At 38.5% G+C, this 121896-nt stretch overlaps 5 protein-coding genes and 2 non-coding genes across 7 annotated transcripts; 2 read left to right on the top strand and 5 right to left on the bottom strand.

The window, feature by feature from the left end:
- Positions 1-2139: 2139 nt before the first annotated feature.
- Positions 2140-10772, top strand: LOC764759. The gene is made up of 8 exons (XM_001201248.4): positions 2140-2340; positions 3164-3488; positions 4005-4103; positions 4972-5133; positions 5722-5846; positions 6614-6758; positions 7580-7715; positions 8390-10772. Exons 2-8 carry the CDS (start codon positions 3201-3203, stop codon positions 8485-8487), a joined length of 1053 nt encoding a protein of 350 aa, XP_001201248.2. The 5' UTR covers positions 2140-2340; positions 3164-3200; the 3' UTR covers positions 8488-10772.
- Positions 10773-11228: 456 nt separating this feature from the next.
- On the bottom strand, positions 11229-16378 carry LOC577400 (rRNA methyltransferase 3, mitochondrial). The gene is made up of 4 exons (XM_030991508.1): positions 15948-16378; positions 15065-15306; positions 14233-14397; positions 11229-12295 (listed from the first exon to the last, which is right to left on the bottom strand). The coding sequence occupies exons 1-4, from the start codon at positions 16361-16363 to the stop codon at positions 11766-11768; spliced, it is 1353 nt and encodes a 450-aa protein (XP_030847368.1). The 5' UTR covers positions 16364-16378; the 3' UTR covers positions 11229-11765.
- A 601-nt stretch (positions 16379-16979) lies between these two features.
- Positions 16980-68274, bottom strand: LOC577459 (pre-mRNA-processing-splicing factor 8). The gene is made up of 44 exons (XM_030991507.1): positions 68151-68274; positions 59556-59760; positions 58712-58880; positions 57692-57856; positions 56944-57159; positions 56205-56417; positions 55405-55530; positions 54922-55027; positions 54232-54422; positions 53048-53167; positions 52174-52363; positions 51581-51700; positions 50844-50978; positions 50161-50370; positions 49408-49524; positions 48713-48919; positions 48040-48203; positions 47377-47503; positions 43304-43496; positions 42563-42750; positions 41574-41738; positions 41210-41283; positions 40671-40817; positions 39368-39578; positions 38700-38816; positions 37560-37807; positions 34688-34867; positions 34168-34303; positions 32269-32438; positions 31712-31841; positions 31019-31165; positions 30235-30395; positions 29839-30030; positions 28533-28770; positions 28146-28274; positions 27477-27590; positions 26693-26866; positions 25956-26149; positions 25191-25354; positions 23962-24179; positions 22979-23119; positions 22116-22255; positions 19762-19964; positions 16980-19228 (listed from the first exon to the last, which is right to left on the bottom strand). Exons 2-44 carry the CDS (start codon positions 59728-59730, stop codon positions 19074-19076), a joined length of 7080 nt encoding a protein of 2359 aa, XP_030847367.1. The 5' UTR covers positions 59731-59760; positions 68151-68274; the 3' UTR covers positions 16980-19073.
- On the bottom strand, positions 24505-24574 carry LOC115926979. The gene has a single exon (XR_004065395.1). It is a non-coding gene; the product is annotated as a small nucleolar RNA SNORD61 (small nucleolar RNA).
- LOC115926980 lies at positions 53653-53835 on the bottom strand. The gene has a single exon (XR_004065396.1). It is a non-coding gene; the product is annotated as a small nucleolar RNA SNORA23 (small nucleolar RNA).
- A 7147-nt stretch (positions 68275-75421) lies between the features above and the next one.
- On the top strand, positions 75422-80565 carry LOC584662 (coiled-coil domain-containing protein 92). Its single transcript, XM_784517.5, has 3 exons — positions 75422-75681; positions 76496-76679; positions 77079-80565. The coding sequence occupies exons 2-3, from the start codon at positions 76508-76510 to the stop codon at positions 77831-77833; spliced, it is 927 nt and encodes a 308-aa protein (XP_789610.2). The 5' UTR covers positions 75422-75681; positions 76496-76507; the 3' UTR covers positions 77834-80565.
- A 3444-nt stretch (positions 80566-84009) lies between these two features.
- LOC584690 (neuronal acetylcholine receptor subunit alpha-3) lies at positions 84010-101924 on the bottom strand. Its single transcript, XM_030991506.1, has 8 exons — positions 101787-101924; positions 89344-89388; positions 88525-88634; positions 87461-87902; positions 86400-86738; positions 85563-85850; positions 84971-85164; positions 84010-84509 (listed from the first exon to the last, which is right to left on the bottom strand). The coding sequence occupies exons 1-8, from the start codon at positions 101895-101897 to the stop codon at positions 84497-84499; spliced, it is 1542 nt and encodes a 513-aa protein (XP_030847366.1). The 5' UTR covers positions 101898-101924; the 3' UTR covers positions 84010-84496.
- Positions 101925-121896: the final 19972 nt, after the last annotated feature.

Below are 121896 nucleotides of genomic sequence, written 5' to 3'. Positions count from 1 at the left end.
GCCCATTATGCCAGAGGTGGAAGTGCTCCCGTTGTGTGTGGGGGGGGGGGGGGGGCAGCGGAGAGAGAGAGAGAGAGAGAGAGAGAGAGAGAGAAAGAGAGGATGGAAAGGGAAAGAGGAGAGAAAGCGGGAAAGAAAGAAGAGGAAGGAAGAAAAAAAGGGGGGGGGGAAGAAGAAGGAGATCGGGGGCCGGGACCGAAAGGGCCTTGCCTCCCAGCTGTTACTTACCCCCCCCCCCCCCCCCCCCCCCACCGTCAAAAAATAAGAGAGAAGGAAGGAAAGGGAAAGAAAAAATGCAAAGATGAGATAAAGGGAAGGAAAAAATATGAAAAGATATGAAGGGGCCGGATATCAGTTGTAATTTTGCCCTTGCCTCCATCTCCCCTAAACCGCCCCAAAAAGGGGGGGGGGGGAGGAAAGGGGAAGAGGAGAGCTAAAAGGGAACAAAAACAGGAATAAAAGAACAGGTTGAAAAGAAGGGGGAACAGTTGCGATTATTCCCGCCACTGGATCGGAAAGGGGGGGCGAAAGGCACTTGCCCCCACCCCCCATCAAACTTAAAACAGAGAGAAGGAAGGGAAGGGAAAGGAAAAGAGGAGAGAAAGGGAAAGAGAACAAAAGAGAAAAAAGAAAGGTAGGGGGGATCAGTTGCGATTTTAAATTCCCGCCAACAAGGTGTAGATCGGGGGCGGGCCGGGCACTGGCGTACTGATGGTACGCCAGAGGGGGCTTGGGGGTGACAGATGCCCCCAAATATAATTCAAAAGTGGTTTATTTCTAATTCGATACCGGTGATTTACAAATGTTGCTGAAATGTGCTGAAATGAAATAATTTTCCTAAATTTTTCCTCCATCTTTAGTAAATTATCTTTTTTTATGCGTTTGTTGGAAAATCGGAAATTCCTAAAGAAAGAAAGAAAATATTGTAACCTGCCTTTCTCACAAAATAATGAGGTGTCAAGATTTGCTCATCTGACCGTGAATAAATGCATAAAAACCCCTGAGCTTCCGGTGGCTCTGCCCCCTGGATTTCACCTAGGGCCCTATAAGGCGGGCACCTGGATGCTCATCTGACGGTAATTCAATGCTTAAAACACCTGGGCTTCTGAGGTCTCCGCCTCCTGGACCTCACGCCAATTAGTGTCCTGCCAGTGTCACATATAAGGCATCAAAACATCTTACCGTTATAAAATGCCTAAAACCCCTGAGCTTCTGTGGGCTCCACGCCCCTTGGACTCCACACCCATTTGTGTCCTGCCAGTGTCACAAATAAAGTATCAAAATATGCTCATCTGACCTTAATTTATTGCCCGGAACCCCACGCCAATTCGTGACCTGCCAGTGTCACAAATAGGGTATCAAAGTATGCTCATCTGACGGTAATTTCTTCTTCCTTTTTGAGAACAGACCCCGGTCCCCCACTAAGTGTTATTTAGGGTACGCATAGCTTGTTCCCTCTTTTTGAAAACACCCCCTATCTGAGGACTGCCAACATTTCCGAACCCCCCTTTCGCGGGCTTTTCGCGGGCTTTTCCTGCTTTGGAGACCCCCCTAAATTCTGAAAAATGCTCAATGTACCCCCCTAAATTCGGAATAATTTCTCAGGAGTCCAAAGAGATGAGAGAAAAAAGAAAACACACCCCCTTTTTGAAGAAATCTCCGGGTGAAAAGTCAAATACACCCCCTTTTCTTACGATTCTCGGGCCGGACTTTGTCGCACGAAAAGTACCCCTTTACCGGACATTTTGGTAACACGCATGCGGTTATTCCGACCCCGGAGTGGGGAGGCCGGGTCGTTATCCAAGGGTTATTTGGTTTATTATTTTTACGATTAACTTTCGCTAAACTTTACTATCATAATAATTTTGTAATTTATTATTATTAATGTGATCGAAGAGCGAAGAACTAATTCTGCCTAGAATTAAAGGGATAGATCTAATAAGAAAATGCAAGATTTGGGGTTTCGGCATATTCAATTTAATCTAATTGTCAAAATCCACTATAGACCTCTACATCCAACATCAGCGTTCATCGAGTCTTCATTAACGCCCCCCCCCCCCCCCCCCCCCCCTTCCACCACCACCAGGCACCACCACCACGGCACCGCCACCGATCGATGAAACAAGACAGGATACCGCCCACATCGGCAGCGGGCCCCGCGTACGTACGGCCGGAGTTCCATTGGGGTGCGGCACAGCCGAGACTGCCCCGGTCGGTCGCCACAATCCATATTCAGCCTTTGTCGAGCGAGGCGAGTGCATTGGCCTGGGACTCTACTGCATGTACTAAACGACGAGGGTTAATGGTTTGCAGGGTTCGTCTGTATGTAGCCACGACTAGGTAATGCTCGTCATAATACTGAACTTGAAATGTATTATCCAATTGTAAATACATAGGTTAACAATAGGTATAAACACTTTAAAATCAAGGAACCTAAACCCCAAAAATGCATAAGTGCTATAATTTAAATGCCTGCGCTTCTGGCGCTGGCGCAGTGGTAGTGTATGTAACACTGTTTAGGGTACATTAGAGTGTTGGCTACATTCATTCTAGGAGTGGGTTATACAATATTGAATGTAGACAGAAATAACCGTGTGGTATCAGGGTATGGCCTTGGGTCATTCTTTAATAAAACTAACATATTTGTCAACCTATATACCCATACACATTAGACCTTCTATCTAGAGGCAGTCGGAGGCTATAGGAGCCAGATGTAATCTCAATATCAGACACTCGGACTGAGCTAGACCGAAAACTTCAGTCTCTCTAATCGTCGGTTGTTCCACTGAGACTTCGTCTGGCTCCACTAGACCTCCGATTGGGGAATGACAACAAATGTCAGTTTTATTAAAGAAATGACCCAAATCAGATGGTTATTTCTGTCTAGGACTGAGCATGCTGAGTGAAGGCTGTTTATATAATTTTGTATGTATAATAGCCTGTGTCCGCACTTTGTTTTCAAATAGACCGTCTATACGCTAAAACTTTTAAAAACCAAGAATGAAGGAGAAGATGAAAAAACTATTAACGAGAAGAATTCATTTTATTTGGCCTTGGCTTAATGTGGATGTAAATACTTTTAGATCTTATTTTTAGTGCAATATTGAATTTGATTCTGCATATAGAATTAGAAATTACAATCTCTTATCACATTTTGTTGCAGAATCTCTTAACTTGTACAGTTAGCACTAGAAAGTAGAATGGAGCGGAGGAGATCTTTGAAAATGTCTCGCAAACAAAAAATAGAGGAGATAGATCAGAAGCTCATGCAAACCTTGAAGATGTGTGCAGCAGAGAAAATATGCCCGGAAGAGTTCAGAAGTCTCACTAGACCTCTGCGAATGATCCACCAGAAATGGAGGAGGAGAGAACGGATTAATTCCATCATTTTTATTTCGCTAGTGGTGGTAGTCGTTGCAGTCTTGTATCAGGTCGAAGCTACGGCTGAATTCATATCGGCAGTGGGCAAGATTGGAATGGTGAAATTAGTAAGTATATCATCAGTTGAGAGTTTGAAGAGTGTAAACTCATATACTTTAACACAGAGTGAACACCCTTCTAAGTTCTAGCTCTCATGATAGGTAGGAAGATTTATTAAATCATATCAAATGGGGTTAATTGTTAAAAATTCAGATGTTTTAGATGATCTTTTGATGTCTCTCTTCTTTCAATAGTCTTAAACTCTTCCTCTCTGTAAGAGGAAGATTTTTAGAATATGACAACAGAATATCAGATTTGTTTGACAATATGCAGGGCATAACTTTTGAGATGTGTTAAGGCATGGTTTAGGCCAGTCAGGAGATGCACATAGTGATTAAAATTGCTTTTTCCATTCAGGCAACTTAGAGTAGCATGCTTCGGAACACACATAGCATTTGTTAGTTTATGTTATTTGTTATTATCATTCATTGTTACTCCATCGCTTATTCTAAAATGAATTACATTTGTTATTAATTTTTTGAAGAAAATAGTGATATTAACATTATTATTAATTTAAACTGTAGGTGCTGCCATACTGGGATTGGACAACCATCCATGCTAGAGACTGCCTCTTTCAGAATCCTTACCGGGAACCTGGAGGGATCACGGAAGAAGAGTGTGAGGTGAGGATCGTTGGATTCTCTTCTCTTACATCATACTTAATTCTACTCAATCTTAATGTTTAATCTGTATCAATAATCGTTATCAATAATCAATAATCTTAATCATTGAACTAGTCCATTGTGTTGTTTTTGTTTCTTTTCTTTTGTTTGAAAATGTTGTTACTTAATTCATTTTGTCTCGATTTGGATTGTTTACATCAATATGTTTGTAAATGTTGTATTTATGTTGTAGTGCGCCTCGATCCACAAAAAAACAGTATTTAACCACTGATGAAGCCACCCTACTAAAAAAAAGTTTAATAAATAAATAAATAAATAAAATAAATCAATCTTAAAAGGGAAGTGATGTCCACTCTGATGTTTAGTTATTTTTAATACGTACAAGAGTTAATATGGAGCCCTTGTGTTACCAAAAGGCACTTGCTTATTTACTTTCTTTTGAACCCAGGACCTCTTTTTTATGACACTTTACCACTTAAACTACAGGAGGCCAATTAAAAAATTTATTCTTAGTTTCTTGACTAGATTTTTGAAAATTAGGAGGACAGAATTCCATTTTATTTCATATTTTGTTCAGGACATACAAATTCCATTGGGCTTATTTGTACACAGATTTGGTTACCTAGATTTCATATGAATATAGATCGGGGGGGGGGGGGGGGGAGGGCTTGAAACAAGGTGAAATTGCAATGTATCAATAACAACCCCATTGTCTAAAGATGTCGTCAGAATTGAAGAAAAAAACAAATAACTTAAAAGCTTTAGGTGGGCCAAAAATATTAATGTGTGTGGGGGGGGGGGGGGGGGGGGGGGACAAGAAAATTCAGATTTAATTTGAATTGGCCTAATGATTGCTTTGATCCTGCAGCCGTTGGTGAATCTGTCTAAGGTAGAGAGAGTAGAAAACCTGAGCCAGGATGCGATGACCGAAGACCATCTCTTTATAGCTGTCCCGGTTATTGTGACGGATGCTATGACGGATTGGAGGGCTGTCAAAGATGTGAACTTTAGCTTAGAGTACATCTCTGAGGTATGCATTTGTTTTATATGCTCTGTTATATTGTGGAAATGATATGTAATGCCCTTCTGGCTAAAAAAATAGGATACACAACTTTTTCATTGCTCCAGCCAAGTACAACTGCCTACAGGTACATCTATGGTCAACTTGTGAGCTGATTAGATGGGGGCATAAACAGTAACACACTGTATTTTGTGAATGAATGTTATGTAATATATTCCCCTATTAAAGAATTTATCAAATTCCTTCCACCATTGCTTCCATGTTTCTTGAGTCACTTAGAAACAGTTTGAAAGATTTTTAACAAAGTTTTTTAAAGTAATATAAATCTATATTATTCTGGTGTATAGACCGTCTTTGCTGGGAAAATGTGCTTTGATCAGCTCACAAGCTCACATACTTTTTTTTCAAATTGAGAGTGAGCATTGATGTTTATCTTAGTGCATGTGATCCCTTTAATTTTCTAAGAAATTTAAGGACTACCTGTATTCTTTTTTTTTACATTTTACGTCAAATTCATGAAAAAGAAATGACAAAAACCGTTTCAAAATATCAAAATGGTATCTTCAAAAATATATCTCTTTTTCCAATGTTTTACAGCTGTACATTGATGATCCTATCCTGTCAGAGACATCTGTGTGTAGCGTTTCAGGACTGGACATGGCATCAACGTTGCAAGGCTTCTTCAAAAAGATGCATACATTAGATAATTTCCAAGTCCATTGGTAAGGCCTTTTAATGTTGCTTTTAGAATACTTATATATATATATATCCTGATAAAATCCTGATAAATGTATTTCTGCTGTTAGTATTGCATTATAATACAGTTAAACTGAAATTGTCATGCTGGTATTATTGCATACTTATGAATATGAATGCAAACATTGAGGAAAATGCATGAAATTCATATTAGAGTATGACTAATCAACCCCAGAAAAACAATAATTATGATAATGGATACTTGTATTGCACTCATATCCACCTTGCAAGAAGTTTTAGGTCCTCCACTTTTATCTTCATATTTCGTGCTTAAAGCATTCTGAGAATTCCTTCATACCAGGTACCCACTTAACACCTGGGTGGACAGAAGCGATTGTAGATTAAGAAATTCTTGTCTGAGGACATTAGGTTGGTGCTGAGGCTTGATCCCACAACCCTTGTCTCCAGTCAAGTGCTTAAACCACTCAACCAAGACCACCTCTCTATAAAGATGACATTTTTGTTTCCTTTGCATTGTTTTTTCCTAAAGGAACCTACTGGTTCATATACACCACCTACCTCTTAGGTAACTTTTGTGGTTTCCCATTGCCAGTCGTTGTGTTCAGGTTTCAAATTTTCAATACAATTAAATATAAGAAATACCAACATCCACATAATGTTTGGAAGTGCATAGGGTTGTTGTTTCATAGTGTTGTTATTCTCCATACATGAACTGTTCATTTTAAGGATTTTATGAACATTTTCTGTGTTTCCAAAATTGTTGATTTTCCAGGGGACACTGCAAGCTTCCAGCCGCTAAGGTGTTACGTCAGTACTACCGCAGGCCCTACTTCCTACCAGGGATGGTGGAGGCAGACCCCAAGAATTTCATCATAGTAGGAGGAAGAAAAGATGAAGAGACAATACCAGAATATAGAGTATGTCTTCATGTTTGTGTGTGATTTATCTGTACTGTCCATATCATACAAGACTAGACATCCAGCTAGATTAATGATGATGGTCTTATGGACCTTCTGGCAATTTTCTAAATGTTCACAAGATTGACATTGTCGGTCAAAGGTCAGTCTTTTGGGCTGTCGGCCTTGTGATGTCAGTCTCATGGACTTCGGTACAATGGTCTGAAAATCAAGACCATTACTTATTGGCTCTATAGCTGCTAAGTCGATTTGACAACTAATAGTCGTTATTTTCCCACTTGAAGCCATTTTCAAGCCCCACCTTTTTTAGGGAAGTTCTAAATTAGTATTATTTTTCAAATGCCGTTGGAATTTAACCTTTTCATTTTTTGGCCTGCAAATGGGACATAGTACCTTTAAGTCCTTTCTCAGTTCTGTATAATTGTGTAAATTCTTTTTACTGGCTTTGTTTCATTGATAGGGCGCTTTCGCAAACACGACGGAAGGCAAACACAACGGTAACGCAAGCAAAAAAACAATCTGAACATGTGCGAACCACAATTTACTCCGTCCTGTTGATTATCACGACCGTACGCGGCCATAATAGCGTTCCCTCCCTTAACACGACGGAAGAGCTGTATCGCCGTAATTCTCCCGTCTTTGCTTCCGTCGTGTTTGCGAAAGTGCCCTATTGGAACAAACATGACTTGGCACAGTCCACTTTTATCAGTGTTTGTGCATCATTTATCTTCCAAAGAATGTCACAGTCTTGGTGGGTATTGATGTATGGCAATTAAAGAATTAGTCTATCTCTGCAATGGTGTGTATGTTTTTTTTTACAGGGATTTGATCCGGCCAACATGCAGGTGACCTGGGTCAGCCAGGTCAAAGGTCAGTTCAAGTTCAAGCTGTTGCCAGATCCAGTGTGTGAGGAGAAATGTGAAGAATTGGAAGGGACTCTGAACGAAGGAGAAACCTGTAAGTGTCAAGAAGAGGTTCGATGAGTTTCATGGGTCACTTAGATAGCGCTCTTTTAATTTGCTTTAAAGGTAAAGACCAGTTTTGGAAATGCTCTCCTCTCATAAAATGAAATGGAAGCTCTTATTACCAAATTATGTGAAAGAATATGTTTTGACTAATATGTGATGATACAAATTTTACCAGGAAACCGCCTACTAATTGATATATTTGGTAAATTATTATAACTATTTGACCGGATAGATATCGCAAACGTGTCACGTAGTCCCATATACATCTTTCTGTGTACAGTGCTTGTAACTTTGATAGTAGTGGTTATTTTACCTGACTGCTAAGAAGTAAGCAACCAGACGGCCGACGGCTTTAGGTCCTCTCCGAGGGACCTGGTAATGAGGATTAATGCCTTACCAAAGGGCACTAGCGCATCGACTTGGTTTCGAACCCGGGTCACCGGATTACGAGACCACTGCTCTACAGACTTAGCTATCGCGCCTCCTCTATTAAGACTGGGCCAAATTTCTTATCATTTGGATGATTTCAGAACCTTGCAGTACAATACTTCTATGCTAGATGATCAACCTTTTCTGATCGATTCCACAACGTTTCTTTCACAATGCAATCGCATGACCAGAACTGATCTTTACCCTGTTTTTGCTCTCTTTATTTTCTTCCAGTGGTGTACTGCAATGACTTTTGGTACCTCCAATATTCAGCTGGGCCGATCGGAATCTCACTGGCTATCAGCAGTGGAGGGGCATGGGAGGATCTATGACGGGATTTGCCACGCCCTTATGATTATTATTGGTTTACATTGTTGCCTTTATTTGATGTCCATTTACTGGAGCAATCAGGTTTTTTGTTTGGGGGATTCTTTATTTTGTATAGTATTTTGTTCAGGAAAGTATGGGAACATAAATTTGAATATGAGATATTTATTTATGTCTATATTATTGTCATGTAATAATTGTGATTGTGTGTGTCTACCTGATGTCAAAGATTTTTTCATACCGGTATGTTTATACTATGAATATTTTTATTGATTGTATCAGAATCACAGAAGCTTGGTTCAAATGTCATTTTATGGACCATCTAGTATAACTGTATATTGCTATTTTATGTATAATTTGTTATTGCCAAAAAAATCATTAGGACAGGATTTGGGTTTTCGACCCAATTATATGCGGATGAATCTTAATATGAACACAGCTCTTACATATGAATGGTAGTTTTTAAAACATGGTTCTGACTGTGATTTATGAAATGTTTACTTTGTTGCAACAAAAAGAAGAAGTCTCTTGTCTTTCGGATCACATGTATCATTGAAACATAGATGCTGGTTCCCATAATTATTCCCCAAGACTTTCCTGTGCATGCTTTTCAATATGTTTTTTAATAGTCAATTGTTAGTACATTCAAGTACTGGTGTCTTTCAATTTGTTACAGTACAAGTACTGTAAAATGAGATGAATACATGAAGGGAATGCATGAATATGGACAGAAAGGATTTTGTCATTATGTCATATATTTATTTCCCTAGTAGTGCTGCAGACTCTTTTCAATTGTATATTATCATAAATACAATGTGTGGGATATTAAAAGGATCTGCTCCACTTCTGTTTAAAAAGATTGTGTTAAAGAAACTTTTTCTACTCATTTTTTGTGTCCCTTTTCACCCCATTTGATCTTAATTGAACTAGCCAAGCTAAAGAAATATGCATAGATTTATTATGGCTGTTATATTAGGTATCCTTCCAGCATTTTTAGTGCTTTGTATTGTTCATTATGTGTCGATATACTGTCTAACAGATTGATATTCATGAAAAAAGTTATGCTATTTTAGCCAAAGGAAATATCCAAAGAGAATAATGGAGTGAAACTTTCATTTTATTTTTCTTTCTTTTCACTATGTTTTTATTTAAAGAGAATCGGTAATGCTGTTTTTATATGTTGTTTTTTACAGTTTATTTATTTCTTGTGCTGGGTATAAAAAAAAAAAGGAGTTGTCTCTATAGGCCCCAAGTTATTTGAATAATATACTTCCAGTCAGAGTGTCCAGGCTTCTTAATCATGTAGCTAAAGATTATTTTTTAAATAGCCTAAAACAATGTCTATATTTTGTAGAATGAGACAGCCAGAAGAATCATATTATTTAAACCAGTGTAAAATCATGTATGTGGAGGGACAAATCCTGTTGTTGAAGACCTTTCGACTGAAATGGGCATAATTTGAGTTTCATGTGATGTTTAGACATGGACAAAAGTTGAAGTCAAAGAAAGAGTCATTAAAGATTTACATGATGCAATCGTTGAGAGGTATTAAGTTGAATATTGATTGCATAAACGTGTTTTATGAAATGTATGGAGACTTTAAAACAAATCTAACTGTATGCTGTTTTATTTTGGTTATCAAATCCATTAAAAGCACACACTGTTATTGTGTAGAAGTGCCAAGAATGATGTTGGGAAGCAAAAATCACCAAATTAAATTGAGTTACAGTACGATTCAAATCAATTCGAAAAGTTATGGAATTACGTTATGAAATTATGAATTTGTACTTCTAGATATTTAAAGGGTAATTATGGTTTATAATGTTCTTTTCTTTATATATTATTCAGAAATGTTGGCTTTATAGAATGATGGGATGAGACGGAAGGGTTGAGGGGGCAGCATGCCCTTTCCGCAGAAAACATCAGAATATGTTAACGTAAAATCAAAATGACACGTTTTCCTTGCATTTAAATTCTAAATTTGAGAAATATTTGTTACCCCATCTTGCGTAAAGGGACGGACTTTAATTTCTGTTGTTTCCCCCGTCTGGAAGTCTCAAAATCGGCGGTAATCCGCAGATTGGCAGAGGAATCTCATCCCTGACTGAATCAGATTTATCCTGAATTGATGCGAGGTTGCTGAAATGTATCATGTTACTTTTTTTATTGGTCAGTACTATTGTTTTTTTTATGGAATATACATTTTTGCTTATTTTAAGGTGGTGAGGAATAAATGGTTTATTAATCAGTACTTTTTATGAATAAAATTCATAACATTATAACCAAAGAAGTTTTACTTTACTGGCATGTATTTCTTTTTTTATCATGGCTTGTCTATCAAAGTTAATAACCTTCATAAAGAGTACCGAAGAGCTACGCCAAACTGGCTAAGATGTCAAGGTTGCTGGTTCCAAACAATTTTGTGCTGAATAATGGCATGGTGATCACACCAACGCAAAATACTGTTTTTGCCCTGCTCCAGTCCGTTGCTTGAATGATTTCAAGGTGAACCTCATGCATGGTCTCAGTAGTTTCAAACCAGAAACCCGGACAAGCAAATACAATGTTAGCACTTTCGGTACCATGGTTTTACATGTAAATGTTGTTTCTCAACCCCCCCCCCCCCCCCCCCCCCCCCCCCCCCAACAACCACAAAAAAAGACTGGCTTTTTTATTGACTGAAGAGCAACAGATCATGCACAGATTTTGCACACACCACTAAAATAATGAACAAGACGGCATCATCAATTTTGATGGAATTATGGTAATACCATAATTTATTATATCATTCATTCAAATTATATTTGTAAATATTAAATGCTGAACAAAGAAAGTTTGTTATATTACATGATTTTGTACACTTAATGTAACCTTTAAACAAATTTGTCATCTTAATTTGAATTCTATATTTCATTTCTTTTCAATTTGTTTTTCTTTCAATTCTTTGTCCTATGAGTTTTCCTGTCTGAGGCTCCTTTCTTGATTAATATTGAGATAAAACAGATGAAAAATAACATTGAGTTGGTAAACTGATTTAGAATGAAAATAAGAAAGTAGAGAGTTCTTTTCACTCTGTTAACAAAATTTCCAATTTCAGCCTGAAACAAGTTCACAACAGGTATTGTCACTTCATATTTTGTACACTTTATTTAAAAGTGCACAAGACTCAAGAGAGTCAAGAAAAAGTAATACCAAAGCATGACAGAGTGGAAAATTGTCTATGGTTATTCTTCCCTTAATTAATTGCTAGATCACGACCATGTAAGCTTACACAAAGGACAGTTTAATGGCTTTCATCTGCCATCAAAAGTTGTCTCTTTGCCTCAAACAAGATGACACTTGTTGCCATAGCAGCATTCAGGCTGTCAACCCCCATTGACATTGGTATAAAGATTCTCCTTCCATCAGTCACTGTGCAAAGCTCTCTTGCTTCCCTGCTCAGTCCCTCTGTCTCTCCCCCTATGACCAGAGCACAGTCTCCTTGGGTCCAGTTTACACTGAAATATGGAACCGTTCTTAAATCAGTGGTTGCGTTCATCTCATCCATCATCTTTGAATGATCAGCTGAAATGTCATCATCGTTATCATATTGAGAGATGTGAGCATGTTCTGACTGGTTATCTGAGACTCCACAGCTACTCTGTGTTTGCAAATCGTCATTATGAACATAGTTACAGTCTGCGATGTGAACACTCCTGTTGGGTGATAGGTAGTTTGGTAAACTGGTCCAGGGGATGTTGGAGATGATGGGCACTCTGAAATGAGCCCCTGCTCCTGACCGCAGCACCTTGGGCTCCCACACATCTACACAACCTTCAAAAATAATAACCGCAAGCAAAATTAACACTTAGACTTAATAGGATTACAAGCACATTACACAAATCATCTTATTAATACGAAAGGTACATATCGTGATTTCCTGCAGAGAATTTTCAGTACCTTTCATACTGATAGTCACCAATAAGACTCATTTTATTTTATCACAATCAAATTATAAATGGACAAGCAACAATTATAAGGCTGCAATTCAAGTATTAAAGATGTACAGCATAAATATAAATTACACTTTCAAGGCTGGTGCATGAGATAAACTAGATGGAATTTTGACTGCGCGCAGTCGAAAATGATGCCTCCGCCATAGAGCAATTTAAACAAGTTTGGAGTTTAAATCTCCAGTGGTTCTTGAGATATCATGATAACAATCTCAATGTATGGAATTTCATAAGTTGACCTCTGTGACCCTTGACCTTTGACCTACGTGCTCCAAAATCTAATCAGATTGTCTTCCTATGGTGATACACACTATCATTAAGTTTGAAGTTTAAATCTCCAGTGGTTCTTGAGATATTATGATATGGTGATACATACTATCATTAAGTTTGAAGTGAAAATTCTCCAGTGGTTCTTGAGATATCGCGATAACGATCTCAATGTATGGAATTTCATAAGTTGACCTCTGTGACCCTTGACCTTTGACCTACGTGCTCCAAAATCTAATCAGATCGTCTTCCTATGGTGATACATACTATCCTTAAGTTTGAAGTTTTTACATCTCCAGTGGTTCTTGAGATATCATGATAACAATCTCAATGTATGGAATTTCATAAGTTGACCTCTATGACCCTTGACCTTTGACCTACGTGCTCCAAAATGTAATCAGATTGTTTTCCTATAGTGATACACACTATCACTAAGTTTGAAGTTTAAATCTCCAGTGGTTCTTGAGATATCATGATAACAATCTCAATGTATGGAATTTCATAAGTTGACCTCTGTGACCCTTGACCTTTGACATACGTGCTCCAAAATCTAATCAGATCGTCTTCCTATGGTGATACATACTATCCTTAAGTTTGAAGTTTAAATCTCAAATGGTTCTTGAGATATCGCGCTAACAAACTCAATACAAGGAATTTCATAAGTTGACCTCTGTGACCTGTGACCTTTGACCTACGTACTCCAAAATCTAATCAGATCGTCTTCCAATGGTGATAAATACTATTCCCGAGTCTTAAGTTTAAATCTTAAATGGTTCTTGAGATATTGTGATAACGGTCAAACGGGACGGACGTACGGACGTACGGACGGACGTACAGACGTACGGACGTACGGACGGACAACCCGAAAACATGATGCCTCCGGCACCACCTTCGGTGGCGGAGGCATAAAAAGCAAATCCAATACATTATATTACTAGACTATTATTGTATAAATGCTGTCCTACAATTACCCTTTGTCCAAACAGTATTTTGAAATGATGTCATACTTACTGCTCTCTCAAAATGACATTGCTTAAGGCTATTACTGCTGGTGCATTTTTTTTTATCACTAAAATAATGTTATTTAAACATATTTGTGGCTTACACCCATTGAAATTGAAATTTCTCCCAGGAAGCATTACATTTATAAAATAATTTTGTTTTGGATACGAGATATTTATTTATGTCTACATTATTGTCATGTAATAATTGCTCAAGTTGCCTTCCTCTAAATGACAACTGAGACCTAATATCACTATCATCACCTGTGAAACTGTAAAACCAGAAACTGCTATGACATGAAAGTTTTGTGATTTTTAGATGAGAGTGACTGCCACATATTGCAGAAATTCAGTGTTGTGTCAGTTGTGATTCATTTACTAAGTGGGATTTTCCTGAATCTGAACAACTTGTGAAATTACAAAACATTTCATGCTGGCAAAAAAAATATCTGGATTTACAGTATATGATGAGCTCTTTAGATTATTATACCTTTGGTAACAAGTATCTTCTGGCATGCAGCAGCTGCAGCTGATCTGAGGATGGTACCTAGATTCCCAGGGTCCCGGATGTTATCACAGATCAGACTCACTGGAAGATGCTCTGTAGATGTCTGGTCTAGGTTTAGATTCTCGTACTTGGGTCTCTGGAACACACCTATCAATGGAATACAAACAGCAGAATAACATTTGTTTACCATAAGTTTGTAGATGGGGTGGTGGTTATTTTACCTGACTGCCAAGAAAGCATAAATGCTTGTTAGTAAGCAACCAGATGGCCGACGGCTTTAGGTCCTCTCCGAGGGACCTGGTAATGAGGATTAATGCCTTACCAAAGGGCACTAGCGCATCAACTTGGTTTCAAACCCGGGTCACCGGATTACGAGACCACTGCTCTACCGACTTTGTGTACAGATACATTTACATCATTGTCTTTCTTCAGAATACTTAATGCCATTGTTGACTATAATGCATGATATAGAGAGAAACAAAGAAAACAATAATGGGGCAGAGTTTTTGTGTGTCTTATTAGCCGATTTTTCATGCAGCTTACAACTTTACACAAATGCAGCAAATCACTATTATGTTCCTCCCCGTATGCAGGACAGGCATGTACCATAGTTTTTACTTTGGATGCCACCACTGTCACCACAACTAGATCTCGATTGTGGAATGCCCAAATACAGAATTTCCTTTGTTAAAAAGCTGAAGGAAATAAACGTTCCAAGTTTTGCCATGACAACTTGAAACACTTCAAGAACATTTCAGGAAAAGAAACCTGACAGAATCATGATTATCTGTCATCTTTCAAGACCCTTACTCACCCACGATTCCCTGTGGTGTACTGACGTCCGACCACAACGAGATGTCCTTGTATGCGACCTTCACCAGATTGACCCTTGACCCAGCGAGGGGAAGTCCCTCTATGTTTGACACTTGACTGAAGAAGATGGTATCAGCTCTAGCTCCAGATTCCAGGGCATCTGTAATGAGCCTTCGACCTTCCAGGATGATCTTGCCACTCTGTTCTCTGTATTTCCTGGACTTGGCCAGCATTGTAGCACGTCTAAAGAGAGCACATGAGAACAATCTTACAATTTTTGCTGCAATTCCACAACAGTTTTTTGTTGTAAGTAAAATTCAGTTGAAAATCTATAGTTAATATAGTCATACAGATGACAGGCAGATACAGATGCAGGGACAGCTTCTGAAATAAGTTTAAATTCATATTCATATCCTAGAATCACAGGCTAAAATGGTCTAAATCATTTCCAAAATATATATTTCAAAACTGAATAGGCTATTTAGACTTCAAATCAAGACCATAGTGATTAATTAATTCAGGTCATCATCTATACTTGCAACTCCATCATTAAGCGTACATTTCAATTTTCAGCATGTTCAGGTAAACAACCTTGTTCAAGTCCAAGTTGTTGTTGTTAGATCTATAACTATTTACTCAAATAGGACTTGTTCATTTGTTGACATTTTCAGTAACTACTGCCAGTGTCCGGTTAAATTTCACTTCAGACTTTCAGTACTTCATTCTTCTTAAATTTGTCAATCTTTTGACAAAACTAAACTATAAACTAAACATTTCAATATCTATTCTTATTCTTATTCTTACTCATTTCGGTCTAGACTAAATCACATTTAGATTTACCAGTTTACATGATTTAAATTTAAATTCTGTTATCTGATTATTACCCCAGGCGCTTGTCATCTGGTCCTGCCTTTGTGTATCTCGGTACATCTTGTCCCTTAATATCGTCCTTATCATCTGACATTTCAGCCCATGACTCCCTGCGATCCCCTTTCGTCGCGTCGATGGATACGGGTGGAACTCGGAACCTTCGGCTCTGCGAAGACTCCTGCCCCTGCAGGTCCGGCGGTAAGCTCGATGACGAGCCGTTAACTTCAGCTCGAAGCAGCTCAGAAGGAAATTCTCCGTTAGATATTTCATCGTTAGTCTTTGCCTGTGTTTCTACACTACCAGAAACCCCTCTTATCTTTCTCAACAATTTTTGACAACTCGTATGAAACCCAGACCTTGAGTTTCCTTGAGAAATAACTGCAAAAAGTTGTCGCACACTAGCCATGCTTGTTCTCATGGGCGCGGCCATTTTGAATTTATTCCCATTTAAACAAAAAATGGTGGCGGTATAACTTCCGTTTGTTTTGAGAGATTTATCATTTACCTTATCTAGTCTAGTTAGATTTTTCATCAGTGACATAGGCCTAACGCATTTTTCAGAATTAAAATGTCAAGAGCATTGTAATACGACCTCGTAAAGGGAACTAAAGGAGATTTGCATCATTACTTTTCTCTCATTCTCAATGTGATTCCATCTGGGACAAGCATTTCAATTCCCCGAAATCTAAGTTTTCATAGGCAGCTTGGGTCCGAGAGAGTTACAGACTGATTATGACAGTGGCATCATATCTTCCAAGACGACTATACTCTACAATGAGGACTGTACCCAACAGAAGAAGGACAGAAAAACTGTTCCTGATAATCATACTTGATGCCGTTTTCTTCAAGGTCTGGAGGGGTCCTTTTCTTTCATTCTTTCTTGAAAATCCTGTATTCCTTTCTTTCTCTTTCTTTCTTGCTTGCTTTTTAAACAGCAAACATGTCCAAGCTTACATGAAACATTGTACATGTAATGGAGAAAGTAAACCAATTGTATGTAATAAGAATCTCACACTAAATAACCATTCAGAATATGACATCTGTAGTATACTTTATACATACCATACTGGTTTTTATTCATCCAAGTGTAAACATAATGGAATGCAAACAACACATTTAACACAAATTATCTCAAGCATCTGCATTGCTAAGTTGGTGCTTAGGCAAAAGATTGCCACATTAATTTTAGAGTTCAACAAAACAGTACCTGGTAAAAAAAATACATTCATTGAAAAATAATCCACATGTGTTGCCTCCATTACATGAAAATGTGCTTCTGATTCTATGAAATTTGAGAAATCCATATATACATGATCGAAAAACATCTTTATAGTACAACAATAACAGTCAAGAATTCAAGACATTTAATTATGAAATGTTTGTAATGTGATCCTCTAACAGAATGAATTGGAAAGCTAAAATCTTTTAAGTTAATAAATGGGAATGATGACCAGTCTAATACAAGTCCACTACTTGTATTTCGCTAGCCATATAAGAAATGTGAAGAAAAATTGAAGTGTAATGAAAACACATTGATGTGATTTCTTGGATCTGAAGATGAACATATCATATCCAGTTGCTGTATTCATGTGCTGAAGAAAGTCTAAACATGGACCTACTAGAGTTTATGGTCTAAATCACATAATTATCACTTGAAAAGAAGAAAAGAAATAACCGGATAATACAATATAGCACAAATATTCATACATATCTAATTTCACGACTAAAAATCCTTTCATACCATATCAAATCAATTACAACCATTATGATATCAACTCCTTTTGAAAATTGTATAAATTTTACATGAATTTACAATTTCATACAATCTGCATCGGGAATTCGGGATGATCTCGTCTTCAGGAGGTTCCCATTGTAAAATGTAAAAAAAATCATCATAAACAGAGTCAGAGTAACAGAATGATTTACGGAAATTTAATGATAAACATGTACGTGTAACTTGTCACATTCTTCGCTTTGTCTTCCTTTTATGAAGTTAATGTGTATGCACTATTCACAGGCACTTTAACATACATCGTCATTTGCTTAACTTCTGTATTCAGAATCCATTTTAGTAATACCATCTGTTTGGAACCAGAAGGAAATTAATTCATATACTTTAACACAGAGTTTATGCCCTTCCGGCTTTGAATATACAAACAAACAAATGTGATTTGCTGTAAAAAAACAACTGTTTACCAGTTCATTTAGACTCACAAACATGCTTCCCTTTACATTCATGTTTCTTGATTTCTGGTTATTTTCCTATACATTTGTCACAAAGCCACATTTATGTACAAATATTACATCATTTTTCTGCTAGAAAAAAGATAATCAATTATGTATAATACGTGCATGGATGAGACATATCAAACATGCATATAGACCATTGTGGATCAAAAGCCATACAATTCTAATTTCACAGCTCCTCAAATGATTGCATGTATTACTTGCTATTACACCATATTACCTTTTCTATCTCAGCGATATGAAAAACAAAAGACATGAAGGGTGAATAACTATAATACAATACGATCCAATTAGTGTAAAAATTATTTGATATAAAACATAAGGTCATGGGAGAATGCTAACAAAACTAATACAACTATTTGAATGCTGTTCAAACCTTCCGAATAATTAGAGAAAACAGAATAACAATTCTGTGACAGACTAATAAAATGTTGCACTGAAGAAAGATCACTGATTTCAAATATATCAATGATCTCTCTAAACAAAATCTAAGGGCATTTACCTCATGAGAGCCTCCCAATCGTCGTTTATCATTATGTTCAAGGTCTTTTTGAAAATGACAGATTTAAGAACCTGGAATATTTGAGCAGTCTGTAATATAATCTATGAAATCTATAAATAAATCATTCAGATAGTACTTTTGTAATCCATTCCTAAATTCAAATTTAAAGTTATAACATACAGGAGTCCTGATAGACCAGAGTTCTTTCACTGTGCATGTCTTCAGTTGAAATTTGACAGGGTTTACTTGGAACAAGTCCTCTCAGTTGCTTTAAACAGAGCTAAATTCACAAAAGAGGTTTGTGACAGACTCAGCAACGATGTAAATATGGATTATTGATAACAAACTTCATGATTATATCCTTCCATTGAAAGTTTAAGGTTAAGGGTGTCTATTTGTATAGATCCTCTCTGTCGCTGTTCATGTTGTCAACGTCTTCAAGAGAGCTGAAGTTGAGGAAGTGAGAGGGTCGATGCACCTCATGGTAGAACTCCTTAGGGTTGGCCAGATGGAGGTCAAATCGCATGTTGGGGTCGTGTCGCACACCTGATAAAGAAAGACACAAATTCAAGATAAATTAATCGTAGATTAATTGCTATAAACAAGAAATTAATACTGGAAAAAAAGGCAGAAGTAAATTGAAATAATAAAATAATATAAAAACATCATTATGTTTCGTTCTTTCGATCTTTTTTTTTTCTTTTTAACTTTCAAAAATGGTAATTTGATTTAACCTTTAATCTTTGTTGCATTTCTTTCCCAAATGTTATGTTTCACATCTGGTTTTTGAATTTTAATACTCTCAGTTATTTTCAAGCACAAAAACAACAAAAAGTCATAAATTTCTGTCACAATGGTCAAAATTCAAGATAAGATCTTGAAAAAATACTAATGCAACACCCTGCCAATAATTCATAGATGCTACACAGAAAACCTGTTACTTCAAGAACAGAAAGTTATTAAGACTGCAAGAATAAGAAACTCCCATTAGAGGCGATTTGCAATTTGCAGTATTATTATTATTATTATTATTATTATTAAACCACACAAAAAATTGTTTTCTTTATCCATATTCTTACCCATGAAGTTGAAGTTCCAGGACCCTTGTGCTGGAACCATGAAGAAGCCCAGGAACCGATCAGACAGCAGCATCTGTACCCTCTCATAGTGGGAAGGCATGTATCCCTTGGGGTTATTGCCCTTGTCTGTGTTCTGCCTACCCCAGTCATAACCGCTGGGAGTCAGCTTGTAGGCCGTCAGGGAGCACGAACCGGGTGTGAAGCTGGGAAGATAATAAAGAGATTATAATGATATTCCGCTTTTATATAGCGCCCAATACATCGATACAACAATATTTTATTACCCTGGTGATCGGATCCAGGCTTACCCGCACACAATGTATGCACATTCTCTACTCCCTGGGGGGCATTCCGGCCAGTCGCGATTTTAAAGGGCACACTTAAGAAACTTTCTTTCACTGAAACAATCCACTTGGCTTTTAAGAATGTATGTAATCAAATATAGTCCAGGGTATGGAAGCATTTGTGTGTTTGTCTCGTCTTTTACAGTAAAACATTCAAAGACTGCCTTTGACAAATACTTAAAAATGGGTTTCAATGATAAGCGCTCTTCAAGGTGGTCAGGGAAAAAAAAATTACTGCAAAATGCTACTGGTTGATGATTAAGTTGCTGCTTGAAGAGCAGAAAGAAAGAAATTTAAGTCCTAATAAGAACATTTCAATAATTTCTTGGATATCTGTTCAAACTAGTTCTTTCATTTCATTTGTTTCATTCATCTGTTTATTTATTTGTTGGTTTGTTTATACCTGGGTTCATTTCCATTTGTTAGTTTATGTGTAATCATTCATGCACTCATTAAAAAAAATTAAAAAATAACAATAGTAAAATAAAATAAAATTTATTTTAAGAAAACACATTTTATGAAGGAACTAGATGGAATTCGACTGCGCGCAGTCGAAAATGATGCCTCCGTTATAGAGCAATTTTACAAACCAAAACAGAAAAAAAAAATTGAATTCAATGGTAATCCATTGACAGGTTCTCAGAATATTGTGATTACAAGCAATTTCTCATATACATATGACCCTTTGATCTTTGACCTCATGACCATAAAATCTACTCAGTTCATTGGCTCTGCAAGATGTTCTGAGTTAATTAGTAATCCATCTGTCAGTTCTAATGAGAATGCGTTCACAAGCTATTTTTGCATACATAATGGGCCCATGACCTTTGACCTTTGACCTTATGAACCAAGAATCTACTCAGTTCATTGGCTCTGCAAGTAACAAACATGACCTAATTTTGGCATGAATCCATCAATCGGTTCTTGAGATAACGCGATCACAAGCTGTTTTTGCATTCATAATGTGCGCTGTGGCCTTTGACCTTTGACCTACGTGCTCCAAAATCTAATCAGATTGTCTTCTTATGGTGATACACACTATCATTAAGTTTGAAGTTTAAATCTCCAGTGGTTCTTGAGATATTATGATAACAATCTCAATGTATGGAATTTCATAAGTTGACCTCTGTGACCCTTGACCTTTGACCTACGTGCTCTAAAATCTAATCAGATCGTCTTCCTATGGTGATACATACTATCCTTAAGTTTGAAGTTTTTACATCTCCAGTGGTTCTTGAGATATGATAACAATCTCAATGTATGGAATTTCATAAGTTGACCTCTATGACCCTTGACCTTTGACCTACGTGCTCCAAAATGTAATCAGATTGTTTTCCTATAGTGATACACACTATCACCAAGTTTGAAGTTTAAATCTCCAGTGGTTCTTGAGATATCATGATAACAATCTCAATGTATGGAATTTCATAAGTTGACCTCTGTGACCCTTGACCTTTGACATACGTGCTCCAAAATCTATTCAGATCGTCTTCCTATGGTGATACATACTATCCTTAAGTTTGAAGTTTAAATCTCAAATGGTTCTTGAGATATCGCGCTAACAAACTCAATACAAGGAATTTCATAAGTTGACCTCTGTGACCTGTGACCTTTGACCTACGTACTCCAAAATCTAATCAGATCGTCTTCCTATGGTGATAAATACTATTCCCGAGTCTTAAGTTTAAATCTTAAATGGTTCTTGAGATATTGTGATAACGGTCAAACGGGACGGACGTACGGACGGACGTACGGACGGACGGACGGACGGACGTACGGACGGACGGACGGACGGACGTACGGACGGACAACCCGAAAACATGATGCCTCCGGCACCACCTTCGGTGGCGGAGGCATAAAAATATGTACTACCGTATTTGGGAGGAAAATAACGTAATAATTACGGGAAAAACATAATAACTCCGGGAAAAACGTAATGGTTGGCAGCTTATTTGTCTGCCCTTCCATCTAAAACTTGATTCTTAGACTAGCCTGGAGCACCCAACTCACCTGGATGTGATGATGACAGTCTTCTCTCCGTCCCACATAGGATTATCAGCCATGATCTTAGCGTGAGTGGTGACGTCTTGAGGCGAGAGCTGAGGAAGCTCATTGGGTTGGGTGTGGATCCAACCAAGTGGCTCCATCTCCTGCAATGATATCAACATCATCGAAAACACAATCATTACCAGAAACCAGCAAACAACACATTTACCTACAGCCTTCACATCACACAATAGTTCCTAGCAAAGAAAAATATCAAGTATCCATTATCAACTTATACCAACTCATAATGATGGTATGTACTTCAAATCAAACTTTAGAAAAATTTCAAACACTTTTAGTTCAAAACAAGTCAACAAATTTTAGAGGATGGAGTTCCATTGAAGGAGGTTATGCAAGGCTTTTGCGATACCTGTGGCTGCACACATATATAGTCATGTCTGTCAGTTACCACCTCTGTACTTAGACCACTTCTATATGGTGGTCACCTTGTCCCAATCTAGGTGAAAATAAAGAACGGATGACTCATTTACAATGTTCACCTGCCTACAGCAGTCCCTTTTATTGTTAACTCGAGATGGCTCTGTAGAAAGCTTTGACTGATTGTTCAATCTAAGTGTAGACAGGTCACTTGTCTACATGTACTCTTTTTATATCATTAATATAATATTATTGGATATTTATATAGCGCATATATCCACCCTCCAAGGTGCTCAAGGCGCTCCAATATTACCCCGGCTCTGCTAGGCTACCAATTTCGGTGCTCACAGCTACCGGTACCCATTTAACACCCGAGTGGAGAGTGGTAAATGTAGATCATAACTGACTTGCCAAAGGACATTAGTGACAGGATTGACTGTAGTTCATACCTTGAGGAACTCATGATCAGGAAGCTGGTTTGGAAGATGAACGGTCTGATGGGTGCCCCACTGTGGTACCATCACGATGCATCTGATCTCCTTCACTTGAGGATTGTCCTGGGGAGACACTCCATACAGGTAGCCAGCAATCTAGGATGACAAACCAAACATAAACTTGCATAATTTTCTTACAAAATCATTTACATGGTTCCTAAGAGACGATAGACACCAGGTTACATTGGATGTACATTTTGAAGAAAAAAAATGTTGATTGCGCCCTTCTGCAAGAAACGATTCATTTGTAAATTGTCATTGTTATCATTGATTTAATTGCTTTCGGATATAAATTAGTACTACTTCTTAAATGCCCATGAAATTATTTTTGTTAGAAGTTCTATTGTTTGACTACTATGCACCACGACTCTCTCTCTCTCTCTTAGTGCCATATCGATTGACTTTGGCGATCATGCTGTTCCACAACCCTCGGCTCCTAGCCTTCTCTGTTAGCACCACTCCCAGTTCTTTCACTCCTCTCTTTTCCAACAATTTCTGCAGACTGTCCATCCAAAGTATCCTCATTCTTCACACAATTTTCCCTGTCAAAGCAAGATTCTCTAGGCCTTTTTTACGTGTAATGTGACCCATGAACTTCAACTGCCTAATCAACATCTCAGGTATCATTTTCCTTTGCACTCCAGCTCGTGTAAGAACTTCCTCATTACTAACTTTGTCCAGTCCAGGGGATTTTCATAATTCTTCTTAAAAACCACATTTCGCAACTTTCCAAACGCTTTTTAGTATCATAGGCTATAGTCCATGTGTCACTACCATACTTAAGTACTGGGTAGATGTAACAATGCAATACTCTTATTCTGGTCCTCATACTCATTGTTCGATTTGTCAGAATTTTGCCTAACTTTGAAAATGCAGACCACGACATCCAAGACTAAAGTGAACAGATACATCACCCTTTGAAAAGAAGACCTACTCACCTGCGCTCTCAAGTCAGAGATGATGATGAACTTCTTGAGGACGTTCTTAGGCAGGATGTAGGTGTACCCAGTCTCCTTGATGTCATCAGATGACACATAGATGTGGTTGGTCCTAAGATGGAGGTTGGTAGCAGAGATGGCCCTCACACGCCATTCCGTCTTGGAGGAGAACGTCGACGTCTCATAGTTGCTGGTGGTGGAGGTGATGATTTCGTCACCTGTATGAAGTAAATACATCCAAGTATTGAAGACTCAACCAGAATTGGAACAAGACTTAACCGCAATTGCCTAAACAAAGTTTTCAGGTTAAATTAGGATGTGGGTATATGTTTTAATATGTGACATGGAAAAACTAGATGTTATACTGCGTGCAGTCGAAAATGATGCCTCCACCATAGAGCGATTGTCCTGGTCTTGTATCTGTATCAATAAACTAAGTAACTGTATAAATAGCAACTGCATATTTGGTTATTTCTATTAAAAAAAAATGTTTGTCAACTAGCATCTTCAATAACTTTGTACAGCCAACATACATGCCATCAGACATTCAGAACTTCTTAGAGGTATTTCAAGTATTCCTCATGAATAATCAGTCAAAGAAAGTCATCCTTATGTCTGAAAATCACACAATCTAGCAAAATTGTGCCTCCACCATAGAGCCATTTTACAAACCAAACAGAAGCAATTTTTGAAGTTGAAGTTTGATTGTAATCCATTAACAGGTTCTCAGAATATTGTGATTACAAGCTTTTTGTCATATACATGTACGACCCTTTGATCTTTGACCACATGTCTCATGACCCTAAAATCTAATCAGGTCATTGGCTCTGCAACATACATACATGACCCAATTTTGGCAGGAATCCATCAATCGGTTCTTGAGATAACGCGATCATGAGAACGGGACGAACAGACGGACGGACAACCCAAAAATATAATGCCTCCTGCTACTTCGTTGCGGAGGCATAAGATTTGTGAATAATATTGTCAAAAGCTGCATTATAACCCATGATGACTGTTTTGGGCATTGGCATCACTGGAAGGGGAAAAGCCCCAAAATAATATACAAATTAACAAGGAAATCTATTAGAGTTCAGGTATGGGATCCTAATACATGTTGTTGTTTTTTTTCTTGTCCTTTACCCATTTTCCTCTTTTTTCTGCTCCCCTCCCACGAAATGCCACTGATGACCAATACTACTCTTAAATTCTGTCAATGTTTCACTCACCATGTTTGTTGACTGTTCTTGTGGTGGTAGCTGTGAGCTGAGATTGCTCCTTGGTCTGTTTCTCAATCTCTGCAATCTGTTGACGTTGCTGGGATGGAGCTGAGATCTCCATACCCAAGATGATGTCACGGATCTCAGACTGTGTCAGCGAGGCTACGTTAACACTGAAAATTTAATCAAACACAATGTAATGAAGATGGATATCAAATATACTGATTAAAAAACAAACTTGATTTCTTGTATTAAAGCTGCACATTAGGACAAAATAGCTATAATAAAACTGCTCGTAAATGCGCAATGGCCCTACCAAGCGTCTAAAGAGCAGTGCCCGGTCTAGTTATGGACGTATATCCGTTCACACACAAAATGTCTCGCTGTCTTAGCTACAGGCTTCGCATCTGCAGCCTGCTTTGACTGGCGTATGAATCGCAATTCGTATCTGTCCAAACTTCGTATAAACCATGTTTACAAAGGGAAAATTTTCAATCAGCTCTAGATACGATGAATTTTACCCGTGTGAAAAGGCTGTAAGATGATGGAGTCACTAGTCACCACAGATATCATACATAATTTAAACATTTATCATGACTTATACAAGCCTTTAGATATGTTTTAATTTTCCATGACTCTTCAAAGTTTCCGCAACCAGATCACATCAGTATGTTTTCATTACACTTCAATTTTTCTTCAATTTTTCATTTGTTAGGATGAGTGGGAACCTTGAAGGATGTCAATTCACATTGTCGATTTAATCTAACCACTCACTTGTTCTTCTTTCCGTAGTCATTCAAGATGAGATCCTTGAGTGCAACCTCCACCTTGATCCACTCCTCATCGGTCAGTGTAGGCCAGATATGATGGGGTTCGGTCACTGTGGTCTTGTCTGGCTTGAGGATCACCTTGGTGCGGTCATTGTTAACGTGTAGCGCCCTCAGGATCAGGATCAGACGAGAGAAGGCCTGTAGGAGAGAGAGATAGAGAGAGACAGAGACAGAGAGAGAGACAGAGACAGAGACAGAGACAGAGAGAGACAGAGACAGAGAGAGAGAGAAAGAGAGAGAGAGAGAGAGAGAAAGAGAATCATAGAGGAGGTGTGAGGGTGGAGTGGATATAGCAGAGGTCTTAAAAAACATCAATGTCCAGTTGCCAACAAGCATCAAATCACAAGTGCCCTTTGGTTTGGGTGTATTCTTAATTACTCACATTTGAATTCCTCTTCCTGTAGGGAGTCTTGTACAACAACAGTTTGGGTCAGGAAAGTCTCAAGTTCACCCCACAATAATCTTCAACAATACCTCTCCATAAACCAGCAAACATGTGTATACACTCTCCATACCGTAGAGCCAATGGCCCTTGCAAATTCAAACCTATTCTGTACTTTGGACTACAAATCTTTGTGCTATTGTCTATATAGTTTCACCTATGCCCCTAAAACCAGTGAATATACTATTCTTCACACTGAACAGCTTGTGGCCTTTGTAAATCTCTCAGCTTGAACTTACCGTGTAGGAGGAGATTGTCTTGAGCCAATCGTCATAGAGGTTGAAAAGCACCATCTGAGGCTCGGTGGCCTTGAGGATGAGGTCTCCAAACTTCTCTACCTTGAGACAAGCCTGGAAGGGGAGCTGTAACTCACTGCCCTTGATGACGATGTTGGGGAAATCCAGCAAGTGAACCTGAATAGAGAGGAGGGTGGGAGAGGCTCATATTTAAAAGTGTGGTAGAATTAAATAGATGCCACGTTGGTGTCCACATATTACGATACATGTAATTATTGTATGCATATTGAAAGCCTTGCACTTCATATTTTTCAATAGATTTTTCTCAAACATCTTGATCAAGGGCAGTGAATTATGTCTGCCCTTGATCAAGATGTTTGAGAAAAATCTATTTAAAAAATATGAAGTGCAAGATAGAGACAAGGGAGAGGTACAAAACAGTGTAAAAATATACCGGTACATAATAATACATACGTATATCAACATGATAGTCATGAAGAATAGTTCAGTGAAACAAGTATTGAAGTCTTTACAGAAAAGTGAAGGTCATTTAGGAATTAGTGTATGGTAAAATATTGAGATGCTACAGTCAGTTTCACAAAAGTATAAAGCAACTGTACAGTAAAATCCAAGGAAGAACACTATCCTGAGGCACATAGAAACTAAAAAGCAAATGCTTATCAACATTCTTCTACTCTAGCCCAGACACCATACATATATATACAGAGCAAACAGTATTCATGAATTCCTTGAATTCCCTGGTTTGGGGAATCATGTTTGGTCTTACCTCCAGAGGGTCCAACATGCCTTTCCTGGTGACAATGATCTGCTTGGGTTGTTCCTCAACGGGCAGGGATCTAATCAGAGCAGCCACTTCTTCAGCAGTCTTCCACTTGGCTAGCTGTAATGTCAATGATAATAGAACATGAATGGAGGTTTGAAGATCTTTTGACGATGCGTGTGGTCTTTGGAAATGAAGTCTTAAAGCCCCACTGCACTACTTATAGCTACTTGCCCCCTCTATATAGCAAACAATGCCTAAGCGGTGACCGTTTGTTCCCCATGGTCCTTTTTTTGCTTATGTTAATTGAGAGCTGATTTGACGAGATAACCACCTGTCAGTGACCATGCAGGGAGGTCTAATCCCTCCTGGCCAAACTAGTGCAGATAAGCTTTAAAAAATATAATGAAACATGCACAGAACATTCAATCCTACATATCAATGAAATCTATCCTTGACTTCATATGATTGACAGTGAATAATAGCTTAGGCAGCAAATGAAATATACATATCCAGATAGATGTCCCGCCCACTGTTACACACAGAATTTAAGAACCCAGCCTCTGGAATTTTCTAACAGCTGTACTATCCAACTAAACTTATAACCAGACTATCCTGTATGGTCTTGTCTATACAATTGTGAGAATGGTAAGAGATAGGCTGACCAATGATTACCTGACCAAGACGTTTCTGTCCAGCCCACACAGAGGTGTGGATAATCTTGAGGAAGAGTTGACCAGTCCTGGGGTTGAAGATGAAGATGGCTCCGTTGATAGGCTTAGTGGTCAAGTTACCTTCAAAGGTCTAAACAACAGAATAGAAGGAAAACAATTGTACTCTTGAAGTTCTTGATTTATGGTAGGTATTACAACCAAATGAAAAACAATAAATAGCAGCCATCTCAGAACAAATGTGTAACAAGCTCAAACAAAATGGGACATTTCAGATTATCCTCATGCCAAGGTTCTAAACAAAGTTGGTATATCCTTGGGTACAGAGTACATCATTAAAAACCTAGCCTCTCAGATAGGATGTAAATCCACATGTCCCCTGCTCTCTTACCTTGTGAATGGTGACCCTGTACACGTTGGTGTCGTCCACAAACCAGATGATCTGATTCGAGAAGAGCTCTCCGTAGTTCTGGGAGGACAGGTACGGCTCGGTGGGTTCTGAGGAGTAGAGCTGCAGACCCTTGCGGATTCTCTCCCTCAGGACATAGAGGGCGGGATTGGCCTTCATGATCTTAGCCATGGCTTGCTGGATCAGGGGCTTGCAACCAGGGAACCAGTTACCAAATGCACTGTTCAAAATAAAGGAAGGAAGTAAACAAAGATTCACAAGACTTGATCTCACGGATGCCAGCAGCCAGATACATTCTTTGAAGCTCATAATATCCAACTAGTTGCACTTTTGTCCTAAATCATAATAAATTTTACTTGCTCCTCTAAAAAAGAATTATATATATTTTGTCTTCGACTGGACATCCATAGACAATCAGGAAATAAGGACAAAAGCTAAACTCATCTTCTAATATAACTTTATTATCTTTAAAGAGTGAAGCATACCCAACTATGCTCACTAACTAGCAATAAGCAAATAACTACCGTTGGTGAAGGTGATGGGACAAACTCATCACTTCCGAGGCGATCTGGATGTAGCTATCTTTCCAAAGCGAAGCTGAGGAAAGATAGCGTATACATTCTGATCGATGAGGAAGTGATAGTTTGCCATCGCCTGTAACCAAAAGGTGATTATTTGCTTTATATTCCACATCTAAAGCAATTTAACTACAAAAAGAAAAGGACGTGTATGCATCTACATAAAAGACACCATGCCCAAATTCACACCAAAAAAGTTGAACAGTTTAACCCAACCCTTGAGGGTACGGTGCGCGCATGTGTTTGTTTTAATTGCGCTCATTGGTAATGCGCACTTCATTACGCTTGTTTTAGTGCGCTTTTGGATAATTTTCAGTGAAAGTGCGTTGCCCTGTGTAGATAGTACCTCTATCTTCGGTGAAAGTGCGTTGCACTGTGTAGATAGTAGTACTATCTACGCAGTGTAACAAACTTTTTGCTTCTCCAGTCAATAATGGGCGAACTATCTTTCATCACATGATTTACTTTTGACCAATCGTAGAGCAAGATTCTTAGTATGTGGAATATAATGCATAATAACATGAATTCATTTTACTGTCTTGATGTTCTGGAGAAGGCATATATATTGTAAGAAAGTATGTTTTCAGACTTATCCAAGCCAAACAAATTTGTGAAAATGCATCAAATGAATCTGAGAATCTATAGCGTATAATAAAGTCTCAAATATTTCGTTGTCAAGAGGATTGAATAAAATCAGGTTATAAACCCACCTGTGCAGATTGTAGGCCAGGTCAATTGCGATGAGAAGCCCAGTGGGTGAGGGGTAGATACTCATGTTGTCTGTGGTGTAGTCCAGGTATTTGGCCCTGCCATAACGTTCCACATCATGGGAATCATAGTCACCCCATCTCAGCTGGACGTCGATCCAGTACTTCTGGGTTGTGGTGCTGTCCATGGTATCCCTGTTGAATGGAAAGACAAGATGATGAACTTCTGCAATCCCATCTCCAATACAGATTATATTTGTTGTATACAAAAAAAAACTTTCAGTAGTTGGTTGCATGCTCTGCATACCGTATTTGCCGACGATTGCTTTCACCAGAAACCCACATGAATATAAGTAGTCATGTAAATAATCTCTCCAGAACTCTGTCCCCAGGACTTACTTGGTGTCAGCAAGGAGGGAAGGTCTTGAGACGTTCCACTTGTAAGCAGCAAAGAGAAGGATGTCAGCACAGGAGCTGTTCATCTTGTAGGACTTCCTGGGATGGATGGTTTCCTTCTGGACAGTTTCAATCTCTAGAGCATCAAGCTCTTGATCAAATACCTAGGAAACATAACCAAGGGAAATTTATGTGATTTAAAACTTGCCATGGTTACCAGAAACTCTACCTGTATAGATGGCATTACTCTCAATTAATTTAATTATACCTACATATTCATGTTTATATTTCTCCACTCCCTGTGGAGTATTCCTATAGACAGGTGTACTGTAGGACTGCATGATGAATTCAGTCACCATGGCATTCAACATTCCCATTGGATTTGGGGGTTTAGCATGGCACAGGATTGATGTTTCCCAAAAGATCACAAGCCCCATGGATGGGTTTGATTCAAAGCCATGAACTCCAGTCATATGTCAACAATAACATTAACCTGAATAGATAGTGCTTGCATGCTTAGGTCTCATAATCTAGTTTCCAAAAGATCTAGACCAAAAGATCATCAGACAGACCATCAAAAAGATCATGAGTAAGTTGCTAGCTTCCTCTGTTTTTACTTACAAGCCTATACTTCTAGACATGTCCCCAATAACATTGACCTGAATAGATGGTGTTTGCATGCTTAGGTCTCAGGTCTAGTTTCCAACTCAATTTCAATTGAAAGGCCATCAGAAAGATCATCAGAAAGATCATGAGTAAGGTACCAGTTTCCTCTGTATTGACTCACCTGACACAAGTCCATGACCACACTCTCATGGATCTTCTGCCATAAATGAGCCCTGAAGATCTGGATGAGAGAGATCTTGAGGGTTGGGATCTTGCCGTGCATGAAGATACCCGTCAGATCAAGCTGCACCTGGAAACCTACATACACCTACAAAGAGAGAAACACAAGGAATCATTGAGATGGTTTGAAGAATACGATGAAAAGGACTGGGCGATGGCTTAGAATGCTGTGCATAGTTTATCCAGTCTAAACTTCATAAAGATCTCCCAACCACACTGGGATATAAAATGGAGGTCCATATGTCATTAATGATGACAACCAACATGTCCGCTGCAAGCAAGAATGCTTAAACTGCTATATATTTTCAATGGCAGTAATGGCCTTCTTACAGGGAAGCCAAGGAAAGGTTTTATCTGTAAAACTATTACAGGGCACATCTCAGGGATGCCAGTTGGTTTCTCCAGATGAGCCTGAAAAGAGACCCATACATGTTAAAGCCTCATAAGTTATGTACAATATGAAGCCTAATACAGTCTGATATGGAAAGGGGTCAGGGCCTGAAATTAGGCTATAGCCTGAAAACTGGCATCCCTGACACCTAAAAAAACCTGATTTTTGTTGCCTAACCTAAGGTATTCTATTTATCATAGCTTTGAGTGTGATCAAGGAAAGACAAAGAGTGCCAAGACTTACGTTAGCCCTGTTGATGGTAGGTGACCACCAGAGGGTGAATCTTCTGTTAGGGATCTGGTTCAAACCGGATCTCTGAGCGTTGGTCAGCTTCTTGTACTTCATGGATTCCTCAAAGCCACTGGCCTTCTCCCTGTAGAAGGTCAAGAAGAGATAGACATGTTACTGGTTAAGTGCTACCATACTTCAAAGCTATATTCTGGGATTTGGTGAGGTAACCACTCACTAGGGAAAGGGAAAAACTGAAAATAATGATGCCTCCAACTAACAGTGCTTCTGGCAGCAAGGTGACAAGAGGTATAAATATGAATGTCAGAAAAGATCATAAGCAAATGGTCAGGATTCAAACAGGCATGCTGAAATTCAAGAAACGAGCAACTTTTCCATAGTGTCCAATTTGAAGGCAACCTTTTCTCAAAAACAGTTGAATGTTTTAATTTCGGGACTCATTTCAGATATCACAGATATATAGAGCCTCTAAAATCTAAAGCACTGGGCCACATCGGGTGATATCCTGATTGAAAATGAAGTGGACATGTTTTTTTTGGCCAAATACTCACCAGAAGAGACCTTCCCATGTTGGGAAGTATGTGCCCTTGAAGAGGGTGTGTTCCAGGATGCCTTCCACTCCTCCTAGAGCCTGGATCATGTCTGTTCTGTAGTTGTTGAGGTTCCACAGCTTACCGTCGTGGCGCTGGTGGGTCCACCAGAAAGGATTCTGCTTCAGGACCTGGTGGGTTAACAGACACATTTGTATTGATTAAACAAACTTCATATGAAATACAAGTCCTGAACACAATATACCATGTCTGAATAGTAATATACTGTAAATCATTTCCTGCATACCATCTCTAATGTTATGTTGTTTGATTATCCTCATCAAAACATAAGTTCAAAGGTTGAACAGCAAGAAGCTCATGTGATAGAGGCTAATCCTGAAACAGAATCTCAGACAGAATACCATGTATGATAACCAAATTTCAAATTCTAGGTCTTACATAACATTCCTAATGTAGTAGTGCTTAATAATCACGAAGTAAAAGGTCCTCATTTTTTTTAAATGTTTTGTTTGCAAAAAAGTTAATAATGAAATAATATTTAACACCTTGACAGTAACAAAGGATATGCTCCTTTGTGTGTAAAGAATTGCTAAATGAAACTGTGTCACTTAGAAAGGTGAACCTATGGAGTTGTCTTTTTTTATCCAGATCACAAATAGATTTAGGGTAGAGTGTTATTGTGTCTCAGTCTTTTTCCAGGATGATATGGGTATAGGTAAGCCCTCACCATCCAACGATGCGTTCACTGAGGTTACTATAGCATTGCATCGAACAGTACACAGCATCAGGTAGGCTGGGACTGTAGATACCTGCAAATGCATTTCTTCCAACCTGCACCAATCCTCCCCTTCTACTTTATGATTGTAATCAGATGAATTGTTTACGAGACAAGCACTAACAACAAGAAGAGCAGAATCAACTGTTTAACCCTTACTGTACTGGGGGGGGGCCTGGGAGGCCCCCCCCCCTCGACATTTTCGGAGTTTGCGCCGCAACCGCTTGGAATTTTGAATTGTCGTTTCATGACTTTTTTCCCTCAAGTCTTACGCACATTTTGATACCATTTTCGTCGAAATCGGATATACCTGTAAGGTGTTACATAACAATTAGTATGCGCATGTCATCAAAAAAAAAAAAAAAAAAAAAATGCATCAAAATTTGCATAAATTATCATTATTAATTACATTAAATTAACTTTTTTGTCTTAGAAAAGAAGTTTCATATGAATAATGAGTTTCAACATCCAAAAAGTGGACTTTGACACGTTTTCTGTAAAATGCATAAAATTAGCATTTTTGCATAATTAATTAGGCTAACGACGAAAATTTGCATATTCGGAAAAAACTAATTATACCATCTTGTTCCTTACGTAAATATCTACAAACATGCAAATTTTCGTGTTCATCGGACAATCGACGGCCGAGATCATAGGGGGGGGGCCTCCCAGGCCCCCCCCCCCCCCCCCCCAGTCAGCGGGTGCTCAAAATAGCCCAGTACAGTAAGGGTTAAGGGAAATGCACCAGGCTACAACTCTACAAACTTTCAATTTTTGCAGTTTAACATCATCATGTCCCAAAAATATCATGGCACTAGTAGGAAGTCCTTACACTCTCTCTATAATATCTCGAAACCACATCTTCACATGGTTGACATATCCAAACTACAAACAAAGTCACTATGGCCTTAACTCTGAGTAAACTTAATCAAGTTTATACCCTTCTGGGCCCTGTTTCACAAAACTTGTCATCAGTGACAAATGACAGTTGTTGTTATAAGCTACTGAAATTCTTGCTTTTGATTGGTTATCAGCAGATTTGTCACTGATATTTGTCATTTGTCATTGAAAAAAGGCTTTGTGAAACGGGTCCCAGAAGATGAGGCTACTTTCAAGTCTCTTACCTGGAACTGTTTGAAGTCAGTCCTGACCCTCCAGCCCTTGTCATAGGCCAGGGTATGCCTGTCCTTCTGGAACAGAGTGTTGATACGAGGAATACCACGATCCCACGAGTCTTCAAGATCCTCAAGAGTCAGACGTCTGGCGAAGTAAAGAACAGGGCAGGTCAGAAAACACGTTTTCATATTTTCACTATCTGTTGATATTCTTGAACTTGACTACATGTCCAATCAAGAAAGAGTTCCACTTTTGGTGTATAATCCACAAATCAAGTTATAACTATCATTCATTATTCGCAACAGGGTCAATTTATAGGAAGACACTGTCATTGCAATTCTGGATCGTACAAAATGATATCTTCAATGAAAATACATCTCTTTCATAGCTTGGCATAAACCTGTTTCTTTAGGCAATGAATTTCATCTCTCAGATTGAGATGTATCTGTAGAGATTGTGTGTCATACAAGTTACAGCAAAAATTCTTTCAAGACAGAAATGAGAGTACATTTCATCTCTCACACTCACCTGTTTTGAGCATTAGCCTCCTGTCTTTTGAGTGCATACTCAGCCCACACTCTCTGTGAGTCAATGAACTCACTCTCCCATGGCTGGATGTAGCGGTAGAGATTGGGGATGAGCTGATCTTCATCGTGACTCATACCAGACCTGAAGTGAGTGATGCCAACATCTGTCTGCTTGGACCACCTGGGGATAAAGAAACAAAGTGCAATTTACAGAATATGCTCGTTTGCGGAAGAGAAACAGTGGATGGTCATACTAATCCTCCTTAAATGTCAATATAGGATTTTATAGTACTTTACAAGTACAGTACAGTACAGTACTTTCCTCAAGGGGGGAAAGGGAGGGCAATTATTATAGGCAGGTGTCTTTTCTATCAAGGTTTTTGCATGTATTTAAAATTTTCAGTGACATATATTATCCAAGACTTTTTATCAAAATAATGACTACAAAAAATTTATCAAATTACCTCATAGATATACTGTTTTTTCTTTTGCAAGCCCAAGAAGCTTCAATGAAAATGATGCCTCCGCCAAGGAGCGATTTTACAAACCTTACCAGAGGCAATTTTTATGCCTCCGTTACGAAGTAGCCGGAGGCATTATGTTTTCGGGTTGTCCGTCCGTCCGTCTGTACGTACGTCTGTACGTACGTACGTCTGTACGTACGTACGTCCCGTTCTCGTGATCGCGTTATCTGAAGAACCGATTGATGGATTCCTGCCAAACTTTGGTCATGTATGTATCTTGCAGAGCCGATGAACTGAATAGATTTTGGGGTTACGAGGTCAAAGGTCAAAGGTCACAGGGCTCATTATGTATGCAAAAACAGCTCGTGATCGCGTTATCTGAAGAACCGATTGATGGATTCCTGCCAAACTTTGGTCATGTATGTATCTTGCAGAGTCAAAGAACTGATTAGATTTTGGGGTCATGAGGTTAAAGGTCAAAGGTCACAGGGCTCATTATGTATGCAAAAACAGCTCGTGATCGCGTTATCTCAAGAACCGAGTAATGGATTGCTGCCAAACTTAGGTCATGTATGTTACTTGCAGAACCGATGAAGTGATTAGATTTTGGGGTCACGAGGTCAAAGGTCAAAGGCTACAGCGCACATTATGTATGCAAAAACAGCTCATGATTGCGTTATCTCAAGAACCGATTGATGGATTGCTGCTAAACTTAGGTCATGTATGTTACTTGCAGAGCAGATGAACTGATTAGATTTTGGGGTCACGAGGTCAAAGGTCAAAGGCCACAACGCACATTATGTATGCAAAAACAGCTCGTGATCGCGTTCTCAAGAACCGATTGATGGATTCCTGCCAAAATTAGGTCATGTATGTTACTTGCAGAGCCAATGAACTGAGTAGATTTTTGGTTCATAAGATCAAAGGTCAAAGGTCATGGGCTCATTATGTATGCAAAAATAGCTTGTGAACACATTCTCATTAGAACTGACAGATGGATTACTATTAACTCAGGACATCTTGCAGAGCCAATGAACTGAGTAGATTTTAGGGTCATGAGGTCAAAGATCAAAGGGTCATATATGTATATGAGAAATTGCTTGTAATCACGATATTCTGAGAACCTGTTAATGGATTACAATTGAACTTGAATTCGAAAAATGTCTTCTGTTTTGGTTTGTAAAATTGCTCTATGACGGAGGCATCATTTTCGACTGCGTGCAGTCGAATTCCATCTAGTTAAAATTCAAGTTTGATTGTAATCCATCAACAGGTTCTCAGATAATGCGATCACAAGCTATTTTTGCATACATAATGAGCCCCACCACTTTTGACCTTTGAACTCATGACCCTAAAATCTAATTGGTTCATTGATTCTGCAAGATACCTACATATCTTGAGTTTGATAGACATCCATCAGTTCTAATGAAATTGTGATCACAAGCTCTTTTCGCATACATAATGAGCCGTGACCTTTGACCTTGTGACCCCCAAATCTGTGTATAAGGCGCACCCCTATTTTCAACATCCCCCCCCCCCCCCCCACAAAAAAAAAAAAAAAAAAAGGAATGACAACTGTGCACATTAGAGTTCCTGTACGTATTCACTGAGCTCTGCATTAAAAGGTGCAGAGATTTGACCATATCACACTTTACGTCATTGAAATACTGCAGCGGTTTTGCTGCGGCTTATATGAACAAGGCCTTTGCATTATTATTCTTGAGCTGATGTCATTGATGGCTGACATGAACGTTGTCATAGACTCAGCAATCCTGGTAGATTGTGGAAGGCTAATCCACAGCTTAGGTACAGAGAAGTAGAAGGCTCTGTAGGCCCAATCAGTGCTTCTAAGAGAGTATGTCAGTAGGGCTTGATCTTTTTATATGAAATATGTGTACATGTAGTTGGTTATACATGGAGTGAGAAGGTCAGAGTACCACAAACCTGCTTCAGAATTAGTTTATTCTCATTGCATATCAATGTAGGTAAGTTGTTGATCATCATTAGCAGAATGGTGCTGGCTTCAATATCTTGTCACTGCAGTTGCAGATCCAGGATTCTCTTCGGGGGTGGGGGGGGGGAGCGGGGGGTTGTTTGGTTACAACATTCTAAAATAACACTGATGCCCCCGTCACAGAGCCATTTTACAAACCAAAACAGAAGCTATTTTTAAAATTCAAGTTTGATTGTTATCCGTTAACAGGTTCTCGGGATAACGTGATCACGAGAACCGGAGGTACGGACGGGCAACCAGAAAACATAATGCATAAAAAAAAGGCATACAAAATATCGAAGTCACTGCACAAAAGGATGGAGTGGATAAGGTAAAAGGAAACATCGAGATAATAGTGATGTAAACATGACAGCTTCTAACGAGCAAGGAATAGAATCCAATTGAATGAGACATACCTGAGATCTGACTGTGGGATGAGGACGTGACCCATGGAGAGCATACCAAGACCTCCCAACTCCTTGGGGGTGTAGAACACCACCGGAGGGAACCTGCTGGGCATCTTGGAGTTGAGACCGATCTTGATACGGGTCTGGATCTTGTTCTCACATTTGACCAGAAGGTCCAGGAGCTCTTGGGTGTTGACAACGGCTTCTCTGAAGTAGGTCATCAGACCGATCAGGGCTGTGTTCCACTTGTTCACGATCTGAAGGAGAGTGGGGGAAGGGTATGGTAATTAATATTGATATACTTAGTTTGAAACTGTGACATTGCTATAGTCGTCCCAAAGATAAATTAAAGGAAATAATTAAAGTAATAATAATAACAATAATAATAATATGATTATTTATTTAGCGCCGGTATCTGCCAGGCTCCGACGCTCATGGCGTATTACATATTACCCTGGTTGTAGCCGAGCTGCTAGATTAACGTCTTGCGAGTAGTGACTATGATGAATTTTCAAATGGTTTTACAATAAAGAAAAGACAGGAGAAAGAAAAAGAGCAATTGAGAAGGTAGAAGTGGAGTAATGCATCAACATGTAACACACTAAGAAGCTAAAGGATATGTTTTATCGTGTGTAAAGAATGGCCAAATACAACTTCATCAAGTACAGTTGTATTTGTCTTCCGATCTAAAATTATATGAAGGGCAGAGTGTTCTTGTGTCTCAGTCTTTTTCCAGGATGACATGGGTAGGGAAAAGCCCTCATTATCCAACAATGCATTCACTGAGGTTACTATAGCATTGCATCGAACAGTACACAGCATCGGGTAGGCTGGGACTGTAGATACCTGCAAATGCATTACTTCCAACCTGCACCAATCCTCCCCTTCCTTTTATTATCATATCGGATGAATTGTATAAGAGACAAGCACTAACAAAGTGAAGAGCAGAATAATTTTTTCAAGGGAAATGCACAAGATTCTATAAACTGATGGTATTTCCATTTTTGCAGTAAATCAACATGTCCCATCAATATCATGGCACTAATAGCAAGTCCAGGAGTAAGAAAAAGAGAGAAAAAGAGAGACTGAAAAAGAGAAAAGAGAAACACAGTCATAAAAACATAATAAAGAGAGCATGATCTCCTGTACCTTAGTGAAGGTAGTAGAACCTGAAGCCATGAGGATCTGTCTGACTCTGTTGTGGAACCTCTGCAGGGATTCATCATCTACACGCAGGAAACACTGAGCTGTACGCTCTTTGGTCACCTGAGGAATATGAAAGGGAATGAAAAGATGTTTATCAAAGTTTCTAGATTTAGTCTACAAATCACTTTGCACCAAAATCTGATTAAAGAGGTCTTGTACTAAACCATGTCATTACTAACACAATAAACTTTGACAACAACCTACATCATTATTTCAAACTTCAACCTACTAGCACTGATCACAATCAACACCCCAAACCCCAAGTGTATTCATCATTGCTCCCAGAAAGGTCTGAATATAGGAGAAACACCCACTCAAGTTAATTACGTTTTGTATTTCACCTGTCGTGTTTTAAAAGAAATTATATATAACCTAGTATTTAATTGAAGAACTCAATTAAGGCAATGTTCTCATTAAAAGGGTGTGTGGAGGTTACTTTCGCACAACATTCTGTCATTACTCTTCAAACCTCATGTCACTAGATCACAAACATTCTTTTTAATCTAAAAATTCACAAGTACCCTCTGCAGACGAAAAAATGTCGAATTTTGCAATGACCCTCTACATAGAAAATATTACACAAATTTTCACCATCAAGAAAGAACCCATACCTCGTTTTGAAGGTTCCAGATACCATCCTTGTGCGTGAACTCATCGCTGGTGGTACGGCACTTTGGTAGGATGCGACACTCAAAGCCACTCATGTTGAAGAGCAGGTTAGGATTATCCTTGCTGTAGACAGAGACAAAGCTCTGCTCCCACATGAAGGTGGTGATGGAACGAGGAAGACGATTCTTCATGTCCCAGAAGACAGCTCGTCCCCTGAGGAAGAAGAGGAGAATGGATTCATTCATTGGACAATTAAAACTGCTTTAATGATGAGGTAATATAACACCAGAAATGTTAGTGAATCTCAGAAGTGACCCCAATTCATGATCGTTAATTTACAAGCTAGAATTCTTATAATATTTGAACAAGTTTCCTGCGAAGAAAAATCTTTGTAAATACTGCAATAGTGCTTGTTTGTATTGGGGCTGGAAAAATTTCTAGCTTACCAGAGTATTGGTTACCTAACAAATATATTTAAACAATTATATATTGGAGCCATTTGGTTGAGCTTGGAAAGTCAGGAAATAAGGAAAATAGAACAGATAGTAAATAATTCAATTTACTTGCACTTAGACTTGTCAGAACAAGCATGCTGAGCACAACAAAGAACTGTTTTGTGAGAACCTGAATTTATCTTACAAAATGCATGTAACTGGTATATCTAAAGAGAAATACTTAGAAATAAAATGTATCAGCTAAGATTCCAGGCTGATGAAGGTGGAAAGCCCTTCATCATCCAACGATGCATATCACTGATTGGTTTGTTTGATATAGCATTGCTACGAACAGAACACAGCATGGTAATACTGCAACTGCAGATAACAATGCATTATACATTTCAAAAGCCACTTAAGAGAAACAAAGTAAGCACAACAACTAGTGAGTTGTGCCTACCCAATATGCTCACATGCAGAGTGGATTATTTCAGAACAAATATGCAAATGTCAGTGAAAAATATGTATACAATTTCATTCTTGCATTTGAACAGTTATACAAAATTCAATAAAACGTAGATACTGTAAAAAGAGAAACAAGTGCAACATGAAACTTTCAAAAAGTTGTAACCAACACCAATTTTTGCTGAAAAATACTTTCATGAATATAATTTTGTTTAGTTTTGTGTCAGTTGTGATTCAATCTTTCAAGATTCTGAACAATTCAAAGAATTCATGGAATAGTCGAAGCACAAGAAAGTTTCTGGTTTTACAAAACTGCATATTGAGAGCCAAAGGGGCTCTACTTTTGTAATTCAAAGCCCTTCAAACTTTCAGCAGATGATATATTGAGAAATGACTAGATGCTTACAGATTGACATCATGCTTCATAAGTCTCATCCTTGCATCTCTTGGCCAGCATTTCTTGTTGTTATAACCCACAATGTTCTCATTGTTAGGATCGGGATGCTCCGTCAGGTAGCGCTGGATCAGATCACGGGCTTCTTCTGCTGTGAACCTGTGGCAATGGAATGGAAGAGGTTTACACAAGGGGGGGGGGGGTGTTTCACAAAGATCCTTAGTCAAACTTAACTCTAAGTTGGACTTAAACATTATGGAGAGCCATTTGTAGCCTTAAAGTGAAATATATTAAAAAGAAAAAATTCCAAGTATTTTAGACTTTATAAATTCCACATCAAGAACATGTAATCTCCTTGATAATAGAAAATATGAATGATTTGAATCAACATTTTGTGCCTTTTAAAATGGTTTAATTTTACATATGCATTGGAGTAAAAGAATTCAAGGACCGTCTACATAAAGCTTGGGGTAATGACTGTGATAATACTGGAGACAGAGAAGTAAATACTTTTATCTTGGAACCCTGAGAGCTAATTCGAAGCAGCTTACCTGAAGAAGATATGGACTTTGTCAATGTAGCGCGAGTACAACCTGATGGGATGGTTGGCCTCTGTGACTACATCCTGTAAAGTGAAAAAAAGATGAGTATTCAGAAAAAGTTGTTACCAAATCTGTTACAGTAATCCAAGCAAAAAATTACAATTAAACATTCCCACCGTTAATAAATGAAATGGGGTGTAAGTCTTCATGCACATAGGATAAACAATCAGTGTACGAGAACCACATCAGACGAGACATTGCATAGATTGGCGATTATTTTTCAACTACAACAAGCAAACACACATTGTCAAAATAAAAGCTCAGGGCATATTTTGCCAGAGTAAATATCTATCAGATCACTTAGAGTACAAACCTGGAATTGCAAGAAGTCATTAGGCATCTGCGGTGGTCCCGCCATCTCACTGGCCCTGTGTAGACCCAATGCTAACAGGTCCAGGACCAGACCATAGAACTGGACGATGAAGGAAGCAAACTGAAGACCTCGGATGATACCGTAGGAATTGGTGTGATTCATGTCCTGGAAAAGTAATTTTCAAAAATTATTTTACCCATTGAAATCTCATTTGCATATTTTCACACTGTGCAAGAAGCCATACAATGTTATTCAATCAGATTTGCTGTTGTAACTGCTTGTTTTATAAAAAGGGCCATGATAGCATGACTTTTGGTTGCCCAATATGATTTTGTGCTGTCAATGGTACCACGTCAAAACTTGCTAAGCCTTGAACTACAGGCTACAGGAGGAAATTATATCTGGAAAAATAAATTCCTTTTAACCATCCTTGAGATAAACATCAATTGGTAAATGTTTTTTCTTGTGTCTCAGTCTTTTTCCAGGATGACATGGGTATAGGTAAGCCCTCACCATCCAACGATGCATTCACTGAGGTTACTATAGCATTGCATCGAACAGTACACAGCATCAGGTAGGCTGGGACTGTAGATACCTGCAAATGCATACAGCCTACATTCAAGCAAGCAGACAGGCAGGAAGTATTAATATCCATTACAATATCTAATAGTAAAAGAAAGAGTATTATATAGGAGTACCAAAAAATAATGGGCATTGGCACATGGCTCCAAAAAAAAAATTCCCTTTCTTCTATTTCTTTTTGCACGGAGTCCATATCAAGACTTCTGAGGTCTGTTTGAATGGTATTCATAATGGTCTGCATGAGTCCCTTTTTTAATTTTTAATTGGGGGATTCAGATTTTGGGTGACCATTTGTCCAAGGCACCAGTTACAATCAAGCCCTGATTAAAAACATCTTCACTCACAAATAGTAAGATTTTAATGGAAAGGTTATGGAGATGGTCCAGTGATTGAACAGGATATGATACCTTGTAGTTGATGACAACGTTGTTCTTGGCAGTCATGTAATCAGCAATGTTATGATCTACGATGAGACGTAGCAGTCTGTTGAGTAGAGTCAGATCTATCTTCTCATAGAGCTTCTCATAACGAGACTCCATCATGACGTTACATTCTCCTTCAGAGGAGTCCCATACGTCCTGCAGATTGTTGATACCTGAAATGATATGATGTTAAACATTTTCATAAAAGCATACGGTCTAAATTTGAAATAACTGCAAAGAAAATGTTAACAAATAAAAAATGTGTGAAATAACTTAAATGATTGTGTAACATTTAGAAGCTTGCATGCAAATTACCTCATACTTGAATTTAATTTGCCACAAAGACATATAGAATCATCTCCTATTAAATAGGTTGGGGAGATATGGAAGTCAAGCCCAGCAATTTAAGAACATCTTAAGCCTTCGTGTAAGCAAAAACATTAAATCAAGTTTTCTTTTCTTTTAGAATATAAGCCATATTTGTTAGATGGCATTCTCATGAAGGGCTCTTATTAAATGTTAGATATAAAGCAACAAATGATGCCTACAAAGCCCTGACACCAACAAGAATGTTAACTCTACCTACAGCCCGGTCCAAATATTAATATCATATGAGACAAGAGGATCTTATCCCTCAACAAGGATTTAGAACCCGTTTCAAAAGATGGTAAGGTAGTACAGTATTAATGTCATCTTTCAAAATTTCCAGTAGGTAAGAACTGTTACCTTGACACCACTTGTAGACAAGGAGTGGAGGTGGTTCAGTATCAGCCGGCTTGATCCAGGGAGGGAAGAGACGTCTCTTGTCTGCTTCATACCAGAGATACTGATCTAGGTAGGCATCAGTGATCTTCTCTAAGGGTTCTACGTCATATACAGGAATCAGATGACTGTACAGGTCCATGAACTCTATACCAACCTGGTAAAATGAGGTGAAAACAAATAATTGTGAATAATTTAGACTACCTGCACTTACACTTGTCAAAACAGGGGGGTGTTTCACAAAGATCCTAAGTTGAACTTATCTCTAAGTTAGACTTGAAAATTATGGAGAGCCATTTGTAGCCTCAAACTAATTTCCAAGATTGTGAATGGTGGCATGGAATGTTATATTCTCGGCGACTTTAACTATAACATGTATAATAAGAGAGAATCAAGAAATGTTAAAACTTGGTGTAATCAGTATAACCTGAAACAGATAATTGACGATCCTACCCGAGTTACTGAGAGTAGTTCTACATTGTTAGATTTAATTCTAACTAATCGACCAAACAATGTACTTGATAAAAATGTTGTCATTCATGGTCTGAGTGATCATAGACTAGTGTATGTTGTTAGCAAACATGTTAAACCGAAAACTCCAGCTAGGATTATACATACAAGAGCTTATAGACGGTTAAACGTAACGTTATTTTGTGAAGCATTATTAAATGCTAGAATGGAATTTATGGAAGGAAATGATATTGAAATTGAATGGAATAACTGGAAGACTAAGTTTGTTGGTATTTGTGATGAACATTGCCCTAAGATTTCTCTGAGGGTTAGGGGTATGAAGACAAAATGGGTCACGCCTGAGTACACTCGATTGTGCTATGATAGAGATGCACTCAGGAAGAAAGCTGAAAATTCAAAGGACCGACGGGATTGGAGTCTTTTCAGATCCTGCCGTAACCATGTCAATAATCTAAGAGTTACTTTGAAAAAGTCTTTTTGTCATGAACAAATAGTTCAAAACAAAAGGAACCCTTCAGAACTTTGGAAGATGCTTAAACAAATTGCCCCTACTTCCAACAAAAGCGTTCCCAATACTTTGAACCTTGATGTAAATTGTGTTAATGAGTATTTTACATCTATTGGTAGTCTGCTTGCTGCCAGTCATTCCTATGTTGAACCTGTGATCTTGTCATTATCTCAGGACTCTATTCGATCTGTCTTTGAATTTGATTCGATTTCTGAGGATTTTGTACGAAAAGAATTGCACTCTATTCAGATTAATAAGGCAACTGGCCTAGAAGGGCTTAGTGCACGTCTCCTGAAGTTGGCCACACCCGTTATTTGTACACCTATTACTCACCTGTTTAATCTTTCTCTGCAAACCAGCCAAATTCCAACTGACTGGAAGCAGGCACAAGTTACCCCAATTCACAAGGGTGGGGATAGGGACGATGTTAGCAACTATCGTCCCATATCTGTTATACCGTCGATTATGAAAATATTGGAAAAGGCAGTTAACGTGCAACTTCGAGACTATCTGTCAGATAATAATCTCCTAACCCCTCACCAATCTGGATTTAGGAAAGGTTATTCAACAAACACCGTACTTGCATTTTTGAGCAATTATTTGTTGACTAACATGGATAAAGGTAGAATAACTGGAATAGTCTTTCTTGACATACGAAAGGCATTCGACTCTGTTAATCATAGATTATTACTAGATAAGTTAAAACTGTATGGCATTACGGGACAAGCATTATCATGGTTCGAATCATATCTTGTACACCGGGCGCAGTGTACCTCCTTGCTAGGTAAAAAATCTGACGTGCTAAAGTTAAAGTCTGGAGTCCCCCAGGGATCTATATTGGGGCCCCTCCTTTTCACTCTTTTCATGAACGATCTTCCATCAGTCATCGAGCACGGTAAAGTGATTATGTATGCAGATGACACTGCCCTTATGTACAGTTCTTCAAATCCAAGGGAAATCGAAACATGTCTTAATCATGATTTGGATTGTGTGAGAAAGTGGTTAGAAAGAAACCAACTTACCCTGAATACGGACAAGACATGCTTCATGATTTTTGGAACACCGCAGAAATTGCTGAACTTGCAATACACACCAATCGCAATAAAAGTTTCTAATGTACCAATCAAGCAAGTTCAAAGTGTAAAATATCTGGGAGTTTGTCTGGACCAGCACATGACGTGGCAGGATCATGTGAAATACACTTCAAATAAAATTGCCTCTAGGTTGGCCCTACTTCGTAGAGTCAGGAAATATCTCACAATCGATAGTGCCAAACTACTTGCCAATTCACTTATCCTTCCTTACTATGACTATTGTAGTGTTTCATGGAGTACTTGTAATAAAAGAACAAAAGATATCTTGATTAAGCAACACAAGCAGATGGCAAGAATTGTCCTGAAAATAAATACTTTGATTCCCACATCTGAAATGTTTAGTACCCTGAGATGGATTGACATGGAAAAAAGATGGGAGTTCAATAAAAGTAAATTAATGTATGATGTTATGAATAATAGTGCCCCATCATATTTATATGATATGTTCACCCTGTCCGCCCATACTCATAGATACTCAACAAGGAATGCTGACAATTTGGGCGTCATTATTCCAAGAATTAAAACAGAATGTGGAAAACGTGCCTTCTCAGTTGATGGTGCTCTTCAGTGGAATAGCCTACCCCACTCAGTTCGAAATGCCCCGACCAAGAATAATTTTTGTTCTCTCTATTTTAAGCAGCGATCTTAAAGATAAATTTGCCTTTCTCTCTTTATTTATTTCTTTCATGAATATTTACATAAATTTCTCAATATAATAATTTGTTAAAATCTAAATAGATCATTGATAATAATCAGAGTATATTGTTATCGATTTGAAATTGCTCATTGAAATTTATCATTCTTACTACGGCTTTGTTTCATTATTCACTCTTACTCTTTACTCACTTTCTGTTAAATGTAGCTATGTATTGATGTTTTCCATGATGTTTATATTGTTCAAGTAGTTTGTTTCTTCATATATGTTCATTTATGTACAGGGCCCCCTGGAAAACAGTACTTTGAATACTGACGGGGCTACCCTGTTAAAATAAAACGGAATAATAATAATAATAATAATAAACTAAAATATATTCGAAAGCGAAAATTCATGTATTTTAGACTTTTCATAAATTCCACATCAAGAACAAGAAGTCTCCTTGATAATAGGAAATATGAATGATTTGAATCAACATTTTATGCCTTATAAAATAACTTTTACAAAATATTTTCATAGATGCTAACAGCTTTCCATAATTGTTAAGTCCAAGTTAGAGATAAGTAGGATCTTTGTGAAACACCCCCTAGGCATGTTTGGAATAACAAAGAACTGTTTTGAGAGTTGTGACAACCCGATTTTATCTTACAAAATGCATGTAACTGGTATATCTAAAGAGAAATACTAAGAAATAAAATGTATCAGCTTAGATTCCAGGACAATGAAGGTGGAAAGCCCTCCATCATCCAACGATGCATATCACTGATTGGTTGGTTTGATATAGCATTGCTACGAACAGAACACAGTATGGTAAGGCTGCAACTGCAGATAACAATGCATTATGCCACTTTGGAGATAAAAACGAAGCAGACACAGTCTGCTGTAAAATAAGGTGAAAACATATATCATGAAAGCCAAAATACATGTTATAACAGAGATTTTCATTCGTTTAGAAGAAAATGGCTAGGAGTTATACTGATTTACTTATTGATCAAAATATAAATACTGTTTGAACTGACAAAATGAAAGTAAACCTATCAAAACTTAACCAAAAACACAAAAACTATAGAGCTCCAATACAGATATCTACTTGTGGGACCACATTATTTACTGCTTAGCCATTTACTTCATTATTCTACTCAGTTACATATTTATTTTCTATCAATACAAAAATCATCATATGCAGTCGTTTACAGTCAATATAAAGTTTCTTTGGATTATGTGTGGAATTTCTTTTCTCATCAATACCAAGAACTTGAAACTAACTCAAACTATCATTACATAAACCTGTGACCACCAGAGTACTTACCTCTTTGAAGGCACGCTGGGTGAGCAGATGACGTTTGATTCTACTGAGGGCTTCATGAGGATTGTCATAGGCCTGTTCTATAAGACCAAGCTCCTCTCTCTGAGACTGGTTCAAACGACTCTTCACACTAGACAAGAGGGAAATCATGATACATTGGGTTCAGTACGATACAAAAACTTAAGAAAACAGTGAAATTCAACAGCCTGCTTTCAAGAGATTGCTAGCTTTTAGCCAGAGTTTAAGACTTCCTCTTTCCTAACATTAATCAATTAATTTTTTTTTTTTTTCTTCAAGCAGGTTTTCCACAAAAAAGCTTGTGCACTGTAGATCTTCAATAAAAAGATGATGAAATTGGATAATTATTTGTAATGAGATTAAGTTGCATTTACCAACTTATTTTCATTTATCTTCCAATTGTGTATAGTTTATCTCAGTTTTAATAAGAGCAACTAGTTTCAATCTCAATGTGACAAACACTTATAAAGAATAAAGTTTCACAAATCAACTTTTCATCTTCTATCTCAGTTTCATTGTAAACTTGGGAACAATAAAATCAAAGTATGTGCTGATAGAGTAAACAAACTGTACGCCATTGTTATTTGTGGTCTGGATATCATAAAGGGTTTGAATATCATGCCACAATGAGATTCCATCTCAACTCACCTGTATGCTTCCTTCAATCTCTCCAAGGCGAGGATGAGTAGCTTGGTGTCGTGTTTGTAGGAGAGAGGAGGGAAGGGGATGGGTGAGAAGCGACGACTCTCAAGCCAATGCACAGTGGTGGTGTAGATGGCTACGGCCTCCTCAGCTGTGATGTATGGACCATCCTGTGGGTTAGGGTTAGGATACAATAAGTCATGGGTATTAATAATTTGGAATAAATAATTGAAAAATAATTTCTTTAGTTCATCATGATTGTAATGTCTGCCGAGAGCCAGAAAGAAATTAACTCTAAGTTACAGGATATGAGTTAATGGCCATCTGGCTCTCAGCAGATTAAATCATCACACAATATGTACATTACTGGCAATCAGGACAAACAATCAATACATAAAGGTTTTGACATGATTTACAAATGAAGGTAAGCAAATGATAACTATATACATATATATATATATTGATTTATTTGTATACTAATTCACTGTGCACATGCTACAATGGCAAAAAGCAAAAGTAGAAAGTCCCCTTTTCAATTCTAGTTAAACATATTTGTTTTGCATTGATGGAAATGAACAATATACAAGCCAGAAGCATTGGAAGATGGGAAAAGCTGATAAAATCAAGAAAATAAATGCCATGTCATCAATTAAGAAATTAGAATTCAAGTAGAACTAACCTTCAGGTAATTGTGCTGTCTCTCCTGCTCTGCCTTGAGATAGAGCCTGGTGAGCCTTCCTAAGTTCTTCTTGCATACAGTCTTATCCACTGTGGCACCACGCCTGATCCTCTCTCGGTTGTAGTGAGCTGTGTTTGTCCACCAGTCTGCCTTGGACTTGACAAACCTCAGGATCATGTTTTCAATTGGGGTGGGCAGGCCTGGTACCTGGAGGGGCAGATGTAATGATCATAAATCAGTTAATACTTTGTTTTTGTTATGTTTGTAAGCCTCAACAAATAAATAGCCTTCACCCCTTTAAGCTCTACTTAATCTGTTGTGACTACTGACAAAATAATTGGAAAGTTCTGATCTTCAATATCAGATTAACCCTAAATAAACTCCTGTTTCAATAAAACCTAAGATCTTGGCAATTTGACCATTCATTCTTATCTGTCATTTCTTTATTGTGTATGAAAATTTGGATAAATTTTAATATAAAAGACATCTACAAGTATACTAATGGCAGTAAAACATAAAATAAAGCATCCAAATAAATAAGTGTCCAAGCACCAACTACCCATCTCCAGACATAAAAAAAGAGGAGTGCACATGCCTGAAAATAATGAATAAACAGTTTACATTACATTATAATGACAGCCATTCATCTTATCTCACAATGGAGCCTATTTTTCATTGATAAAGTTTGCTCTTACCTTCCAAGGGATATTAGCCTTCCAGCACCTCCAGGCTTCACTCAGATGCTGCAGGATGGTCCTGGCCTTGTTCTGCTTGATACCTTCAGGCATCATATCAATAATGTCATGCATCACCTGCAACAAAACAACATTATTCACTATAAATGGGACCGAAGATAACGAAATTGTAAATGAGACCTAACGTATTGCACATTGCAAATGATGTTCAGAAAAAGGTAAAAAACCTGTCTAAACGTTATGCAGGTGGATTTTGTTTGTCCTTGTGTCTCAAGTCTTTTTCCAAGATGACATGGGTAGGGGTTAGCCCTCACCATCCAACGATGCATTCACTGAGGTTACTATAGCATTGCATCGAACAGTACACAGCATCATGTAGGCTGGGACTGTAGATACCTGCAAATGCATTTCCGATGTCTCCAAATTTAAACTAAGTATTCATTCTTCTTATATTGCTTTAAAATTTAAATTCTTTTCTAAAGTATTATTTTTTATAATATTACACAAACAATAGCCTGATAGCTAAGAAGGCCATATAGAACACTCTGGTTAGATATTACATGAGAAGCTTGGACTTGTATCTATCATAGACTTTATGCAAATAATTCACAACCTCACAAACAAGAATTCGTTAAAGTTAGTGGAGTGACAGATGACAGAATGAAGGGCATTGAAAACAGAAAAGACATTCCAAGAATCTCCCTGGTTATCAATGGTAAAGTCTATCTGAGGGTCATTTCTCTGGATACTCACCGATGCACGCAGCTCCAGATCGTAGTGACTCTCCACCCTCTGTTTGGTGACAGTCTTGGTGACACCCTTGGAGTGACGTCCCTCAAACTGCCTGGAGAGGAGGTTGCCCAGCCAGCGTTCTAGCAGCGGGGTGACCCCACGCATGAAGAACACCCACACACGCCAGCCAGGAGCCCATATACCACACCCTGGTCCTTTCCCTACTGGTCCCTGTTGGCAAGAAGACACAACATCAATCAGAATGTACATATTAAATGAAGCTCAGAAATATGCAAATAATGCATTTCCGATGTCTCAAAATTTATCACAAAGTATTCCTTCCTCTCTTGTTGCTTATAAACTTTAATTATCTTCTACTTTATTTGTATCATAGTACACTGACAATAACCTGGATGTTCATTATGACATAAATTAGAATGTATGGGACAGCAATATAGTGCCTGTATCCATTACTACTTAGTCCATTGAGAGCAAGTCATTTGAAGACGATTATTCAATTTCAATTAAACCTACATGACCTACTGACCACCTACATTTCATCAGTAAATCTATACAAAAAACAGCTGTTTTGCTGTAAATGCAAAAGACAGCTAACTTGAGTTACAACTTGAATCCAATTAAATACAATCAAAAATGTCATGCATGTTAACACCTTACTTTGTCAAAGTAATACCATAACTTACGGTGTTAAATCTGTAGTAGATGACATGTTTAAGATCTTTACACATCCTGATCTGTCTCATGAGCTTATACTTGTATCGATACATTCCAGTCAGCTGACCAACATGGGCAAAGATATACTGGATTCCATCAGCCAACTGCACAGAAGATATTTGATAGAAGCATGGATTACTCATTTATAATGTACAACTTTCAAAAAACAAAATTATTGCAAAATTTCAATTGTGACAATGAAATAAAGCTTGTGGTAGGGTTAGGGCTATGATTGTGATTGGTTTGGCAATATAGTTGGGTCCATGGTTAAAGGTAGTAAGATCACTCTTGCAGAAAAGAGCTAAGATAGACAGACCATGTATTGGTGTACATTTTTTGAGACAACCATGCATTAGGATTGTCAAATCTATATCTGAAGTAGGTTTACTATTTATACTTGTCAAAAATAAGGGTGTAATGCATTCGCAATTCTTTAATCGCAAAAATGAGCAACCTCGTCATGTTTGAGTATATGATTACATTTTTAGTATAGTGATATGTATCAAACATTAAGAAAGGATATCATAGTGGACCGATACATCAGTGAACATACACTGTCTATGATAAAACAGTTGAGAAACCAATCAATAAATTATATTCACAAGTACATTATAATTGAAACATTTCTTTAACAATTTGATAAGCTGATGATGATGACAGAAACTGACTGAACATTTTTTTTACTAGTAAATGGAAGCATTCTTACCTGGAAAGCGTCAACATTGCCCAGTCTGTACTGCACATGGCTGTCGACCACCAGCTTGGTCAGACGCAGGATCTCACGACAGAGATGGAAAGCGTTTCCAAAACGGGACTTTTTACGCTCCTGTAATTAAAAATAAACATTAAATAGACAAAGAATGAGGATATGCTTTTCGAAAATTGTTAGGACTGTGAATTATAGTGATTTTGACAGTTTACAGATCAGGACATAGCAAAACAGACACATATATCATGTTCTTGTATACTATTAGCTTCATATGTGGCTGGACTATGTTCAATGTTTACCTTATTTGGAATGATCAAAATTTGTGTATGATTCGCAAGGAAAACTGAGCACAGCATGCCACCTACCCATGTCAGTAGTTAATCAGCAGCCGTTAACTAAAAGGGGGTTAAAAAAAAACTTGAATCCTCAATACTTCCTACTCGGCTACTGAAAAGATATTTTCTATTGCCTATATAATTTCTGCATACTAATATGAAGTCTGAAACACAAAGTATCAGCCCAAACTTTTAGGCAATTCACAATAGTCTGACAACTGAAATCTCTGCATCATGACTGACTGACTGACTGACCTTGGTTGTGAGTGTTTTAACAGGTTTGAGGTTGAAATTGTAGTCGAGATGAAGATAGTTGAGGTTCTTCCTGTGGATGAGGAGGTTGAGCATGTTGTACCCCTGACGACAGACCTGGAGACCCACCTCTACCCAGTCCAAGCTGGTCGCCTGGAAGAACTTGGTGGCCTTGAAAGACCGAAAGAGGTACCTGATAGGGTATACAGAAACGGTGAACTGATGCATTAAAGACACATAGTAGTGGGCTCTCATGGGAAATTGGACACCACTTGGATGTTTACTCAATAAAAGATGTTTTCAATCACCAGGATAAGCCTTCAGTCTTGTGACTAACAGCCCTCATGTAAGGCTTTGCATTTTCCACCAATTGCCCCATCTGGAAGATTCATTATCTTACATTGTGTCTCAGTCTTTTTCCAGGATGACATGGGTATGGGTAAGCCCTTGCCATCCAACAATGCATTCACTGAGGTTACTATAGCATTGCATCGAACAGTACACAGCATCAAGTAGGCTGGGACTGTAGATACCTGCAAATGCATTTCCGATGTCTCAAAATTGATTACGAGGTATTCCTTCCTCTCTTGTTGCTTGAAAATTTTAATTATCTTCTAAATTATTTTGTATCATAGTACACTGACAATAACCTGATAGCTAAGGAGGCCAGAGAAGCATGTAGAAAGCTCCGGTTAGATAGTCCACGATACGCTCAGACTTGTATCTATCATAGGCTTTATGCAAACAATTCACAACCTCACAAACAAGAATAAGTTCAAGTTACTACTGAGGATCTTGATTTCACACAAGTGATTCATACACTATCATATAAACAAGAGTAATCTATCCAATGATGTCACAAGAAAATGATAATTACCTCTTCTTCTGTGATTTTGGTGGTTTGTGCTTGAGAGCGTTGAGGACATAGATCTTGAGGAGCTTCTGGTAGGAGACACGCACCTTGACAGGCTGGCCGCTGGGACAGTGCTCACGATACCTGGTAGGAAAGGGAGTAAGGAGGTTGCAATCAAAATGGTTAATGTGCATTATAGTTACATCATTCACAACATAAAGCAGATGCCTTTCTGGTTCCAAGCTGACAATATATTATTGGTTGAATTACTCGACAAGAGGTGGTAAAGTATTTCAAAATAACCCTGAGGCAACGCTTGAAAGCATTAAGGACATAGATCTTGAGGAGCTTAAGGAGACACGCACCGTAACAGGCTGGCCGCTGGGACAATGCTCACGATACCTGATAGAACATGGAACAAGGAGGTACAACGCTTACAGACATGTGCGGCTTTGGTATTCAAGAACGGTGAATGTGTTGTATAGTTACATCATTCACAACATACGTTAGTGGTTTTTTTTTTAATGTTTTTTAGCAACTCATAACCATTGAATAGAATTTTGTCTCTTGGTCATAAAACCATAAAATGGGACCAAAACCGAACAATATGGGGAAACACTTGTAAAAGTGAATGTCTGAGGATTTGGAGGCCAGTGAATGTTTGGCAACATGAGATGTCACATCATTACACTGGTACTATGTACCTCTGTATTACTCTATGGCCAGGTGAGGTGTACAGAGGCAGCCTAACAAACCAACAAAACGTTGGATGTCAGTCTGCACGACAAGGACATGTCCTAGAATGTTACCTCTAGCCAGTCAATGGACAGGTCATCTGCTGAGAAATATGATTGCAGGGCCCTCAGGTAGAACAGTATTAATACTAATAAGGCTACCCTGTGTTAACAAAACATATCATTAAGTCAAAGCCTTTCTAAGCTGACAATATTCTACTGGTTAAATCCCAATTACTCTTAAATCTTTACCCCATTCAGAAAAGAGGAGGTAAAGGACCTCAAAATACCCCTACCACCCGAGGGCAAAATCAAATGAAAGAAGTGTATATTAAGAGCACTTGATGCACTAAGAATGTTCTTTAGCCCCTCCCCCACCCCCAACAAGAAGTGTTATATTGCAACTTGTTATTCATTTACAAGTGAGGTTTTCCAGCTGCAGTTTAATGTATGAAAAGGGGCTTAATAACTCACCATGTCTTGACCAGTGGTATATCCATAGCTCTCCTATGTCTACCTGATCTCAGGTTGAAGGGTCTTGGAGCCCAGAGCAAGGCGATCCCGTTGGCTGTGTTGTCTGTGTACAGGGGACGTTCCTGGAGGAAGGGTTGTACGTAGTCAGGCAGCTCAAACTCCTCATCATCGTCAGGCAGAGGGTCGACATGCTGTAACATGAAGAAAAGATGCAAAGCTTTTAAAATTTGAAAAACGGTCCCACTTGTTTCAACCTACTGGTTCAGAGTTACTTAGTCATTCATTTCAATTTATTCACAATTCATAATTACCCATAGAGTGAAGTGAGATCCCTAGTTTTGCAAATCCTTTTGGTCCTTAGTGATCTCAAGACTGCACTATGCCCCTCAAATTTAACTTGGGACATAGTAAAAAATGTTAAGATCACCTTTGTTAATAGATTTAGCAATGGCATTGAAAGTAGTAAATAACCTTGATAAACTTTCTTACAACACATAGTCCCAAGTGTCATGCCCAGACCCATCGCCCATGGCATCTAATAACTCCCAAATGAAGTCTCGCTTTGCCATGCAGTCTCGTGAACAGAATAAGCTTACAGGTATGTCTCGATTAAGCATGTTTTTGATTGAAACTAAAAGAAGGGAGTTTCCCATGTGAATACTGAAATAAGGTATGAAAGTTATCGTTTACCTTGACTGCATGTCTGTGAGAGATAGGATTGATGAGAGGATCAAAGTAGAAAGCTGGTAGATCAGGATCCTCTGTCTTGATAAAGACTACTGGTGGTGTGTGGTACCTGAAACATGGACAAACAAATACAAAAAATAAATAACTAATACTTTTGTATAAAAAGATTGTAAAGGGAAAATAAGTTTGAATTATGATTTTAAAAGTATGTATGAAGTATCAGACAGAAAAATAACTCATTCATAAAAAGAAGAAACATACCACAAAATGGGAAAAGGTCAAAGTAATGTCCGTAAGTTGCAATGCAAACTTATTATACTTTTCACTTTCTACCAGGTACTCTCCAGCTACATCTGAATCAAGAAGTGGTATAAGTTGAAAAGGGATTAATCTATTTAATCCAAGTCAAGTTTAATCCACATCAACAGAAATGCACAATCATTAAACGACATTCCAAGACGAGGTACCACAATGTTCTATTCTTACCATGTAAGATGCACATAGTAGGGTAGGTTGTTGTACAGGTATGGGAAGGCTATCTTGTACTCTGTTCTGATCTGCTGACGGATGATGATCTTGTTCACATCGTTGAACTCGTTCCAATCCTCATCCCTGTGAATAAAAATGAGTGACATGATATGATATGATATGATGCAGGGGTATGACAACCTGTTGGGACAGTGTCATTTTAATTCTAAAGGGTCCCCATCAAAGTCAAGCTTAGTACACCTATTCCATGGCTAAACAAGCAGTGTCTCTTGTACCCCTTGTGGCAGAGGCATTTCAATAATGCACCACTTAATATAATCCGTTCAGAGCCAGAATGTGTTAAAGTATGCGAGTCGCCGCCCTTCTGGCTCCAAACAGGCGATATGTCAATTACTGGTAAAACCCCTTCAATGTAGAGGCAGCAACAACAAATTCCACAGACAGATCTGCTGAAATAATCTGATGGCTTCAAGCACTTTATGATCCTCAACATGAACACTTCAGAAATTTAAAGATCACACAGAGTAAGGAATCATGTATGAGTGCCAAATTATCATATGATAGGGATGATATTAAAGGAGGCGTAGCATGGCAAATACGCCATCTACGACTTCTTTTGGACAACTGCACGTAAACGAATGGACTTGATTAACGGTCAGCGAGCGCTAGCGTTCGCAAAAGAAATGTGTATGTTGCCACGGGAAAGACACATAGTCTTGTCATGCTACACCCCCTTTGAATAAGGAATTAATAATGTAATACAGAAAGGAGAATGGAGCAATTCAATTTGAACTCACTGAAGGTTAGCATCCCTGACCAGAGGTTCAAACTTGGGTCCACCTGGGATGGCCATGTTGAGAGCCTTGGAGGTGAAGAAGGACTTGAGATCAAAGAGATAGAAGTAGTTATCATCCACCAGATCAGTCAGGAGCTGGTTGGCCAGACGGTAGAGGGTCGACATCACCGGCAGGGTCATGTTCCAATTCTTGTAGCTGGTGCCGTTGACCATCCTGTATGGAACAGGAGGAAAAGGAAGGTCTTAGCATTCAAATGTGTTAACCCGTTAACTGCTGAAATCTCTCAACCCCATAGGTTTAATACAGGGACTACCAGTTCCCACAGGCATTAGGTTAAGTAAAACGTAACAGAAAAAGGCATCCAAGACTCATGGGCGTCAAATATCTACTTCTAGACCCCCCCCCCCAAATTTCATAATTCAAGCAGGGGCTCATACTTTCTCAATTTCCAAGCTGAATTAGAATAAAGGGGAGTTATTGCTCAAATGGTTGACAAAGCTCGAGAGCGATTAAAAAAATGCCATTATCTCAGTTAATTAACATATTCACTTGGTTAAATTTGCTCTACTTTCCATTTTAAGAAAACCATATTACATTAGATTTATTTTAAACTTATGACATCTGAATGCTTTGAAGGCACATTTAAGTGTTAAGTGTAAAGCGCCATGAGCCAGCGTCAGAACCTGACGGATACCGGCGCTATATAAATAACCATATTATTATTAGTAGTATTATTTACTTTGAGTCTTGGAGAGGCTTGTGATCGTAGAGCCACTCATAGACCGGAGAGTCTTCCTCTGGGTCCAGGTCCATCTGGATTGGTTCCAGGGGTTCCACATCCAGCACGTTATCAGCGTAATCCAGGGGAGGCTCCTCATCGTCGAAGGGTGGGAAGCGCATCCTCTTGAAGTGACGACGATCTCGCTTCTCCCTTCGCATCATGATCCACATGGAGCTATTAATCAAGGTGACATGAACAATCATTTTGTTATGACCAAGTGCCAGTACTAAACTAGAGTTTTTCCTTCTTAAATTTTCTCAAAATTCTCAATGTCTATTTTTCCAATGTATTTCATCATTGCCAATAATTTTCATCGGAACATGGCAAATATAACATTTATAATATAGTTACAAGGCTGAGAATGGAGTTCCCAAGTCAAAAATTCCATGAAATATTTAAAACAACAGGTGATTTTTCTCATCATGATTTTTATTTTTTATATCAAACATTTATCAAATGTATATTTTCATCCAAGAGAAGATACATGAAACTATTTGAAATACCATGCGGGGTTTTGTTTTTTTTCTTACAAAATAATATAATTTGAAATATTTTGCAACACATAACACATGTTGAAATATTTTGACATGTGTTATGAGGGAAAATCACAAGTGGCTATTCCACAGTAATTACTTGAACTTCATCAGAATAACAGTATCTCTAGTTAAAAGTCATCTGGCAAATTCTACATTGATTGAGAACTTACCCCCATTGTGCTATGAAGCAGGGTTCAATGACCCTTGGTACCTCATTGACGAAGGAGATGGCCCCTGTGATGTGATAGAGGACAGACACATCACGGATCTGTTCCCACGGCATAGGCATGTTCTCCATCAGCTTCAGTACAGCATGGGGCATGTACTTCAGGGCTCTGCAAGGTGAAGAATTTGGATAACAATGTTAACAATCTATCGAAAATCTGTTCATAACATTTCAGGTGCACAAACATATCCTTCTGCAAATGCAGTATGATTGTCAGGAAAATATCATAGACCCAGTGAAAGAAAAATTGACAGGGTTAAGTTTGTAATCTTGTTATTTATTATTCATGTCAGGGGACTATTATACTTACAGGTTTTTTAAACTTCCCTTTTAGTCTCCAATTTCTTAATCCCTGAATTTTAAGATTATGATTGTCTCATGTTACTTTTTGTATATATATTTCTTTATGCTTTTATGATTGAAATATATGGATTGAATTATATCTTTTACCTCTTCATCTATCTTTAGCACTTTATCCTTTTTGTATGTTTGTTTGTTTAATGCAATCTTCTTCTTTTGGTGGACTGTTTAACCCTTGGCATGAGCTACCATATTATTTTTTCTATTACTCACAGTCCTGAATATTTAGTTTCCATCTACCATTATGATTCCAGAGATTTTTTCTGATTTTCAGTGTCAGATGACAATCATGAAGTCATCAATAAACTTTTGGAGCAACTTCAGAATACCCAACCACAAAAATTGACCAAATGTTTGTAGTTAACCAAATGCTTTACTAATGAAGCTAATTCCCAAGACTTCAGCTTTTTAAGTAACACTAAACCTAATCCTAACCCCAACCCTCAGCCACACTTTCTTTTGTCATCGCAGGAATCTACTGTTCTTTAATTTGCTCATTATCTCCAACTATGATGCAACAATAGCTACAAATTCAGACAAACATTTAAGAGCATAAAGAACAGTTTATCTAGGAGCACATTCTTCTCACCATCTCAACACTTACCCAAGGTAGACTCTTTTGTCATGACGGAACTTTCTGTTGGTCATATCACCGTGGTCACGGATGATTTTCCTCACATGTTCCGGGGGCATATCCTCCTTCTGGGCATCCACAAAACCAAACTTACGCTTCTCAGCATAGCGTTTGGATTGCAGCTGCTGCCATTTGCGAGCTGCAAAAAATAATAATAAGAGAATTATTACATCCTTATTTCACTCAAGCAATGAATCAATGATTAATATCAATAGTGTTATAGGCACCAAATTACCCAGATGCCATGTTTTTATTAGTAATGTCAAACTCAAAATGCAAATGGAAGGAAAATTGAACCATGTCCTTTCAATATAATTTGTGATGACTCTTTCTGACTACTCGTCACCTGCTTTAAAAAAAAAAATTAAAAATATTTGAGGATTGCTGAAGTATAGAATTGAATTGCCTTGACATAAAGCATCTGAAGCATTTTATCACTGAAGTGAAAAAATATTGAACATGAAATCTACATTTTTGCCACCTAAACTGTGCCATTTACCCATATTCATAGCACTACGAGTCTTTATTTCAGAAACAGATAAACATAATCTACACACCTAATTCCTGTACATTCATAGACTAAACTCTATAATCAGTCTTGCCAACATCATTTCTTATACAGTCAAACCTGTCTATAGCGACCGCCCAAAGGAAACACAAAAAGTGGTCTTTGTAGACAGGTTCCTTTAGTACATGTTTCAATGAGAAACCATTTTCAAGGGGAAAAAAATGAGCTTGTTGTAGACAGGTGGTCTTTGTAGACAGGTGGTCACTAAAGCAGGTTTGACTGTTATTGTACATTCTGTTTACATACCCTTTTCTTGCAGCTTCTCCTCAGACATGTAGCTTGGTACCTGTGGGGGCATCTGTTTGACCGCCTGCTGCTGCTGCTGTTGCTGCTGCGGTGGCTGCTGCTGCATAACCTGTTGGGGCTGGGCATAGGCCATGGGGTGCATCCCCAGCAGAAATCCTGGGGGCGCTCCTGCCATGGTTCCTCACAAAGATGCAATGATTGAGCTCTGTTTGAACGACAAAATGACACATTCAGTAAAAAATAAGAATTGCTGAGCTACAAAGTATTAATGAATATACATATCTATGTTTCTACTTAGAACTTGAGTCAAGAAACATTAAAATGTTATTTTATCAGGGTATCAAGTTCCCATATTAATTATTAGACCCTGATTCATTAGTCAGTAAAACTAAGCATCTACAGTGTACTTACAGACGTGCAAGTTGGGCATGATCCTGTTCCCAACTTAATTGTTTGATCAATAACAAAACAACAAAACCTTTATTTATCACAACAATAAACAATGTTACAATTTGTGAGAACACAAAATCAGGATCCGGACTATATTGGTAGGCAAATTCATGCAAAAAAATATATTCAAAAAATTGACTTGAAAACACATCACACAATTAGTCTGAACCGAGTCAGGAGCAAATTTGAAGAAATTATATTTTTAAATGTTGTAAAATAGGCCTGAGTCATGTCGGGATTTTCATAAACCGGGTCCCGACGGCGTTGCACCGATCGGGACCCGGTGTCCCGAAATCAGCTCGCAGGATTTGTCACTTGCCTCTATAAAAAGCGCATATCATCAGTATGTCCCTTAAAAGTGACTTTTTTTATCAATCAAATAAATCAACACATGCATACCTCGGCTCAGATCGGTATATTCTTCCATTTGACATTATTTTCATCCATGATTGGCGATGTTTAGTGCCATTATCGCGCCTCTAAAAGTAAAAAAACTGGGGCAGAAATGGAAAGACAACATTCGAGCCGCCATTTTGATTTATGCAGGTTGAATACATCTGGTCAAAAAATATGAATGTAAGAATAATAAAACGGCTTTCTTAAAAATTCTTCTGTACAATATACCGATCATATAATATTTTAAAGACAAAATAAATATTTATCTCTTATTTTAAACATCGCAATCGCATGCTTTTTTTTTTTAAAGCTGAAAATTACTTGGTAATCACAAGAAGTTTCGATATGGATAGCTGTTGCAAGGCAAGTTGAGACTAGTCTCGGAAAAATGCGCAGTGCTCCTCGTAATTAGCTGTAATGCGTGCCAGAACGAACCCAAACAAAGACGTGATCGTAACGGGAAAAAAATCATTAAAAACTACGAGAGCACAATTGGAAAGACAACTACTGCTCAAAATTACCATAATCAGATAGATAACTTGGACAAAGAATTTAATAATCGCCCAAGAAATGCCACAGAAATTGTGATAATCGAGGAGTAAAAAACTGGGTACATTTTTATCGCAAGGGGCCTGCTGCAAATACTCGAATCCTTTGTTATACTGCTTTTTACCGTAGAGGGCCTTATTTGGTTTCTAGCCTCGTGTTCAATTTAAACACGTGTAATTCGGATATCGTAGCAGCTAGGCCCTTCCGATAATGATTGTACCTATATTAACTCCTTAAATATAACTATTTAAGTGGCTTTTCTTGGACAACTATTGTATTCTTCCTCCAAGTTATGTATCTGCTTTCGATAATTTTGAGTAGTTGTCTTTCCAATTGTGCTCTCGTAGTTTTTAATGATTTTTTTCTCGTTACGATCACATCTTTGTTTGGGTTCGTTTTGGCACGCATTACAGCTAACGAGGTGCACTGCGCATTTTTCCGAGACTAGTCTGAACTTGCCTTGCAACAGCTATCCGTATCGAAACTTCTTGTGATTACCAAGTAATTTTCAGCTTTTAAAAGAAGCATGCGGTGTTCAAAATCAAAGAAAAAATATCTATTTTGTCTTTTAAAAATTGTTCGATGGGTATGTTGTAAAGAAGTACTTTTTAGAAAGTCATTTTATTATTCAAACATTAATGTTTCTTTCAACCTGATTTATTAATACTGCCGAGAGACCCGGCCAGTACAGTAGCTAGCTAGCAGCTAGCTGGCAACAACAACCCCATGGGGCGAACTACTTCGTAACCCATATTTATATCAGCAGTTCGGATTGATTCAGGATGAGCTAGAATATGATTGGTAACAATTAAAAACTTAAGTTTTAAGGTGGATTGATTTTAGTGGTGTGCAAAACTGCAATTTCTTACATATTTCACTATTTTTTTCGGAGCGTCGGTTCTCAAAAAACGAAACCGGGACCCGACGGCAACGGTCGGGTCCCGGTGTGACCGACCGTACCGACTCAAGCCTATTGTAAAACCAAAGATATAAGAAGAAAACTGACCAAGTATCTGTACTAAAAATCGTACATGTAAAATTGGTCGTAGACATTCGACAGCTGAATATGACGCGCACGGTTGCATTACGTGCGTTCTCGAATCCAAAATCGTACTTCACACACACAATCTCGCCATACCGCGAATGGTCCGTCTTGGGGAGCTAGCCGGCTGAGAGTTTGCAGCGATACCAACGCAGCTTGGGAGCTCCGCAGCACGAAGCAAATATATCGTTTATCCATGTACAATGAGTTTACGAGCACCCATTGGGTGATCAATCTAGCAAAAAAAATCCCAAGTAACGCCCCCGGGCGCTGATCCAATCAGAAAATTGATGCGTAAATCAGCTTGACCTTAGTTTGACTTGGGCGGCTACTTTGCTCTTCCGTTCGGGCGTACGATCGACTCCTCGGTTTTCCGAACGATTCCTCGGTTAGGTTTTCGGGTTTCGGATAATACCGGCAAGTTTAATGACCGTGGGAAAGCGAGCCAAGTTATGCGCATTGCGGCATGATTTGAGTTCATGGAAAGTTCAACTGCGCGTGCCTCGCCAGCTCAAGGAATGCAGTCTAGTCATTGGTGTTATAATTAGCATTGGCGAAATGAAAATCATAATCTAATGGAGGAGATTAATTATGTGCAATATTAATTGTCATGATGATTGGCACAGCAGGTTCTTCCATTCATTCATATTTTGATGTTGCATGTACTTTTATCCTTCCTCTCACTCTCTCATCCCTTTTCTCTATCTGAACTTGCTACTTTCAGATTTTCCTTTTCTTCTTCAGTTCTGGTCTTTCCTCTCTATTTCTATTTCACTCCCACCCCCTGTCTCTCTGTCTGTATCTCTCTCTCTCTCTCTCTCTCTCTCTTTGCTCTCTCTGCCTCTTCCTCTTTCTCCCTTCGTCTCTCCTTCATCCCCTCTGTTTCTCTCTCACACTTTCTGTCCCTCCCTCCTCCTCTCCACCTCTTTTCTCTTATGATGATGTTTTACAGTACAACATTCTATAATTATATGTTATTTTTATCATATTTTGTGGGTTGCACAGGAGCAGGGTCCACGTCCCGCAACCTGGGTGTCATGATTTCTTGAAGCCATGATAGCTGATGCTCCTACATGTATGTAAATACATACATGTATTAATACATTTAAATATCAATTTACCAATTAAAATGGAAAACAAGTTCATAAACATTAGACACGATTGTCGTAATGAGCTGTGCTGCTCATAATTAGGAAATGTATTAGTTGTACAAAGCAAAAGAGATGACTCAATGAGTGCGGACAGGCGCGGATCCAGGGCGAACGGACTTTGCCGCCCCCCCCCCCTCCCGCAAAAAGAGAGAGAGAGAGAGAGAGAGAGAGAGAAAGGGGAAAGAGGAGAGAAAGGGAAAGAAAGAAGAGGAAGAAGAAAAGAAAAAGGGGAAAGGAGATCGGGCGGCAAAAGGGCCTTGCCTCCCAGCTGTTACCTCCCCCTCCCCCCCCCCCCCCATCACAAAATAAGAGAGAAGGAAGGAAAGGGAAAGGAAAAAGAGGAGATAAAGGGAAAGAAAAAAAGAGAAAGAAGATAGTTAAGGTGTAGATTGGGGGGGGGCACTGTCGCACTGATGGGGGGGGGGGGTTGGGCTTGGGGAAGGGGGTGACAGATGCCCCCAAAATATAATTCAAACGTGGTTTATTTCTAATTCGATACCGGTGATTTACAAATATTACTAAAATGACATGATTTTCCTAGATTTTTTTATGAGTGTTGGGAAATGGCAAATTCCTAAATAAGGAAAAAAGAATAGTGACCTGCCTTTGTCACAAAATAATAAAAGCCTATATTCCCTGAGCTTCTGTGTGCTCCTCCCCTTGACCCCCGCCGGGGCTTCGACCCTAGACCCCACGCTAATTTACGTTACGTTGATCGTTTCTACCCCCCCCCCCCCCCTCAAAAAAAAAAAAAAAAAAAAAAAAACACCAACAACAACATCAACAATAACACGTTTTTGCTCATTTCGCCACTGCTGGGTCACCATTACGTACCAATATTTGGCTTGCATAATTTCAAATCCCCCCCCCCCCCTAAGAAATTCTGGATCCGCGCCTGAGTGTGGAGGTATATGTATGTATTGATTGATTGAGTTTTATTCGACAAGCTTCGAACATACAACATTATACAATAATAACAAATCAACAAGTCAGCTTGAACAGGATAACACACGAGAGCTTATTTCCAGTGGGGTCCCTTACAGACATATATAAAATTAATAAGTAAAAATAGTCATATTTACAGACAGATAAGAAAAATAAAAGAATTACCTAGTAAAGATAATAATAATAACATTAAACTGATGATAGAAATGATAATAAGTACAAGAAGAAAAGGAAGAAGGAGAAGAAGAAAAAGAGGAGGAGGAAGAAGAAGAAAATAATGATGAATTAGTAGAATTTCTATAACGTACGAAAACATAAATATATACAAAATGAAAAAGTATGAACCGGCAGAAGAATACAAATTTCAATCACATGTCATTCACTTCTCCGACTGTCAAGTATTAGGTTTTCCTTTAATTTCCTCTTAAAATGAGCATAGTTTTTTTTTTTAGCTTTGAAAATTGACATCCAACACAAGGCCCCCCCCCCCCCCCCCCCCCCGCTCTCTCTCTTTCTCTCTCCTTCTCTCTTTCTCTCTAATTATTTATCTCAATGTCATACCCCCTTTCCATCACATCTCACTCTGATCTAATATGAAATTGGACTGAACAGGAAAAGAATGACCGCATCAAAGATGTATGCACTTACATAAGTTATACATTTAATGATACCCTCCGACATCTCTGAATAACATATTTGAATACATAGAGTAGAATAGAATAGAAATGGTTCTTATTAGAAAGATCATCGCAGCCAATGGCTGAATTGCGATCCATTTCACAAACATACAATTGCAATTTAAATTGAAATAACACAAAATATGACATAAATCAAAAATCAAACATAGACCCCCGATAGGCATTTAAAAAGTCATTGATCAAATTCAAATTTTTGTTAAATAAAAGACAGAGAAAGAGAGAGGTGTAGAGGAGGGAGAGTTGGAGTGATGATAAAGAGAGAGAAAGAGAGGAAGAGAGGAAGAGAGAAAAAGAGAGAGAGAGAGAAGGGGGGACGAAAGAGTGAGACGGAAAGAGAGAGAGATATATATATACATTTATGAATATAATAAGCGATGACTGAAAGCATAACATTGATAATAATATGATACTACACATACAAAAAAGAAATATTAAAAAAATAATTACCAAAAAAAAAAAGCTGCCCCCAACCCCACTAATTTTTTTTTACCCCCCCCCCCCCAAAAAAAAAAAAAAATGCAACATTGTTACTGAAAATAATTTGGGAAACTCAATTATATAATACTGTCAAACGATCAAAATCCTCTCAAGATTTAACCATTTTTATCAAATTTGTCAGTTTTGTTAGCAAGTATACTAACCTGCCTCTCATTTATGAAACTATTACTGATATGTTATTTTATTGTCATATTACAACTTTCCATTTCGGACTTGTATTTGCATTTAATTATTTGACAGAGTGCTTTAATTATTTGACAGAGTGCTTTAATTATTTGACAAAGTGCTTATTATTTGACAAAGAAATTAATGTAGGAATGGAGACCACCAAATCTCGGTTGAGCACCCTTCGGAGCTTAGTTAGTTCCTGGTGTGTTTTTACAAAACGCCGAAATCATATTGCCGTTTCCCCCAGGCCAGGCAATTTCCCCCAGGCCAGGCAGTTTCCCCCAAGCCAGGCCGCGCAAACGCGTAACCATGGAAATACTACGAACGCTGACCACAACCAGTTCAAAGTACAACATATACGCAGTCACAATCAGACGTAAACACGGCGAACGATTTCATACGACACTCAGCTGTATGGTTCGGAATTATTACCGAACAAAGGAAGCAAACTTCGGCTCTGACGCCCTAGCTGTCAATCATACAAAAATGGATACCAAAAACACTGAAATTTCAGGCTTTAAACAGGTGACGCACTTTACACATAGGTGACGCACACATGGCGTTCCATACACATGCAAACGAAAAGTGAACGGACATTTCAGGAAAAGAATCAAGTTTGTACCTTAAATATGACTTTTTTGATAATTTTTCTTAGTTAAGTAAGACTTATACTTAAGTGAAATACTTAAGTGAAATACTTAAGTGAAAAAATCATTAAAAATAGAGGGTTTGACTGAAATATCACAATTTTGGTATTGAAAAAAACGGAAAATAGTATGCTCTCTCGTCGCACTCAAATTTGTAACGTTAAGCGAATGGCGGGTCTTTTACATCCAATCAGAAGGAACAAGAACGTTGATTCGTGGGCGGGGCGCGGGCGGGTAATTCAAATGAGGCGGAGACCGATTAAACGTAACTGCGCAAGCGCTAAATGTAAGGAATATTGCTTCGTGCGCAGCGCGCCATTTTAGCGGGACTCAGAAAGGTTTGCGATGGGAAGGCAGCGGCCTAGCTTTTTGCCCAAACAACGCTAGATCGGCTGCTGGCAAAATGAAAATAACTACGATCGAGAACATCGTCGGTTTCTTAACTTTTCAGTGAGATAATTCTGAATTCTAATTGAGACTATATAACAAATTAAATCGACAAAGAAACCTCGGTAGAACTCTTATAACTATACAAAAGCTTGTTTATTTCTTCATTTGACATTTTGTTTTCGACCATTTTTTCGTGCGCGAGTCAATGTAAACTATGTATTACCAAACTTTCAACACGCAAGGAACGGGGAACACTCGCGGACCTCGTAACAAATTCGTTGCAAAAAAAAAATTTCAAGGGTGATTTTGAAGCAGTGAAGAACATTGGCGCTGCGATGCACAGAAATATACTTGAAAGAAACTTAAAAAATAATACCTGAATTTTCAGAAAATCGTATTTGTATTAGTGTACCTAGATGTGACTTGTTTATAACTCAGATTTTATGAAGATTTGTCGGGAAAAAATGTCAATTTTTTCCGTTTGGTGGTCATTTCTAGGCTAATATTTTAAAAGTTGCATCAGTAATGGGCCCGATGTTTCTCTTATCGTACTCGCATGTTATTTCTACATAGATTAAACATAGGATGTTTAAGGGTAAGACCAGATAACATTATAAAAAAGATATATCCTTCCACCCTCCCATATCCAAGTTTTGGGCCGATTATTGCCGACCCACCACAGCAAGGCCATTCAGATTTTCGTACGCGCGCTAAGCGCCCTCTAGTGCCCCATGAATGTGCCTAATATTGGTCGGCACAAATACACTTTCGCACCAGGTGTGCTACAGCCCACTCCAGCGGGGCATAGTACTTGTAGTCAATGCTTATTGAACTCTAGTGCTGTATACATGTACGTGCTGAGAGGCATCAATTGCACACAATACACCCATTGGCATTGCACACTAATCACTAATGCACAAAATAATGTAGATCTATAGTGGCTGCAACACTCATCTACACACATTGTGGCAATTTTTCACGGGGCTGCGCTGGCGTCGATCGCAGCCGTCAACTGCGCATCTTCCTGCTTGCTGATGCGGGTTAAAAAGGCCACAAGTTGTCACACCAATCCTCTATTGACTCGTGTGGTTAAAACAAAAAATATGGGCGTTTTTTTAAACACTAAACTATCGATATTTCGCTAATTGTTGACCTAGGGTGATAATCTTGGTATTATTTTAGATGTATTTTTTAAGCTCTTTCAATTGGTACTTTTGTTAAGGAGATTCAATGAATTCTTTTTGGGGGGCAATGGTGCGTGACAGAATGAAGGTCGTGGTGCAGAACATCATGAAATTCAAAAATTGCCAGGCAGAAGAACTAAACAAACCGTTAAACGCCTATTGATCTTCAAAAGCAGCATATGACACTCATTATTAACATATTAACAAGACTTTAATTTCAAATTGAATGATTAAACAAGCTAAAATTACACTTTCCACGTCTTTACAAGTTGACCGAATACAACATCCATATTTCGCCGTGTTCACTCACACAATACACACGTTACGAAATCGTCAAAAGCTTGGCTTTTGACCGCCAACGCGAACAGCACAAGCGTAAACGACGTGAACTTTCATCGAAATAATTAGATTGCCAGACAAAAACTTAAGTAAATCATCGATTAAAGAATTCATCGTATTGTTGCATGATCTACTTACCAGCAATTATTAAAGAAAAGTTTGGTCAAAAATTGCGGAAAAGCCTCGTTTGGGCTAACACGTAACACAGCCTTGTGTCGATTCCGCAAGCTTTTTGTTCGAGACCGCCGTTGTTCTGCGTGCGCACGTTGTACCTTAAATACGTTAATGCGTAAAGTAAGAGGGACGAGTTGGTTGGCTACACGTGTTCCATAGCTCGGTCGGTGCATCCATGAGCTGTCCTTTAAACAACTCGTCCTCACAACTACTGACCATTTCTTTTACAAATTACACACACACACAAGGCAAGTTGAATTGCAAGCTTACTCCCCCCCCCCCCCCCCCCCCCCAAGAAAGAAATGACCCCCCCCCCCCCGAAGGATCTGGTGGGGCGATATTATTATTTTGATCTTTTTTTTTCTAGCTCTCTCTCGTTTCTCGCCCCCCCCCCCCCTCGCGTTGTCAAAATCCGTCTGCGATATATATACCATGTGAAAGAAGAATTTCCACTTAATGTGGACAACAAAACAAATCAATCAATTAATCAATCAATTATAATCAACGCAAAAACAAAAAACTGCTTGGTCTACAATCATACTAACAGGGGTGGCAGAGCGTCTTCCAAATATCAATATTAGTTTATTATAGTATATTCGCAGTTGGGTGTGACATCGTCTTTATATTCATTTTCGAGGGAGAAAAATGAGGTCGCGCAGTGCGAAAAATTTCATCTCATAGAGAGGACAAAACACTGGACATTAAAGGGGCATGATATGTAAAATAAAAGAAAGGCAAAAATATCAAAGGTGTAAAAGTCAATTTCTCGCACCTGAAAGAGCTTGGCACTCACGATCGAGATGAAAAGCTGCACTTAATTATCCGGGTGGAGGAGCGGTGGGGGCACCAAAAAGGGGCACTTTCTGGAGAGAAAAAGGGGCCATGCACGGCCTACAAAGGAAAATCTGAAAAAGAATCCCCCTCAATGTTTTTTATGTGTGTGTTTTAGAGGAAACCCGCCCCCCTTAAATATTTTTTTTAATAAATCCCCCCAAAACAAAAAAGGGTGACCTTACTTGCGGAAGAAGGACTGTCATTGTAAGCAGATTGCTTGATAATTAATACGACAGCCCCAGACAAAAACTCATGAAATATATTAACATATTTATTTAGCAGAACAGATATGTACTTGAAAATACAAATTTTGATGAAGGTGATATTGACAATGCAGATGAGGATGATGATGATGATGATGATAAAGATGATGATGATAATGATGATGATGATGACGATGATGACAATGAATGAAATGAAGGAAGAGATGACATGATAAAGAATGAAGAGTTGACACAGAAATTTTACCTTGAGTATTCAGATATAATAACATCGTTTTAACTTTGGCCTTAAATGAGTAGAGGGAGCAACATGATTTAATAGATTCTGGGAGAGAGTTCCATAGGTCAGGACCATGGTGTCTTATGGATCTATGCAGTGACGTACGGAGGATTTTTTCAAGGGGGGGGGGGGGTGGGTTAAAATCGGGCCTAAAATTTCGCAACGACTCAGCCAGCCACTTTTTTTTTTGGTCTCCAAATTTGAAAATTCGACATTTTGTTCGGTGGGGGGGGGGGGGGGGTAAGGTCACCTAATCAAAAGGGGGGGTTTCCAAAAAAACATATACAAAACATACACATAAAAATAACTCAAGGGAGGGGGGTTTAACCCCAAATCTCTCCCCCCCCCCCCCCCCCCCCCCCCTCTGTGTACGCGCTTGGATCTATGGGCAATAAGTAATTTCGGGTTTACTAGATGAAAATTTGAGGAATTACGGGTAGGGTAAGAGTGAATATAGCTTTGTTATTATTGGGGTGAAAAAGGGGCATTTATCAAAAGGAAAAGGGGCACCAGCTAGCTAATCAAAGAAGTAAACGATCACATACTTATATCAGAAGGGGAAAGGGGCATGCAATTATTACAAAAGAGTGGGATGATGCGCGCCCCATGCAAGGATCGAGTAGTATAAAGCTCTCCCTATCCTCGACCCCCCCCCCCTTTAATTATTTTCCTGCCTGGATATTTCGAACTAACCACTAATTGGCAATGCCGAATTGGATGTGGCTTCATCATCGGTTCTTTTTTTTCGGGGGGGGGGGGAGGAGTCAGAAATCTGTTGACGCAAGTGGCCCCGGCCCCCCTTTAAAATACCCAGTTGTACCATGTAGAATAATATGCCAAAAGAAAATTGGATTATTGTGCAATTGAGCACATCGATCAAGGAAAAAGTCAAAAAAACTTATTTCAAATGATTTTGTTGTAAAGCCCATTTTAAAAGTGCACACGCTAAGTAAAGTTGTAACTTCTGAGTTGACCAGTAGCGTACGCAGGATTTTTTTTCGAGGGGGGTGGGGGGGTTAAGAGGGGTTAAAATTTCAAAATCACGCCGAAAATTTGACAACGACTCAGAGCCAGCCAGTGAATAAACGCGGGGGGGGGGGGGGTAAGAGCACTTTTTTTGTCCCGGAAATGATTATGCCGACCAATATTTCGTTCGGTAGGGGGGTGGGGGTAAGGTTATTTTTTTTTTTTTTTTTAAACGGGAGGGAGGGGTTTTCCTCCAAAACACTGACACATAAACAAACATTGAGGTGGGGGCATGGGTGTCGATCACGAGGGGGGGGGGGGGGGGATGGGGGGATAAACCCCCCAATATTTCAGGTGAGGGGTGGCCTGTACAATCATCCCCCCCCCCAATAACTCACCATAAAAAAAAAATGAAAAGTAAAATTAATGATGAGAGCCCGATGAGAGTAGTTAATGGTTATTACTCGCAAGATGACCATCAATATACACATTTTGCTATCTCATTTTCATAATACATATGTAAATGAGACAACCGTATATGAGACAAGAATAAATTGAATTCTCGCTCATACGGCTTCATCAGGAATTGATGAATTTATTCAATTTATTAAATCAACAGCATCATAGAAATGCAGAATGCGCCAAATGCAAAGCCGCATCGTTAAAAAGCAACGAGCTAATGATGTTAAGCGCTAAGCACAAAAGTGCTAAAAAGAAGTAGAGAGTGGGAGAGAGGGGGTAATGAGAGACAGAGAGAATACAGGCGCGTAGCCAGGGGGGCGTTGGGGCGGTCGCCCCCCCCCCCAAAAAAAAAAAAATTAAATTAAAAACGCCGGCCAAAAAGAGAGAGAGAGAGAGAGAGAGAGAGAGAGAGAGAGAAAGAAGAAGGAAGAGGACGTTGGAAGAAAAAGGATTAAGAGTCGAGAACGGCACAACGAATCGTCTTCTTTCTCTAATAATTTAATGAAACGTCAAAAGAAACTGAGTGAGACAAGGATTAAGAGTCGAGAACGGTACAACGAATTGTCTTCTTTCTCTAATAATTTAATGAAAAGTCAAAGCTTCCGCGCTTCGCGCCGGAGGGGGTGGGGAAAACTGAATTCAGACAAGGATTAAGAGTCGAGAATGGTACAACGAATAGGCTTCTTTCTTTAATAATTTAATAATTATTATTATTATTATTAATGAAACGTCAAAAGAAACTGAATTTAGACGAGGATTAAGAGTCGAGAACGGTACAACGAATCGTCTTCTTTCTCTAATAATTTAACATCAGAGCTTCCGCGCTTCGCGCATTGCAGGACGGTTGAAACTCCCACCCCCTACGGAGCCCTCCTAAAAATAAAAATCCTTGCTACGCGCTTGAGAGGATTATAACCAGCTAGCAATTAGCCCATGTGGGGTCCCATATTCTCTGAAATGTTATCTGAATTGAGGGTGACTTGAAAAAGTTGATAACTTGGGAGGGATGGGGTGCAACCTGCCACACGCTTCAACCTCTTGGTTGCTTTGATCCATTGCCGAAAATATTTTTGGCACCTACCATCCTCCAACCACGGATACAAATCGACACCGTTGAGTGGGGGGTTAACCCCCCCCCCCCCCCCCCCAGGCGCGGATCCAGGGGGGGGGGGCCGAGCGGGCCTTGGCCCCCCCCCCCCCCCCCCCGCAAAAAAAAAAAAAAAAAAAAGAGAGAAGAAAGGAAAAGAAGGGAAAGGGAAAGAGGAGAGAAAGGGAAAGAAAGAAAGAAAGAAGAAGAAGAAGAAGAAGAAAAGAAAAGGGGGAAGAAGGAAATCGGGGGGGGGGACCGAAAGGGCCCTGCCTCCCAGGCTGTTAACCCCCCCCCCCCCCCAATCAAAACAATAAGAGAGAAGGAAGGAAAGGGAAAGAAAAAAGGAAAAGAGGAGATACTGGCGTACTAATCGGGGGGGGGAGGCTTTGGGGGAATCAAATTCAAACGTGGTTTATTTCTAATTCCACAACGGTGGATTACAATTAATGCTGAAATGACATAATTTCCGAGATTTGTCCTCATTTTTTAGTAAATTATACGTTTGTATATTTACAGCCAGGCACGAAATATGATTCTTGAGATTCCTACATGTCAGGGCCCGAGGTATGGCAGGGATCGGGAGCCTCGAGCTCCCTCCCCCCCCCCCCCCCCCCCCCCACTTTATTTGAAAAAGTATATTAAAGAGAAAAAAATAGAATGAGAGCAAGAAAGAAAGAATAGTTAAATGCCAGTGCAGTGTTAAAAAATGAGGCATCAAAATATGCTCATCTGACCGTGATTAAATGCCTAAAACCCCTAAGCTTCCGGGGGCTCTGCCCCCTGGATTCCACCTAGGGCGCTACGGCTAGCCCTTAGATGCTCATCTGACGGTAATTTATTGCCTAAAACCCCTCTTTTGGGGGGGATCCGCCCCCTGGACCCCACGCCAAATAGTGAACTACCAGTGTCACAAAATAATAGGTATTAAAAAAATGATCATCAGACCTTAATTAAACGCCTAAAACCCTGAGCTTCCGGGGCCGGACAAGTTATCAAATGTGTTTATCTAACCGCAGGCGCGTAGCCAGGGGGGGGGGGCGGTCCCCCCCAAAACGGAAGAGGACGTAGGAAGTAAAAGGAGCAGACAAAGAACATCTTTGAAATTCAGACAAGGATTAAGAGTATAGAGAACGGTACAACGCATCGTCTTCTTTCTCTAATAACTTAATGAAACGTCAAAGCTTCGCGCGGGAGGGGAGGGGGGGGGGGGACTGAATTCAGACAAGGGTTAAGAATCGAGGACGGTACAGTGAATCGTCTTCTTTCTCTCATAATCTTATGATACGTCAAAGCTTCCGCGCGGGGGGGGGGGGGGGGGGGGACCTGAATTCAGACGAGGATTAAGAGTCGAGAACTGTACAGCCAATCGTCTTCTTTCTCTCATTATCTTATGAAACTTAAAAGCTTCCGCGCTTCGCGCAGGAGGGGGGGGGGGAACTGAATTAAGACGAGGATTAAGAGTCGAGAACGGTACAACGAGTCGTCTTCTTTCTCTAATGATTTAATGAAACGTAAAAGCTTCCGCGCTTCGCGCAGGAGGGTGGGGGGAACCTGAATTCAGACGAGGTTTAAGAGTCGAGAACTCTCCAACGAATCGTCTTCTTGCTCTAACAATTTAATAAAACGTAAAATTTTCCGCGCTTCGCGCGGGAGGGGAAAAACTAAATTCAGACGAGGATTAAGAGTCGAGAACGGAACAACGAATCGTCTTCTTTCTTTAATAGTTTAATAGAACGTCAAAGCTTCCGCGCTTCGCGCAGGAGGGGGGCGGGCTGAATTTAGACAAGGATTAAGAGTTGAGAACTCTACAATGAATCGTCTTCTTTCTCTAATATTTTAATAAAACGTAAAATTTTCCGCGCTTCGCGCGGGAGGGGAAAAACTAAATTCAGACGAGGATTCAGAGTCGTGAACGGTACAACAAATCGTCTTCTTTCTTTAATAGTTTAATGAAACGTCAAAGATTCCGCGCTTCGCGCAGGAGGGTGGGGGAACCTGAATTCAGACAAGGATTAAGAGTTGAGAACTCTACAATGAATCGTCTTCTTTCTCTAATATTTTAATAAAACGTAAAATTTTCCGCGCTTCGCGCGGGAGGGGAAAAACTAAATTCAGACGAGGATTCAGAGTCGTGAACGGTACAACAAATTGTCTTCTTTCTTTAATAGTTTAATGAAACGTCAAAGCTTCCGCGCTTCGCGCTGGAGGGTGGGGGAACCTCAATTCAGACAAGGATTAAGAGTTGAGAACTCTACAATGAATCGTCTTCTTTCTCTAATATTTTAATAAAACGTAAAATTTTCCACGCTTCGCGCGGGAGGGGAAAAACTAAATTCAGACGAGGATTCAGAGTCGTGAACGGTACAACAAATCGTCTTCTTTCTTTAATAGTTTAATGAAACGTCAAAGCTTCCGCGCTTCGCGCAGGAGGGTGGGGGGAACCTGAATTCAGACAAGGATTAAGAGTTGAGAACTCTACAATGAATCGTCTTCTTTCTCTAATATTTAAAAAAAAAAAAAAAAATTCCGCGCTTCGCGCGGGAGGGGCAAAACTAAATTCAGACGAAGATTTTGAGTCGAGAACGGTACAACGAATCGTCTTCTTTCTTTAATAATTTAATGAAACGTCAAAGCTTCCGCGTTTCGTGGAGGAGGGGGGGGGGGGACTCGCCCCTCCCTGCACCGACCCCCCCCCCCCCCCGCATTACATCACCGTTGGTCACCATTACGTACCAATATTTGGCTAGCATAATTTCAAATTTGGGCCCCCCCCCCTAAGAAATCCTGGATCCGCGCCTGCCCCCCCCCCTGCATACGCGCCTGGTTATGACTATAGTAATGTGATAGTTCTCAAGTATTCAGGGTGTAATAGTCCTCGGGGGGGGGGGTGGTTGTCTTTCTGGTAATTGTTTAAGGGTAAAAAATTATGCTATAGATCCTATAGAACCTTATCTTTTTAAAATCTTGTTTTTGTTCATGAATGTTGTTCCTGTAAAAGCTTTTTTACAGACCACCTCTTTTCCACATTTTCAATATCTTTGTTCATGAATTTATTCTTGTTGATGAACTTGTATTGTTTTCATGTCAATGGAAAGAAATAAATAAATCTTGAATCTCTTGATCATAATTATCTTTATGAGTATGATCTCTGGTTGAAGAAATTTTTTAGGGCATCACTGTGTAATTTTAAAATATACCTATTTATTGTAGATTTTGTGATAATATGATATTTTTAAATAATACCGAAATTATATTATACTGTAAAAAGTATATATTAAATTTAACCCAAGGAAATAATTGAATTTAGATACAAATTAAGATTTATACCTGTAGCTTATATATAATATAGTTGAACGAGCCTCACAATATCTTTCTTTTTATTTACAGGTTGTGTTGGCGACGACCGCTGTGTGTACATTGTCTATGTAAAAACCCGCATAGACTTTGCACGTAATAATGTAAACAAGATTACATGTACCGTAAGCTGATCTGCGCTGCGTTACACCGAGACGACAACACCATCCATTGAAATTGATCATTTTGAGCTTAAAAATTGGAGGAAACGACTGCTAAATCAACATCATGAATGTTTTTAGGTAGTAGTGTCACCAGACTAAACTGAGCACAGGTGATTTGTAACCAGTAAGTAAAGGCAGCATGATCCATGAAACATTTAGAACTATTTACCAAAGGATTTGTTGTGATGGAATGTTAAAATTGAGTGAATGATGATGGACGTGCACTGTAGCTAATTGGGTGTGAGATCATGGAGACTTAAATTTTCTGTCTCTTTCATTTGAAAGCCTCTTCTCTTTAGAGTAGCCGACCCTACCCAAAGAAGAGGCTTACGTACGAAAGAGACAGAAATTTTGGTCTAGATGTGAGACTGAGAGTGAGAGTATCACTGTCGGTAGACTACACCTAGATATCTAGATCTAGACCGAATTTTTCTGTCTCTTTCGTTCGTTAGCCTCTGATTTGGGTAAGGTCAGCTCTCTCTTTAGAGACAGAACAGCCCTATACGCTTTAGTGTTCGTGCGTTTGTGTAATGAAACGTTACACAAAACTTGGCCAAACTTAATCCCTAATTTTGATATTTTACTGGATGCGTATTTGATGCATTTATAGTCCAAAATTAGCTTAACTACTTCAGTTCCACTTACCAACTTGACTACTTGAATCCATTTAATGGTCCCTTTTCCGGAAATTATGGGTCATGATCGACATCCATGAAGAAAATCTTGCAGCCGGTTGCGTATGACGTCATCTAAATCTCAATATGATTGATACCTACTGTACTTTTACATTGCAGAACAGTATACCTTTAGACTTGATCATAGGCTGATCACTGCGCAAAAGTAATTTACTACACTTCTCTCCACTTGACTTTAGATCTACTAGCTATCCGGTACTTGAGAACTTCAATGTTATTCTTCCTTTCTCTCACTTTCTTTAGGGTGTCGATGAAATGGCGGCCCCCGTTGAGATAAAACTGAGGAATGCAGAGAGCTCGATCCTGTTCATGCAGCAGGAGCATGCCAAGACTCTCCAGGCACTCCACCAGGAGCTTCACAAACTGCAGAAGAAATGCGCCGAACTCAACTTTGAACTTGCCATGAAAAGCGATGATGTCGATGAAGGTATACATTTTCTCCTTTCGATCAATAGTCCATGGAATTATTTCTTTATTGTTTAAAGCATGTATGTTAGTTCAATGTAATGCATGTATACTTCAATATAATATGTTCAACCTACAGTATAATGTAGGCTTTAACAGTGCTCTTTAGCCCGTTTGGTTTTAAGAAAATTTATGGCATAAAATTATCATTTTGGGGGGTGAAATGCCAGCAAACACATACTTTAGTATTATCGACACTCTACTCTAAAATTGGTATTGTACAAAGAGTATTATTTACAAATCGAGCAATAACTTCATATTGTTATTTACACAAAAGTGAATATGTATTATGAAAAGTCAGCTTGTAAACCTGGAGAAGTACAGTTTGAAATGCATTTCATGTTTCCATTGTTTTGCACAGAGAAATACAAGAGTGAGATCGAGGCTTTAACGGAGAAGCTGAACAAGAAGGAAAAAGAATGCAATCAACTAAAAGAGGAGAGAGAAACAAACCATGATAGGTTGAATAAACTAGAACAACAGATGAAGACAAGAGAGAAAATATTTCAAGATCAACTTGCACAGCGGGGGCAAAAGATTGTGGTTTTGACGGCAGAGTTGGATCAGCGCTCGGGTACAATTGCTTACTTGACCACCCAGCTTCATCAGCTCAAACTGAAACAACTAAAACCCACTGTAGAACATATGAGGAGTGATCCTGGGAGGGTCGCAAGCCCTTCACCTCCCAAAGACCCTGCCCCACCCAGAACCAAGCGTTATAATACCCGCCCTGGAAACGGTCCCGTTAAAGGGGTACATCCTGCCACCCGTTTACGAAGCGACGACAACATGCCTGAACCAAATCAAGTGCAATCTCACATGTTCGGCCGAATCCATCGCGTCGGCACCACCCCTCAAACGGCAAATCCTTTATCGAGGAGCAGAGGGGGTGAGGGGTCGCGTGATGTAACTGCCTTTATCGCCCATGTGGACCCTCGAGGCAAGGAGGTAGAGGTGAAGCCTGCACCCCCTATCTTGCCACCCATTACACCTCAGGATGCAGCGAGGAGAGAGTATGCCTTGTCTGCAGAGATTGAGACGCTAGCTATTGACAAGCCTTACGGTGCAGGCAAAACTCTCAAGTCACCCAATCACTCCCCAGTGCACACCGACTAGTTCACCTTTCACCCTATGAAACATTCCCTCAACCAGTACTGTCTGGATTTCTGCTACATTCACCTGAGAATTTGCACCGACTGTTAATCATTATTAACTCTGCTTAATTGAAAGTGTGTTTCCTGGGTTTGCAGCAACTCGGTTTTGCCCTGCCATTTTTTACTTCTGAAATGTTGATAGTTTATCTGGAAGTAGCAAAAATTGTTATAAAGACTAAAAATAAAAGATACAAGAACTGTACCTTGTACATTCTTTTAGAAAGATGAATTGTTTTCTATGTTGAGAATATTAATATTGTTTTGGCCTCTACACTTGTCATTAAAATAATGTCGAGATTTGGTAGAGAACTAGATGAAATAGTTCAATTATTTCACGATTGCATTTTCAAACAATTTTAGGTAAAATGATATTCCTTTCCTAAATCATGTAGTCTGATGTATTTCTTGCCATACTAACATTAAGATTTTGAATTATTCCTGTTTGTATAATACAATCTTCCAATTCTGTTTGCCTTGTAAACCTTTCAACCGATGTATTTGCATCACAGTATTTGTTTCAGATTACTACATGTACCATACTTTTCCAAGGTACATAATTTTTTTGGCGGGGATTTTTTAATTGTGTCTGTCTCATTTGAGGTTAACAGATTCATTAATCTTGGAGTAAAACAAAATAAACGAATAAGGAAATGATCACCTTGATTATGTAAATACTTTTAAATATGAAGTTGTAAAATATGAAAATACATGTGTTTTTTTTAAAGAAAGCAGAGTGTGTTCAGTACCAGTTCAAAACTATTAGAAGAGTAATAGTTCACTTTATGTTGTTATTAGTCAGAAGGCAACACGAAAGAGAAAGAGAAAATTTTGTGTTTTTAATGCGAATGTATTTTGTAGCTGATAACATTGTGGGAAAAGTGATTTTGTTAAATAATGTCAATTATTAAGTTCAGTGCATAATGTGAGTGAAAAATCAACAGTATATTTTTAAATGCACATGAACACGTACGCGGTATTGTTTCTTCTTCTTAAATGACAACGGTGCCTTTTCCAAATGTTCCCTTGCTTTTTGTGCTCATATATGTAACTATGTTTGTATACATCGAGGGCAAAAAGAGGAACCAGTCTTTCTCAACTTTTTAATTCATACTTAAAAACTTTTGCATGCAGTACGAAAATTGACTTGACTTGAGCCATCCACAGCATCGCTGGGATGTATGATGGCTTCTGTTTTACAATGGATTGCCACGCCTTCCTATCTTCTGTTAGCCTAGTGGCTTTAGTCAGTATGCAGTATGCAAATTAAATCTTGGAAATCAAATGCAGTGTTGTACACCTAAAATGTTTTGCAATCTTTGTAGAAAAACCATTGTTATGGTTCAGTATTATGAAATTGAATGGTACTGGAAAGGTTTAAAAGAACTTTAGTAATTTTACATATGTAGATGTAGTGATCGTATGATGTGATTGTTGTGTAGTTGAGTGCAGCTTTATGCACTTGGCTTTTGTGGTACTCACATGTCATGTTGTCATTTGTGTTTAAAAAAACCTACACCTTTTACTTGGACATGTAATAGAAAAGATACATTACAGAATTGCTTTCAGTTTATTGTCAATTGACTGAAATTGACTTTAAATAAATGAATGAGTACGTGTACATGTTCAGAGTATACTGCAAGGAATTTGTCAAATTTTATTACAGTAAACATTCACCTTCAGTTGGTACATGTATGTTACATGGTACAACTTACTACAAACTTTAGTGTTTCACAACCTGATAGTCATTTTGATCAACGTGGTTATTTCAGATGTTTGATATCTCATGCTTGTTTTTCCAAGCACCCATTGTTATTCATAATGACTTTGATATCTTTCTGCTTACGTTGTACACTGCAGTAGGGTGACTTCAATATTTTAGACAAGGTAGAAGTTTTATTTCTCATCATACAGACCGTATCTGTTATTCTGTATGAATTATGTTTTATGTGTTTGTGGTAGGTTTCCTTGGAGCAAATGGCAGGTGAGGGAGGTTAAAATTGGCTTTTGCCTCAATTTGATTTTTAATTTTTCAAGAGATGGTAAATCAAATTAACACTTTTAATTCAGTGTCCAAGTTTGAAAGTGCCTCCACAAGCAAGTATTTGTTAGATCTGACTGTATTCAAAATAATGTGTAAGGTGTCTTCTGTGTAACAGTTGTGTTATGTCATGTATGTGTGAAGTCGATGTGGATTTGATGTAACACTTCTTTGTTGAAGAGATCATGTAGATCTCAAGCTTGAAAAAAAAGTTAGTGTCTGGTAGGAGGAAATTTTTGTATAAAGATGACTTTTGCTAAACTTCTCCATCGGGGAGGAGAGCACAGAGAAGGAAGACATAGTCTCAGTGTAACCATGGCAACACAAGAGACCCACACTGCTGTCATATCTCAAACTGACTGCTCCTTTTTTAAATGTAAAAACATGATTGAGTTAGGCATACAAGTGTGGATCTCTTGTCTGAAGTAAGATACAGTATTTGGTTTATTTTGAGGTTGCTGATTTTAATGCTTATGATTGTATAATACCATGATCTTCTGTCAGGAAGTAAAGATCAATGTATACTTTTAATTCATTAACATGTTTGTGAACTCTCTCTAATGAAGCTGACATTGATTCTTTCATTTGAAATTTGGATGTGAGGTATCTTCAAGATATTTCTTTCTAATAAAGAAAAAACCTAATTTATTGCAAAATGCTCACATCTACATAATGCTTGATTTATTGTGTGTTTCTGCAGTAAAAGAAACCTATGTTTTTCATTTTTAGTGGGCTGTAAATTCATCTCAAATTTAAATTCTGCGGTAGTGGGCTTGAGTGATATAATCGGAGGTTTTCGGAACAGACCTGTTAGGTAACTGGCTCAGGAGAGTAAGTCCGACATAGATTGTACTTGTGCGTGACAGCATGGAATAAACCTCCCCTCTCCCACGAATCAAGTAGGGAAAAAAACCTTTGTCAAGATTCCAGGGTTGACGATCGATTTCCTAAACAAATCGATATCGTTAGGAAAGCAACTGCTCATAACGCATGCGCGTGGTTTGTTCCAGCAGCATGGTTAAAATGAAAAAGAGATAGCTTGGTAGGGGGTAGGCGGTGGGGGATCGCTTCCAAAACAAATAAAACAAATATAAATAAAATGATACGTTGATATCATTTCGTAGGTTTGGTTTCGATGCTTCGTCGGGATATTGTGACAGTGTAATGAGAGATGGGAGAGAAATAAGGGTTGAGAGAGAAAGAAAAATAGAATGGGGGAGATAGAGAGAGTGTGTGTCGGGGGGGGGGGGGTGGGGGTAGAGAGAAATGATATGAGAGAGGAAGAAGAGTTAGGAGGTGAGAGGCAGATAAGAGTTGAATGGGATGGGGAGAAGAGGTTTTTATGGAAGGACGGGCGGAAATGGAAATAAGCAGAGAAATCTATTTTCAAATGATCTATCAAGGGGAGAAATAGATGGATGAGCAGGAGAAACAGGGAGAGAGAGAGGGGAAAGGGTGCCCGAATTTCTAAGCTGTACATTTATAGTTTAAACTTTGTGTTAGATCTTTTTTCTCCAATTGCAATCTATCTTCACGGTACCCCCAAATAATTGCTTTATTTCAAATCTTCCCTCATGTTTGTCAATAGCATCCGTCATTGTTTTAGTAGGCCTACTTTTTATCTACAGAAGATAAGATTTGATATAATGATATTCATTTTGAGTGGCATGGAGATTGAAATGATGAACCCATGACAATCTTTCCCACTTTTAGCATCATTTCTCTTCCGCATGATAGAATTTGCAAACTTCTTTTGAGTAACAAAGTTTCTACATTGCCATCATCATAATCATCACCACCACCATCATCATCGATCATCATTATTATCATCATCGTCATACTCATCATCATCTCCATCATCACATCATCACCTCCATCATCATCATCATCATCATTATCTCTTTCATCATCATCGTCATCACCACCATCATCATCATCATCACCTCCATCATCGTTATTACCAATATTGCCTCGATCTTCATCATCACTATCAACATCAACAGTTATCATAAAAAGATTCATCATCATAACTCTCATATGAATTATCCTCGTATAATGTGAGTACGTCATCTTCATTCATTGTTCTCATCACATAGGAAAAACAACATTGTCAAATGATAAATTTAATAGTTATATCATCTTCTACAGTGTATAATTCATGTCACATCACCAATATCAAAACTACATATATTTGAATGTAAAGCAGTTACATCAAAGTTGAGTATAAGTTATAACTTTTTTTTTACTTAAGGATATCTCAGATTCCCGATGTAAGTTTCGTTGTTGAACAAGAGATGGGTCGACTTTCTGTAACTTGTTATTTGCGACTTTCTAAATAGTTCATCATGATAATGCATGTTTGAGTTTTGGTATTTATACAATACAGATTACTGTGCCTTAAGTTACCATACTTTTTAACATTTATATCACATTCTATACAGTATATGAATTCCGATGATCACATGGTACCATATTATCTTGTCGGTCAGGTTCGATCGAACTTTGGAAGGTTAGATAATGATCGCAAAATAATTTTTAAGCCTCGAAAATAGGTACAACGTGACGGGTTTGATTGTTAGTTTTTGTTTGTTTTGTTTTTAATTATTAGTTAAACAGTTATCATAATCTGTAACTCTACCGGTAAATTTCACAATTTGTTATCCCAACAATGGGAAATGGAATAAAATGGAAAGGAAAATTTAGTCGGCACGTTTGTGACGGAGTAAGCTAATTGATATAAAGAAAGTCAAGTACAGCATTTGTTTAAATTGCCTGAATACTGTTCTTATATGCACCATATAGAAGTAAACAATATAAAATTAGATGATCGAGAAATATTCAGTAACATTTGGCACCACGCTTTATGTTCACAACATAAACGTAAGGTTATTAACAATGACTTGTTCAATAATAATGATAGAAACACTGCAACGTTTATTTTGTGCTAGACTATATAAGTAATTTTTTGCACCGAAATAATTAGGAATTCGAGGTTACACTTATATGTCAAAAATAACAACGAAAACAGCGCTTTGTAACTGCAAGGAAAAGGCGCTACACTGTGAAAAGGTTGGGCAATATTTTTTCAACACTTTGCCCAACGTTGTGCCAATAGTCAACCCAACCATCTATTGGGCAATATTTTGCCCAGTGGTATTGGTAAACATAAGTACCCTACTTCACACGTGCATAATTGTTTCGTATTTTGACCAAAATTTGGGCATAGATATGACCCTTCAACTGCCTGACTACGGTAGCCAACTTGTTGGGAAATTCTTGACCAACTGTTGGGCAAAATACGAAAATATTGCCCAATAGATGGTTGGGTTGACTATTGGCAAAGTGTTGGAAAATATTGCCCAACCTTTTCACAGTGTATATCAAATATCTTTTGGATTGGATTGGATTGGAAACAGACATAATAAAGCTTTTCGTCTTGCCCTCATCCGATCGGAGTAAATCGCTTCTTTTTTTTGGGGGGGGGGGGGGGGGGTAAGGAGGGTCTGTCTTCATTGCTATTTTTTATTTCTCTTACCAATCATCACTATATTTCAACTGACTGAAATGCAAGGTATACCACACAAAACTGATTCCTTTTTTTTTTATTCGGACTCATCTCACCAGCTGTAATATAATTTTGTTTGGTTGATTCTTTGTGTAATGAATGTAAAAAAAAACGAATTTTCACAAAAAATAGAATTCTGACTTCCTGCAACCTCAGTAAATAACAAAATTAATGTTGATAAACATTAAGTAATTATGATGTTTACAGTGAACAAAAACAAAACTAGAGTTAACCTCAAAAGAGCTACCTCAAATGAATTTGCTTAATGAAACACACAAAATAATGTTATTATATTCTAAATGGATTATAGGCAAAAAATCTAGTTTTTTATATTTTTATATTGCAACCATAACTAGATTTAGAGTAGTAACAACATTTTTTCTTCTTCGTCTAATGGGGCTATTCAAAATTGGGGAATACTATGCAAGGTTTTAATCTTGGAGTTTGCAATCACATTACAACACAGAACACAGAACGTATTTATGATAATAATAATAATAATAATAATGATAATAATAATGATAATAATAATAATATTTAATTTTTATATAGCGCTTAATACAAATGTCTCTAAGCGCTTTACAAATATACTATTGTAGGTTACACATGAATTTATGTAGGATGCATGTAGCTTTGCATTTATCGCCAATTTATCTGAACCACAAATAATGAGTGAAAAGTAAAGGGTAATAATAACAACAACAACAAAAGGAATATTCTACACAGCTACAGTTTATTGTACATATCTGAAAACTCGGCCTTCTACAGAAAATATATATCCACAAAAACATAAGTATGAATGCATATCGAAAGCGTGAGGATCATTGGATAAGTCATAATTACAGTATAATAAAAAATAATTTTAAGGCGCTTTTCTTTCAACAATCACGTATCGTGAAGAAAGATAATAATGAAACGCGATGTCCTCCAACACGCAGTGTCGTCCAGTTGACCGTCACCATGGTAATAATGTTGGCTGGTACAAACATGGAGGGATGGATTCGAATATCCTTCCGAATATTTCACATCTTTCCTCTGCAGAAAATGTAAATAGAAATTGAACCAAACACAGGCATGATAAAAGCCAGTTAAATGGATTTTTTTTTAAAGAACAAAGTTACATTTCCAGGAAGAGTTAAATTTGGAGATAGACTTCTGCCAAGAGAGAAGGGCGTTACCTCGCATCCCTCTTGTCTCAGGAATTGAAACATTGGCCAAAATAGTTTTTAACTTATAATGTCGTAATTATTTATCAAAAGTACCAAAATAAAAGCTTATTGATGTCATTACACAATATGAACTTTATATTGTAATTTGAAATAGGGACACAGAGATAACTGATGAGAGAAAAATTTCGGGATGGAAACGAAAAATTAACAAAATGTAGATCATGTTATGAGGGGGATTACAATCTTTTATCTATAAAATTACCTTCGGACGGGTATATATCGGAAAGTGGAATAATTTAGAAATATTATATTTCTGGATTTGCTTACAGTGAATTTAGATATTCGGTCCTGTTGACTTCGATAGGTTTCTCCCACGGAACGGGTATGTGGACATCACTGGTCTCCCATAGCAACGGAGAATAGAGGAAGATGCCCATACTCCCAGTCAGAACGATGACGATGTAGATCCAGAGAAATATCCGATCTATCACCATGGCAACGTAATGCCATTCTGCTTGGACCTAGACAGTACAAAGATGAATAGACAGATCAGTGAGGGGGAACTAACACGATATTGACAAATACACTTTCAAGCTTTTGTATTGATTCCTTTATAAAACTCCAAGCGATAAAAGGGTAATGAACAAAATCGAAACCATATAAGATTTTTCTGCAAGAATCATATTTTCAACAACAGGCATCAAGAAAGCAAAGTTTTTAGTGTTAACTAGTTCAATGCGTGGTGCGTTTATTCAAAATGAGAAGTAACAAATAAAAGCTAAAATGCCGGCGAGTGTGAATAAAAAGGGTTGTCAAATTTGTCGACAGACATTTTCAATCGGGGTTTATTATCCCACCCCATCCGTCTACAGAAACACGACTGACCAAAGTGCACTATGAGAAAAAAGGAGACCATTACCTTATGGTCTTTATCGGCATCTTTGGTCCTCTCGACGATGTAATTGAGATACTCCAGGCCCTCTTTGAGTCTAGCCGGTGTCTTGCCGTTATCCCTCAGCCCCTTGAGATCAATGTTAGCATCCATGAGCATCTCCTCCTCCGTCTCGTGTCCGTGTGTCTGCCACTCGTTGTCCATGCCGAGGTTGTGCAGGTTGGGGAGCCCGTCCGACCCGGTGCCACAACCTCCACGGAGGTAGGGATGACGGTTGAAGCACTGCCGGTCCGTGTCCGAGTTACGACCGTACATCTGGAGGTGAGGACAATAATTGTACAGATTTAATTGCAGTTCATAATAATGCAGACGTTCATATTGCAACACATACCTACAAAAGAGACACTTACAATAATTATTGGGAGAATATTCGTCATTCGGTGTGTTTTCAGTTGTCTCCGTAAGTCACCATCCGTCTCACTCATGATTGTGAAACTGTAGATGACTGTATGAATATGAAAATATTCGTCACTGTTTTCACTTCTCCCTTGAAGTCCCCTACAGTCACAAACTTTCACTAATTTGTGGAATCTGTTCCACAACCTAGGAGCTGCGGACATAGATTCTCTACAAGTAGTCAGAAGGGCGTTAACTGTGAGTATGAGTTTAAACCAATAAATCAAATCAAATCAAATCAAATCAAATCAAATCAAATCAAACTTAGACTCGTTGGTAGCGATATACTTCTTAATTGCTTGCAGCGAGGAGCCATTGAGGTCCTTCAACTATTATGCAGTTGTACAAAGAAAAACTGTACATCTTGTAAAAGCGCAATATCTTGTGGTACACATCGATTGGTCATACCATTCTTGTAAGGTGGACATTGTTGCTATGGTCCACCTCCTGTTGATCCGCCTGGGGGTAATAGGACTTGTAGTTCTCTGGCCTCTTCATGTGAAGGTACGGCGGCAACCAATCAATGAACACTAACTTGACCCAGCAGGGCATGGTATGCGTCAGGGCCGATCGGTGGAAGAGATTGATGATGATGACGGTGACTGTAATGGAGACGCTAACCATGGCCATGGAGAAGAGGAGATAGATGCCGATGAGCGGGATCGAGCCTGCGGTCGTCGGGATCATCTCGGCGATCAGGAGCAGGAACACGATGAGGGCGAGGAGGATGGAGATGCAGAGCGTTACCTGGTGATGAGGAAGAAAAGGAAACAAGATGAGACGATCATCAGTCAAAATGACTTACACTCGTTGCAAACGAAGCGTCATTTTATTGACGTGCCAATTAGGCCTTTGACGCAATCTGGTACAATGGTGCCGTATGCAACAGGCATAATTCATCCAAGTTGTCAGTGTCAAATGGATTGTTATGCCCGCTGCACGCAATTCGTCTTTTGCTGACGGAGGACTGCGTCAACGACTGAAGCGGTCCTTGAAGCGCAATGTTACAGTGACGTAGTTTATTTTAATAAATGCAACATGAATAGTGCAAACATTGCATTGGATTGATAACGCATGAAATAATTGGCTTCATTGGGTTGATTAAGTGCAATTTCTCAACATAGCCAGTGTCAATTTATCTATTATATGCCTGTTGTACTTAAGACGTTATTCATAACCGAGAACTGCGTCAATGACTGGTGTGGTCTTTGACTGGAGCACCACGCGAGAGTGGAGTCGTACAAAAAGTGATTGCAAAAAGGATAGTGTAAACATTGCTTTAATTGTTGGCGTATGAGCTTATTGCTTTCGTTAGATTGATTGGGTAGCTAATGGCGCAATCAAAATTACTACAAGCATTACGCATACGATGCGTCATTTCGATTGCGTTTTTTTTTTCTTCACATTTTCATTAAATGGGATACTCTGGCTTTATGGTAGATTCAGATATTGAATCCTTTTATCCTCACCTTCTCACCACAATTGGACGGTACGTAGAAGACGAAGATGGTGAGAAACGCTATCATGCAGCAGGGCAGAACAAAGGTCACGACGTAGAACAGCGACTTCCGGTGCAAGACGAACGTAAAGGTCAGGTCAACGTAGGTTTCGGTATCGCAGCAAGGATACTGGAGTTTGTGCCTCTCGATTGGTGTCTCGGCTATGTCCCATTCCTGGTTTTCCCAAAACCGCTCGAGACCCACGAACTCCGAGATGGGTTGCAGGTCGATCTTGCTATAATCATGGGTCCAGGATCCAAATTTGAGGGGGCATCGCTGTTCGTCGAAGGGGAAGTCGTGGATGTTGATGGGACAGGAACTTCGGTAGACGGCGGGAGGGAACCAGTCCACGGTGCCGTTGGGATAGACCTGAGTCATGGTCAGCATGGTAATGGCGTAGGAACCTCCAACACTGAAAATACAACGGTATACGAAAGATCAACAGTTAACGTCTCACACAAGGAACTTTATGGAGTAGCACACAGTACTCCCGATTATTCAAATGAATTAATAGTCTGGAATTTTCAGTGACAGAGCCAAAAAAGATTTCAGGTTCCAGTCCCAGGGGAGTATTGGTGAATGAAGTCTGTATATTTTGTGCGAACTATAATCATCATTGTTATTTGATTTCCTTCTTGACGTCTTTGTAGGTGAAGCCGTTACGACTGACTACTGTTTCGTTTTCGTCCTTACACAAAGTTGCAAATTGTATTCTTGCACAAAGTATGAGTTAAAGACACTGATAGCTGAACCCTCATTCATTCTTGAGCACCTTGATTAAGGTATGGGAAGAGCTTTCGGTTTCTCTCATTCGAAATCAAATAACAATCCCAAAGGAACATCTCGCAATTATGTTTTCCTTTATACCATTATTGGAAAAGAAGACCTTCGGGTTATAGTTCTTTAGTTAATTTTTTTTTCCTGGCATCCATGTGACTCTTTTCCAAATGTACTCTTGTTTTGTATTCAATGTTTTTGCCGAATAAATAATAATAATATTAATAATAATAACTGCCAAAATGAGGAATACGTACTTGTTGTAGAGCACAATGTCAGGTTTCCAGAGTAGAAAGATAGGGATATGAACCATGGTGATGTTCCCATAGTCTGCAGGGTCCCAGACAAGACGGTAGTCTTCCCATCGCTGAAATAACAAATAATCAACAGCATTATGAAATTAGGGCCAGTGGTGACGGATGGGTCTAGTCATTGAGGGGGCACTAGCATCACTTTCAGCAGAGCCATCTATACACATCTATACACAGAGTTTGGCCAACCCGGTTCGAGTTGGACACAATATGGCAAATATGCTTTGTTAGGAAAGCACAAAACAAAAGAATATACGCCATGTTGTGACCCAGTGAAACCAAGTTGGCCAAACTATGTGTATAAATGGCTCTGACTTTCAGTGGATGAAATGAGAATGAACGAAGCCACCGATTTGGGAAAGGGTATCATGGGAGGAGTGATATCATCTCCTTCCTTTCTCGAACTTGTTTATTTATTTCCTTGCTATCTGATTCATGAGGGGCGAGGGCAGAGTCATCATTGTGCCCCTTGATACTACGCCAGTGGGCATAGATGTCTTGGAGAAATTACGACAAAAATTGTTAATTTGTCAGGAAAAAAGAAAAATGGAGTGGCTTTACAATATCCATCAAATACATGTTTCATTATAGTATCAACTGCTCAGCTCCTCGTTCGATTTGTTCCGGTATGGATGTAACTATAATTTATAAAGCTTCTAGGCAAGTTATTATTTTCCACCTTGTAAACATATTATGTAGATTAAAGAGTTACAATTCATATCTTTATAAATAGATAACAAATCAAATAGAGCATGTTTATCTTACCTGTCTCACCCACAGACTTGTCGTCATAACTTGATTTCTTTCATCCTGTCAGTCAAGATAAAAAAAGGAGATAACATTGATGGTGTAAAAGATGAAATAGGAATAAAGACACATTTGAATAAATGAAGGAGAACAAATCATATGATCGTTGTAACTGTTGGGTCCCTAATCAATTCAAGGCTGCGGAATGATACATTAATAATATACAATCATAATTTGTTAGCATCGATATAGTAATATGTTAATGTGTCTCCTGGTAGATATAGCAATGACAGATATATTTTCGACGCACAGGGAGCTTTGCAATATTTATCATTGGACCCATTTTCCAAACTATAGGCTCTCTTCAAATTCAAAGTTGTTAAGGGTTCATGGGGCCGCACCTCCCCCTCCCACCGAAACTAAATCCGCTATAATTTGATATAAAAACACAAACAATTTAATATAAATCGTGTGCCCCCATCTGGCCAAAATATATACCTTTATTTCCATCCTCTCTCTCTCTCTCTCTCTCTTTCTCTCTCTCTCTCTGCATGACATATAGCATCACTGTCAAATTATCCTGAATCTGGCATTGTATTCCTTTAGAACTATCCATCTTTAATAATGTGTCTATCTGTATGCTTTCATCCCCCCCCCCCCTTCCTCCCTTGTGAAAATTATTCCTTATGAGCGGCGGGTGTGTCGGAAGGGGTTGGTTCTCATAGAAACTTTGGAAATTATATTTTCCAATAACTTCATCATTTCAGCATTCCCTTGAAGACTGCATTCTGGCTAGGTACATACATCATCGTACATTCGCTAATGCATTATCATGGCGTGTCTTGAACCCGTGCAGTGTGCATGTATAGGTTAAAGACAGGCATGATAGTCCCTGGGTTGAGAAGCGAAAACAAAGTTAAGCGAATCACGGGTGAGTTATTACGGCACAATCCCGTGTTCACCCCGCGGAAGCGTCGGCTGAAACAACACGCATCAATCGAAGCCTCGCATGGGGAGGGCGGACGTTGCTATTTTCAGTGTCGAAATCGGCCGCTAATTTGTTTATGCTGATTACGCTGCCATCAGATTCTGTTTTAATTTGTACACGTTTGTGGTTTCCTAACTGGATGTTCGCAGTGGGATTGAACCTGGCGAGATGCCCACTCGTATTGAATGAAACTATATGGGATGGTGTGATCACCAAGTTCATGACCAGATATAGTTTAGCCTTCACACGCCACAACAAACATGGGGGCGTCCGCCCACATCAATAATTCCCCTAGGTAGATCCATGGTTGTTGCTTGATCTAGTGTTTTATGGGGTTTTGTAAAACTCTTTTTGACAGCTAAAATACAAATGCAATGCTATTTCCACTATTCACAATATCCAAAGGGTATTGCTTTAGTGAAAAATGAAAATCAATTGAATAAATTATATTAACTTGAATTTGAAGACAGTTGGTCCATCGATTGGAACTATATTTTGTATGACTGACTATGAGTATGGTCGTGACAGAGACCGCATGCAGAGATCGTTGACCTGACCATCAATAGGTACACCTTTATCTCATTTTAGACCTAGTCACACCGACGACACTGACACAGTTCCGATCATAGAATTACATTGTCCCGAATGGCCCCAAATGGATCGGTTTGGAGTCGGTTTGGCGGTGTGACTGAGGTATTGTATGAGGGACAAAAACAGGAGCAGATGTGGCTTGTGTCTGGAAGCGATATCCTATCTGGCGTGCATGATGTCCAGGGTTATATCTTAACGTATGTCTCTATTAATCAGGAACATATTTCATATCAAGGGGTGGGATGGGGGAAGGGGCCATTAGTACTCTGTACCTATACAACACAACTAATAGGCCCATAAGTACATCGCATATCTCGATTGATTGTATATTATTTTGTTATTCGTCATTAATAAAGCGATGCGCTTTGCTTGAATTGTAACTATTAAAGCAATGGTAAAGAAGAAGAAGAAGAAGAAGAAGAAGAAGAAGAAGAAGAAGAAGAAGAAGAAGAAGAAGAAGAAGAAGAAGAAGAAGAGAAGAAGAAGATAAAGAAGAAGAAGAGGTTATGGTGCATTATTTATACAATCATGGTTTTATTCGCAGAAACAAAGTTAAACTTAATCCATGTATAATTAACTATAAGATGCAATATGTCATGGTAATGACGATGTTGTAATAATGACACACCATTGGAGACAAATACCAATGAGAAAGAGTGGAAAAAGAAAGAGTTGGAGAAACAGAGAGAGAGAGAGAAGAGGGGGGTATATGAAGAAAAATGATGGGATAAAAAACTTCAATATGCAATTTCCCTACGTTCGATGACCGTGAGTTTAATATAAACACCTTTTCATCCCTCACTTAGTCATTTTTATCATGTCTTTCACGTTTCGTTGACTGTATTCTATGATTTTCCATCCAATTTCCTTTAATAATCTGTGCAATTCTGTAAAACATAAAAGTTGAAATTTGTATCCAAGCCTGGTAGCAGCGCTCACGAGTGTGTAAAATTAAACTGAATTTGGTTTAACTCTTCTATCTACTTGTTGAGGTTCAATATTACCCGGATGCTAACCCCTTTTTGTCGAGGGTGCCAAAATTGCACATTATGAGGTTTAAATTTTCTGTATTTGGAGAGACTTTTCTTGTACGGTTTAAGGTGCAAATTTGAACATTCGTTTCATCGTGTGAATAAAAGTGGTTTACAAGGCGACCATTATGACTGTGGATTCTGTGGAATATTATCATCTTGGCGTTGCTAACCTCCATTGCTGTCCTTAGTTCCTTATTTATTACAATGTGACGTGGATTTTGGTGATCAAATCAAATCGAATTAAACATTATTGACAATTAAAGTTACTGATATATAGTAAAGTAGTGTAATTCCGATTCCCCCTCCCCCTTCCTGTACCCACATGATTCGGGGCACTTGAGCTTGTGTATATTATTCCTGCCCTCTCCTCATTCATTCAGATATTAGAGTTGGCTTGTCTAGCTATGTTCTTCGTTGTTTTTCATGGTAATTACATGACCTGATTCGAGAGTCTCTAATAAGATTATATCGATCACCCAGCCAGGCACCCATAGCGTTCTACACGATGGAGCGGGTTGCATTCCTAGCACCCTGCCGCGAGCCAGGCAGGTGTGACGGGGAGGCCAACCCTTAGGTCTCGGCAGGGGTGCCCGTCCCATCATTCCACTGCTTAGAGGTTGACCGTGTTCATACTTAAAGGGTTCAATAGTTCTCGATCTTGCGTAAATAGTAGAGAAATATTGAGTTATGAGTGGGCAGTACAACTCAGATCAAGCTTTAGGTCCGACTGGAATCATTAATTACATGCGATAATCACACGGTGTCACATTGTATGTACCATGACACACCGAGGTTGTGTGATGAACTTAACATTTAATATTTCTTTAATCTTACGTATGTTGAATATTAATTCAAAATATTTGTATGCGTCTTGAGCATCTCTAGAGATGGATATGTTGCGCTTGATAAATATTATTATTAGTAGTAGTATTATTATTATTATTCGTTACCTCTTACAGTTGTATGAGTTATCTACTGAAGATGTTGACACATTTCGTATTGATAAATTCATATGAACACATTCATAATGTTTTGTTTATATTGAATTGTGTATCGGTCATTGCCAATAATTTAAATTCATGAAAATGAGAAGAATAATTATAATCTTCAATATTTATACACAAAATGTAAACAAGGCGCATGTAAACAAGGCGCAAAATGAATATAACTCTTGCTCTCTTTCTTCTCTTCACTGTCTTTCTCCCCACTCCACTTGTTTTGGTATCTCTCTTTAAAAACAATATTTATTAATTTATTCATTCACGAATATTTAGACAGAGTAGCCTGATCAGCACCCCTCTCTCTCTCCCTCACCCACGCTCACTCTCTCTCTCTCTCTCTCTCTCTCTCTTTCTCTCCCTCTTCCCCCACCTCTCTCCACCCTCCCCCTCTCTCTCTATACCTCCGTCTCTCTCCCTCCCTTTTTGACAAATATCAACAGTTCACACACAAAATTTTGACAAGCAAATAAATGAGCGGTCACTGAAACTTCACATAGCTCCCAGGTCCGGACGTAACGCCCCACCTCTCTCTCTCTCTCTCTCTCTCTCTCTCCTCTCTCTCTCTCTCTCTCTCTCTCTCTCCCTCTCTCTCTCTCTCTCTCTCTCTCTCCCTCTCTCTCTCTCTCTACTTTCTATCCCTCCCCTCTCTCTCTCCCCCTCTCTCTTTCTCATCTCTTTCTCTCTCTCTCTCTCTCTTTCTCCTCTCCTCTCCTTCTCTCCCTTCCCTCCCCCATTCTCTCTCTTTCTTCTGTGTTTAGGATTGTGGTGTAGGGGATGGTGTGCCGGAGGCACGGAAACGCAGTTGTCGCCTTTTAGTTGTATCAATAATGGACATGATCACTCTATACCAGGTGCTGATGTGTTGCATCGTTATTACCCATGCCAGGGCATGAAGAGGTACGATGGGGGTATGGTATTAGTAATTACAAGTGGATTTTTGTAACCATCTTTTAAAATGATTTTAAGATTTCCACAGTTTAAACAAATATTATTCCTGTTATTCGGCCTAGAATATCTCTAACCAAACATTGATACGTTTTTTTTTTTATATTGCATCAATCATTATAGATAATAGAATTTATCTGGACCAAGAAAGGGGTTTTAAGATAGCAGGGGAAGAAGACACAGGTATACTCGTATAGTCAAGTGCATGAAGACAAAACTGAATAATGATTTAGCCAAATCGAACCAAGACACAAAAACAAACATAAACAAATGTGCACAGAAAACAAGTGGAAGCAAAGGATTATGAAGCGAATTGAGAAAATTGAAAGAGTGAGAGATAATGTGTATGTGTGTGTGTGCGTGTGTGTGTGGGAGAAATGGGTGTGTGTGTGTGTGTGTGTGTGTGTGTGTGAGAGAGAGAGAGGGAGAGAGGGAGAGAGAGAGAGAGTGAGAGACAGACAGAGATAGGGGTAGAGAGAGATAGAGAAGCAGACAGGCAGACAGACAGACAGAGAGGTGACAGCAGTCTGATTTGTTAATGTAAATACTAGTCGGTTTCTTTAATATTCGGGTGTATTATGTTGATTCAGAGGTGGATCGATAGGTTATCAATCTCGGTCTACCGATCGTCTGATCAATGTGATAATATTGGGTCGTGGTGGAGCCGTGATGTTTAGCAAGGAGCGTGATGATCACCAACAAGTCCCCACAGGGGTCCGTGAAGATAAGGAGAGGGATGAGAAGGGGGATGGACTATGGGGAAATAAAAAGGATGACGTTGAGGTAGAGAGAGAGAGGGGGGGGAGGCTGAAAGTAGTAACAGGTAGAGCATGTACAGGAGAGGGCGAGACTTGAGAGATGGAAAGTGCATTGAAAAATGTGCTGAGGTAGAAAGGAGAGAGTGGATAACGGAGAGGGGAAGGGAGGCGAGGGGAGAGAGAGAGAGAGAGAGGGGGAGAGAGAGAGAGAGGGGGTGAGAGGGGGAGAGAGAGGAGGAGGAGAGGGGGAGAAAAGGGGAAGGGGGTAGTGGACGATGTTAACCTGGGAAAAAGAGATAAAGAGAGAGGGGGTTGATAGGCATCATGAGGACCAGATGGAAAGGCTGGAAATGTCCGTACCTATAAGCTCCATTTTAAAGAGCTTGGAAGAATTGTTTTTGTTGTTGTTGTATTGGTGTTCATGGAGACTTGGACAAAGTAGAGGTTGGGGAGGGGTGGGTATACAGTGTTCATGAGGATGAAGCTGGCGGTATTGGTATTGATGTGTATTGATTATGTGGGTGAGTGTTGGCTTGATTGGTGGTAGTGATATGAAACATCACATGCATGACTACCGTATCTAGTAAGTAAATGATGACTTGGAAGCCAAGACACCCTATACTTCATAAAGTATCTTTCTCAGCCTACCTCTTGTCTGACTTTACTATGCATCGGGATGACGAATCATGGTGATAGCAACTATCATGTTTAGCATGCATTCCTCGCAGCAAATGTTGTAGCAGAATGTACCTAACTATGTTTACGGTGTGTGATATCAGCCAGCTGCTTCCGGGGTTCTTAATTAGCAAGATTGAGAACGTTATCAATACGAGGAGGGAAGAGTCACATCTTTCACACGTCATGATACGGGTATATATCTCGTTGATATCAGTGTTTAGAGATCCATGTTACACCCGGGAGATATTACATCCCTGCATGCTGTTGAGTTTAACCAGTGGCGTCGCTCGGAAAATTCGGAAGGGGGGGGGGGGAGTGGAGGACTGAAATCGCCGACAAGGTGACTGGAAATTAGGAAAGGGCAAGAAGAAGAAGAAGAAGAAGAAGAAGAAGAAGAAGAAGAAGAAGAAGAAGAAGAAGAAGAAGAAGAAGAAGAAGAAGACGGAAAAAAGAAGAAGGAGGAGGAGGAGGGTAAGACGAGAAAGAGTAAAATAATATGAAGTATAGTAGAAAAAGAGAAAGAAAGAAAGAAATAAGAGAAATGGAGAAGAAGAGGAAACAAGCCGTACGATAACAGATGAACCTTTTATAAAATGAATAAGAATCGAAACAATTAGTATAGTCCTAACATCACATTTTGAATGTAGGGTTTGACGTCCCCCAAACGCACCTCTAATGACGTTCCTCAGCTTATATACGATGTATATACTTGGAGTTCGGGTGCAATCCATTCCCATAAATCACCGGGAGATTATGAGACAAGCGAGAAATACAATGATACAACTATGACATATGACATTCTGGAGATTATTGCCTCCATGTATTATCATTTGGCATGCTGGGTAAGTCGGGTACAGCACATGAGATTAAAGAAGAAAACTTGATACTATTTTTCTGACAAATTTAAATGGTCATAACGGATGAGGTTTTTACTAGAATGTGATGAGAAAAGATGGCTATGATTTAACAGAAAATCTAAATGATATGTCACATCACGCTGACCGCGCTACGAAAAAGAAGAATGAGAAAGTAGCAAAGTAGAGAATGGAACTTAAAACGAGAGAGGGATATATAAATATATATTAAGATAAGTGAGGGAGTGGGGGGCGATGGGTATTGTTTTTAAAAAAGGCGAGAAAAACACATAATAATCAATTTAAAACAAAAATACATCATAATGTTCTGAAACTATTAAGGTCCCTTTACACCAATCCCAACAAAACTATCAAAAATGCATCTCGAAAAGTACGCAACCATTTTCATGTTGACCCCTTGATGAGACAATACTGTCTACTGTTTCATCTTGGATCAGTTTAAGACTTTCATCAGTGTCATGTTCTCCTTAAAATAGAAGCAAGGATATCTTGCCCTAGAGGAATAATGATTAAAAACATCCGGACTCTTCATTTTGTCAATATTATGGTTGTAACTGATATCTCCTCGACGGAAGGATTAATATGATTGTTAGCTGAAGATGTATTTTGGTAGCATGATCATTGAAACGTTGTGTTTATGAAAAACAAATTAAGCTGAATGGAAATAATGCAAAGTATATTTCGTTCTGAAGACTAAAATATGAACCGGCCGGTTTTCTGAGGTCAAAATAAAAACCGTTTTTCTATAAGTATGTGTGTAATAGACAATTCACAAATTTATAAGAAAATAGGGAATGAGAATGTATGTTTAACAATATTCAAGACTAAATCAATGAAATAATAATAAGATTTCAAATTCTCGTTCACATTAGTATAGCAATGACAAAATATACACTTTATACCATACATACACAGAGAACAAATAATAACACTGCACACTAAAAATGACATAACAGCAGCATTATTATTAAAATTTTGTAACTACCATATTGAACAGGTTTGTGCTATGAATGCCAAAATAAGTTGAAGGTAAGTTTGACACACTAGATAGATAAAACAATTCTTGAAATGAGTAATGAAGCTATTTACCCAGAGTCAAGAAATGAAAGGAAAAAGTTGTACGTGACTACACGTCGTTGAAATGTAATTAATTTTAAGATGCATTCCGAATGTTTGCTCGATGGAGTCTACAAACACGTACATAGGTATTGAGATGACAGCGACATCCATCTTCTTCCCAAATCATCTCATCATTATAGACAGGGGCTGTGGCGTAGCTGGGGTATAGAAATTAAAGGAGTAGAGAGAGAGGGGGGGGGGGGCTATCTGTCGTTGTCTTACTAGTTGGATGAAATTCAAGAGAGAGAAGAAAAAAAACGAATGTGCAGTTCTGTATCGAGATGACAACAAAAATCCACCTTCTTCCAAAGTCATCTTATCATTTGTAAACATGAGATGAGGCGTATAGCTGGGGCCCAGTCATTGATGGGGTGTTGGTGTCAAGGGGAAGGGGAGGGTGGGGGGCAATACCGGTCCTACTAGGTGGAATAAATGCGAGAAAGGAATGAAATGTTCAATCTGGTATTGAGATGAAAACTTCATCTATCTTAATAAAATAAAAAATCTTATCATTGCAGAGAGGGGCTGTGTCGTAGCCCGGACCCAGCCATTGACAGTCCACCGGTCCTATATGGATAAAATGCGAGAGGGAAAAAAAGCCGTCGAAATAGGGGTAGGTGGGTCGGGGTCGTTCTCGACTCGCGTTGTCTTCCATCATATCTTTCTCTAACCCTCCTTTTCCATATCCTTCTCTTGTCATTTTCTAATTCAATTAGGGCACGTTCCCCCTTTATATTATTTAGTTGTCAATGTAAAGTGATTTTTAATTACATAACATTTTCCTATTCGTTTCTTAATACATCTAAAACGAAATTGGTATTCATTTCATGTAAGATTCTGCAATATCCTCATGAATAATTCAAAGGGTTAAATAGACATTTTAGAAGGCTAATATGTTAGAAATTCCACAAATTTGGATAAGACAAATAATACACACTTGTCAATAGTAATAACAGATTTGCCGACAGATATTTCGAGGGGGGTCACATACCCGCCCTCCATCCCTATGGTGGGGCCCCTGATTAAAGATACCAGCATTTAGTCATGTTTGTCGTGTTCGATATTTTGTAAATTGAGCACGTCGTCAGTCATATATTGTTATTATTGTTCGTCAAAGTCTCCTCGATAATTGATTTTCCTGTCTTTGTATGGAGAGAAGGTAAAACTCGGTCACTCTCCTCGGTATTTTCATTATCAATAATTCATGTTTCCTCATGAAAATTTCAGGTACACAAGTCATGAGCTTGCATACCGAACACGGTGGAGCAATAATTTGTGGCTGCCTATAAACAAAGACAAATAACTCTGCAATTTGTGAACTTCAAAACCTGAACGACGATTAGGCATCCATGTTTTTTCACAGAAGGTATTTTTATGCGCCTGCATGAAGTTTTACTTTAAGATTTATATCGTTGTTAATTAATTACGAGATTATCTGTTTCTTGATAATGTTGCTCTGGATCGCTTTTCGTAATCCAGATGTTTCCAAATACTATTTTACATTGGTTTTGTAAAATCCTTCAAGAACATTTGTACCAGAAAATTGCTACTACATTGCAAAATTCTTTCATTATTATGATGTTGTCATGTCATGGACAATACACCTCTAGTCTTGAATCTTCATATAATATCATTTACAAAGTCGTATTTTACGTAAGGCTTTTAAACGTTTGTATATTATTGCGCATATCAACAACTGTCACACTATCGCATTTTGATCCGTTATTTGAAAGAAAAAATACACCTTATCTATTAAAAGGAAGGGAAAAAAAATACAATTTAAAACATTAAACGGCGATAGACATCCTGTTGTTTATGTGTAAAACCAAATAATATAGTGTAAGGAGATATTTTGTTTGTTCGCTTTTCAAATTTGTTCTGTATGAGTAGGTAATTTAACATTTCGAAGAGCACCAATAATTATGAAAATGTAGAGCACCCCCGAAAAGATTCCGTACAATAAACACATTTTGAAAAACCTATATTATAGACGGGAAAATCCCCAACTATAACGTTCCCATAGTCTATTTCTCCCTCTCTCTATGTCTCTATCTCTCTTTCTCTCTCTCTCTCTCTCTCTCTCTCTCTGTGTCTGTCTGTCTCTCTCTCTCTCTCTCTCTCTCTCTCACTAGGTGACTTTTCTCTGTCATTCTGTTTAAGTCATTTCTCTCATCATAATTATAGTCGCCTGAGATAACAAGAACATGAAATGAGTTTAGTATTTGTCCCCCATAGTTTTAGGTTTTTGAGCTAGTAACTTATATGACTCTATAAAAATTCATCTGGAACCCAATCCAGCTCTCTCATAGGACTCATCTGAAGCGCCAATAAATACTCCCAAGTACTTTTTAAAACACTTTTATAATATTATGTAACATCATCTTTTTAAATTTTTTTTGTTTTGTTTTAAAGATTTTTCCCCCTTAGTTATTTCCCGCCTTAGTTTAGATGGCGCGTTTCCACAAACCTCCCGGCCAGTACGTAGTAACCATGAGGAAGCCCCGTTCTTCCCCCCCCCCTCCTCCTCCCCCCCCCCCCCCCCCCCCCCCCCCCCCCCCCCCCCCCCCTCCCCCCCCCCCCCCCACACCACCCATTCAAATTCTCATCGCGGAGCCACTATGTATACATACTAGAGAGAGAGAACAAAAAAGAGAAAGAGGGAGGGGTTAAGAGGAAGGGAACATTATTTTAGGTAGCAAGAATTATTTTTAAAAAAGGCCCGCTCTCCCCAGTCACCCCGTCTCCAACCTTCCCTTCAAATTCAGAGTATGTATGTGTGTGCGAGAGAGAAATAGTTTGTACCGGCTATCAATTTGAAAGTGCGACCTCGTCTGGTGAAAGTTCGCCTCGCTCAATAAGTTTGACACGTTGGCCCTACGGCTTGTGCACTTGCGCATCAAAACTAATCGTATAAAGATATTCAAGTTTAAGAACCTTATTCAGCTTTTAAAAAAGATACAAGCAACCCATAACATATAGTACGTCATGATTGTATTATGATGAAAAATGGAAATGACGAGAAAAGAGATTCTTTATCTACAAAATGTAGCGTTTGTTTAGAATGTGAAGAATATGAATTGCAAACGGAATTAGTAAAGGGAAAAGAGATGGTTTGTAATGCAGTCAGAAATTTAAAAAAAATAGTTGGAAGTAAAGCAAGAAATTACAACAAAACCCTGGCAATGTGAACGCGGCATCATAATACTGATACTCATTAAGCAAGCGTGCCTAAGTGCTATTTGATAGTGGTTTTCCAGGCCGTCTTTTCTTTCTACTCCATTTTCACCCTCTCATCGGCAAACACTCAGTCAAGATTTACGGACGGATTTGAGTCAAAGTAATGGATCACTAGTATAGCTGGGAATTATCGTGACTTCCCTGGTCGGGAGCGACAAAGGTTCTTAAAACAATGATTGAACAGGGCGACTTAGCGAAATTAAGCAACTGATTTGAAAACCCAGAGCTATTTCGAATTCCCTTTGGGTGCTCTATCGGGAGCGACAGGCTTTTAAAAACGATGGTTTAGCGGGATGACTAATCGAAATGAAGCAACTGCTCCAAAAATCCAACGCTATTTGGAAACCCCCTAGATGGCTCCTCTCTAAAGAAATATGATTTAAAAAGCGATTTATAACAATCGAGAAACTGATCCGAAATTACTAAGGTATAATTATTTGGAAATTACTTCTGGCTGCCTGATCCGGAGCGAAGCAGAATTTGGATATATCACTGATTAAACAAAATGAGATTTTAGATTTTTTTTTTTTAAAGATAACAAGCCATATACACAAAAAAGATTTTCCAATGTAATACATACAGGAGAAGTATATACATGCGACAAGCCGGCAACTACTACAACTAACAGAAGCAGCCGTACAATGATACTTATATCAGATGCGGTGCTTGATTTGGCAAAATAGAGAGGATTATTTTAGGATAATAGAAATGAAAATACTCTTTTGTTTAGTGATATTTGAAAGCATTGCTCCTCTACAGAGAAGGATCATTATAATTCCCTCTCTCTCTCTTCAGATTAAAGGCTCTCCAAATGGATGAAATATTTATCTAAGTCTTTTATAACTTTTCTTGTATAACTTTTCTTGTATAAATACGATCGAAAATTCTTCCAAATATGATAATGAAATGCATACGAATATGCAATAGACTATATTTAATGCAGTCAACATGTCTTGTGTAAGAGGGATTAATGCTGTCAATATATTTCTTGACGTACTTAAAATATAGATTTACATAACCCTACAGACTTAGAGTGCTTAAGGATTAAAAACACAATAATCATTTTCTTTAAAGCTCTTTAAAGTTAGACTGATACTGCTTGCGGACCAGGAACGCCTCAATGCCCTATTCAAAGGATACTATTGCATGCTGTGGCAGGGATTCGATCCAGGTAGCTTGTGATACAAGGTGTGCACTCTGTATACGTAACCACTAGACCTCGATTTCTTACTCACCACATCAATTATCTGTGAGATGGATAGACCCATGTAGACAGTGAGAGCATCGGAGTCGTTTATCACTGGTCTTACGTTAGACTGGTACTGCTCTGTGACTAGAAACGCCATCAAGTCCTCCTCCTCCTGGGAACCATGACAACCTGCATCAACAAACAAAAGGAGTGAAATATTTAAGAAAGGGATGATAAAACGCAATTTCAGAAAAAAAAAAGTCTCTGTAATTTCTATATAGAGTGATTGCCTAACACAATCATAAATATTTATAGATTATTGGTGATGTTGAGATGTCGAGTAAGCCTCGGGCAACCTGTCTTAAAATCTTACAGATATTGTAAGAAATGATTGCAACCGATTTTACATTTCAAAAGGAAAAGCAGATTCTTCAAAAATGTTTCATGATTGGAATTGTCATGATATATTATTAAAATGAGTTCACATCAGCAATAGATAACAAATACAAACTAAAAATATGTTAAGCACGCGTTACCGAATGAGAAAATACAGATTATGTTGGATCTTTAGCAGTTCCCTTTTAAAATACAACTAACAAACCAACAAACAAACAAACACAAATGACATGTTTGTATCATGCAGGGGTATGGGTCAAGGTTACTGAAATAGGAGGGGCGAACACCAGCCAGTTTCTAACTCCCTCTTCTAAGGTCTAGATAAGTCACAGTTAGTGTATTCAGACAGTAGGGGATGAGCCCCCTCCCCCCTCCCCACCTAACAAAAGAACACGCACACATAATAGGTGCAGACACACACACACACCTTTTGGGTTGGGAAGGGGTCGTTTAAGAGGCATGTGATGTATATAAGGCTGATTAGGATTAATGAAATGCGACTACTTTGTATTCCTCCCGCTGCAAAGACTTTCCGGTCCCCCTTTGTTCAAGAGTGAGTGAGTGGGAGAGGAAGAGGAGGGACAGAGAAAGAGATAGATGACGAGAGAAAGAAAGAGAGAGAGATGGAGATGGAGAGAGGGAGCGAGAGAAAGAGAGTGAGAGATGAAGATGGAGAGAGGGAGCGAGAGAAAGAGAGTGAGAGATGAAGATGGAGAGAGGGAGCGAGAGAGAGAGAGAAAGAAAGAAAGAGGCTGAAAGATTGCGGCGGCAAGTCCCTCTACAATCCTAAGACAGTGAATCACAAACAACACTCGGGGTTGTAATTGTGTTGATCTAGTCTGAAGAGACAACAATACAAAACACAAGGTTAACGATCAGAATACAGACTTAAGCACCCGATGCCAATCAGATCACATCGAAGCGTGCTCATTGTAAATGACCCACTTAAAACAAGACAGACATGACACACAACTGGATGGGTATGTTTACACAAGTGTCGGCACATGACATGTCGCAAAAAGCTAATGTTAGCGGGGAGCGGGGAGACGAGAATTGATTTTTCTGTCTTCGTTGTTTCTCTGCTGCAATGCATCATGAAGGCTGTCCGACCGACCTGTATTTAGGTTGACTTGCATTCCGGCAAAGTGATACTAACATTGGATATATATATATTTCCAAAGGGTAAATACAAAGCATGCCCGCGATGACAGGTACAATTCTATATGTAATTGAAATGACTCAGACAACTGTTTATCAATAATAACATACAACTATTGAATCAGTTTGCAATGATTACTTAATGAACACATGTGCGCCAGACTTTAGTTAACCCATTTTGACTATGTTGATTAATGTCATGTGTTAATGTTAATGTTTTCTTATCACATCTTTAAGGCCGAGAGGTCGCCCCCCCCCCCCCCCGTAGCCAATTCACTGTCTCCACATACTATTAAAGGTACTATTGGCAATTGGAACATAACTGAGTAGGGATGTGCAAATTCAATGCATTCAAACATTCTTGTTAAATATAACTGCCTTTGATATTGATGTAAGAATTTTCTTCTTTCACAATACGGCTAGAATCTCATCTGCAATTTCTGTTGAGGATCAAGCTTTGTCACGTTATCCAAAGACATCACACTAAACCTGTTAGCTCATAGCTGCATACTGTCACAAGTTGTGGTGCCACATCAGGGCAACCATTTATTCAACTTCACCACACTTTATCCACAACAGTCAAGCTTTCCTTTATTTGTGGTGTCTTATCAAACACCGCCTCTTTATTACCTCCAAACGCTAATCCCCCGTCCCGCATTCATCACCATACCTTAGCATCTCACAGAGAGGTCTACAGAGCAGGACGATCGTTTGAAACAAGGGGGGATGGTGTTAGAGGACGGACCTGTTTGTATCAAAACTGTTGAAGCCGTTTGTAACATGCATACAAATACGAGGGCATTACAATTCAGTGTCCTAAAGACAATGAATAAAGAATTCATAATTAAAACAAAACATGTTTTCATGCACTTGTTTTGTTTTGTTTTATTTTATTTTTAAAGGATTGGATGCGGCGGCAAGCTTCATGGAAGGGGGTGTCCTGTATTACCCCCTTAACCCCAAGACAACCATCTGAGAACTTGCATCTTAATGCGCTCATCCATACAACACTGTCGATATACCTACATGCAGTAAGTAATTGCTGAATATTGGCCGATTAGGCGTGAGCTTTAATTAACACTGCCGCCTCCTATGCGTCAACCGTAATGAAAGGTGATTGTGGGGGTGCCGGAGATGTTTGGGTGAGATTTCTTTTTTAAATAAGCAAGCAATGAATTATGCATGATTTAAAGAAGTCCATGTCTGGGCGTTAAGAACGCTAGATATCTAATTTAGATTATGCTTCTGCATGGTAACTCATGTTATTTTAAAGTTAAGTTAGTGTGCTGTAATTCGCTTTGCTTGGTATATTGAATACTAATATTTGCCCAGCCTGTGGAGGAGCATTATATAGGTTTAGCTCGATGTTTTTTGTTGAATATTTGATTTACTCAAATCTGACAAAGACATCTCAATAAATGCAACCATTTCATAAGTTCACCCATGATATATAAGAAAAACTATAGGTCAACCTCTTAAATGTACAGTCTATAAGATTCGAATCAATAACCTGCAGAAAGGAGACAATGTGTAACCCAATGGCCTTATCACTGAACTGTTCCCCTCTGCCACGCCCACCGACAAGTAAGGCTATTTTTTTTTATTGCATGTACCCCTATCAAATTATCTCACCTAACACTATAACATTTCATAAGAACCCCACCCCCTCCGAAAACAAAACACACTAACACATAAGTAAATCTTTTGATCAAGCACGTTGATGGGGTTGCAGTCCAAGATTAAACCAAGGACCTATGGTAAATGAGAAACTGATACTGATGAAGCCACTGTGTTGCATACGAGTTGCATCCATGACACAATTGAATATGGCTTCTTCGGTGAACCATTTCCCCTATACAGACAAGACATTAATCCTTCTCCCATTGCATATAACCCTACCGACCGAGTCATCTCACTTAACAAAGCCATTTCATAAGACCCATTTAAGATGAAGCCATCGACTAGCTGTAAGGCAAACACGTATAATGACCATATTCCCCACACGTAGATAATGGTGTTGGTTCACAAGCAACAACTCGCAGCGCGTGAGGTGGGTCAGATATTAAAGCTATAAAGCTACGTGAGCTTTATAGTTTATTGGATCGGAATTCATTAAGGAGTTGAAGTGTCCGGATGTGTTTAAAACACCCCCGGCATTCTAAACTCAAATGAATTTAAGATCTTCTCCTCTTGTGTAATCCCCTTTTTATGTTAAAGGTAACGCCATGCGCTTGTGAAATATTAGAGAAAAACTGACTCATTTTTTAAATAATTAATATTCTCATGAAATGTTACGATGACTATTGAATACCTCTCCTTAGCAGAGTGCAGAATGTGCACTGACAACTAGAGGACACTAGGATAATAATGCCGAAACGCGTTGTAACTGGTAAGGTGCTATAAAATAAACAGCAAACTTGAAACAAATACGTAAATTTGAATGATTGCACAAACAAAATTTTTTTCTATCTAGTTTAGTAGCAACTACTTTAAAATTTGACATTTTGCAGAAATCCACTACTAGCACGTGACACTTGGCTCGATAAAGGCCTGGCTTCTGAACTAAAAACACTTAATATTCAACGCTAACCTTTTGTTTTCCCTAAATTAAGCAAAACTTCTTGAGCTTATAATTCATCATGCGTAGAACAGACTGCATAATAATTCTTGAAGTGTAAAGCAAACTAATAGAATAATCTAGTCATTGATTGAAGACGTAACACAATGAGGAACACCATTAATCAGTCATTCGGTAGTCTGCAAATTCCCTAAACATTCTAAGCCTACCTCAATGTTTGTCCTTGGGGATTGTTTTGAGGTTCACACACACACATACACACACGCACACGTATACTGTATTTTCTTTTCAAATTGCAAGTATAGTCATGACGACATTATTTCACCATTTTTTACGTGACGACGTAAGACTTATTGTACATGGGCGTAATGTAGGAATATGTAGGGGAAAATACCCAACCCCCTTATTAAAATTTAAAAAAAAACCAGATCCCCAAAAAGGTTGTACGCACATGATCTGTCAACAACTGATCTGCGGTAAATTTCTTACACTAATCGAATACCAAACTTCAATCCCAGAGCAAAAATATACCCAATCTTAACCCTAACCCTAAACCCAATCCAAAACCCAACTGCAAAACATAACCCTCACCGTATATATTTGAAAAAATAAAGTCCGGAGCAAATTTGTCGTTTAACCAAATATAAAGATAAAGAGACTAAACAAGGTTTATCATTAACAGTGTATGCTTTCGATCAGTGTACCCGTCCCTATCCCCCAACCCCAAATCGCAAAATATGAACGAACGTCCCTTGTATCCTATCAATTCACCCACATCTGCCAAATTCAAACTCGGATGATGAATCCGTATTAGAGTTGTACATCAGTTTTATTGATCACATGTTTTTAAAAGTAATGAATGCATCATATACCGATTATAACTTGATATTAATGACTTCCCGAATTCCATACTTTATGAGTATAGCCAGGGGAGGTGAATTCCAAATTAGGAAAAGCGATTAATTATAAAAAGATACCCTTTATAGGCTGATACATCTCTTTATCAATAATCAATTATAATTGGTCGAAAACGTTGTGACACCTATAATGTGGAAAGGCTTTAAGCAAGTTTTGCCATCCATTAAAGCGACGGTGAAAGAAAAAGGGGGAGAGGTAGAGATAGTGGGCAGAGATAGACAGAGAGATAGAAAGAAAGATGAATAGATTTATAGGTCATATAGGTGGACAAAGCAGAAGGATAGTTATAATTCATGTATGTATTATAATTACGTGATTTTATATTACTTATGAATCTCGAAAAAAAATAAAATGCAGAGAGAAGGGGAGTGAGATATATATATATATAGAGAGAGGGGGAGGGAAGGATGGAAGGAAGGAAGAAAAGAGGGAGGGAGAGAGAAAGAAAGAGAGAGAGAGAGAGAGAGAGAGAGAAATGATGATAATGATGAATGACATCGAATAATTATTGAGTATTTCATATCAAATACTCCCGGATGTACAAATATCGAATCAACATCAGAATCTTAGTCGGCCTACGACCTTACTAGCGCACTCGTCGAAAAATACGTTTTATCCGAACAGATTCAATCAAATTTGACAGAAGCTTATCCTTGGCATTTAATTAAGACGACATACAAGGCATAAATAATAGTGTATAGCGACAGGAAGTATTATCTTAGAAGTTCGTTATCCATTGCATGCACAGCTTGGAAAAACGGTTATAATCTAAGCATTTCCTTTCCCTCTTTTTGTAAATTATCAAAGATAAGAATCTTTTTTCGAAAATTGTCAACAAAAATATGATAGGTTTACAAAAAATGCTTACCAAACAGCAGACCTAAAGTACACTTATAAACCTAACCTAAAACCAGGTTGCAAATTTTGAAACTAACCCTATTATCTTTGAAGTAATACAGCCTGAAAAAAAAAAATATTTCCAGAGCGAACTATTATGAAGGAGCGGTCACAAGAGGGGTGGTTCCAATTTCGAATCATCTCGGAACTTTATTAAGAGCTCTCTGTCACGTCCAGTGTCCGGAGTAATATCGCCTCCAAACAAGAATGAGCAACGACAAAAAGCAATCAGACAGCAACCTTTTTTGTGCATACGTATAGACAGACCTACGGAGGCAGTATGCAGCATTATTATACGTCTCCCACGTCTATAAGGATAATAAGGTACATCGTGCAAACGGAGCCCCCTAGAACGGAAATCTAATATTGAAAATAGGCCAGGCCAAAGCTCAAATATTGCTCGATGATTACAGCATTTCTGAGATGTTCTCATATACACCTTCAATAAGGAATGCTTTTCCATGTATAGAGCTCTCTTCAAGACCCTCACTCCAATACACAATGAGATGAACTTATTGCTATCTCGCAACAACAAAAACAACAAAGACGACGACGAAGAAGGAAAGGAAGGGGAAAAAAGCAGAAGAAGGAAAACTAGCAGAAGAAGGAAAACAAACAGATGAAGAAGAACAACAAGAAGAAGAACAACAAGAACAAGAAGAAGAACAAGAAGTAGAAGAAGAACAAGAAGAAAACGGAGGAGGAAGAGGATGAGAAGAAGAAAAGGAAGAAGAATATGATGATGAAAATCCACTTTAGAACAGGACTTGCCAGATGCAACCGCATGTTGCTGTATCCGACCCGTTTTGATCAGAATAGCTAATTCCTTTCTCAATTTGTCCAAAAGCAGGACAAGAAGGAAAATAAGCAGAAGAAGAAGAAGATGAAGAAGGAGGAGGAGAATGAGGAAGAGGATGAGAAGAAGAAAAGGAAGAGGAATATGATGATGATAATCCGCTGCAAAACAGGACTTGCCAGATGCAACGCATGCTACCCGTTTTGGTCAGAATAGCTAATTTCTTTCGCAATTCGACCAATATTCTGGCCTGATTTAATTATGATATCGACATAAAAAATAAATAAGCACTGCAGGTTAGTCACATCTACCGAATAATGCTGTTGGAACTGATTTTTTCAAATAAGTTATTTTTGGTGGATATGATCATTATTTGTTTATACCTCATCAGATGATTCACATCATTCGCTTTTTCATCGATTTGATAATTACAGAAGACCAATCAGGATATTATGAAAATTGTGATGTTTATTCCAATGCAACGTTGTCTGTGGTATCCAGGAGATTGATAAGTATTCACGATAAGATTTATATAAAAGTGCAAGCGACGTTTAGACAACCCGACATGCCAACACTGCTTTCGATTTCAGGGGTTTTCAACCCCCTTCCTTTTTTAACGTCTTATGAAAAGCAACAAATAAACAGTTTTATATTTTATATTTTGATATACCGTCAAAATTCAGGTTTATCATCGAATACAAACAGAATAACCAGCAACAAGAGGCTCTCATTTCTAACAAATGCAATAATGATTAGAAATACACCTTTTTATTGAAGACGATGACGATAACATATTTTCTTATATGGGGGGGGGGTAGGGGGGGGGGGGGGCAGGTGGTCCTTATCTCATCCTAGATGCTTTCTCGTTTCCATGTAATCATGAAATGAACCTACTCTCCTCACTCATTCATGCAGATCGGATGCACAGACATGGAGACCATTTCATCTCCTTGGAATATCTCTCATCTCTTACTCATCTTTCATATTTCCAGAACTCTTTCTAACTCTTTCTTCCTATCTCTCTCTCTCTCCTCCTCCTCCTCCTCTTCTATCTTCCTCTCTCCATCCTCTTCTGTCTTCCTTATTTCATATAACTTATATTATTATACATGTCTCGCTCAACCTTTCCGATTACTAGATCTGACCCTCTTTCTCTCTCTCTCTCCCACACACACATATCTCTTCTCCTATTCATCGCTCTCTCTCTCTCTCTCTCTCTCTCTCTCTCTCTCTCTCTCTTCCTCCATTTCCCGCCCCTCCTCTCTTTTAATGCCACTATTTCCCCTCCTTTTCTTTCACTTTCCATTTCTCCCATCTCTTCTTTTAAATCTTCTCTCTCACTCTCTTTCCCTGTACTCTCCGGACCCATACCTCTCTCTTTCTCCCAAAACTTTCTCACAAAACGAATCGTTCTCCCTGTTCCACGGATATTGCCCTCTCTCCATCTATGTATCTCTATGTATTTCTCAGCCATTTCTCTCTCCTTCTCTTTCTGTCGTTATCAATTATTTGTTTCCATTTTCTCCTCTTCCTCAACCATCCCTCTCTCTGTCTTCTTATTTCCCCTGTCTAACCCGCGCTAAATAACGAATAACACCGACATATTGTACACGTCAGGATGGAGAAACATCAAATAACATTATGTTCTCATACAAGCAGCTGAACGTACACCAACGCACCGAAATACATTTCTCACCTTACTTCGAGGATACACGTACTAAATATAGTATTTGATTTCATTATGAGGCAATGTTGTGATCATTAGGGAGACAAATTTTGAGATGATGGATTTTTATTGCGCTAATGAAGAGCCATGCATGTCTCAAACTATCAATACATACTATTCTCGAGACAATATTTAGCATTTTTGGTAGAATAATAATAGACAGCACCAATTTTTGTTTTCTTCAAATGTTGTTCGCTAATGGCGCGATCAAAATCACATTGACCTCATTATTGTATACGTGTACAAACTAATAACTGTAAGTCTTCTTCGAATTTCTATTGAAAAACGTCAATTATTGTAAATACAAAATATAGACAAAATTATGAAAAAGTATAAAAGCGTACAAATTGAGGGTTAATGTATAAGTTATTCCAAAAGTTTTTTGGACTTCAAATTTGTCATAAACTCGCGTTTAAACTATAAAATCGGGCAAAATAAAGCTAAGATTAGACCAAATTATCTCAAGACAATTAATTAAGGTACCTGTATACATCAAGTTTAGCCCACTACTAATCTTGTCTATTTTGTCAATACAGTTATTATTTTTGCAAAATGTTTTATATTTACTTGAAAAAATGCCAACATCTTTCCACTATTTTGTTCTTTCCTACGAACTCTTAAACATTTAGGCAATATTGAACGTATAATTGCTTTCAAGAAAAACCGTCTCGATCTTTATCATACGAAATAGTCGATATTTTGTAAGTAATTTTGTCGATGAGTTAACTAGTACATTATATTTTACTATATATTCCTTGTCTATATCATGTATGAGAATTGCTTTAATAAATACTTTTTAAAAATAATTAAAGAAATTTGAGCCATCGAAAAGTTTTCTTGGTAGCAAGGTTTTTTTAGGTGTCATGAGAAAGGAAAAGCGTTTGAGACTCGTCAGTTAACGAACTCTGAAGTTATTCACAACAATCATTAGGGAGTTTGATATGATTCAGAGCTAATAAAAGCTTAATGAAACGAAATGGAGAAGACAAAGGGAGAAAGAGCGACAGAAAATGAGAGAGAGATAGATAGATAGATAGAGAGAGAGAGAGAGAGAGAGAGAGGGAGAGAGAGAGAGAGAGGGGGTGAATGATTATCACAGGACTCTTATAGGCTATGTGAATTAAGAACGGCCTTACACCAACAAAAATGAATCCTCGAAAAGCATCTCACATGCATACCATCAATGTACCTTACCATGCAGACGATCCGCTAGAAAACCGAACGAGGATAAACGAATGGTAATTTAATCAATAATGTGCGTTCGTCTACCTAGAATAGATTTCGACCTTAAACATGTTGAACATTATGCTCAAACCTTCAAAATAAGGATTAAACGATTCTAGGAAGACCTTAATTGAAGTCATTACCCGCCCAAAGTGGGATTCTTTGCAAGAGCGTTTCATTTTTCAGCCGAATTCATGACGCGCATGTGGCCTGCTATATCGGCAGTGGTTACAGTACTAGAGATTATCCTTAATTCGTTCTCGAGGTGGACAAAATAAAAATGTTAGTTTATTAAAATGTTTAATGGTCAACATTTCTGGGGATTTTTTAGTATGAATATTAGTATACAAATACGTCATTATTTTTTGAATGTATTTGAATTGAGCAGGTTAACCGAAATCATAGTCATACGATACATTATGATTTATTTGTCTCAAAGGTAGCTCTATACACCAATAAGAAAGAAAGATTTTCTAAAGACGTTATTGCCACAGATACCCGGCTAATTTATGCTTCAGTGTCATCCCAAGGTAAAAAAAACAACGTTGCACCACGTGTGCCTATCTGTGTGGTGTCGTCTGCCAACCTCCACGATTTCTGGGCGCTCGAAGGGACAGGTAATCTAACGACACTGGATACAAAATGTCAGAAAATCACAAGCAATCACCCTCAGTGGCTGCGATCGAGACGAAGTTATAACCTTGAAGGCAAAGTAAAACCCTCTCCGAAGTACCCGCCATTTATTAGCTATGGGACAAGGCGCGGGCGGCTCATGGTGGAAAATGATTTGAAGGGGGTTCCCAGAGGTTGGATAATTATTGGGATCAGGTACAGTCACTTTACCATCAATCTATGAATAGCTCCAAGATTGAAGTTTCGAATCTCGAGAACATTGCAATGATAAGGCCTACTTTCTATTCAATGATCTCCAAAAGGCGCTCGCTATTGAACGAGAAGTAATTATAGACACACTCAAAGCAAGTAAGACAGAGAGGAAGAGAGAAAGAGAGAGAGAGAGAGAGAGAGAATGAGGGAGATTTAAAAAAAGAAAAAGGAAAAAAGCATTTAGTCTACAATAATATTATATCACCCACTAATCTAATCAGATGTCTTTTACAATACATGTTAGTGGCGTATATATGCCTACACCCATCTTTTATAAATACCCACACAAAAATCGAGACTCAATATTTTTTGTAGTAAATGTATGCTACAAAAAATACTTTTGATACCTATATGCATATACAGTAGTAAATACGCCACTCTCCATAAAACCGTCAAGGATTGGAGACCCTTGCGTTCCATCGGTCACACCACTGAGGGGCATTGGCATCGTGGAGATGTGGGGGGGAGGGGGTTCGGTCATTTAGAGATGGGTCAAACACATAATGAACAAGACCAACCAAGGGGAGGTGTGACAGGGAGTCATTATAATCTTCTTTTCTTACGTTCTCTTTTTACATGCAATCTCCACTCCATTCGTCTTCTCATTTTCTTTCTCATTTTTTCTTTTGCCTTTCGAGGGGGGGGGGGGGGCATGTGCCATCTCTCCTCCGTAGCTACGCCACTGATTGAGGACAACATTTTTCGTGGTGATGAGGACGTGAGTGGACAAGGGGGTGTAATTACGACACCTTCCAGCGTCCCCTTGACTACGCCTCCCGGAGGCGGCGGTGATATGGTGACGGAACTTCAAGGTAAAACGTCTCTTCGATTTTAACTCGGAGGCATTTCAATTTCGGTCGTCGCGAGTTCTCGGTCGCCTACTTGTGGCGATGCTCTGGCGACGTGGAACCTCCAGATTTTCGAGTTGTTTCAAGATTCAGACCCTTCTAGGATTTTCTTGATTAAAATGTTGGTTGAATGATTCAAATGATAGTACTCAGGATTTCTATAGCACGAACACGGATTTGTATAGGCCTAAATTATTAGTCACCAGATTAAGACGACCCCACAATGTGTGCCCCATCTCCGATGAACATATTCCACCTACAATGTATGGGTCCCAACCATATGGATATCGTACAATTATTATTGTTATTATCATTATGAATAGTATTATTATTATCATTAGTATTATTATAATGATTTCATAATTACTGTTGTTGTTATTGTTATTACTATTATGCTCATGATGGACAAAAATAACTTTAAGCTCTGATACCGTCTCTCCAATGTATTAGCTTAGGATATGTCATCACTGCATGGCAAAGTTAGTAGTTCGTTGATATTTCGTCGATATACTAGTAATAAAAACAAATAGCAATTGGAAAATGTGATAAGCTTTCTATTTAAAGTTGTTGTTGTTATTATAGTCTAAATAAAACATCAATCATTGATCAAGCTTAGCTCTTATACATAATTATGAGGAGGTTTTGTGATAAGATCTCAATAGCAGATACACAACTCTACATGTAGCATGATTTCTTTCACGATAATTAGAATAGAACCGGTCGAGAAGACTTATGCCTAGGAAAGTGGAAGGAAGAAGGATGGTTACTAGCCCAAAGCTTTCATGCTCAAGAGGTGAATGTTTAGAGGAAGTATAGCCACAGGCAGGCGCGTACGCAGGGGGGGGGGTTTGGGGGGTTAAACCCCCCCCTTTGGAAATTTTTTGTGTGTAAACCCCCCCTTTTGGATTTTTTTTTTTTTTTTTTTTTTTTTTTTTTTTTAATTATTAAAAAAAAAAAAAAAAAAAAAAATTATTCCCATGGCCGACCTAAAAAAGGTGACCTTACCCCCCCCAACGGAGCAAAATGTCAAATTTCCAAATTTCGAGACCAAAAAAAAAAAAAAAAAGTGTCCTCTTACCCCCCCCCCCCCCCCCCCCCCCCCCCCCCCGCTTATTCAGCGGCTGGCTGAGTCGTTGCGAAATTTTCGGACCGATTTATAAATGTTAAAACCCCCCCCTTGAAAAAATCCTGCGTACGCGCCTGGCCACAGGGTATACACATATAGATAGAAAGAAGCAGAGGGGAAGAGGAAGACAGGAACAACATATAGAACCGAGGGTGGTAGGGGGTGAGGGAGAAATTGAGAAAGGGAGGGAGATAGAGAGAGAGAGAGAGAGAGAGAGAGAGAGAGAGAGAGAAAGAGGTAGAGGGAGAGAGAGAGAGAGAGAGAGAGAGGGGGTGGGGGGGTGGGTTGAGAAAGATTTTACAGGGAGAAAGTGGAGGAGAGAGGAGAAAGAGAAATAAAGATTCATCTGAAAGGGAAAGAGATGTACAGCTAGACACATACATAGGTATAGAAATCGAGAGAGAGAAGAGGGAAGGACAGTAGCAAGAATATAGAACGAGAGAAGGAGACAGGGAGAGACGGAGAAGAATCGGCAATGTATAGAGAAACGTAGAGAGAAAAGATGATAATCATCAAGAATACATTACGAGAGAGAGAGAGAGAGAGAGAGAGAGAGAGAGAGAGAGAAGGGTGGATGAACATCAGAAGAACAACATAGTATGTTATAGCGATGATATTATGATGATGATGACAAATTCAGAGTGGAATTGTTTTCTTGTCTAACACGAGAGGAGCTTCACTTATCGGTGAAGGGCTGTAATTTGCGTCGGTATAGCGCCGCCAGGAGTACATTGAACGAACGAGAGATTCTAAGAGCCTGTTAACACTTCAGGAAATGTATTCAAAACTCGTATAAAAAAAAACGTCGTGTACAAAACAAATCATCGTATAGCGAATGGGGTGTTCAGACTAGGAAAAACATCATATAAGGAAACACTGTATAAAGAAACTAATTTTGTCGAGGTCAGCTGACATGACAACTGACCAATCATCAGGGCCCGCTCACGATAAGCCCCGCCCAGTTATACGAATTTTAGTAGGATACAATGTTCAGACAAGCACGCGGGACCCTGGTTCTTTATCGAGTTTTTGTTCGAAAAGATGCTCAAACGTGTGTTTCATTATATACGACGTTTTCTGTAAATGACGTTCATACTAGACCCCAAAAAAATCCTTTAGAAATACGAGGAATTCTGATAATGTGAATGCGGGGTATGAGATGGGAATGGCGCCGCGTTCTGAAGAAACTTTATACGATCTACAATCAAAGGTGATCTGCTTCCTCGGAGCATGGATCGGAGCTACGCCAGTACAAGGATTCTTAAGTCCAATGTCCCGAAAGATGATCCCACCAAACTTGTTTTTTTGAAGGTCTCCTAGATTTGCCCGGAATTATTGATAACGAAGGGCTGTCTGATTACAAATTGTTTATCCTTGTTTTTACAGAAATTTTAATCACGTCACGAACTGGAGCTAATTATTTATGAGCAATCAATATCGAATGATAATACATTCATTGCATGACTGTACATCTTTACATTTGATTCCAATTCATTGTAATGAGAACAAAAAACCTTTAGAACATGGATAATTTCATGGAAAAGATGGAAAACGTTTAATGAGTGTCGATAGTTCATGCTTACTTGTTTGCCTGTTTTGCTCTATCAATAATAATAATATTTTGTAAATCAATGAGAAACTGAACATGAAGTCTTAGTAAATACAAATTTAAAAGTTGTAGTTAACAATCAAGAAATAATGCCTTACGAAAAGGAACTAGCGCATCGACTGGGTTTCGAACTCGGGATCTCACGGTCATGAGACCACTTCCCAAAATAATAATTTTTGAATTTTCGGAGGTGAAGAAGGTGGAAAATGGTGAACTTATGTTTAATCTTATGTCTAACCTTATGTTTGATCTCATTTCTATTTTATTTTTATTATTATTATAATGATTTATTATAAGTTTTGGTTTGTAAATTTTTAGTCAGACAATGGTGCACTTATAACACCCGTATTAAGCGCCTAATAAATGTTGAGTATTATTATTATTAAAAGTCGTCCGAAAGTAAGCATTTGAGTCCATGGACGAACATGTGAAGAAAAATCATGAATTATACCTTTATCTCTATTTTAAAATCTCTGGTATTGACATATGGATAGCTTCTTGCAATGCATTTTATGTCAATAACACGTCAACATATCGAGACGATAAAAAAAAAATAGTGGCATATGAAGATCCCAGATTCGGAAACGAAACCCCCTATATTATCTCTATACGGGATGAAATTGAGATGAATTAGATTGGTTGAGTTAAACAAAATGCCAATGCGGGATTTGAAACTCAAATCCCATCAATTCTGATAAATAAATCGGAATCTAAGCCGGGAATTCATAAACAACCGAGCGATCAGGTCACAGATCGGACGTCCAATATTGAAATACATCCGAATTCTATAGCCCGATAGATCTATCTTTGTCACGTTTTTCAAAATAAAACAGGAGTATGCTTGGAATCTGCTTGGAATCTCTTCCCCAGAGGATAATCTTGTATGATTAAACTAAAGAATAATTTTCTTCCTTCGCTTGTCACTGATTGTACTAACTATATTTTACATAATTAAAAGTGTATATATAATTCAATATTGAGATCGAAAATGCAGGCATATGCGATCAAGAAGAGACGAATAATCGAAACATGTCTGAGAAGTATAATAGAGAATGAAAACAAAATGGGGAGGATAAGAAGAGACACAGGGAATATCGAGAACGATTCATCTTGAACTTTAATATTAACAGAGTTTACTGGGAAGCACAATCATCATGTACAAGATAAATTGTTGAAGGTGATATCCAAAATAAAAACGCAAGGGTCAACAACAAAATATATCTAGATAACTATATAATTGCAAGAAATAACTTTAATAAGAATAATAGATTTTATATTATCACTGATGATGGAGAAACGGTGTAATGAGTATAACATTTGGTGCAAATAATTAATGACTCAGTGATTTACTTATTCTATTAATGTGGTCATTTTATTGAGGCTGGAACATTCATCGTGTATGTCAAAGTTGAACGAACCCAATTCTGTTAAGAGAAGTAAGACGTTATTTCTGTGTGTATGTAATAAGTATGTAATAAAGTGAACGCCCTTCTGGCTTTCAGAACTATTATACCACTGCCATGTTCATCTCTGCTCAGTTCTACCTAGCTCCGTCATGGACGTGGGCCCGACGAGGCGAGTCTGGCTGGCCTGGCCAAGCTATATAGAGCCTCTTGATTTCAATGAAAGGACCATGTTTATGACATTGGAGCTGATGTAATGCATCTTACTGACCTTTTTGACTTTCCTAGCTTGGTTGGTGGCATTCAATGTCTCCTTGTAACTCACAAGGAGAAGAGACGTCAAGATGATACATGTCTTCCTCTTTGGTATAGCGGTAGGGTATATATCCACCGTGGTGGCGGGCTTCAAGATGACATTTCTCTATTTTTTTTATGTTGATATTATTTAATTCAAAAATTCAATTAAAGGGAGGCTTTACTACTTCAGCCAGAAGGGATTAGACCACACAGCGAGCTAGCGAGGTCACTGTGACAGGTGGCTATCTCATTAACTCAGCTATCATTTAACATAAGAAAAAGAGGATCATGGGGGACCAACAGGCACCGATTGGGGAAATTTTCTATATAGAGGGAGCAAGTAGCTACAAGTAGGACAGTGTGTCTTTAAGTGCTTATTTCAGGCTACAAAAGCTAGCACGGAACTTCATATATTCATAGAATAAAATGTAATTCACATTATCTGATTATGTATTTTCAATATATGTAATTTATCTATAATGTGTTTTTCAACTGATTTATAATGCTATTTACGGTTTGAATCCCATTTGATAAATAGTTCTTGTGCCTTTTAATTAATTTTTTTAATACCGTTTTTGTTTTTCTTTGTTTTTTTTCTTCTCATATACATATAAACGAAGCAGTCGGGATAAATTGCTATTCAGGGTAGTGAACACATTCTAAGAAGAAATAAAATCATATCCGGAAAAATAGAGTAAGAGAGATTAAAGAAATAACGAGAGAGAGAGAGAGAGAGAGAGAGATACAGAGATGAACACTAAAATGATCATCTTCAATGTCAAAGATGGCCATCTAACGTACAGTACGACAAGACGTCTGAACCACAAGATGCACTTTCGGCTTGACAATCGATGCTTTTAGCGCTGTTTTTCACGTCATTTCTCAGAGTTTACACTGGCTCAGTGTTTCCTCGGGATTTATTGACTCAATCATTCGATAGTTGTTACTCAATCTTCCCCTCATGTTTGATTTGATCACTTTGTGGCGTTGCTAGCCAACTTCCAAAATGGCGGGATCTAAGCTCGAAAATAACTTCAGTTGTTTGCTTCACGTAATGGCTTCGAGGCAAAATTATGCCCTCGTTGGGATATTTTATCTCGTGGTATCTTCTTACGAACAAAATCCATTGGTCAGTTGTTTCATTTTGTTTAAATAAAGTGAACAGCAGTTAATACCTTCGAAAGTCAGGCAGAAGATTCACTCGATGTTAGAGTGTAATGCCTATCGAAAACGAGGCGTCATTTCACTGGCGCATGACTGCGTTAATGACTGGCGCAGCCTTTGACTTGCTACGAGAGAGTGACATTGTATCAGCAGTGAATTTAAATATAAACGGTGCAAATATTCCTTTGAATTACTGGTGCATGCGTTAATTATTTTAATTAGCGCAGGTAGTGACGCAAGCGAATGACGCATCCTGAAAGATCTTAATAATTCAAATGAAAACTCACGAAACGATGTGGTAAAAATGATTGATTTTTCAGTCACACGGAAAAATGATTCATGATTTTGAACAAACTTTACATGCTCAATGGTATCGACGTGAAAGTCGATATTCGATTACACCTTCAAAGTGAATTTCATTAGTCCGAGATTTTTCTCGAAAATAGATTTGATAGTGTTGTTAAGTGACCGATTTCGAGGTTCTAACATGTAAAAAGATGCAACAGCTAGCTCGCGTGCATGGTATACCGGTTTCTTCGAAAACAAGTCGTAAAATACACCACTTATGTATTGCATGACAGCTCACAAACTCTGCTAAAGTTACCAATGTGACAAACACTTCTTTCTTCTAAACCCAATTCGAACTATTTTCTCCGTCAGTCTCTCGGATAATTTTACCTATCGGCTGGTAAAGAGAAACCCACTTCGCTGAGGCGCGGAGACGTATGACCCGTGACAGCTTGGCGGTTAACCAATTACAGGCGAGGCTCGGCTTGTGCAGTTTTCGGTTTGATACGCAGTTTATTTCTTCGTGTGCTTGCTGTAACATGTTTAAGTAAATGATAGTTCCTTCATTTTATACATCTATTACATACATTCTATGTTTGTGTGTTCCTGTCTATCTCTGTCTACACCCGTCTATAATTTATCTTCAAATATACCTCTCCCCGTGGATACCTTTTTTTCTCGACAATGATAGCCTCTCTCTCTCTCTCTCTTCTTTCTATGACTTTAAATCGTTTTATTGATCAATCTAAATACTCTCATTATAATAGTTTGATCGTACTTAGCCTTTTTTTTGACAAGTTGTTTGTTGTTGTCTATTTCAAGAATAAACGAAACAGTAAATAGTATTAAAATGAAAATCGTATAACAAAATACAGGAGTTAAATGAACATGACGAACTCGGCAACAAGCAATCAACAACTATAGCTCGTGCAGTATGCACGTGATACTAAGAGGTGGCGCAAGGCTCAGTGGTAGAACAATGGTCTCTTAACCGGGAGGTCCCATGTTCGAAACCAAGTTGATACGATAGTGCCCTTTGGTAAGGCATTTATAATCCTCATTATAAAGTCCCTCGGAGAGGACTTACAGCCATCGGTCCCTTGGATATTTACCTACAAGCGTACACTTGCTTTCTTAGCAGTCATGTAAAACAAACAATCAAACCATACTTAGAAAATGTTCATATCTACGTTAGATAGCTCAGTGGTATTGTAGTGGTCTTGTAACCTGGGTTCGAAACCCCCAGACCTCCAGACAACCAAGATCATCTATAAACTTTATGAACTATACAGTCTCTCGGATATGAATTCAAAGTAGTGGGCCCTCATACTGCTGCTGGACTGCAATCAGAAACTGTCTGTATATATATTATGTAATATACATGTGTCTATGAACATACCTATAGGGGAAATTATGTCGTGAAAACTCACATTAGAAAATTTAAATATCGAATGTTACCAGAGGCGAAATTCATTCATTGCCTAAGTATGTTAGTTGGTGAAATAAAACGGAAGCCCTGCCCGTAGCTTTAAAATATTCACATCGAGTAAGCTGATTACGTTGGGTAATTTGACAGCTAATACTTATCGATTTCTGACTACAAGCATTATTCTCCTGATTTAAGAGAAATTCTGTCAGATAAGCACGAAGTAGGATGCAAAATATCCCTTAATTTCTTTGCAATAATTTCGATTAATTGGTAATATGATGCACGTCTATAGTCCAAATAAAAACAGATCGATGAGAAATCACTGGACCCCACAGGGCGAAATATTATACGGGTATATACGAAGTAAAATGAAAGAGAAAAATTTGAGCGTTGGGATAAACTTACTACTCGGTTACAAATAAAACGCCTTGCTCTAGTTTTAATCAAGTTAAGGAAATGTAAGATAAATCAAGGTTTCGGTAGGGAAAACCCCTTAATTTTCCATCAGTAATTTAAGAAATGGGCAGAACGAATACTGACATGACAAAGGATTGACATTTAGAAAATATACATGCACATGATGTTTAATAGTTCAAAATGACATAAAAAAACACATCTCATTTACGTGCACTTTTCATCCTTTTTTACATTAAGTGTTATTCAACATTCGAGCATCAGAATCATAATATTGCCCATTACCTTTCTAAGAGTATCTTGTAGGAAAAACAAGTCATTACACCTCCAATATTTAATTTCCTATAGCATGCTTCAGTTCGCAAACGAGTCTGTTTTCACTCGGTATCTAACTCAAAAAGCAACTGCGTTATTGCAAAAAATGTACGACTGTACAAATTAAATCGCACGCCTATTAAAACCAATATAATATCGTTACAATGAATATAATTCATGAAACAGGTGCATTGTAGTATTTCGTCATAAAGCGTCTCAGCTGAAACGTTGAGTTGTAATTTACGTTTATATTGATCCATTATAAAATCATATATTGATCTGGGTGTACTTTGTTGATAAAATATTGATGTAAATTGCATTCATGTGGAAAGCTTTATTGATAAAACTCTGGGGATGGAAGTCTATTGCACGAAGTAAACATATTGACATAATTTTCCGTTGTTGGATTGGATGTTTCCCAGTGGTTTTTTGACAGAATGTGATTGAGTTAGCTCATTCATTTCAAAGTACACGCACAATGGCAGTGCACTACAAAGAGGTGATATTATTAATTTCTTATTGAAATATCTGTCTTGTTTTTTATGAAGGTGTATTTTCATGTGAGAACGTAATTGTATGATGAATTGGCTAGTCTATTGATAAGTTTAAATTCTATTTATAATTTCTAACCAAATTGATGATCAAAATTTCCCGAAATAACACCGAATAAAACAACATAAGGCGG

Source organism: Strongylocentrotus purpuratus, unplaced genomic scaffold (assembly GCF_000002235.5).
Source record: "Strongylocentrotus purpuratus isolate Spur 01 unplaced genomic scaffold, Spur_5.0 spur5_scaffold_2, whole genome shotgun sequence".
NCBI lineage: Eukaryota > Metazoa > Echinodermata > Echinoidea > Camarodonta > Strongylocentrotidae > Strongylocentrotus > Strongylocentrotus purpuratus.
This window is presented reverse-complemented; position numbering and strand designations above follow the sequence as displayed.

Coding starts and splice junctions, on each gene's coding strand:
- LOC764759 (XM_001201248.4), top strand. CDS start 3,201: ATGGAGCGGAGGAGATCTTTGAAAATGTCTCGCAAACAAAAAATAGAG. Junction 5,847..6,613: donor GATAATTTCCAAGTCCATTG/GTAAGGCCTTTT, acceptor TTGATTTTCCAG/GGGACACTGCAAGCTTCCAG. Junction 6,759..7,579: donor AGACAATACCAGAATATAGA/GTATGTCTTCAT, acceptor TTTTTTTTACAG/GGATTTGATCCGGCCAACAT.
- LOC577400 (XM_030991508.1), bottom strand. CDS start 16,363: ATGGCCGCGCCCATGAGAACAAGCATGGCTAGTGTGCGACAACTTTTT. Junction 15,307..15,947: donor CCAGATGACAAGCGCCTGGG/GTAATAATCAGA, acceptor TGCTCTCTTTAG/ACGTGCTACAATGCTGGCCA. Junction 12,296..14,232: donor GAAGATACTTGTTACCAAAG/GTATAATAATCT, acceptor TTATTTTTGAAG/GTTGTGTAGATGTGTGGGAG.
- LOC584662 (XM_784517.5), top strand. CDS start 76,508: ATGGCGGCCCCCGTTGAGATAAAACTGAGGAATGCAGAGAGCTCGATC. Junction 76,680..77,078: donor AAGCGATGATGTCGATGAAG/GTATACATTTTC, acceptor TGTTTTGCACAG/AGAAATACAAGAGTGAGATC.
- LOC584690 (XM_030991506.1), bottom strand. CDS start 101,897: ATGGCGTTTCTAGTCACAGAGCAGTACCAGTCTAACGTAAGACCAGTG. Junction 87,903..88,524: donor GACATTGTGCTCTACAACAA/GTACGTATTCCT, acceptor TTGTATTTTCAG/TGTTGGAGGTTCCTACGCCA. Junction 85,851..86,399: donor ATGTCCACCTTACAAGAATG/GTATGACCAATC, acceptor CCTCACCTCCAG/ATGTACGGTCGTAACTCGGA.
- LOC577459 (XM_030991507.1), bottom strand. CDS start 59,730: ATGGCAGGAGCGCCCCCAGGATTTCTGCTGGGGATGCACCCCATGGCC. Junction 34,304..34,687: donor GAGGCTAATGCTCAAAACAG/GTGAGTGTGAGA, acceptor TTACTTCGCCAG/ACGTCTGACTCTTGAGGATC. Junction 26,867..27,476: donor GCATGTTGGACCCTCTGGAG/GTAAGACCAAAC, acceptor CTCTCTATTCAG/GTTCACTTGCTGGATTTCCC.